At 49.2% G+C, this 135,920-nt stretch overlaps 2 protein-coding genes and 2 long non-coding RNA genes across 8 annotated transcripts; 2 read left to right on the plus strand and 2 right to left on the minus strand.

The window, feature by feature from the left end:
- Positions 1-20,671: 20,671 nt before the first annotated feature.
- On the minus strand, positions 20,672-52,880 carry Arhgap27 (Rho GTPase activating protein 27). 5 transcript variants are annotated; one of them, NM_001205236.1, is made up of 18 exons: positions 52,457-52,880; positions 51,395-51,522; positions 49,435-50,106; positions 29,173-29,592; positions 28,643-28,825; positions 28,384-28,464; positions 28,213-28,296; positions 27,876-27,943; positions 27,495-27,585; positions 26,913-27,017; positions 24,389-24,487; positions 23,446-23,551; positions 23,199-23,321; positions 23,028-23,126; positions 22,759-22,836; positions 22,533-22,667; positions 22,339-22,444; positions 20,672-22,228 (listed from the first exon to the last, which is right to left on the minus strand). In NM_001205236.1, exons 3-18 carry the CDS (start codon positions 50,086-50,088, stop codon positions 22,051-22,053), a joined length of 2,610 nt encoding a protein of 869 aa, NP_001192165.1. In that variant the 5' UTR covers positions 50,089-50,106; positions 51,395-51,522; positions 52,457-52,880; the 3' UTR covers positions 20,672-22,050. The 5 variants fall into 5 exon arrangements, 4 of the variants coding, with proteins under 4 accessions (NP_001192165.1, NP_598476.2, XP_006533817.1 ...); XR_001780030.2 differs by having other exon boundaries at positions 20,685-22,228; positions 27,495-27,773; positions 52,457-52,756; NM_133715.5 differs by lacking the exons at positions 49,435-50,106; positions 51,395-51,522; positions 52,457-52,880 and adding an exon at positions 33,698-33,890.
- On the plus strand, positions 33,941-39,314 carry Arhgap27os3 (Rho GTPase activating protein 27, opposite strand 3). Its single transcript, NR_045346.1, has 4 exons — positions 33,941-34,107; positions 34,604-34,651; positions 36,043-36,233; positions 36,990-39,314. It is a non-coding gene; the product is annotated as a Rho GTPase activating protein 27, opposite strand 3 (long non-coding RNA).
- A 582-nt stretch (positions 52,881-53,462) lies between the features above and the next one.
- On the minus strand, positions 53,463-101,893 carry Plekhm1 (pleckstrin homology domain containing, family M (with RUN domain) member 1). The gene is made up of 12 exons (NM_183034.2): positions 101,781-101,893; positions 93,013-93,098; positions 86,215-86,462; positions 83,876-84,502; positions 76,146-76,536; positions 69,222-69,540; positions 65,781-66,701; positions 63,128-63,273; positions 60,050-60,243; positions 57,296-57,359; positions 56,786-56,943; positions 53,463-56,181 (listed from the first exon to the last, which is right to left on the minus strand). The coding sequence occupies exons 2-12, from the start codon at positions 93,055-93,057 to the stop codon at positions 56,070-56,072; spliced, it is 3,225 nt and encodes a 1,074-aa protein (NP_898855.1). The 5' UTR covers positions 93,058-93,098; positions 101,781-101,893; the 3' UTR covers positions 53,463-56,069.
- An 8,722-nt stretch (positions 101,894-110,615) lies between these two features.
- Gm39397 lies at positions 110,616-111,230 on the plus strand. Its single transcript, XR_880238.2, has 2 exons — positions 110,616-111,000; positions 111,100-111,230. It is a non-coding gene; the product is annotated as a predicted gene, 39397 (long non-coding RNA).
- The last annotated feature ends 24,690 nt before the right edge of the window (positions 111,231-135,920 follow it).

Consider the following 135,920-nt stretch of genomic DNA (forward strand, 5'->3'; position numbering starts at 1 on the left):
TTCTTTAATTTTTGAATTAATTCATTATTTTTAGGTTTACTTATTTACTTTATGTATATGAGTACACTATAATTGTCTTCAGACACACCAGAAAAGGCCATTGGATCCCATTACAGATGGTTGTGAGCCACCAGGTGGTTGCTAGGAATTGAACTCAGGACCTCTGGGAGAGCAGTCAGTGCTCCTAGCCGCTGAGCCATCTCTCCAGCCCCCAGATTAATTCTTAACATTAATTAATTAATTAACTTATTTGTTTGTATGTCTGTAAGCCTGTGTGAGTTTATAAGCACCATGTACGTATGGGTATCTCCCACCCAGAAGATGACTTCGGATGCCTAGGAGTCCATGTGATTGCTGGGAGCTGAACCTGGGTCCTCCACAGGAGCAGCGAGCGCTCTCAACTGCTGAGCCATCTCTCCTGCCCCACTGAATTGATACTTAAGAGCATATGAAGTGACGTATTCCACCGTGGCATTCCTACACGTACCTATTCTTACTCATCTCCAGCTTGCCTTCCCATCCATCCGTCCATCCATCCATCTATCCATCCATCCATCTATCCATCCATCTATCCATCCATCCCTCCGTCCGTCCGTCTGTCCATCCGTCCACCCGTCCATCCATCCATCCACCCATCCATCCATCCATCCATCCATCCGTCTGTCCGTCCGTCCGTCCGTCTGTTCATCCGTCTGTCCATCCATCCATCCATCCATCCATGTATTTTGAGAGAGGATCTCACTCTGGATACCAAGTCTGGAACCCACTGTGGAGTCCAGGCTGGCTTGGAACCTGTAGCAATTATTTTGCCCAGTGCTGAGATTACAGGCCTGAGACATTGCTCTCTCATCCTCCAGACTTAATGCTGATACTGCTTGTCTACACTCCATGTCCTGTTCATGCCTTCCTTTATCCTGCCCTAGTGCTACAAAGCTTTCACACACAGGGGTGCAACATTTTCCAAGCATGGATGTATTATGTAAAAGACAAATTAAAATTAAACCAGGTGCATGCCTGTAATTCCAGCATATGGGAGGTCGAGGCTAGAGGAGAACCAGACATTCAAGGTCAGCCTGCTCTACAAAGTGAGCCCATCTTAAGAACAAAACATCGAAAAGGATGGCACAGAATACACAGAAACGAATGTGTGCCATTCTTTCCTGTGGTCCCCTTTGGAGGCTGCTGAAGAGCTCTTGGCCTCAGAGAGGCGTTCCCCTAGGAGCTGGGACATAGGCGGTGTGTTTCCTCAGCATGCTCAGCTGCCCGCGGGGGTCTCCCTGAGTCATGCGGAGCTGTCCTCGGCTGTGCCCTCGCCTGCCACCCGCCGCCTGCCGCCCGCCGCCCACCCTCTGCCCTTGGCCCGCCACCTTCCTGAGCTCCACTCCGCCGCGGGCCGGTGACTCAGGGCGCAGGCAGCCTAGGAACGCCCGCTCAGTGGATGGGGGTGCAGCTCGCCCCGCCACGTCCGTCCTGCGGGCTGGTGGCTGCTGCTTTTCCTCTCTGGAAACCCCTTAGCCGCCACCTCTGCTTGCAGCTAGCCTCCTTCTGGGCACTGCTTCATGCTTGGAATTCCGATCCAGAACCCATGAAGGAATTTAGGATGTTTGAGTCTTGACGAGAGCTATCTGAGGGGCAGGGAGGGGCCCAGATATGATCCAAATTTCCCCAGTTAATGAGAATGTTGAAGAGATTTACTTCAGAGACAGATCCATGCTAGACTGCAGACTGGAGCAGTCAACACCCCCAAGGCTCTATGTAATATACAACAGATGTGGCCATCTCGGCCGTGGAAAGTTCAGGGTCCACAGACTCTTCCTTTCTTCTTCTTTCTTTCTTTCTTTCTTTCTTTCTTTCTTTCTTTCTTTCTTTCTTTCTTTCTTTCTTTCTTTCTTTCTTTCTTCCTTCCTTCCTTCCTTCCTTCCTTCCTTCCTCCCTCCCTCCCTCCCTCCCTCCCTCCCTCCCTCCCTTCCTTCCTTTCCTCCTCCTCCTCCTCCCCCTCCCACCCCCAGTGGCTTACTTTGTAACTCAGGCTATCCTTCTGCCTCAAGAAGTTGAGAACTGCTTTGCTTTCTGGCTTTCAGTTTATGTCCATGTGTACGTGTCTACATAAGTATGTAGGGCAGGGTTGTTCTTCGAGCCACTATTTATTTTGTTTTTGAGGCAGGGTCTATCTATCCGTGAGACCTGAGACTGGCAGATTAGGCTAGACTTGCTGACCAGACAATCCTGGGATTCTTCTTATCTCAGGGAGCCCTTTGTGTCCCACGCTCCAGGTTAGAATCGGGTCACTGAACTTGGCGTTCTGTGCAGGAGATCTTGAGGTCCGACTAAGGTTCCATGCTTCCACACCAAACGCTTTATTGAGTCATGCCCCCAACTCTAAAGGTTTTTTTTGTTGTTTTGTTTTGTTTTTAAATAAAATCTGGGGAGTTCTGCCTTTCAAAATACACCTGGTTTCAGGATTTGGAATTAGAGATGCTGTAAGATTCTGGCCCTTCCCCCCCAAACCCCACCATGTCTCTCCTCCCAAGTCCTTCTTCTGGACCCCCTCAAATATTATTCTATTTGTCTGGTGATATTTCCCACGGGGTTCCAGAGCCCAGCCCTGCGCCTGCATTTATGGACGCTGACTGGAGGGAAGCTCAAGATCGTATTAACAATGTCCTCAGACACCATCTATAGGGGCGTTTCCCCACTTGCTGGCCATACCTACCTGTGGTTCCACCAAGGTTTTTGGTAAATACAACTTTCTTTGCCTTGTAACGAATAACCCCTCCCCCCCCCCCCCCACACACACATCACCACTTCCACAGTGGACTGTGTCTTGCTGGCCATGCATATTTAACTCAAGAACTGTCACTTACTTTCTTTGACGTGAGAGCTGTGTAAATTCAAGGCCTGATCGGGTGACTTAGTGAGACTCTGACTCAAAAGTAAAGGAAGAACTGGAACTGTGTGTTGAGGTGTTAGGTTGTAACCCCAGCGATGGGGAAGGCTGAAGCAAGGGGATCACGGGTTCAAAGTCCTGCTCTACTACACAGTGATTTTGAGGCCAGCTTGGGACACTTGAGACCTCAAAGTGAACCCAGACAGAGTGGCAGAGGAAGAGCTCTGGCACTCACGGACTGTTGGTTCAATACTTAGTGCTGCAAAACATATAAAGTAGGCCTTTCACTTCTCAGGGTCTAGCCTTGGTTTGGTAACCTTTAAGCTGTGTGACTTTGGGCAGGTTACTCATCTGTGCCTGGACCCTCATATGTAAAGAGGAGTAATAATAAATAGTGAGTCCTCTGTCGTAGGGGTGGTATGAGTTAGAGAATGTGGCTTGGTCCAGGGCTACCAAATATAGCACATGTACCTATTGCATGGAACGTGGCTATATTAAAAACAAAACAAAAGAAAGCCTGCTCATCATTTAACTGAAATTCAAAATTATTCTTGATCAATAATCAGTGTTACCATATCGCGCTGAAATGTCTATACTGTCTGCAGTTGTTGGGCATGTTTAGTTGGGAATATCATTTTTTCTTTTTCTTACATATACACTAATGGGTTAGTTTGGTAGTAAATATAGGGAATCTCTGGGGAAAAAATTTTTAGCCAGGCATTCTGAATTTGTCTTTTGCTAAGCTTGGCAAATTTATCATGCCATGGGATTGATCCCCATGATACATTAGCTGGTGTGTAAATAATAAATGTTGAGGGGCTGGGGGGGGGGCTAGCTCAGTATTAGAGCCTGTACTATTCATGAAGCCCTGGTTCAGTTTCCACTGACAATAATGATGATGCCCAGTGGTGTGGCAAGCTTCTTATCATAGCGTGTGTGTGTGTGTGTGTGTGTGTGTGTGTGTGTGTGTGTGTATGTGTGTGTGTGTGTGTGTGTGTGTGTGTGTATGTGTGTGTGTGTGTGTGTGTGTGTATGTGTGTGTGTGTGTGTGTGTATGTGTGTGTGTGTGTGTGTGTGTGTGTGTGTATGTGTGTGTGTGTGTGTGTATGTGTGTGTAACCCTCTTCAGTGCTTCAGGGTGGTTATTCATTAATTTCTTTAACAGTTACTTATTGACATTTACACCTCCTATTTGCAAGTCACAGTTGGAAGCCTTGGGGACACAGCAGTGAACCAGCCCTGGTGCCAGTCTTCATTGGTACTTCCAGTCTGGCAAGGAAGCAGACTATTAAAGTCCCACAATGATTAGTAACTATTGTAACAAGCTCCAAGGACTCTCAAATGCAACGACAATGGTTTACCGTGGGTCCCCGCACTGGTCGGAGGGGTAGTGGCTTGTACTTTCCCATTTTCTCCTTCCCACTGCTGCTCCCAATCAGAGAGGAATCTTGGGAAGGATACCCTGGCTAGGAGTAGCCTGGAGGGGGCGGGGTGCGAGGGAGCAAGACTCAACAGTGGTACCGACGCCCACTCTGCCAGTCAGCGAGCTGGGTGGCTGGTGGAGCTAAAGAGAGGTCACTTGGAGGTGGGGTCTGTTGAACAGCCTGACTAGGTGTTCCTCCTACCTGCAGTCTGGAGGTAGGAGGGTTCAGAGAGACTGATCTCTGGTGACGTCAGGGTTGGAGAGGACCAAGAAGATCAACCGACTTGACATTTGATGGACGAGGAAACGTCACTAAAGAGGGAAGTAGGTCACACAGATCTTTCCTGGTGGTGTTGCCACCAAAACTCAGGCCTGACTTCCCACCAAGTCCCTCACTCTCGCATCAGAGGCGGAGCTAAAGGAGAAGGCCTGTGAGTGCTTGGCCTCCTCCCTGGGAATCCCCCACACAGGGTCACCAGAAAGCTCTCTTCTCTGCCACATCCCCCAAGCCAGTTTCACCCAGCCTGCTCTTTTGTAGGGGAGTTACTGACAGCCAGCCTCAAATAACAAAGGAGACCTTGAAGGAGTTTCATTTCCTAGGGCCTGAGGTGGCCACAGTTCCTGCTGCTGGCTAGCATCCTTGCAAAAACCTATCTACCCAGGAGTGCTTCTCTCTTCTTGCTCCCTCCTCCAACCAGGAGTAGGAGCTTCCTGGGCATGTGGCTGGACCTCCAGTCTCCATGATAGTCAACCCATGCCTCCAGCTGCCCATAGGACAGTACTTCTTAGTGACTCCTGTTCCCATGCCTACATCCACAGCCTCAGAGCAGACATCCCTGACTCTTCCTGGCTGCTGAGATCATGTGGGTCCCAGGGCCCAGGGTGTGGACTCTGCTGTAAGACATCCTACATTTATCTTTCAGTGCCACCTACCTTTCTTTGCTGTGTTTGACAGCCCTGAAGCTTACCCCTGGGAGTCGGTAAAGAGCTTACCTAGCAAGCATGAGGAACCAGGTTTGAGCCTTAGAACCCGTGTAAAACGCCTGACCTGGTGGGAAATGTGTTTATAATCCTAACTCTGGGGAGCAGAGACACACAGATCCCTTCCTAGCCAGCCAGTCTAGTCAGATCAGTGAGCACCGGCACAAGAGATCCAGTCTCAAAGAAGGTGGACAAGTGCTCCTGAAGATGACACGTGAGGGTGGAGTCCTATGGCCTCTACATGCACACATGTACAAGTGCATCCACACATACACAAACCATGAATGCATACACATTAATCAGTAATTAAAAACCCAAACTGATCCACAAGTGCTATGCACCTTCTGGTGAGATGTGGTGTCCGTGTTTCCTCTCCTCACAGCTGAGTGGACAATGTAGACGACTCTGGGCTTCCATGCCCTCTCCTCTCCACTGGGGCCCTGGCTGTTCCTCCACCTTAGCCAATCCAGGGTAGTCTGACAGGATCACCTCAGTTTAGGTGTCTGCAGGCTAGGAGAGTGGATTTGGGGGGGGGGCCTCGAGACAGGGTTTCTCTGTGTAGCCCTGGCTGTCCTGGGACTCACTCTGTAGACCAGGCTGGCTTCAAACTCAGAAATCTGCCCGCCTCTGCCTCCCAAGTGCTAGGATTAAAGGCATGCGCCATCACTGTCCGGTTTAGGAGAGTGGATCTTAAGGACAGTTCAGCTGCCTTCAGCTTCTTTAGGAACACACACTTTTAGAATCCTGAGCTGCCGTCTGAGCATGGCCAGGGCACTGTATTCTAAGGAAACCCCCAGCCATGTGTAATGGTTTGGCTGAGCAGAGCTGTGGGCCTTGCTTACAGCCATTATCAAAAGCCAGCGCATACCGGAAGGAGTTGAACTGGTAGGGAAAACGCAAGCAGCTGCTAGGGATGCTGGGAGTCCCCTGGTTTGAGCTCAGATGACATTTAGAAAAGCTGATTCATCTGTATTAAAAGTGTGCAAGTTCTCACCATCCTTGGGAACCTCCATCCTCCATGACAGCATCCCTGGGCATCTTTGACTTGGGGCCTCCATATCTTTTTCTACCAGCAGGGTCCCTGACTGGTCTTCTGTCTCAACCAGGTGCAGAACCTGCCAAGAGCAGCCTCATCTCCATCACGAGGCTCCTTCTGGATTCCTTTGCAGTCTTTCTGGGAACCTTGTGTTTCTCAGGATGCCACCCACTGACCCTGTGGAGGCTTCCCAGAATTCTTCCCCAAAGCAAACGCCGAAGGGTCGGGGTGTGGGGATAGGAGGTCTGCTCCTCTGCGGCCCCCAAACTGATCCTCCTTCTCTCCCCCGGCTTGTATTTATTTTGCAGTGGTGAGGCAGAAGCCAAGACTTTGCATATACCAGGTAAGAACTCTTCCACTAGCTAGACCTCAGTTGAAAATTATTTTGGGATGGAGTTTCACTGTGTAATACAGGCTGGACTCAAACTCAAAATCCTCCTGTCCCAGGCTTCCAAGGGCTGGCACTAGAGGTGTTCACCTTGCCTGCCTATCTCCAGCTTTCCTAGACAGACTCTAGTCGTCCATGTTCTGTTCAGACATCCATGCCTTAGCCACCCTTGTCTTGTGAGGGCGTCCACTACATCCCAGCCACTCTCACTCAGGACAGGGGCTGGGGTTTGGGCTCTTAGTGCATTGCCTGGCATTCACCCTAGCCTCATATCTGATGATTCTGGCCTGTGTATGTCTGACCCTCTCACTTCTGCAGAGCACTTCTCCCACACTCCCACTCTGCTCCTTGTTGGCACTGCCAATAGTTCTGCCCCGGATTTCCACCCTGGCGTTGCCTCCTGCCCTTGAGGTCATTTTCTCTATAGCAAGCTCCTTCGAGCCCCCACTTTCCCATGGTTCGCCACCCCCACCCTTCTGCGTTCGTTTCCCATCATGCTCTCTCTGCTCCAGCCTTTCTGATCACTGGCTTGCTGGAATCCTGGCCATTAATTGTCATGGCCTCTAGAAGAGACTTGCCCACCTAAGCCAGTTGTCTATGGATTCTCTCTACCTGTTCTGGGGAAATGGAACAGGGCTGAGGCCATGGCAGGTGGCCTAGGTATGTGGCCTCAAGTGCACACTCAACACTGCTTGGGTGCTGTCTGGGTCCTTGGTGTAGAAACCCACAGAACACGTCAGAATGGGGAGAGAAGGGAGGAAGGTATGCAGGTAAGACTCAGACAAGCCAGGCTGGGGTGTGCAGGTGCTGTTCTCAGGGCCAGTGGAGAGCAGCCAAGGCTCCAGCAGGGAGTTAGTCCTGACCTGAAAGTTGTCTCTGCACAGACTGAACTAGAGATGTCCACTGTTTACTGCTCAGCCCGTAGTCTTGCTGACTATCAGACAGAGGTAGCTGGAGGTATAGGCAGAGCACTTACCATGCACTCAAGGGGTCTGAGTCCCATCAACAATATCATGAAAACAAGACAGGAAGGCAATCTGAACGCACCAGCTCACTTCCACGTAGCCCTTCAGTGGGTTTACATCCTACTGTAAAACCAATAAAAAAAACCCACCAGCTTTCCCCATTCTAGCTGCTGACTCCGTCCTTTTTCCTTCTGCTCCTCAGTTGGTCCTCATAGAACGTTCCAGTTCTCCAGACATCAGACACTTTCCTTCTGTTCTTCGGGAGCCTGGGCACTGCCCAGTTCTAGTTTGCATCCCGCTGAGCTCTTTGCCCATTGTGTCCCTTCCAGAAGGCATGCTCTGCTCTAATCCCCGTTTGAGGTGTCGCCATAGAACTGTTTTCCCGGCCTGCCTCCATGGTTTATGCGCTTACCCTCCCCTCCCCCACGGCGGGGTGGATGTTCTCTTGGCTCCCTGTCATCATATATTCAGCTCCTGATAGAGGTTGAGAACTCAGTATATACTGTTTTAAATAGATGAACGCATCAATTAATGCGTGAACATAAGGAGGGGGCGTGGCCCCTATCTGTTGCTGTAAGGATGAGGTACCATACTGGGAGATCCTGAAGACAGGCTTTGCTGCCTGCCTATGCGAGGTGTTTTCTGCATCAGCACCGAACCTGGCACCCAGTAGGTGTTCAGTGGGTGCTGATGGGTGAACTTCAGAGGGAAGCAGGATTTCAGGGGTGAAGTAGCAGGTGAGGTAGGTGGGATCTCCTAAGAGAAATGGGGAGGACAAGGCCTCCAAATGTGCTGCCTGCCTTTTGGCTATTAGCTTTGTGTCTCCAGGCTTTGCCTGTCCCCAGTGCTTGCCCAGCACATGAAAGGCCCTGAGTTTGATCCCCAGCACCAGCCACACAAAAGCACTGCTGGACAGGAGCCTCCAGGAATCCTTCCCTTGCGCTACTCCAAGTCACATCTGTTTCCGACAGACCGTTGGCCCATGTGCTGCGTACACCTCACCTTAAGAATGAGTTTCTGTCTGTCTGTCTCTGTGTGAGAGGCTGAGATTCCTGCCTCTCCCATCCTACTTTGGTCAGCACCACAGCCATGTGCAATGGTTGCCAAGCCTGTGAGTTGCACTCTATAGTTTAAAAAAAAAAAAGTTGTGGCTAGGGTCATTGTAGGCAGAGATATACAGTGATGACGCCTGTATATTTGGAGAAAGCATGGGGCGTGGGGAGAAGGATGATAGGACTCAAGAATGTCATGCTGCATCTTGAAGGGCAGTGAGGTTTTATCCTATGGTGGTATCTCTCTCTCTCTCTCTCTCTCTCTCTCTCTCTCTCTCTGTGTGTGTGTGTGTGTGTGTGTGTGTGTGTGTATGTGTTTGAGACAGGGCTTCTCAGTGGCCCAGGAGCTTGCTTTGTAAACCAGTCTGACTTTGAACACACAGAGGTCCACCTGCACCCCGAGTGCTGGAATTAAAGGTGCATGCATCGCCACACCTGGTTTTTACATGTAATTTTATGTGCAGTCATTCATTCATATTGTATGTATGTGTGCACATGTGCACACACAGGCCACAGTGTGTGTATGGAGGACAACCATGTGTGAGCTGGCTCTAGATTCTCTCCTTCCACCATGTAGGTCCTGGGGACTAAACTCAGGTCCTCAGGCTGTGGCATGTACCTTATCTACTGAGCCCACGGGCTTTTCTTGTTAAGAGGGTCTGACTCGATTTACCAAAGTTCAAAGAGAATCAGGGGCTCTGCCACATATGAAATTACGTGTGTCCCAGTTACTCCCTCCCTTCTGGAAAGCTTGAGACGGAGCACCTGGCTCATGGGGAAGCTGCTGGCCACCACGAGGTTAAGTAGAAGTTGCTGGCAGTGACCTATCCATATAGAGTTGGAAGAGGAACTAGGATGGCTGGGGCATCCCTAACCTTTGTAGCTGATGTCATCATGATAACCATGCACCCGCAACACGTCTCGTGGTCTACCAGTTCTCCATAGACAGAGGTTAGGGCCCTAATGCAGGGCTACATGTCGAATGGACTCATGAGCATGCAGGAGAAACCATATGCCCCTCTGAGAAAAAAAAAAAAGTAAAAACCTGCATGGATTTGCATCACTTGAAGACCTGCTTGTTCTTTTGTTCTGTAAACACACAGGTCTCAAGCTCTTAGCTGGGTGTCAGGACACACATCTATAATCCCAATACTAAGGCCAAAGAAGAGAGAATCACCTCAAGTTCACGGCTAACCACATCTGTATAGCACACCCCTCCCCAACACAGGACCAACCTAGCTGAGCTTTCTTCATTAGCGTGAGGCAGGGGCCAGAGAACTTGGATTCGATCCCAGGGAGCCAAGCTCCCCAAATGTCTGCCTAAGGCGTTCTGCCAACAAGGCACTTAAGTGTCTCACACTTTCATTTTCTTAATGTTTCTTTTAGTAATGTACTTTAAAAAAAAGCCCCTAAGTTTAAAAAATGTTTCTTATAATTATGTGTGTGGGGGGGAAGTATGTGTGTGAGTGTATGTGTGTGTGCATGCCTGTGTGTGTGAGTGTGTGTGTGCATGCCTCTGTGTGTGTGTGAGTGTGTGTGTGCATGCCTGTGTGTGTGTAAGTGTGTATGTGTGCATGCCTCTGTGTGTGTGAGAGAGAGTGTGTGTGAAGGTCACCCCAGATGTCCCTCTTAGGGATATCTTACTGATTAGGCTAGGTTGACTGGCTGGGAGTCCCACAGATCTTTCTGTCTCTGCCTCCTTGGTGCCAGGATAATCACCCTGTGCCACCACACCTCACATGGTTGTTGCAGCAAGCAATTTACTGATGACTCCTCCCCAACTCCTCCTGCTTTTGAAGTTCACATAAATGGAAGCATGGAGATCTCTCTGCTCACCTTTGTCCTGGCCTCTTTTGCCTGTTCACAGTTTTGCACAGTCCTCCATCCTGTGGGCATGTGGCAATGCATGCTGCCATTCTGTCACTGATGGACCCCCATTCTGCTTTCAGCTTGCAGCTCTTATGAACCAAGCCATTTTGAACATTCTTGTTTGTGATTTTGGTGAGTACTATATACTCATATCAGAAATCCCTGGCTTCCTTCTCCTGCTCATCTTAAGTAGATGGAGCCAGTTTCTTTTTTCTTTTTCCTTTTCCTTTCCTTTTTCTTTTTCTCTTTCCTTTTCTTTTTCTTTTTCCGTTTCTGTTTCTTTTTTCTTTCTTTCTTTCTTTCTCTTCCTTCCTTCCTTTCTTTCTTTATTTATTTTTCTTTCTTTTTTTTTTTTTTTTTTTTTTTTGGTTTTTTGAGACAGGGTTTCTCTGCATAACCCTGGCTGTCCTGGAACTCACTCTGTAGACCAGGCTGGCCTCAAATTCAGAAATCCGCCTGCCTCTGCCTCCCAAGTACTGGGATTAAAGGCGTGCGCCACCACACCTGGCTCGGAGACAGTTTCTTAAAATGTACATAGGCACACAGACACAGATAGACAGACACACACAGACACATACATTCGCCTACAGACATACACACAGACACAGACATATACACACATACAGACAGACATACACACAGATATACAGACATGCACATACATATACCATACACACACACACACTCCTTGCTCACAGACAGTGGAGTTCCAGTCAACCCACACCCCTGCCAGCATTTGAGACCAAGTCTTTCATCCCAGCTCAGGTGAGCACACACTGAGACCATGTGCATGAAATTTGTATTTCACTGATGCCTAATGAGGTCATGCTTATTAGCTTCTTACATATCTTCTTGTGGGAAGCATTGAGTTGTTTGCCAGTTTTTTGTCAGGCTCTGGCTGTGGGGAAATAAAGGGGGTGGGAGAGACCCACATCCCACCAGAGCTCGGAGAGACTGGGCGGGCAGATGCCCTCGAGCTCTCCATACTGCCGGGTGGGCATCTGGCTGTGGGAAGCCATGGGACCCCAGTCCAGCTCTGGGGCTCCTGAGTTTCACAGAGTCCAAGGACGATAGGTTCTAACTCTTGGGCATCTCAGGATGTTGCTGGACATCATGGAAGAGCTGAAAAGGGGTGGGGGCCCTGAGGTGGCAGTAGCCCTGAGCCAAAAGGGAAAAGGGGGGTTGGGGGAAGGCGCTGGGTGGTTCTTGCTCAGGTGATAGTCTTTGGTCTGGTCTGGTGGCTGGAAACGCTGGGAGGCCTTCCTGCAGGAGATTAGACGCAGCTCTTTAGGGGAAGGCCTGTCCATCGCTCCAGCATGGTGAGTCTAAATGAAAGGAGGCAGTCCATGGTTTTAGAGCTTTATTGTAGAAAAGAGAGAGAGTGGGGGAGAGGGAGAGGGAGAGGGAGAGGGAGAGGGAGAGGGAGAGGGAGAGGGAGAGGGAGAGGGAGAGGGAGAGGGAGAGGGAGAGGGAGAGGGAGAGGGAGAGGAGGTCGAAAAGTAGAGGCTGGCCATGACCACGTGGAGAGAGAGGAGAAGGGAGGGGAGGAGAGTGAGAGGTGAGTAAGAGAACAAGAGAGAGGAGAGACCAACCAGCTCTTCTTATAGTGGGCTGGGCTACCTTGCTGTTGCCAGGTAACTGTGGGGAGGAGCATAACTGTGGGGGTGGAGTCCAGACAGCTTACGTGACTGATGGCCACAGAATTATGGAGCTGGGGCCTCATATCAGGAACCCATGTCTGGGAGCATGGCAAAAGGACCTTTCGTCCCTTGCAGATTAATCTGCTGGGTCTCTGGGGTTTAAACCTAGCTCAGCCCAGAAAACAGGCTGCCTTTCACAGTCCCACAGTTTTTCTACATGATCTTCAACCTTTTCTATTGATTTTTTTCCTACAGGTTTTTTTTTCCTATATGTGTGCGTGCGCGCGCACACACACAGACATATACATACCAAAAAAAGTAGTAAAAGTAAATTTTAGAAAGGAATAAAGAAGCAAGCGCTCTGGGCCTCTGGGGACTTTCTCTGGATGTAACAAGAACGTCTCACAGAGTTAAAAAAGAAACAGCGTCCAGATGGCAGCATGCCTTGCTCATTGATTGTTCCTGCGGAATTCATTACATATTCCAGTTATTAATCTTTTGATGGATATGATTTACACATGATAGGATCTCCCCAGTGAATATACTTTCTGGGGACGTTATTACTAGAAACCCTGTATCATATGTCTCAGGTGCTTTAAAATAAATAGAATACAAACAGAATATGTAATCTCTACTTTCTAGCTAGCTATCTTGCTCGTGGCCAGCTCTGGCCAGCGTCCCTCGGTCCACATTTACAAGAGACTGCAGTAAGTGTAAAAGGGGCTGAGGAGGTGGCTCATCGTCCTTGCCCTGAAGGTGTGAAGACAGAGTTTGAATCCCCAGGACCCATATTAAACCAGGCAGGTGTGGTGGGAACGGTAATCCTAGCACTGGGGAGGCAGAAACAGGGAGTTGCCGGGACAAGCTGGCTAGCAGGCTGTGCATGCTGGCTGTGAATGTCACTGAATGCTCAGTGAGTGGAGTGTAGAGAGGTTGAAGGAGACAGCCAACATGAAGTCCATTGACTTCAGGTCTTTACGTGTGAGTGTATGCACATGTGCACACACAGATACTCACACACACACCTACACACATGCACACATAAACACACCCCAAACAGTAGTAAAAATAAGTTTCAGAAAGGAATAAAGAGGTGAGCACTCAGGACCTCTGGGAACTTTCTCTGGATGTACCAGGAACATCTCACAGAGTTAAAAAAGAAACAGCGTCTAGACGGCAGCACGCATGCTCACTGTTACGCTTCTGTGCCCTCGTCACTCTGGATAGGACCTGGGCACCTCTTGTACTTGTGCCAGCTGGTGCCGTCCTCCTTGTGAGCCTCACACACCGCCCAGTCAGCATCTGAGCACTGAATGTGGAGAGGGTCTTTAGGAGGGTTGACAGAATGTGATGGACACCTGAGGAACGTTGTTCGGCTGACGGTGTGGAGACAGACTGTGAGACAGGTTGGTTGGTTGATGTAAAGTGGGGCAGAGAACCTTCTGGGAGCTCACAGCTAGAAGACTGAGGAGAGAGAAGGCTGGAAGGAGTAGCGTGCCGAGGGAAGGGAGATGCTGGGACAGTCATCGTTCAGTGTTCATGTGTAGGTGACAAGGAGCAGCAGTCAGCCAGTCAGACAGACAAAAACTCCTATTCTTGATGGACTCTTGGGTTTATGGAAAAGACAGCCTGGGAAGGGCAAAAGCTTCTCAAGCAAACAGGAGGCAGCGGGCAGTTGGGCAGCTTTTCCCTGGGAGGTGTAAACACCTGTTTACTTACCCTGCATAAGGCACCAACAATGGACCAGAAATTATTGCCCCCATGTCTGAGTCTTGTTCGTGGAGACGGTGATTGTTGGGGTTGCTCTTCAGGAGCACAGGCGCCTCAGACAGCTGCATCATGACAAAGCCCGTCCGCTTCAGTCTGGCAGGGCTTCCTTCCAGGTTTTCAGTGTCATCTGGTGCCAGCACACAGCAAAGGCTCGTTAAGGTCCTTCGCCCAGGCCAGATGCATGCTTGGAGAGCGTGTTAGAGAACGCTTGGAGTGTGAAGGGGTCTCTAGAGAAGAAGGGGCCGTGAGTGGGGTGAGAAATTGATACCCAGCGCCACCGCGGACTTGGGAGACCTGGAAATGTGAGGTAGCATGGGTGGGGGGAGGTACTCAGACATCCTCAACAACAATGACCTCTGACTGGGGGAGCTCCCCCCCCCATCTCCTTTCCAAGTTTTGTCTCTTCTAAGGGTATGTGTCCTTTGCTTTACCCCAGCCTTAGAGCTTAAAGTCACACGGAAACCTGTGGGCTAGGACATACTGGAGAAGACACTTGGGTTCGCTTGGCTCATACAAAGTCCCAAAGTGTCCCCTCTCGCTCTGGGTGTGTCTGTGGGATTACCTCTCAGGAAAAAGGGCTCTCGTGCCCCCTGCTGGCAGCTCTGCTCCAAGCATCCCTGTCACTCGCTGAGGATGCTACGGGAAGGTGAGCACCTTTGTGAGAAGCAAGGCGGGTTTCCAGGCTGTAGGGGCTGAGGGGTGGGGGTGGAAGTGGGGTGGGGGCAGGGCATGGGTAGAGGTAGGGAGCGTTGGGGTGGGGTTGGGGAGGGTGGAATACTGACCTGCCAGAGTGGAGGATTGGTTATTCTTCGGAACTCTGGAGGTTTCCAAATTGGTTCACCTCCCTTTATCCTTTACCTCAAGCTAGGAGTGACTTTTCAAAAACCTATCAGAGGCAGTCCTCGGAACCACAAGCCTCATCACTGGTTCTTTTGGGTCTGAAGCCCCTTGTGCCCAGTGCAGAGAGCCCAGTCTCCAGAGGCTACACGCTGTATGAGTTCATCTACAAAACCGTTTCAAAGGAAGAAATGAGAAATGGAGAAAGACCAGGTTGTCAATTGGGGAAGAGACAGGGAGATGTGAAGATAGAGGAACCCCTGGAGGGGGGCTGATGAGGATAGAAACATTTGTTGCTCTTGCATAGGACCCTGGTTCAAGTCCCATCATCCTCACAGCAGCTCACAATTGTCTGTAACTGCAGTTTCGGGGTATCTGAATGTCTTCTTCTGGCACAGGTGGCCACCAGTCAAATACCTACACACAGGCAAAAGTACTCATGAACTTAAAATAATAAGTTAGGGCTGGAGAGGTGGCTCAGCGATTAAGAGCACTGGCTGCTCTTCCAGAGGTCTTGAGTTCAATTCCCAGCAACCACATAGTGGTTCACAACCATCTGTAATGTGATCTGATGCCCTCTTCTGGCACATAGGTGTACATGCAGATAGAGCACTCACATACATTAAATGAATAAATAAAACCTTTTGAAAAAATAAATAAAAATAACATAAAATAGAAATTCCATCCCATTCCTGCTTCCCCAGTTTTGGTAGTAGAGGTTGCCTAGAGCCTCTCACGTTCTGAGCAGGTGTTCTTTGGGTAAGCTGTCTCCCAAGAATGTTGTTTTTGTTTTTGTTTTGGACAGGGTCTTACTCTGTAGCTCTGACTTGCCTAGAACTCACTATATAGACCAGGCTGGCCTCAAGCTCGCAGAGACTCACCTGCTTCTGCCTCCCAAGAGCTGGGGTTAAAGGCATGCACCACCATGTCTGGCAGATATGGGGGTTTTTGAAACAATAGAACCATTCTGTTTTGATTGTGGTGGTGGCTGGGACACTTTGTGCCTGTGACAAAATACAGAATTCTACATAAAGACACACAGTAAGGAGTGTGCAAAGGCCAGAGGAGTAGGCAGTCCCATAGCATAGTAGGGCTCATTAAGACTGGCGTCTCTCAGGACTGATGTGCATAGCAGTTATGTAGGAGGCCATGGTGGGCCCTGGATGCTAACAGTGGCCTGAGACTTCAACACCAGGGGATCAGATACTCTCTTCTGGCCTTAGCAGATACATGCACACACGGGACACACACACACACACAGACTTACAGACAGAGGACGAGGAGGTGGAAAAAGGGAAGGAGAAGAAAGGATCTTGGTGTGTTGCTATTCCAGAACTTGGGATATAGAAGCAGGAGGATGGGAAACTCAAGGTTATCTTTGGCTCTATAGCAAGATGGAGGCCTGTCTGACTGCGTTGTGACTCTGTCTCAACGCTATACAACACAATACAGGAAGACTGGCCGCAGAGTCTTTCTGATGATTGCCACCTAGTGGTGCATGTGAGTACTGCAGGATGGAGCGTGTTCTGTTGGTGGGCACCCCACCTCCACCCCTTTTTAGTAAAAGGAATCTCATATCAAAGGTCTTTTTCTAAGGCCTCTAGCAGGAGAACACCCAGGCTTGAAAGGCCCAGGAAGGCAGGCTCCCTTCCTGCCCTCTTGTCAATATAATGAGACTCATTCCGCTTTGGTCTAGCAAGGCGCTCTACCTCAAACACCCTTGCCTCAAAGCATATAAAAAGTAGCTTTCCTGAGACACTGCTGTTCTGAGGTCTTCAGAAAAGACGGCTGCAGGACCCTGGGATCAAAGGACTCACAGGCCCAGCATGGTGGTCTTGTGGCTGTAAATCTCTAGGACCGGGGCTAGCCTAGAAGACTAATGTGATTTCACAAACATACCTGCACTAGGTTCAGGGTTGGAAAAGCTGCACAAGACTCACTGTGCAATCGTGGACAGCTTCTGAGGCAGATGTAGATGTCTCAGTTTATAGATGAGTGGCCTGGTGCAAGCTACCTGCTAAGATCACTCAATAAGAAATGTCAGGGAGGAGGGGGGAAGCTGGAGAGATGGCTCAGCAGTTACAAGTGCTCCCTGCCCTTCCAGAGGACCTGAGTTTGGTTCCCAGCATTGACATTAGTGCCTTGCAAGCACCTGTAACTCCAGTTCCAGGGGCTCTGACACCCTCTTCTAGCCTCCACTAACATCCATGCAAAAAATAGAATAAAAATATTTTTTTTTTAAAAAAAGGGCAGGGTTGGAATGTGGTCTCCGGATACTTGCCTTTTGATATTTTCAGTTGTGAATGAATATTACATTTATTTACAGTGTGTGTGTGTGTGTGTGTGTGTGCATGTGCGTGCACTCGCATCCATGTTCACATAAATATGCAGAGAAAAACTTCGGGGAGCCAGTTCTCTCTATTCTACCATGTGATTCCAGGGATCAAACTTGGCTCTTCAAGGTTGTTGTCACAGTTCTTTACCCACTGAGTTATCTCTCTCACCCATGAACAAGTATTTATTGAACTCCCATTATGTCAGTCTCTATGATAGGTAATGAGGACACAACAAAACCTTCTCCCTCTGGACGCTTTCGGGGTTAATAACTCATCATGATATCCAGCTGTAAAGTGGTCAATGAAGACAAGAGATACATGCAGGTCTCTAATAGTGTATACAGGGGAAGGTGGCACAGGTGAGAAATGGTGACTTCAGAACAACACTGAAAGACAGCTGACTAAGCAAAGGAAAAAGTGGGAAAGAACACAGCCCATACAAGGGTCCTGGGGCAGGAAGGAGCACAGGACATTTGGGAAATTGATGGGAGGCTGTTGTAGTCATAGCTCAGAAACCAAGACAGTGTGTGAGGTGCGGGCCTTGCAAGTTGGTGTGTGCTCTAGCCAAAAGTGTTATTAGGAATTTGGAACTATCAATTCATACACTCTCCACACCACCGTAGAGAAGGTATTGCTATTGTACCCCCATTCTCCTGATGAATACACTGGGGTGCAGAAGAGATCACTCTGGGTTCGAGTCAGGCAGTTTGGCTCCAGTGCTGAGGGCTGAGGAGGTGGCTGAGGAGGGGCAAGGGTTGAGCCCGGTGGGCTACACCCAAGCTTGGGGTCTTATTCCAAATGCATTTAAGATAAAAGGAATGATATTATTTTGGGGAGGGGACACATATGTCACAACAAACACGTGGTGGTCAGAGGTCAGAGGTCAACTCTCGGGACTCGGTTCCCTCCTTCTGCACTCAGGTTGAGAGACTTGGCAGTAGACACCTTTACCCACTGAGCTACCTCACCGGACAGTAAGCTAACCAGGGCTGGGTTTTAAACTGAGGCTGGCGGGGGGGGGGGGGGGGGATGCTGAGGGGGGGAGGCTGAGGACAGGGGATAGGGAAGTGCTGAGTGGGACTCCAGGCTGACCTTAGCTCCCTGAGCCAGGTTGGTGGGAGAGAGAGTTGCTAAGGTTTAGGACATGGACCAGAGTGAGCCTGCCATATTCCAAGGTTTTAGCTTGTCCATCTGGGGGATGACAGAGCCATGTCCTGGGATAGGCAAACCCTGGAGGAACTTGTTTGGGGGAGAAAATCAAGGATCCAATGTCAGGCTGAGGTCTGTCAAAGGGTAGACATCATTGATGCTGTGGCTGGTGTCATACCGGGAGCAAGGACAGGGAGCAGGATCTGGCCTGAGAATTCCTTCTTCCCATGCTTGGCCAGAGGTGGAAGGAACATGAAGGGGCTGAGGGAGAGATGTTTCCAGGAGAGGCTGCTTGTCCCAGGAAGCCAGTGAAGCTGGAGACTCAAAGTGTCGTCCACCAGAGATTCTGTGGTCTGTGGCATCCAGGGGCTGAGAACAGTGGATGGAATGGCGAACACGACATCTTTCAAAGTCTAGCTGTACATGTAGGTGCTTGCCATCAGCTACCCATATGGTGAAGGAAAGGACCAGCTTTTGCAAGTTGAACTTTGACCTCCTAACATGCACGCTTCTTCAACACACATACACAATATATAAATAATAAATATAATTTTAATGTCTGGCTCTGAGAGTGGGAGAGTGGATCTGGTTTTAGGGAAGTGTGTGGCGGAGGGTTTCCTAGTGTGACAGTGACTGGAACATCTTTCCGTGGGGTCAGGTAGGTGTAGTGGACACTGTGGGGACAGTAGCTTCCTCCATGACTGAAGCTTCCCTGTGGGTGGAGGTAGAGGTAGCGACCCACAGCTCTTTTCCAAGCTCTGTGGGACATGCCCAGGGCTGAAAACGAGGTGCTTTGCCCTGATTTGTGCCAACTGTCAGGCAACTTGGGTGCTCAATAGAGCAGTCTGCACAGGACGGACAACGTGTAAACTCACCCAGAACTTGGCTGAGTCAGGACGAGGCCACATAACGTGGCCCGCATTCCTGTACAGATGTCTGTCTTGAGGGCCCCAGGCTGACCTCCCTGCTTGTATTTGCCGGTGACTGCCATCCAACACAACAGCTCAATATGTCATGGAGAGTCGTGGGTGTTTTTTATGAAAGAGAGGCAACTCATCATCCCCAGGGAGGTGTGGAGAACGAGAGAAAGAGAGAGAGAGACAGACAGACAGACAGACAGAGACAGAGACAGAGACAGAGACAGAGACAGAGACAGAGAGAGGAGGAACTGTTCTGGGCCTTGCTGTGGTTGCTGTGTTTCCAGTCATTGCTGGGCCCAGAGACCAGCCACCTTTGGAGAGGGAGGGAGGGAGGCAGATCGGGCTCTGAGGAAATCTAGTGAAAGTCAATGGCGGCAGACAGTACAACCCCCCTCCCCCCATGGCTGCTGCTGAAGGTGGTGGGGGAAAGACACAACAAGATGCAAGGGTCACCGTGGGACCTGGCAACCCAAGAGGATGGAAACACACAGGTCAACAAATGGAAGCTCGCGGCTCCCAGCAAGTCACACTGAAGCCGGAGCCCTAGTGTGATGGCGTTTGGAAATGGGGGCCTTTGGGAGTGACTAGGTTTAAGTGAGGTCATGATTGAAGTTAGGATCTGACCTTGGCAAGACCAGACCTTTAGATCCCCTCCCCTTTAAGAACGTGGCTAGAAAGTGCTGCCTGCAAGCCAGAGATGCCCTTGTCCCTGTCCCCACCCCCCCCCCCCATCCCACTGTGCTGCAGCCTCAGCAGGAACATCCGGCCTCCAGCTTTGTGAGGAATACATTTCTGTTGACTAAGCAGGTTACAATAGCAGCTGCAGCTCTCTGAGCCAATGTGGCCACCGAAATGCTTGTACGGCGCTGTCTGTCTTGACAGCCTCTGAGAGGGTAGAACCCATGATCCTTCAGTTAGCAAATGAATTAAGACAAGGTGGCAGGGGCTGGAGAGATGGCTCAGAGGTTAAGAGCACTGGCTGCTCTTCCAGAGGTCCCCGAGTTCAATTCCCAACAACCATATGGTAGTTCATAACCATTTATAATGAGGTCTGGTGCCCTCCTGTGGCCGGTGGGCATACATACATACATACATACATACAGAACACTGTATACATAATCAATCAATCAATCAATCAATCAATCAATCAATCTTTTAAAGAAAGAAAAGGAAGGAAGGAAGGAAGGAAGGAAGGAAGGAAGGAAGGAAGGAAGGAAGGAAGGAAAGGTGTCAGCTGAGCCTGATGATGCAATGTCAATGCTTGAGAGGTGGAGGCAGGATGGTCAGAAGTTCAAGGCCCTCCTCAGCTGTACACTGAGGCAGGCTGAGGTTCAGAGTAGCTTTCCACATCCTACAACGCTCTGCTGAGAGTCCAAGGTGTTTAAGCTAGAATCCAGTCTTCCAGGCTACTACCAGAGTACATTCGCCAAAGTAGGAGAATAAACATTTTATTTAACAGTTAGTCATTAGCTTGCCTTAGGACTTTAAATATATAGGTGTACAGCAAGAGGCCTCTATTTGTTCTCTTCTGCGCCCTGCTACCATCAGGGCTGGGCTTGCATCAGCCGTACTCACTGGGAGCCCCAAGCTCCAGAACGCATGCGTAGAACCCCTGCCCCAGGGCACAGTGCCAGGCACATGAGGACCCACAATAAATATGGACTGCATGAAACCAAGGGAGAAGCCTGTGGGAAAGGCTGGCATAGTCTGAATGCTCAATAAATATTAGCTATTATTGTTTGTTGAGTCAGTGGGGGTGGGTGGAGCTGGGGGCTCAGATCCATAGATTGAGGTGCACGAGGGAGGAAGCGGGCAGTTGACACAGGTTCAACTGTTTGCCTAAGGCTGTGACCTCCCGGACAGGCCTCTGCATGGCAAGTGGGTACCAGGTAGGCATCCAGCCAGCCAGGATGTAGACAGTGGTTGGGGGCTTTAGGTAGGCACCCAGCCAGGGTGTAGACAGCAGCTGGAGGCTTCTATTCATGCTGCCCCCCCAAACAGCTGTGGTAGGTTCCCTGCTGCCTTCGGGGGGCCCCCAACCTCTAACCTACACGAAGTGCTCCAGCATTTACTCTGGTCTACCTACAGGCTGTGCTGCAGTGGGGCAGGGGCGTGACTCCCTCTTCTAGAAGCTGGGCTTGCTGTGGGGATAGCCTTTGCAGGGAATCAGATCACCTATGGACCCCTGAAGTACTGTGACTTCTGCAAGCCCCAGATTGCCAGGTTTGGTATGTGGTTAGTATGAAGAACGTCTGTAGAGAGCGGGTGTGGCCCAAGGAGAGAGGGAAGCATCGGAAAAGTTCTCAGGAGGCCTGCATCAGGGTGGCACTGGAGCAGAAGGCTGAGGGAGGCAGTCAGTGGCCTGGGCTGGCAGCCAGGGTCAGTCCTCCCCTGGCAGCAGAGACAATGTCAGTAGCTGCTTCATGACCTCTTGCGTAGCATGGGGCCTACAGGGTCTCCACCAAGGCCTGGACAGGTACAGGCTTAAGGAAACCAGAACGCCCTCACCAAAATCCCCTCTCCCAGCTGTGGGTGGGTGGTGGTGGTGGAACTAGAAAGACATTCATTTCCCTCCACCAGGCACGTTCTCACATCCACACAATAGGCGGCGCTGTAATTAGGGAAATGGCCCTAATGGGGACGCGAGAGGGAGAAATCACATTTCATGAACTGCCCACCAGGGGTCACTGTACCCTCTGAATGGAAGGGCGTTGAAGTCACAGTGCAGCGGGGGTGGGAAGCGGAGAGCCTCAGAGGAGGTCCAGCCTCACGGCCTCCAGCTAACCCACGGTCCACAGTCAGTGCGGTGGGAAGATGTCCGCGCACTGATGTAGGATGAGCTCCACCACCTGGTTCTGGAACACCATGGTCATGGGCATGCTGGCCTCCTCCATCTCTGGCCGCAGCAGCGTGGGTCCGAACACTATGGCCACATTCTGCACAGTCATACGGTTCTGCTCGCCATGCTCGATGACCCTGCAGTGGGATTGGTGGGATTAAGAGGTTAGAGATTGGGGAGTCTCTCAACATGGGCTCCAGCCACGACTAGCCCTCCTCTTTTGCCCCAGGAAATACGGCTCGCTCACCGGCAGAGATGCTGGATGAGCAGTCGGAGCGTGTCCTGGTTGGGAGCTGGCAGCGTGCGCACCAGGTCACGCACGCAGCGGCTGCGCTGGGCTGGGTCCTGCAGCTCTGAGTGAAAGAAGGGACCAGAGATGGTCTGCTGGCTGTAACGAAAGCGGGCCAGCCTCCCCATCCCTCCTTTTCCCAAGCCACTCACTAATGGCTGCTATGAACTGGTGGAAGTGCGAGAAGGGGAAGAGAGGTTCCGGCAGCTCTCGGAAGAAGAGCTTCAGGGCACCCGTGATCACGTGGACGTCTTCCCAGCGCCCGTCGTCCAAGTCCAAGCGTTCATCTGCCGCAGGGAAGGGCCCAGGGGATTGAGAGGCAGTCAGCACCCCCACATTCCTCCAGGCCCCAGGGCAGGGACTGGAAAAAGGCCTCACCGTGATCCACCTTATAGCGCAGCTTCTGGATGGTAGCCAGGTTCCCACTGATGCGGTACAGCCCATCAATATCCAGCCCTGCGGGAAAGGAAATGGCTGACCCTGGAAGGACTGGGGCACCTGACGATTTCTACTCAGGGTTTTCATACTCGGAGTTTTTCCGGCTCCTTCTTCTTGACCCTGTGCTCACCCAGGGGGGGGGGGTCTCCACCCTTAGCTCCCTAAAAGCCGGTCGTGAGGCGCTGCCTTGTCTGCGCATGCATACATACCCCGGGCCTCGACGGTGCGGATGCATTGCTGCACGAAGCGTGGCACAGGGCTCCTCTCGCGCTCACACAGTTGAGCCAGCGCGCATCCAAACACCTGGTCTGGGGGAGAGGTTGGTCAGCGCTGCCCTGCCCCGCGCCACCTGAGCCCGGATCCCGGCGAACTGCAGGTACCTTTGATGTAGCCCTTGTCCCGCAAAGACTGCAGAGTGGGTCGTCTCTGTAGGAATTTACGGAGCTTGTGCCGGACTCTGCTCAAGTCGCTTTCCAGGCCTCCGGGGCTGAGCGAGGGTGAGGCTGTCACAGACCGAACTCAGTCAGCAGGTGGCAGTAATGGCCCTAGACTCTAACCAGGGCATCACTTCCCGTCCCCCAGCGGGGGAGTCTTCTGGTCGCCTTCCCACCTGATCCCATCGCACACCTGCGTTCTGCCGTACATCCTCCTCCCGCCAGCTTCCGAGGCGCTCACTGGACCCGAAATCAGCACTGCTGGGCTCACCTTCCTCCCCTTGGAGCAGGTCTGCAGACTGGCAATCAGACAACCTCAGAGAAGCAAGGCCTGGGGCGGACTGGGGCCTCTCCCGACCAGCTCTGGCCTCGAGACGCCCCAGGAAGAGCTTGTTTTTCTCTTGTCAGTTTACTGTCCCAGCAATCAGACCTTCCACCTTCCCTGACTGCACAGTCCTCCAGGAGCTGCAAGGTTATCTATCCTCTCCCATTCTTACCCTGGCCACCTCTAGCCTCCTCTCAGTTCCTCAACTGTCTCCATCCCATTAGACTGGCTGCCACTATGAACTTACAATTCATATTGTAAGGCCAAGACCTCTGTTGATCATGCCAACAGTGCCTCCTGTCTCTGGATTCCTACAACCGAAATCTGTACCCAGTGCTAACCCATATGGAATTAAGAGACAGATATTATCAGGCCATTGTCATATAAGTAGCTGTTGATTTTGTCAGAGCCCTGGATCAAATTCAGGACCATTTGCATGCCAGGCAACCCCTCTGTCACACTCTGTCACTGAGCTATCCCCACAACCCATAATTGGCACTACTGGGGCTGTGGCTCCAGGGCAAAGCACTTGTCTAGAAGACATAAGGCCCTTGGATTCAATCTGTTAATGCTTTATCTTCTAGTTGTAGCCGTCATTCCTGTCTGGTTCCTAAGACCCAATTCCTGAGTCTGGTTCCCTCCCTCCCTCAAAATGACATGTCTCTTCAGGTTGTTCCTGTCCCCTCCTGTAGAGTCTTGCAAAACCAGCCCCAGAGCTGGTGTCATGAGGTTCTCTGTGCATAGCTGAGGAGCCTGCATAAAAAGCCCAAGTCCCTCCCTATCAGCCCCGGAGGTTCCCCGCTCTGCCTACCAGCTCTGAGATGCCTTCGGCAATGGCTTTGTGCCAGGTGCTGATGATGGCTTCGGAGTCGTGCTGGATCAGGTACTCCGAGCCATCTCGGCTTCGAAGCTGGAGGGACAAGTAGTCACACAAATCAGTTTAGTTCCCTATTCCTTCATCTACCTTGGGAGTAGGCTTAGAGAGAGAGAGAGAGAGAGAGAGAGAGAGAGAGAGAGAGAGTGTGTGTGTGTGTGTGTGTACTGAGAGGGAGGTGACAGGTCCCTGCCCTAAGCAACTCAGAGCCTAATAGAGCAAAGGCCACAGCCAGGCCTAATTCTTTCTCTTTGTTTAATGCTGTGGGTAACAGGTCCAGTACATTTGAATCACTTTTATGGGCATACAGCTCATAGTTATAGAGCTCATTGCTGCCCGCCACAGAACACAACACCCCCCCCCCCCAGGTCCCAAGCAAATGATAGAAAATTCCTATGGAAGATCCTTGCTGCTGGAAGAGCAATGGGGAAAACTACAGGGCGGAGCAGAAACAGATGCTCGATGATCCCAAACACCCGGAGGCTATGGAGTTTCGCCAGCTGCAAAGCCTGGCTTTAGAAGTCTACATCAGTCTTGCCCTTTGGTCCAGAGAGAGGCAGACAGCAGAATCTGGCTCACACAGTGGGGAACAACTTCTAGACTCAGAGAAAACTGTCCTTTGGTTCTTCTCTTTTTAAAATTATAACTAAGAGGCAGCAGAGATGGCTCAGCCAGCAGTGAAGAGAGCTTGTTGCTCTTGCAGAAGATCTGGGTTTGGTTCCTAGCACCCACCAGGTGGCTGACAACCATTCAGTTCCAGGGAACCCAATATCCCTCCCTTTCTGACTTCTGTGGGGTACCAGGCACACATGTGATGTGCGAGCGTGTGCGTGTGCGTGCACACACACATATGTATACATGAAGGCAAAAGATTCACATATATAGAATAAATAAATCTAGAACCAACTAAAGCTTGGAGAACGGTAAAAACAGGACACCAGGGCTTCCGGCAGCCAGGCTTCTGCACTTCTCCCTAATACGCTATCTGAAGCAGTCCTAAGGTCCCAGCTCAGTTTCCGTGGGGCTCTTTAGAAGGACACTTGTCCCACTAGACCCCAGGTTCATAGAAACACATTAGAAAGCTCTTTAAGAACCAAGGATCAGGAAACAGCTTAGATTCCCCGGAACTGAGAGAGGATCCTCTCCCCCACGGTAAAGATCTGTCTGTGTAACTGATGGCTGTCCCTTTTCTCTTTTGCTGCCTGGAGAACCTAACTTTCTCTCAGTGAGTACCAGAGCATCTGCTACTCACTGTCTGCCCCTAGTTCCTCCCCATGCTGGACCATCCCTAACTTGTTTGGCCAGCTGCTGGCTACTGGTTTTTGTTAGGTATTTATTTATTGACCAGTTCATTGCCTATGGTGTGTGTGTGTGAGTGTATGTGTGCATGTTTGTGCCTGTATGTATATGTACATGTGTGTAAGTGTGTATTTCTCTGTGTGTCTGAGTATGTATACCTATGTGTGCCTGTGCCTGTGTAGGAATACGTGTGTGTATGCATGTGTGTGAATGTGTCTGTGCATGTGTGTATGTGTGTGTTCCTGTGTATGTGCCTGAAAGTATGTGTGTATGCCTGTGTGCTCACACGTGTGTGTGTGTGTGTGTGTGCACACCTGCGTGTGTGTTCCTGTGTATGTGCATACATGTATGTGTGTGTGTATGCCTATGTGTTTGTGCACGAGAGTGTGTGTGAGTGTGTGTGTGTGTGTGTGTACTCACATGTACATGTGGCCAGGTGGAGGCCAGAGTCCAGCCTCAGATGCTGTCTACTTTTGGTCTTGTTTGTTTTTGACAGGGTCTCATACTGACTTGGAATTCAGCATTTAGGTTAGATTGACTGAGCAGCAAGGCCCAGGGAATCCATGTCTCTGCTCTCCCATCCCTGGGATTACAAGCATGTGCCAACACACTGTGCATTCACATGGGCTCTGGGATCATCAGCTCCTTCCACTTGTGCGATAAGTACTGACTAAGCCATCTCCTCAGCCCTCAATGCCTATGTGTTTTTCTTGTGTTCTGCCTCACAGCTCTTAGGGACAGTCAAACCCCTGAACACTGAAGGGTGTGGCACTGAGACCTTGCCAGAGTCTTCTTGCTCTACCAGCTGGGGAAGCCAGACCAGCTTGTCACTGTTTTATTTGATGGGGACCCAATAAAAACTGGAATCTGGGCTCCGGCCCATGAAAACAGGCTCCTGGCTCAGCCCATCACAGTGAACAGCTAGAATCAGAGTCCCTGGTCTCAGGCTGAGAGGAAGAAAGCCATTCTGGAGGGGTGACCTCCTCTCCTAAACACCTGCTTCTTACCCTCAGGGGCAAGGTTGGGGATTTCAGACAGCATGACAACACTAGGCATGAGTTTTTGAGTCTTGGGAACTCCAGCCCTCCTTTCCACGGGCCCCCATTTCTCAGCTCTGTCTGCAGTGGGGTTCACAGGCCCCCTTCCCTGTCCAACCACTCACCTCTAACACATTCTTCTTGCTGGATTTGTCTTTGGGGGCCCAAGAGAGAGAGGCCCCCTTCAGTTCGACTGTGTATTCAGGGGTGGAGAGCTTGGAAGGCTGCCTCTGTGGGGAAAGAAGAAAGGAAGGAGGGAAGGAAAGAAGGAAAGAAGGAAAGAAGGAAAGAAAGAAAGAAAAAAGAAAGAAAGAAAGAAAGAAAGAAAGAAAGAAAGAAAGAAAGAAAGAAAGAAAGAAAAAAGAAAGAAGCAAAATTATAAGGGGCATCCATCCAGATGGGCTTGCTAAAGCCCCTGGTTCTGACACTCTGGCCCCTGGTACATCTTTGTCCTAGAACTTGATGACAAGCAGGAGGGGAGGGCAGGAAGGAGCCAACTCCTTTCTGTGAGCAGGGATCCTAGGCCCCAACCTCCCTGCTTTCCAGACTGGAGCTGACCATCCCCAAGGACAGTTCTTCAGGCCTAAAATGGTGGGAGGTGTCCGTACAGGGGTGAATCCGCCATCACTGCCCCTTGACACTCGGGTAGCCATCTCTAAGACCAGAAAAAGAGCAGAAGGTGTCCCCTACTCAGGGACGGGTCTCACCAGGCCGCCTGCAGCTGAGGTCTTTGAGTCCTTGAAGAAGGTCAGGACCCCGCCCTCCAACACTGTCCAGGAGGTGCTCCAGTGTTTCTTCCTGAGGAAGGAGGAAGTGGCGGTGGGTAGGGCTTAAATTTGCTCCTGGGCTGGAGGACTCACTGAACCCAAATACACACTAGGGCATTGAGTTTTAAAAACATAGCTTGGGGTACTGGCCTGAGAGGGCTGGGTTCCCCCAGATAGCTGGTAGCCAAAGGACCGTAGGATCCCGTTTCCTCACAGGACCTTGTATGGAGATGCTACCATGATTAGTAACTGTGGCATATGGGAGCCTAGGGGAACTTCATCATCAAGGGCCACCCTGCCAGGTGATGGACAGGCCCTCACCGAAGTCTCTTCCCCTTGTCTACCGTCTTGGTACGATGGAGGACTCCTGCCTTGTCCAGAGTCTTGATCTAAGAGAATGAGGGGAGAGGGAGTAGTCAGGAGGGAGGGGGCAAGTAGGAAGGGACAGAAGCTAGTGTCTCCTTGGTTGGAGATTCCCCACAGGCTAAGCTCACTGAACCCTGTCAACCGCCCAGCTGCAGGAGGGAGGGTGATGTCCCTACAGAAGTAGGCACAAGGTTACTCTAGGGCTTCCCTGTTCTCTCTACTCTGGGTCTTACAGAGAAGGAGGACTATATTGCTCCTATCCCCGACCCCAGACTCCATGGCCCCTTCCCACCTTCTCCTCTGGAGGGCTAGCCTGGGCTGGAGTGTCGCTATCCTGGCTGGATTTGCGGACACTTCGGGGGGCAGGGATCGGGACCTGGGGAGAGATACATAGTCACTTATCATTCTGTCCATCCCCCCCCCCCCACTCCTCTCCAGCTATCTCCCTTCCCAAGCTGGTTACCTGGGGTAGCTCCCACTGAACAGAGGAGTCCTCTGGGTTGTAGAAATATGGCTTCCCGTGCTGGTCCTCCAACCTTACCCACTGTGGACACAGGAATGGTCAGGGCCCTCAGCCTAGAGCCCAGGGTGGTACTAAGGGCTGGGGCACCAGACTTAATGTTGAATGGCACGAGGTGTTCACTTGAGGGAGGTCTTAGTGAGGAAGTCGGGAAGGGAGTGGGAGTGAAGCAGTCTATGTCTGTCTACTAGTGAGGTCCTACCTGCTCTTGAGTGAACTGGTTGGTGTAGAGCATCTGTTTGTCTGGGGTAATTTGACAGGACCAGCCAGGGGGTGCAACCAAAGGAGAAGCGGGGCCCGGATCACTGAAGGAGCCCACAGGAGAGTAGTCCTCTTCAGGGTAACTGGCCAGTAATTCGGGGTAGTCTGTTTCAGGAGTTGGGGGCTGCAGGGACCAAAAGATGGAGTCAGAGGTTCTCTGTCTCCTGCAACCCCTATCTTTACTCTCTAGTCCTTGGGGCCAAGAAGCAAGAAAAAGTCAGGGGCCCTAGGAGAGGGCTCTGCCCCTGCTCTCTGGTCCCAGAGAAGCAAGAGGTGGGGTTAGCAAGACTCAAGGGCGGCCTACCCCCATTCTGGTTTCTGATTAACATGAGAAGTCAAAGACATTCAGAAATGCCCCCCCCCCTCTCCCGCGCGCGCATGCCCACACATACAATGTCCCACCCCTATCCTCCGATCCCTGAGAAGCAGGAGGTGGAATCAGCGGTCCTTGGGGTGGCCCCGCCCCCTCACCCTCTGCTGCCCGGGGCTTCGCGGGCTCAGGCTGGGTTGCATTTCCAGTTGTTCCTGGTGATCTTCCTCCAGCTCCTCGGTCTCGTCCTCCCAGGCCGTCTCACCGGTCAAGGGGTTGTAGAAGAAGACCCTGCGGCTCTCCTCATCCCAGTACTGGCCCCACTCTGTCTCCAGGCTCTCCCCGCTACCCACAGAGGCCCGGGAGGTGGCCGGGCTGGTGGTGCCTTCAGGTGTTTCAAAGGGTGACTCCCAGGTGGTCACGCCCGTGTCGGGGTTGTAGTAGTAGGGGCGCCCAGTGCCCGTGTCTGTGTGTGTCTCCCACACTGGGCTGAGCCGAGGAGGAGCTGCAGCTGAGCGAGGCGACGTGGCCCGAGGTTGCCTCTCTACATTGGCATACACTGGTTCCGGGGGGTCGTCCACCTGCGGGAGTCGAGGGAAACGACTTTTAGGGCAACTCCAGAGTCACACAGTGTGGCCATGGACATGCGTGCTTTGATCATCCCAGAAATTGTGGCAAAAAGAAAAAAAACCATGTCTTTGAAAGTGCTGCGTGTCGGTTTGTTTATTGTATAACAAGAACTCAGCTCTGCGTTTACAGAGGAGTCTGCACTTAGAGAAAGGAGAAACGTCATCAGGAACAGACCAATGGCCTGGGATCAAGTCTTTAGTGGGCTTCATTTGGGGGTCTTCCGGCTTTCCGTTGTTCTGAGAGAGCAGAGCAGCCAGATGGGCTGGGCTGGAGAATTAAGGCTCAAAGCAAGGAGTGGTCCCTTTCCCCACAAAGGACTGGGGCATCTAGGGTTTCGTCTGGTTAGTCACGGAAGAGAGCTCACTGTGTGATTCACACTTTCTGCTTCCCTGCTGGTGAAGGGGCAAAGTCTGAGGCCATCCATCACCTGCCTGGGCTTGAGCTCTACTTCCTGACACTCCCTGCCCCTGGCCTTGAACTTTAAGCTCTAGTTGCACTGAAGTCTCTGGGTCTGTCCCCGTCCACGCGGGAACTTCAGCACGTCCAGTGCCTTCAGTTCCCTTGCAGCCAGCCTGTCTGTGTCCAGGTCTACCCAGCTCTCCCCAGATCCCACCACTGTCCCCATCACACGCAGCCCAGCAGTGCCAGCCCCCTAGAAAGATAGACAACACCATTATCAAACCCAAGCCAGCAGAAATGCACCAGGGACTGATAGTTTCCTAAGAACATGCGATGCTCCCAGCAAACAGTACACCTCAAAAAGCATTAGCAATATGGGTGGGCTGTGGTTTGACTCTAAGTACTGCACACAATCAGGCAGTGCATTTCTGTCACTCAGAAGACAGAGGCAGAACCTCACGAGTTCAAGGTTATCCTTGTCTACCTGTGGGGTTTGAAGCCAGGTTGGGATATATGAGACCCTGTCTCAAAAAGACCAAAGCCAAACAAAATGCAGACAGAGGATCTATCTGGGCAGTGTGATTATGGGGGTTATGCTTGGGGGAGAGGGAGGGCTGGGTAATTGAATCCTAGGCCTCAGGTACAAAAGGCAAGTTGTCCAATTCTCTTTCCTTTAAAAATGTTGGAGCTTCCAATTTTTGTAACAGTAATTAAAACACACACACACACACACACACACACACAATACACACACACACACATATATATATATCAGACACACACACATATGTATATAATCATCACAAAAGTTCCTTCTCCATGGCTGAGACACCTGTGTAAGGGAATCATGTTCTATTCAGCCTGGCTTTTCTCTAGGAAGAAACATAAAAATCGCTCATTTGGGGCTGGAGAGATGGCTCAGTGGTTAAGAGCATTTGCGGCTCTTGCAGAGGACCGGAGTTCGGTTCCGAGCACCCCCACGATGGCTCATGAACCTCGAATGCCAGCTCAAGCATAACCGATTCCCTCTTCTGACCTCCTGGGCCACCAGGCACACACGTGGTGCATGTACATACATGAGTGTTTGTACTCATACACATACAAATAAATTAATCTTACCGCCACCCCACCACCACCCCGCCACCAACCCCGGTCACTCATCCTACAAAGATTACTCTGTTCTGTGGCAGGAACTGAGCCAGGCAGCAGAGAACAAATGGACTTAAGTCCCAGCTTGGTGCGAGCGGCCTCCAGGGTCCACAGGCAGGTGTGGTGCATGCAGGTGTGGTAAGTGCGGCGTGTTAGTGTCGGGCACTGCTGAGAGAGATGGCAAAGCCGGAGGCTGGCGGGAGGGTTCAGTGCCTTTAAGCACTTGATGCCAGGCCTAACAGCTTGAGTTTGAACTCCAGCACCCATTTGGTGGAGGCAGAAGACTGACAGCCCAAGTTACCTTCTTACTTCACACATGGGCACCCGATAAATAAATAAAATATAATTTTAAAAAAATGGAGGCTTGGTGAGACATGGAGGTCTCAGTTTTGCCAAATTGGCCTGTTCCTGGGATGCAGAGGGTTTGAGCCCACCAATTCCCCTCCGTTACCCCTTTAGGATCCCATGGTGGAGACAGACTTCCACCCACTTCTCCTTTCTCCCTGACCCCAAACCCCATGTGGCATCCTGTGTTTTGGTTGCACCAGGCTGCTCCCCTGCCTCTCCAGAAGAAGGTCCCCAGCCACTTCCTGGCCTTTCCGGAGGCTATTCCCTTCGCCTGACTTCCTCTCTCTCCCTTCCTGCTCACTCTAACTTTGCTTCTTGGGGAGCCTCGAGTCACAGGCTCTCTGGAGAGAGATCTAAGCTGCTCATCACTTTGTTCGGGTCCAGTGGCATGCTGCCTTGGAGGCTGGGTGGCTGACCACCTACCTTACTTGGCTACCTTCCTTCCTTCCTTCCTTCCTTCCTTCCTTCCTTTCTTTCTTTCTTTCTTTCTTTCTTTCTTTCTTTCTTTCCTTCTGTGTATATGTAGTGTGTATATGTATGTATATGTTTGTATGCGTGCACACATCTATGCGTATGGCCTGATGCTGACACTGCTTTCTTCCTCCACTTAACTCCACATAAATGCCACCTTACATATTGAGGCGGGGTCTCTCCCTTGAAGCCAGAGCTCATTGACTTGGCTAGTCCAGCTAGCCACCTTGCTCTAGAGATCCCATCTCTGCTTCCCCAGCACTGGGATCACAGGCAGACTTCCATGCCCACCTACCTGGCTTTTACATGGGTATCAGGGATACAAACTCTGGGCGTCATGGTTACACAGTGAGCGCTCTACCCACTGGGCCATCTCCCTAGTCCCTACTGGGCATGCATCTCTTTGTGAGTAGGACATAGGATGGTGTGCCCAGTGCCACGGGGGCCCCCTTCAGGTGAAGCAATGTCCTGAAGCCCATATCAGATCTTCTCAGACACGGCTTTATAGGCAAGTCAATTCTGTGGCAAATGCCAGAAATAAGCACATTCACACAGAACAGAATGTGAGAAAGGGATAGCTGGGATGCGGCTTTGAGCCACAGCGCTCAGGAGATTTCAAGGGATAGGACAGAAACCATAATGACAGGGGACAGAGAGGACAGATGCGCTTCCTGCGTCACAGTTGGACACACCAGGGCTGTGGCCTTGCCTATTCCAGGCCTGGGGTTGGAAGGGTCCATGGGTGATAGGGCGATGACGACGTGGTACTGGGCTCTTTGGAGCAGGGATTTATGCTTGACAGGCTATGGGAGCTAACAGGGGTCTCGAACATAGGACACACCAGCAGGTATGGGGGATACTGAAGAGAGAGAGGGGGGGAGGGAGGTTTAGGTCCCTGGAGTGACAGGGCTACCCCAAGAAGAGACAATGCAGAATCATAAGGTGGGAGCAGGAGGAAGACAGGCTTGCCCCAGAGACACCAAATGCTTGGGATGAAAGAGAGGGACCCTCAAAGAGGCAAACAGGCAGACCCCCATTCCTTGAGGTGGTCTGCAAGCTGCAGCCATGATGATCCTTCAAACTCCAGAGCTCTCTGTGAGCTCCCCACACCCCCAGCCTGGGTGGCAGGCTAAGGCAGCTCTCCTCTGTTAGCATGGTTGGTTCTGCTGGGTTCTCACTGCTGCTGAGGCTGCAGAGGCTCTTTCACTGTGCTCTCAGGGGAACATGGCAGGCCCCCACTCTGGAGACCTGCATGCAGCCATAGCCTAAAAATAGTATCAAGGGCTCCTAAGTTGTAACCTCTGGGTACAGGAGTGGGGAAGAGGAAGAGGCCTTGCCACCTCAGGTCAGAGAACTGAGCCAAGAAATTCCCCTTCACTTCTTTATGGTCCTGGGCCCCTTGTCTTCAATTCCCTTCCCTTGCCCACAGTGGTAGAAGCCCCGTCTCTCTTGCCCCATCCACGCTGTGGATCTCAGAACTCTCTGTCTGTCCTTCTAAGGACAGACGGGAAAGTTAGACAGAAAAGGCCTCCGAGAAGAATGTCTTGACACCCCCCCTCTTCCCCAACATGCCCTGTTCTGAGCTTTATAATCAGTTCCTAAAAGAGTGCGGCATAGACCCACTGCGGCTCCAAACCCAGAAGGCCGCCCCTTCAGAGGCTCAGCCTTTCCCGAGTTCTGCTAACTTACCTGTGCCCGCAGGGCCCGGCTCTGCCTTCTGACCAGTTTTGAAATCATATCCACCATCCCGGCCCTGTCTGAGTTGCTGGGATGCAGCCTGGGAAAGCTTAGGGGGGTGGAGCCGGGGACCACAACTCTGAGGTGGCACAGGGCAAGTGGGAAACAAGAAGCTGCCTCGGAGATGGCGGGAGGCTGAGACTGCGGCTGGTTTCCTGTCAGGGCTGCGGAAGTGCCTGAGACAGAGTTGCCTGATGGGTGTGGGGTGGCTCAGGTTGGGGTGTTTTCATGTTTCCTGGACTCCACTGGCTGTTCCCCCCGACCACCCTGCCCCTGTGCTCAGTGCTCCAGTGACACATTGGATTGATCTGCATTCCATCCCCAGACACAGCTTGGATCAGCCTCTACCAAATCGTTCACGTGTAAGTCATGGGTGTCGTGGAAGATGAGGCTCAGATGGGGACAGGTGGAAAGAAACTCTGAGGAGAGGGCTTCAACCCCGGGCTAGCCTGGTGTACTGAGGCTCAGACACAAGACTGTGAGTGGCTGTGGACTTGCCGCAGGTCCAGGAGGGTGTGAAGGGAAAGAGGAAGGCTGTGGAGAGAGACGTTTCAGATGAGGAAGGGGTTTGGACACATGCGGTATGGGGAAGCTGGTGTCTAGACTCTGCCAGCCAAGAGAACAGAAGGGACAGCGACCACACCACTGTCTTCCCACTCGACCACCTGGCTCTGTCTCCTCCAGACTTGGTTACCAAGGCACATTGGCCCTCTTCCTCCTGGGTGGCCACATACATCCAACCCCATAGACGTCTCTACATCCAAGTGCCTAATCCGCTCACCTCCACTGAGGGAAAGGAGGTAGGACAGCAACCCGCTCCTTTCTTCTGATCTCTCCTCCCTTCATCCCCTCACTAAGGTGCACACTCCAATCCCAGCCACACACAGCAGACCCAGCGTGCCCTGGGTGAGTAGCTATAGCTGTGTCTCCAAGTCTCTGGGGACCATCTTGTCTGTCCTGTCCCTCCCCAAGGTGCCTCCTTCCTGGGCCCTGCTTCTGAGTCTCCAGTTTGTTTCCAGTGTAGACTCTGACCCCTGCCTGCTCTCCCATTGCAGAAACCCCAGAGAGACAGGGCAGGATTGAAACACTCGGTGAGAACGCAGGAGGGCTGAGGCGCTGTGGCCCTCTGCCCTTTCGGCACCCATATCTGAGCTCTATCAGCAACCCAGTCCCCAGGGTACATGGTCCCCAGTTGGTGGCTCCCGGGAAGCCAGTACTACTCTGGGTGCACAGGCTAGCTCTCAGGCTATCTCGACTTCTCTCCTAACAAGCTGAGGTGATGACCACAGCTGGTGCCCACAAGCACACCATGTTGAGAACAGGAGGGGGCAGAGCCACCTGCACAGACCAATCACCCCATCTGTCTCACAGACCAGTTGTCAATCACCCCCTTTCCCTCTCCAGGCCTCATCTTCAAAACCTTCCAAGGAAGGGGAGGGGAAGGGGACAGTGCAAGGGGAAAATCCTGCCCCCTGGATTGAGAGGCACAGTAAAGGCCCCCAAAACATACTGCACAGAACAGCCTGTGCCTGTAATTCCAGCACTCAGGAGACTGAGGCAGGGCTGTAAATTGGAAGGTAGCCTGGAATTTGTTCATTGTAGCTTCTTGGCTATTTAGTGAGAATCTCTCTCTAAAGAAAAGCAAAAGAGAAAGAGAGGTGGGAGAGGGGAGAGAGGGAGGGAGGGAGAGAGAGAGAGAGAGAGAGAGAGAGAGAGAGAGAGAGCACACAAATCAAATACTCAGCCAGGAACAGGCCTCCATTCACTTTCTAAGCCTGCCCACTCTTTGCTACCCAGACTGGGTGGAGAGACAGCAGGAAGGACTGTGCTTTTTATCTCAATCTTGTCACACAATGGGTCCCTCCCCTACTACACCTTCTGTAGGCCAGTGACTGAGTAACCCTCCGTGTCCACCCAGGCCACGGAGAGAGCTACACGCTCACGGCTGTACGAGAGCACAGCCCTGGGCAGAGCACTTCACTACTATCTGGAGTGACTGTGTGGTCCCAGGCAGGTGCTCACCTCAACAGAATCCCGAACACGATAGGTTTGGGGCTGAATTATCTTGATAAACACAGAATGACTATATCCAGAGGTGTGGGGGTCTGGGTAGGCTCTGTTTCAGCGAGCACTGGCTGGAATTTTTGGGCCCTAGTTTCTTTGGCTGTATAGCATGGGGCTGTCCTCTTCCCCACCCCCAGGGCTGGTTTCTGTGAAAGTACAGCTGGCCTCTGGGTTCCCACACCCACGGGGCCCTGGGGAGAAAGCTGGGTGTGTTTCTGCTTTTCTGATTCTAGGTTTCCAATTGGGCACCCTAAGCACCGGACTCTGCCCCAGCCTCTGGATGACCTCATGGAGCTGCCTGCTGGGCCTCCTCCTCCTGGGTGGGCGAGCTGGGTGTGGCTCCTTCCTGGCACACACTAGGGGTGCTGGCAGAGGGCCCCGCAGAGCCCATCAAGGAACTTCTGGGCTGCCCAGTGGAGCCAAGGTACAGAGTAAGAAAGTGTGACCAGGGCTGCCTTTTACCCACACACCCCTCAGACTTTTCTCTCATTTCGATGCAGGGCACAGGGACCTCTTGTTCAAGCCAGCTTCCCTAACCTGGGCCTGAAGAGCCTTCACAGGCTATGGAGGCCTCACTTCCAACCTCTGTCCACTCCTCTTTTTTAATCACCTTGGTCCTGATGGTGCTTTATAAACTTGGTTTCTCTATCCTTTGTGTGAGTGTGTGTGTGTGACAGAGAGAAAGAGAGACAGACGGAAAGACACACACACACAGGTGGGCACGCACACACACACAGAGACAGACAGACATGCACATACACAGAGACAGATAGACATACACACAGACAGACACACGCACACACACAGACAGTACACACACACACACACACACACACAGGTGGGCACGCACACACACACACAGAGACAGACAGATGCACATACACAGAGACAGATAGACATACACACAGACAGACAGACACACACACACACAGGTGGGCATGCACACACACAGAGACAGACAGACATGCACATACACAGAGACAGATAGACATACACACAGACAGACACACGCACACACACACACACACACACACACACACACACAGAGATTCATACACTTCCCTTCCTTCTAAACACTTGGCTTATGGGGTTCTGAGGATCAAGCCCAAGGCCTCATGCACTCTCGGCAAGCGTTTTACCAACTGGGTCGCACCCCCAGTTTTCTGTGTTGTTTTTGAAGCTCCGGGGTTGAACCAGAGCGTTTCGAAAGCTGGACGAGTGCTCTATCGATGGATGAACTATGTTCCTAACCAGGTCCGTCTTAAAGCAAAAGGGAAAGTGGGGGACTAGGGAAATGGCTCAGCAGGTAAAGCAAGCATCTGCCGTGCAACCGTGAGTACTGGGGTTCACATCTCCAGACCCCAGGGAAGAGCTGGGTGGGTGTGGTGGCCCACCTGTAATCGCAGCAAGGGAGACAAGGACAGGCTTTTCCCAGGTCTGACAAAGAAACAGTAACCGGAGACCCGCCTGGAGGTGTCTGACTTCAGCTTAGGGTCTCCACTTGTATGCACACACCTGTGCATCCACATACATGAGACTACAACTACACGCCATCCACATAGATGAGAATACAACTACATGCCATCCACATACATGAGAATACAACTACACACCATCCACATACATGAGAATACAACTACGTGCCATCCACATAGATGAGAATACAACTGCATGCCACCCACATACATGAGAACATTACAGACCATCCACATACATAAGAATACAACTACATGCCACCCATATACATGAGAATACACCTACACGCACCCATGCAAAAGGATAAAAGGAAATACAAGGGAACGGAGCTGGGGTGGAGCTCAGTGGTGGAGCACTTCCCATGTGTGAGATGCTGAGTCCGATCACTCATTCAGCCCTTTGTCCCACTGCTGCAACCCTTTCATTTGCTTGCATTTATTTATTTAATGACAGTGTCTAGCTATATAGACCAGGCTGGCCTGACTCACTGTATAGCCCAGATTGGCCTCAAACTCTTGGTGCTGGATAGTTTAGGTCACCTTGACACGCACTAAAGTCACCTGGGAGGAGGGAACCTCAATTAGAAAATACTTCGACCCATGAAGAATACAGTTCTTCATGTTGTGAAGCAGGCTGAACAAGCCACGAGGAGCGAGCCAGTAAACAGCACCCCTCCACAGCTTCTGCATCAGCTCCTGCCTCCACGTTCCTGTCCTGACTTCCTTCAAAGATGAGCAGCAATATGGAAGTGTATGCCAAAGAAATCCTTTCCCCTCCAGGTTGCTTTTGGTGTTTCATCACAGCAATAGAAACGCTAAGACACCCCTGGTCCTCTCACCTCTACCTTGTGAGTGCTGGTATTATACCGTGCTGACCACCTTCAAAGCTTTTTAAAACCGTTTTTCACCCTCACTGCTCCCACCACTCAACTTGTTATTTTTCATCTGGAAGCATCTTGTTGAAGCATCTTGTTCTTCTAGCTCCTCCGACTCCCAATCTCTCGTGAACAATTTAGTCTGCAGTCCAGGGCTGGGGGTCCTGGGACCAAGGCATATGGTTCATACCCAAGTCTTGCTCTCCTTCTGTCTGATTCAAGCAGGGCCAGGCCAGGTGGTTGGCAGGATCTGGCTCAATAAAAGGCTGTGCCTGTGTGCAAGGCTGCCTCAGGAACCCTGGGGCAGCCAGGATCTCTAGCAAGCCTCTAGCACCTAGGAGCCAAATACATGGTCTTGGTACTGTCTACTCTCAAGGCTGTAAGGCAGGGAGCAGGAAGACCTCTGGCTTTGATCATAGAAGCCTGCCCAGCCTGATACCTAAAGGCAGAGACCCTCACTTCTTCCACACTCTGGAATGCCCTTCAGCCCAGCCAAGGGGACTCCTTCAGCTCAGCCAAGGTCTGCTGAAGAGAGACATGCAAATCTGCTCCACTGACTGATCAGCTGCTAGGAAGAGACAGGAGAGACTATCCAACCAGTTGCTGCTATCAGAGGCCAGCATGACTGGAGCTGGCCATGTTGCTGGGAGATGGGGATGGGGTGGGGGAGGTAAGGCATGGCATGTTGAGACAATTATCTCAATGAAAGGCCATGGAACAAGGAGCTGCCATGTAGATAGAAAAAAAAAACATGTGTGGGAAATCTACCTCTCACTCACTCTGATCACAGGGATAAACCCTCAAAGGACTAAAGGGTTGGTTTTTAAATTTTTTTAAATTTATTTTTATATTATGTGTATGTGTGTGTACCTGTGTGAGTTTATGTATACAACATATGTGCAGTGCCCACCAAGACCAGAAGAGGGCGCCTGCTCTCTCTGGAGCCAGAGTTACAGGCTGCTGTTCTCCACCATGTGGTTGCTGGGTAGTAACCTGTATTTCCTTCCTCCAAGAGCAGCTAGTGCTCTCGACTGCTGAGCCATCTTGCCAGCCCCAGGATTAAAGATAATAAATAAATAAATAAACAAACAAATGCCATAAAGAAATGCAATAAATAAAAAAATGCAATAAATAAATAAATGCTACTGACCAGTAGCCAGGCTTGGTGGTTTATTCCTGTCATATAGCACTCAAAAGACTGAGGCAGAGGACTGACACAAGGTTAAGGCTAGTCTGAGCTACATGATGGGACTCAAGAATAACAATAATTAAATGATAAATAAAAACAACAATTTAAAAAGGCATGATGGTTTACATCCTTGTGTCTTCTAATCTTGGCACTGGAGAGATTGGGGCAGAAATTGATGGGAAAAAAGGGAGGAGGGGAAGGGGAGTGGGAGGAGGAAGAGGAGGAGAAGGAGAGGGAGAGGAGAGGGAGAAGGAGAAGGAAAGAAGAAGAAGGAGAAGAAAAGAAGAAGAAGGAGATGGAAAGAAGAAGAAGAAGAAGAAGAACAACAAGAACAACAACAACAACTCCAAAGAAGAAGAAAAGAAAAACTCTGAAAGTTTTAATGCATGTGCACATGCGCATGCACACACACCCATACTCACACAGCTGTACATGATGGAGGTTTTGGTTAACAACCACCAACGATAATGATCTGGTGTGATTTTTATGGAGTTGGAGTGGATTTCTTTTCCTTTCATTTCTTTTAAGCAAAAACACTCTTATTCCTGAGTAACACTGGCGCTATTGGGAAGTGGCAGTGCAGTGCAGTGCAGTAGTCAGAGCTCCTGGTGGTGCTGTGGCAAACTAATCCGGCACTGGCAGCTGTGTAAGGTTATATATAGCACAGCCGCTGGGTCAACTGTACAGCGCATGCATCCGAGCTCCATCATAACCGGGGTTCCCACCTTCTACTGAGAACAGAGACTTTGCTGTGACGGCCAGCAGCCTCGAACACCTGCTTCCCTGAGGCGTGTTGGGCCACACCCTTAATCTCAGCACTCGCATGGATCTGCATGGATCTCCTTGAGTTTGAGGCCAACCTGGTCTATAGAGTGAGTTCCAGGACGACCAGGGCTACACAGAGAAACCCTGTCTCATAGGGAAAAAAATCTGCTTACCACATCCCTTGACCACATCAGAAAGTCTTGCCGAGTGACTGACCTGTTTGTCATCTAGGTTTGGTCCAGCACACCCAATGACACCCACAAGACAATGAAATCACCTAACACTGCATCTCTCAGAAGTGTTCCCATGGTGACACATGACATGGTATATGCACATAAAATCTTAGCACATTTGTAACAGTTTAACCAAGTCTGTAATAAAGGGGCAAAATTTAAAAGCCACAAAACAAACAATACACTCAATATTTTATTTTATCTTTCGTGGCACTTGGTCTTGAGCCCAAAGCTTCTTGGAGGCCAGGCAAGGGCTCTGCCGCTCGGATGAATTCTAGCTCATTTTTATTTTTAGACAGGGTCTTTTTTTAAAGATTCATTTATTATTTTATGTATGTGAGTAGTACATTGTTGCTGTCTATAGACACACCAGAAGAGGGAATCAGATCCCATTACAGATGGTTGTGGGCCACCACGTGTTTGCTGGGAATTGAACTCAGGACATCTGGAAGAGCAGTCAGTGCTCTTAACCACTGAGCCATCTCTCCAGTACTAGACAGGGTCTTGATAAGTTGCCCAAGTTACCCTCCAATTTCAATCCTCCTGCTTCAGTCTCTCAAGTGCAGAGACTGCAAATGGCTACTAACCTGCTGGACTTACATAAATGTGATTAAGGAAAACCCTTTTCTTTTTAAATTAAGACAGGGTCTTTTGTTTTGGGAAAGGGTCTCATTACATGGTCTCAAACTCAGAGATCCACTTGCCTCTGCCCTCAGAGTGCTGACATTAAGGGTGCATCATACCTGCCCAAGTCCTATTATGTTGTTCAGACTGTTCTCAAATTCCTGGGTTCAAATGGTCCCCCTGCTTCAGTCTCCAGACTTTTGCAGATACAAGCACATAATACTGTGTTTGGTTTACCAAAAACAAAACAAAACAAAGCAAAACACCCAACAACAAAAAACAAAACAAAACAAAACTATAAGACAGGGTTTGATTTCCAGCACTGAAAAAAAAAAGTTAAAAAGATAATTTGTGGGGCTGGTGAGATGGCTCGGTGGGTAAGAGCATTGACTGTTCTTCCAAAGGTCCTGAGTTCAAATCCCAGCAACCACATGGTGGCTCACAACCACCCATAATGATATCTGACACCCTCTTCTGGTGTCTGAAGACAGCTACAGTGTACTTATGCATAACAATAAATAAATCTTTTAAAGGAGAGATAGTTCAGCAGCGAAGAGCTGCCCTGCTCTTGCAGAGGATCCAGGGTTGGTTCCCATCTCCTCCACATTGAGCGGGTCATAGCTAACTGCATAGAACTCCAGTTGCAGGGCCTCTGACGCCCTCTGCTGGCCTCTGCATGCACATGGTACACATAAACTCACACAGACACACACACACACACACACAGACACACAGACACACACATTTTGAAATCTAGGAAAAAAAAAAAAAGAAGTAACAAACCCTAGTGAGATGTGGGGGAAGCAGAATTCCCCCACAGCCCCAGGGAGTTGTAAACGGAGTACAGTCAGTATGCAAATCAGCCTGAGGCTTCTTCAAAAAGCCGGAAACAGAGCTGCAAAAGCTGCAGCCACCTCCCCAGTGAGCACACATCCAAAGGAACTGGAGTCAGTATGCTAAGGAGACATCTGCCCTGCCACCATCATTGTAGCTCTGTTCACAAAAACCAACATTCAGAATCAACCTAATCCTCCATCAGTGGATGAGTAAAGAAGATGCACAGTGGAATACTATGCAGCCAGGATAGAGTGAATGGAATACTACGCAGCCACGATAGAGTGAAATTCTATATAACCGCATGAATGTAACTGGGGGGGGGGGCACCATGTTGAGTGAAATAAGCCAGGCACGAGACAACGAACGTATAGCATGTGTTCTCACTTAAATGTGGGAACCTAAGTGTCAGCTTTGAGGAAATAGAACAGAAAAGGACCGCCTGCCAGAGCTTGGGAAGGGTGTGTCCCAGGGGCGGCAGGGAAAGAGTCTAGGGGCTCAGGTAGATGGAGGAGTAATTTTCAGCGCTAGGGCGCTACTATGCCAGATAGCAAGTAGTTACACATTTAAGAATAGCAAGCAGAGAGGGTTTTGAATGTTCCATCACAAATGAATGTCTGTGATGATCAATATGCTTTATAATAATCACTATGCTTCTTATACATGGGTGGGATCATACAAATATGTATGACTGCTATGTCAATTAAAAATCAAAATATCGGGATGGAGAGATGACATGGCTGTTGAGAGCGTTGACTGCTCTTCTAGAGGACCTGGGTTCAATTCCCAGCACCCACATGGTGACTCACAACTGCCTGAAACTCCAGCTCCAAGGAATCTATCTCCCTCTTCTGGCCACTGTACACGTGTGGTGCACAGACACACACTCAGATAAAACACCAATACACATAAAATAACACATTTTTAAAGGTGAAAAATATGGCACATGACACTGTACACAGGGCTCCAGCTTCCTTTGCATTGGAGACACGGAAGATGAAGTTACCCAATTCCTATTTATACTCGTTTGTGTCTGTGTAATGAAACTAGGAAAGATAAAGAATGTAGGTGGTGATGTGTGGCCAACAGAGGCCAGGCAACGAAGCAGGGAGGGGCCTGTGAGGTTGTTACCACATATATAAATATTAAAATATTATTTTTTAAAAATTCTGCACACAAATTTCCATTAAAAAATTTTGAGACTGTAAGCAGAAGGAAGGGCCAATCAATACAATCAAAACTTGAACTCACAAGCAAGACCTCTGGGGAGAGTCAAATCGCATAAGACACAACTCACTGAAGGAAAAGATTTTCTTCACCAGGTTCAAACTTGTGGGCTCAAGTTCAAGTTCAGAAGAAATTCTCCCCAGTGCACAAATACAAAGTGACAGGAACAAAGGAGGAAAGGATAAACGGGGTGGACAGAGGCAGGAGAGCCAGCTCTCCAGTGAAGGAGAGCAAAGGAAATGAAAAATCCTACGGGGACCGAGTCTAGCAGGTTCCATAAACATAAGACGGGATACAGGACTCTCATTTGACTGGGATGCAAGGGCAGAGGCAGAAGCCAGTAATGAAATGGAAAATATGACAAGAAAAGGGGAAGCCAGTTACAATGAGGGAAGACCACAAGGCCAACCAAGAAATGCAAAACTTGGCAATAAACTCCAGACACAATAACACTCAGCAGAGGGAATCAGCTGTTAAATGAAATATGAGCAGAGTAAATGTCCCTGTTAAAAGACAAGCAATTGGCCCTGGTTTATTTTTGTTTTTGAGATGAGTTCTTGGTAAGCTGTCCCAGGTGGCTTTGAACTCATGATTCTCCAGTTTCTGGTCCCCAATGCTGGCATGACAGGTGTTGCCATCACCCCCAGCTCATACTAAATTTCTAAAGTGGAAATTTTACAAGTCTAGGGAAAATGAATACTTTCCTAATGAAATGTCAAATAGCCAAAATTAACTAGGGAACTAGTAAAAATATTGAAACCGACAGACTACTAATAACGTTGAGGAAAGCTGCTGTAGGAAAGTGCCCTGGTCTGGAAGTTTCTGTGGGAAGAAATTACAGAGTCCTCTAGGACTCCCTGTGACATCACTTTCTTCTGAAATATTTCTTGCCAATCCAATCCCATCCCTGGAGAGAGACAGCTTTCAAAGTGCTTTCTGTGGCACCTTGGGGACATGTTTGGTAATTTGTTGGTCTGTCTGGCCTCCTGGACAATAAGCTACCTGCTTTGGTTCTTTTGCCTTTATGGTGCCCAGTATAGCACCTACCACTTTTGAATGAATGGCAGAGAGCCCCGGCAACTGCCCTTCCCTATTAGCCAACTGAGCTGGCCTGTGGCAAACTCCCACAAGGAAATCTGGGGAAGACCCCAAAGCAGGCAGAAATAGACTGCAGTTTACCCTCCAACATTTAAAAAAGAAGTCAAACCATTTTACCAGGAAGGGTAGAGAATTTGCACACTCAAACAGCCTGGGGGACATTCCTGCCTGGGAACAAGGAAGAGAGAGACTGTCCCTCAAGGCAACCCCTGCTCCTCTTCTATGTCCCAGGATTAGACAGGAGACCTCCAGTCTCCAGTCAGGAAGGATGCAGGATAGGGACCCCCAGGAGCCTGCAGTGGGAGGGCAGTGAGGGGGATCCCTTGATTCCACAGTCCTTTCTCAATTTAGAAACCGGAGCTTCCCTGATTTAACCAAGCGTTCTTGTGCCCCAGAGCCACAGGCCTAGCTGTTCTTGCTCCTCGAGACACGGACCAACCTATGTGCCCGTGCTCATTACCTTAGATGCTTTTCTGGCACGGAGCCTGGAGCACATTCCGGACCCCAGTTACTATGACCACGGGCCTTCATGTGCTTCAAGACCTAGCACTGATCACCCGGCCAGCGGACAGACAGCCGGTATTGAAGACTGTCCCCTCCCACTCCTGAGCAGAGGGCAGGAGAGAGGGAGAGGGAGAGGGAGAGGGAGAGGGAGAGGGAGAGGGAGAGGGAGAGGGAGAGGGAGAGGGAGAGGGAGAGGGAGAGGGAGAGGGAGAGGGAGAGGGAGAGGGAGAGAGAGAGAGTCAGAGTCCAGGGTTCAGATAGATGGAAGCCGCAGGAGCTCCAGCTTTAAGACTGGATGAAGGGAAACAGAGACGGAGAGTGAGCAAGGCTTCAGCCCCCTAGGATCTAAAGAAGACAGGGTGCCCCCCCCACCCCCCGCCAGCTTGCAGGGGTGAAGTCAGTGAGTAGGAGCCCAGGTAGGTGAGGTAAAGAAGGGGGGCGGGGGGATGGGAAGATCTGTTCTTCCTACTCTCCCTTAAACCAGACCCCGAGACCAGGTCCTGGGGCTGCAGAGGGGTGGAAAAGATCCGGATAGGTGTGAAGAAGCCTGGTGAGCAGCTAGCTGCCTGAGCTAGGGATCGGCTGGGTGCCTCGGGGCCGGGGGCGGCTCATTGGATGTCCTTATCTCGGCCTCCTCGCTCCTTGCGTTTACTGATCCCTAGCTTTTCAGAGCACATGGTTGGTTGAGTCCGTCCCTGAGGCAGTCGTCCCAGGAAGTATACAGGACAGGGAGGGATCAGGTGGGGGAATTTGGGAGGGAGGCAAGTCCTTCTCACCCCACCCCACCCCCACTCTCAGTACCCAGGAGGGATCACTCACACAGTTCCTGCCGGCTGAGGTGGGAGAAATGAGGGCTCTGGGGGGGTCTCAGTCCAGGCTCTGTCTGAGCTCAGAAGCAATGCCTCTGGGGCTGTTTGCATAAGTTCCAACAAGGCCTGGAACCTGTCCTGCCAGTGACCAATGCCCAGGCAGCAGGGGCGGGCCCTAGACCATCTGTTCCCTGGGCCTTCCTACCTCCAAGGTTAGGGTGGGTGGTTTGACCACACCCCGAAATCTCCTAGCTAGGGAGGCCAGAGGCCACAGGGGAAGGACAATGCTGGGGACTGAACCCAGACTCATTTTAGGCACCCTGGCTTTCTTTTCACTCATTACTTTAAGAGACTGTGTGGACCAGGCTGGCCTTTAACTGACTCTATAGCCCAAGGTGCTCTTGAAAATGGGTTCCTCCTGCCTCAGCCTTCTGAGTTAGCTGGGATTACAGACAGGGCCTCAGAGGCCACATTGCTGCTTGGTCTCTTGTGTGGCCCTAACCCTGTCAGGGGCACAGGCTACCTAACCCCCCACCTCGACCCTGTGCCCTTAAAGAAGGCGGTGGGGGCTGGAGGGTCCCTGGCTGGGCAGTGTGCTGTGCTCAGAAGAGAGTGTTTTGCTTGTCTTCTGCTTCCACTGTTTTGGCCCAGGGGAACAAGGCTGGGCACCTCTGAGGACCACCTTGCTGAGATTAAACTTGGCGGCAAGGGTGGGGTCTGATCGGAACTCACTTTCTTTATGATCCTGTTCGCTTTGAAGGCAGAGGGGCATTCTACGCTGCCTTCTGAGCTGCTAGACACTAGCCTGAGCTGTGTGTGCATGTGCAGGCCTCTGAGTGAGAGGACATAGGACTGCTAGCCCCTGGGGACTGTCTTCAGCTCGTGTTCAGCTGCATGACCAACGCACACCAGGTGCAGTGTGAGGTACTTGTATGAGCTGTGAACATAAAATGCCAAATATGGTCCAAGCTCCCTCTTCTTTGTGTCTGCTGAGTGACCTGCCCTAAGGCTTGAACTGGTATGTGACAGGCAGATGCCCTTTCACCCCGTGACACCTCGTGGCCCACACCTTTGCTCCCGTTCCCAGTCACGCCCTTCTTCCAGGACTCCTATCTGATCAGCCCCTCCTCCTGATTTGGCCTTTCCCGCTTGCTCTCTCGATCTGGCCTCCTCCATTCACGTAGACTTTGGGATGATGTAATCTGTTCACCCTTCCAACTGACCAGAGCATCTCTTTCCTTTAGCTACCAAGCTGTTGCCAGCTGCCTGCTCTTTCCACCTACACCCTTCAGCCCCTGACCCACAGCCTTCTGTCTTCTGCAATCCCTCCACAAGCCAGCCTTCTGAGGGCCGTGTCGGATAATGTCCTGTTGCCTTTGACTTGTGCGCAGTCACCTTGGCTTTCAGGCCCCTGCTTGTCCTCCGTGGTCCCTTCCTTTCCTCTTGAATTCCTCTTTTCATACTTTTGACAACTCTGTCCAGGTACACCCCACCTGTTCCCCTCCACGTCCCCTCCAAGGCCTCTGTAAGCAGCACCACTGGCCATACCAGTATGAGCGGGAAACCAGGACTCGGCCAAACCGTTCTTCCCCAGCCCAGGAGTCCTTCTCAAGCCCATTCCATTCCCTACCGAGAACCTTCCGGTGGCTTCAGGATAACTTGGAATTCCCACAAAGTCCTGCCTGATGGTAGATATCACAGCTAGCACAAATGGTGGGCTAAGACAGGACTACGAGACCCCCATAAGGGCCTGTCCATGTCTCTCCTCTGCCCTTGCTCTACAGCACCCTCGCCATAGCTCCATACAGCCTGAACAGTGTGTGGCAGGGGCGTCTATCCCTCCCAGGCCGTTGTGCTACCATCATTCCTTAGGTCTGCAGGCTCACGGGGTGAGGGTAGAGGGGGTGGGAGGTGGAAAGGTTGGGGGGGTAGAGGAGGTAGATGGAAGAGGAGTGGGTGGAGGGGTGGGGGTGTTGAAGCAAATAGACTTGGGAGATTGTGGCTGGAGGCTGTGAGTAGCTATGAGGGTGGGGAGTGGGAATGGGAGTATGAGCAAGGGCGTGTGTGTGTGTGTGTGTGTGTGTGTGTGTGTATGTGCAAGCGCACACCTATACTCTTTGGAAAACAGCCAGGATCACCTTCCAGGAAATTCCTTCCCATGTTGCCTGGGACAAGGAAGGGCAAGGGTGAGATTTCCTTCCCAAGGGAGAACAAACAAGCCATCCTTGCAGTTTGCTGGGGACAGAGTGTCCGGGGGGAGAGCCACAACAGAGAATGTGCTATTGTTATACTCCGGAGCAAACAGGACCAGAGATGCTGAGTACTCAGTTGAAGCCAACGAGTTCATTAGAGACAGGCAGCAGCCTCTTTGTCCTGCATCCAGATCTCTGGCAGACTTCATGGTTCCCTTTTGTGTCTGTAACAGTCCACCTTCAGAGGTATCTCCAAACTACTGGCAACAGGGAGCTTGCTGGGAGCGCGAGGAGGAACGGGGGAGGTACTGCTGGTCAGGAACCCTGGGGGATTTCTGGATTGGGAAAATTTCTCAGGCGATTCTGGAAGCTGGGGTGGAGATGAGGATTCCCTTTCTCTGGTCCCAGAGCTTGGGTAGCTATAGCTGCCCTTGGAGACTTACATAGTGCTGGGTCAGGAGTGGTGGGGTTGCAGCTCCTCGCTTCTTAATACAGTGGAAGAAAGCCCTTGGCCAGACGCTGGGGAACTCAAGCACAAAGGTGCCATTCCCACAGCCAGGAAGGAGCTCGCTCGTGGGGGCAGCAGACACATTCCCAACATTACTAGGACTCACAATCTGGAAAGGCCCGGGAGTTCCCTAGAGGAAGACAGCCTGCTCAAGGGCGCCAGGGAACCGAGCGCGAACGTTTAGCCATCTATAGACCACAGGCGCCTGACCAGCTAGCTGGTGGGTAATGAGGACGACCATTGATCTGCTGCAGACACTCAAGCCCGCTGAGTGTTGTTCTCCGCAGTGCCCACAAGGGGGAGGGATGATCCGCGGAAACCTGAGCGCAGAGGCTCAGGGCTGCAGCGAACAGCGGATGGAACCCTAGTTACTCTACGTGCACCCGCTGGCTCCAAGTGCTTCCACGCCTCACTGCGTTTAAGGTTCACAACTACTTTATTCTTTGGGTATTGTTTACATACGAGGACACCGAGCTCGTCATCACGTGGCAGATGACCCAGCAGAGTCAAATTCGGGTTTCAGTAGCCTCAGAACCTGAACTCTGCTAGGAGGAACCCTAGCAGGGGCAAGGCCAAAGTAGTTGGCCCACGGGCTCGCACCCGGGCTCTCACCCGGGACTCAGTGCCTGAGAGAGGAAGGGAGCTGTGGATAATGCCACAGCGGGTGGCAGATGTGAATCATTTGGAAGCATCCCTTCTCCCTCCCCCCACCCCCCGCAGGCTGTCCCTCCCTTAAAGGCTCCAGAGGACAGGACTGAGAAAGAAGATTCCGAGGCTATAAAGAGTGTTAGAAATGCTGTTTCCAGTGTCTCAGATTAACACAATCGGATTCCGAAAGAGAAAAAGACCTCACCATAACTAAACTTGAAACAAGCCCATTAAGAAATTTTGTTTTTGTTTTTGTTTAAGGAACTGAAATATTGGAAGCTATGCTAAAGAGAAGCAGATGTCTGACTTTCACATCCACCATCTCATCTGACCCAACCTCCACCCTAAGTTTCTAGGGAAGAAGAGAGTCCACCTCTCCAAACTGTTCCTTACCGAGCAGGTGGCGTTTTAGGAACGTTATTCGGCGCATGCATCCGTTATTCGGACATAGGTTAGTTAACATCCCCGCGGGCTTTGGGGCAGAACTCTGTAGTAATCAAGCTCATTTGCATTTTGCATGAAAACGTGAATACTTAATAAGTGAGGTGGAGGGACATCCAGTGGCCTCAGTTAAAAAAAAAAAAAGCATCTAGACTCTGCTGGACTGTGACCTCCCTCCGGCCCCCTCGCTCGCAGCGACCTACCTGCTTTGGGCTCTCTGCCCGCGGAGGGCAGCGCAAGTCCGGAATGGCCTCGTAGACATTCTCCGAGTCGCTAGGCGCCAGGGGCCGGGGACAAACCCAGGAGCCCGCCACGCTGGAGGCCTTGAAGTGGCCCGCGCTGCCGAGGAGGCCGGCAGGGGGCGCGGTACCGCCGCGCGCCAAGTCATCCAGGGACTGCGCCGGTCGCACAGGCGCCGCGGGCCGCACGTAAAGGCAGGCGGGCCCTCCCGGAGCCAGGCTGTTGCGCTGGCCACCGGTGCGCTGTCGTGCAGGGCCACACAGGGAGCTGGCGCGGCCCCGGGGCTCGGCAGAGGACCCATCGGCGCCCACCGGGGTGCTCACGAAGCGGTAGTCGTAGGCCAGAGGTTCCGGGACTGCGGGGCGCTGCTGCGGTACGGAAGGCTGCGGGGCCGGGGCAGGGTCGCCGAGCGCGGGCAGCTCGCGTACGTACTGCGCGGGGAGGTAGAAGGGGCGACCCCCGGGCTCCCGCCGCACGTGCCACCAGTGCTCGGTGCTGCGGCGCAGCAGTCGGTAACGCTCGTTCGGTTGGATGGCGATGCGGCGCCCGTCTTTGCCGGTGTACTCGAAGGGGTGTTCCACCAGCACGTACACGTCCCCCTCGACGTCCGCCGCCATCGCGACCACCGCGCTTTTCTGCAGGCAACAAGAAAAGGAGCCGCCAAGGTCAGGACTGCGCAGCGGGGAAGAGCATGGAGTCCGGGGCTCAAAGACAAGGGTTCGAGTCCCGCTCCTGCCCACGCCCACTGCATTCGGGCTTCAGTTTTTCCTTCTCTGAAATGGGGACGTGGATAAAATCATCTTCAAAGTTCCCATGCTTAAGATTCCATTCTGTGTCGTTGATTGTGAGATATGTGTCTCCCTGTCATCCCTTGGTGAGAACTTGAGGGTGATATAGGAATCCAACTTTACTCTGGGGGAAACCTTGGCTTAAAGATTTGCGGTGACTGCAAGATAGATAGCACATTTGCCTGAAGGTTAGGGGAACCTCATCTTCCCGGTTGGCGAATTGGGAATTAAGGCCCCTTTCCCGTCGCTCTTCTGCCCCCCGTCTCGCCACACCCTGACGCCTCCAGCCTGCAGGGAATCCGTGGAAAGCTCTTAAGTACCCCCTCCCTTTAGGAGTTTGCCCTCTAGGTGGGCGAGATTAACGACGGGGCGCAGGCTCTAGGGCAGCCCCCAAGTTGTTCTACCTTAGAAGTGTCCCTGTCTTATTTAATCCGGTGATTTTGACGTAGGGGCTTGGACAGCTAAGGTTGGAGAACCGGTTCTCTGGGTTTCTCTTCCCTTTCCCAGTGGCTTCGTCGCACACGTGAACCGTGAAGTCTGGCCCGCCCATTAGGGCCAGCACCGCCCCCTGCACGCCAGCTCTTCGGCAGCCTCTTAAGAGGCTTCCTGGTCTCTTCACCTGCCTAGGGGTCCTTCCCTACAAGGAGTGCCTGTCCGGGGGGGGGGGGGTAGCTTCTAGGGAATGCATTGCAACAGTGTCACCAGGGTCCTCTAAATCTCTTTGGAGTGATCATTATAACGCGACCCCCCCCCCCCCCACCAATGCTAGTTTTGTCTGGTGCCTGGTGTGTGTGTGTGTGTGTGCGCGCGTGAACAATCCCAACTGTGTGTCTTCAACAAAGTGAAGCAGGTGGCCTACTCCGGAAGTACTGGTCACTCCAAAACCTTACAATGACCACTCCGTTTATTGCCCTACAAGGTGGCCTGGGGACCAGCAGCGGGGTGTCCACCGTCTTGCTAAGGCTGATTTCTTTTTTCAAGAGTTCCTTGATGATGGAAGGGGTGTAAACTTAGTCACTGAGCATCCTGACCCGAGAGATGGTAAAATGGCAGACCAGAGCTGGCCGAGCAGAATCCTAGAAGTGTGTACCCTTGGGTTACGCCCCCTTTCCCAGGACCCCAACCGTGCACTCACGTTAGCTGGGAGGATCTCAGGCTGCCCATGGGCGGGGCTGACGGAGGGAAGCAGACTAGGCCTCTACCATATCTGTGGGAGGGACTTCCAAGGACCGAGACTGAAGAAACAGCGCGAAACAGGAGACACTGGGAGGAGAGGCGGAGACCGACACTTAGTAGGGCTGTTCCTAGTCCCCAATACAGCTTGTCTGAGAGGATGCGGAGAAGCCATAATGTCTGTGCTGGAGCCCTTGAGGTCTCCAGGAAAAAAAAAAAAGGCATGGGGAAGGGGCTGAGTGGAAGGGGTGCTGATGGATAGGCGAGCAGAGCCCAAGAGTCAGTAGGCCCTGCTCCCCCCCACCCCCTCAACGCTCAGAGGGGTTTGTTGTCCTAGAGGACCTGGCGTTCCGCGGGCGCGATGCTCTGGGAATGCCCGGCGGAGTTGGCTGTCTTGTCCTGGCATGCACATTCCGAGCGGGGCCTTTTGCTCCCTGAATCACGAACTGTGAGCCCTTCACAGCAAGATTAAGAGCACTACCCATTCCGGGAGCACCTCCGCCCTCTGAGGCTCTCTCTGGGAGCAGCCTGTCCGGGCCTGGAAAAACTAGAGTCCCTTTGCAGGGACGCTCACAGACAGGGGAGTGCTGTGTCTCCGGTTGTGTGACAAGAGGACCTGTGCCTCAGATCCTTCCATTATCTGGGGTGAGCGAAGAGAAGGGGAGGGATGCGAGAGCGGTGAGGAAGGCGCCCTTAGCCAGTAGGTCTCCTGTATCTTCTGCTCCCGGTCGTCCCTAGCTATAGCGTCACCAATATCTAAGTCAGCACTGGGGGACTTCGGCTGGTTCACCTCTCGCCCCCAGACAGAAGGCAGCCCTACACCTAAAGCTCCTCCCCGGGGTTTGGGCCTCCGGGCCCTCCTCCAGGTTCGCACTGCTCTAGCCCCAGTGCAGCGAGAAGGGCAGGCGGTGCGCGGGGCTCTAGGGTGGGGACGGCCACCTGGGGGCACCTTTCCCGCCCTCCCAATACTCAGCGCCATCCTCCCCAACGCCATTCCCCCCTCAGTCCAGCCCGGCCCGGGCACCTTAGAACTTTCGCCCGCTGGCCTAGCTTCCACTTGTCCCGGCAGACGCGCGTGGGGTCCGCGTCCGGAGCTGCCTGCTCCACAGCCCTGCTCCGGCGATGCCCTGTTTCCTGTTCAACAATATAACCGGCGGAGAGCGCTCGGCAGAACTTCCTCCCAAGCCGGGACTGGGCTGTGCTTGCAAGAGACAATCCCCGGTGTCCTGGCTTCCTGTCCCCTCTGGGCCGGGCCAGCGCTCTAGGAGCAGAGACGCCACCCTCCCCCCTCTTCCCCAGGATCCTGGGCCACACCTGACTGTCTCCGGGGAGGAGGCGGTGGCAGGGCCTGGATGGAGATCTGCGGGGGAGGCAGTTTCTCTCAGCTTCTGACCAGATTAGACTCCCACTGACCCTCATCCTTGTCGGAGGAAGTCACCGGCCACTCTGCAGGCGGCCGAAGTGCAGTTGCGGGATCCTCCCATTTTGGAAACTACCTGCCTCTTGGGAAAGCAGCCTTAGCACTCTGAGGTGTGCCTGTGAACACTTCTGACAAAGGCAAGACCCAGTTTTTATTTTCTCTGGCTTCCAAGAAAGAGTGGGGTTCAACTAGATGCTCCATTAGGGGCCGCTGAGCAGAGAAGGGAGCCCCCCACCCCCACTAGGCCGATGTTCCTCTAGTGTCGCAGGGCTAAGGGTTCAGCTGGACAGCCCTCCACCAATTCCTTTTTCCATATTTTGACTTGACTAGTTTTGTCCACTAACAAGTCCACACTGAGGTGGGTATCTTAGGATCCATTAGGGAAGGCACAAAATGAAGGGGTGAGCTCTTTCCCTCCACTCTACCTTTGTCCTTTCCTAGTTGCCCTAGTCACTCTGCCAGCCAGCCAGGTCCTTGTCCATACAGCAACCTGATGCCCAACTGTGCCACAAGCTAGCCTGTATAGACATGGGAGTACCCATGAGTCTCAATTTACTCCCATTACATGCTTGTGGGGACGGTTAAACGAAATAGACACTAAACACAACGATGGTGAGCGCATGTATTTTATTAACCTGTTCCTTTCATTATAGGAGGCACTTTCTGGGGATGAGAACTCCAGTTTGCCCATCCCCCTCTAGACAGGGGAAAGGGGAAACTGCCCTCAGAGGCACTGTGCTGAAGGTGGAAAGACAACCAAAGACAGCAGCAGCAGCAGCGCAAGTGCCAGGCGCCTCCCCCGGGCCTGCCACCCCCAACCTCCAAATCCAGTTCCTCTCCCTTTGCTCTGAGCCCTGAGAACCTGCCTCAAAGATGGCCAAGGAGCACCCACCCACTGGCTGAGGGCGCTCAAGGCCAGGAAACGAAGCCCTGGATGTTGTCTTTTTCTGTCCCATTTTTCTGCAACCTGGTTTCCCTAGGAATTAATCTGTTTCCTTCTTTTGTCCTAACAGGGGCAGTGGGGGGTGGGGGTGTTTGGTGGGGGTGGGGGCTTCTCCTGGAGCTCCTGGGGAAGGCTAGCAGTAGACAGGCCTCTGGAGTCTTTAATCCGTGAGTGTAGGTGCCAGGGCCCGGTTTCCTTGTTTGCCTCTCTCCATGCCCAGAGTCCTGCTTTTACAGGGTGTGTGTGTGTGTGTGTGTTTGAGAGAGAGAGAGAGAGAGAGAGAGAGAGAGAGAGAGAGAGAGAGAGAGAGAGAAAGGCACCCACCTGCGCCCGCAGCCTACATTCCCTCACTTACCTCTTCTCCCTCGCTGCTTGGTCAGGCAAGTGTGCTCCATGGACCCTGAAATGCTCAGTGCATAGGACTAAGGGGAGCCAGGTAGTGTTTCCCCAGAGCCAAATGATTGAGATTCAGAAACAAGACTGCTTAGAAAGGCCAGCTCTTTACTGCAAAATCACTCAAATACCACACAGCAGCAGTTTCTCCTCTGCACTGCCAAGGCTCACTTGTCAGAATATTGCATAAAATAGCATTTTTTCCAATAGTGTGGGCACTGCTGAGGTTCACGTGAGCACTCTTCTGGTGGGGGCAAGTCTCTCACTTGAGCAGTCAGTCAGTCGCTTAGTCAAGGACAGGGCCAGCTCTTATGCTCGCAGCCCAGACACTGGGAGGGCTCCATCTCCTAGACAGGTTCTGGAATACCCTCATGTGACAGGCCCACAGGGGACAGACTCTTGCCCATTCAGGATCCCAAAACAAGGAAAGGAGGCTCTGATCAGGTTGTAGTTTGGGGGACGTGTTAATGCTAGCTCGGGGGTGCAGATAGAGATACACTGGGTGGTTCTGGGGGCTTTGGTGTTTCAACCACTGGTGAGCGCTGTCTTCCATGACGGACAGATGAACTCTTGGCAGCCTCTGCCATCTGCCTTCCTACTCCTATGTTTTATTGCACAATTCAAGCTTCAGGTGACTCAGCTCATTCACCTCAGGGAGGGTGGGGTAACCTCCTCTAGACAGGACAGGCACATTTCCAGGGAGACCCTCCATTCCACCTGAGGCCCCTGGCTCTAAGTGCTCTGGGGTAGCCAGAGGGTTCAGGGGTTCAGGAGAGGAGAGCAGAGCAGAGCGCATCCCCACGCCCCTACATGCCTCAGGGCTGTGACCATCAACTTGAAAACAATTCCAGGATGTGGCCATCAGACCCAAGAGCCTCTTGAGGGCAACCCTACTCCTGGGAAGCCCTTTGGGTGCTGCAGTGTCCTGCTGGGCAGGGTGAAAACTCAAGAAATGCTATGAACTCAAGGCTTTGTGAGACTAAGGGTGGTGAAGCTCTGCAGGCAGCTTTGGGGCAAATTCTCCTCTCTCTGCAGCCCAAGGATGGCACCTCTCCACAGATGGAGCTTGGAGCTCTCTGGTTTCTAGCCTACTCTACCCTGCAGGGTAAGGGGGCATGGGGATGAGGTGGGCAAGGTCATGGCCTTCCTGAGCAGGGAAGGCTCAAAGTGCTGACAGTGCTGGTGCTGGTCACCCCCTGCTCCTGCTGTGCTGTACTCACAGCTATTAGGTAAGCCAAGAGCTCCAACAGAGGGAGGGACGCTTTACAGGTGAGAACGTGAGGAGTGGAGGGAAAGGTGGCCACAGAACCCAGCCTCACAATGACAGGCCATTTGGCACATGACACTTGCACTCTTGGCAGTATGTGCCAGAAAGGGCAGAGGCAAAGCACCCAGTCCAGATAGGCTAACCCAGCAGAGGCCTGTCCACCCAGCTCCATGCCTGCCTGGGCTGGGGCTGCTCTCACCCATCTGGTCGGGCGAAGGGTTGTATTTCTTGGGTGACTTGGGTAGGTCAAGAATAAAAAAATATTTTCTGTTTAACTATGAAGGGGGAAAAAACCTGCCTTAAAAAAACTAGACCTTTACTCAGGAGCATGGTGGCAATGCTCACCAGGCTTCGTTCCCACAGTGTACACATGAACAGCCCTAACGGAGGAGCCATGACAGCCGGGGAAGCCAGGCCCTGGGCAGAGGCACCTGCTGGATCCCCTCTTGGAGCAGAAGGGTTGTGAGGGGCCTCGGGCATCACTGGGACTTCCTGCGCCTTCTCGGTAGGCTGGAGCTCTGGGCACACCCGAGAGTCTTCCTTATAGGGAGAAGAGGAAGCCTAGGCCAATGACAGACCCAGATGGATGGCCCCAGAAAGTTGGGACAGCGGGGTTAACTGACAACGTTCTGTTCCTGGTACTTGCGCCGGCGGGCACATCGGGGACAGCCCTTCCTCACCACAGCCTGGCAGCTCTGATGGAAGACAGTTCTGCATTCAGCACACCTGAGGAGAGAGCATCGGGGGTTGCTGGTGCCATGGACAGAACCCAGAGAGGCTGAGTTGTCAGCAGCTGGCGCCCACATGTGCTACCCTCCTAATCCCTTGGAAAGCAGGTCAGATACTGAATCCTTAAGTGAACCCCATGCCCACTGATGTCCCATGTCACTCTTTGCCAGTGCTGCTTGACTGCTTACGTGACTATTCTAGCCTGTCTTTGGAGCAGTTTAAACAAGAGCCCAGGCCCAGAGCTGATACTGGCTGGTTTACCTACTGAAGGTACATAGATTATCCCCCTAGTTCAGCCTTCCACACCTACCTGGGGTGAGGGACGGCTGGGGTATATACCCTGTTCAGGGGCTTCTAATAATGTGTAGTGCCCACTTAGCTAAGTCTATGTCAGTGCTCTAGGGCCATCCTGTCAACCCCTCAACCCATTTGTAGACTGAGTCGAACACACCCCACTTCAAGAGGCAGCAGGGGTGGGAGGTACGGGGCTGAGAGGTGGGCTGTGGATGTTCAGTATGTTCCTGCACAACAGGGTCAGGGTTAAGCGGGGAGGCTGGTCAGGGTGTGCTCGTGGGTTAGTTTGGCTGTGTAGTCCTCGTACCTGACTGTGGTGTCAAACTCAAAGGGAAAGATGATGTCCTGGTGGTGGCAGATCTGGCAGATGAAGCCTCGCTGGGTGCACAGGTCACAGTGGTAGACATGCTGGGATGCGAATTCAATCAGGGCTTTGAGGAACCCTTCATATACCCCCTCTGCAATCTGCAGGAACAAGTGGAGACCAGTCTTAGATGGCTCCACTGCCCCACCATAGCACCTACCTCAGATCTCCCCCAGTTCCACATGGGCAAGGAGCACACCCTGCATCGATCAGGCTGTTGGAGTGGGGCATGGTACTTATGGATGCTGTCCTTGAAGGAAATGCCTATCTGCTCTCACCCTTGGGGTGCTGGAGCCCCTGGTTAGTCAAGAGGTGGAGGACAGGAGAGCAGCCATTCTGAGGGGTGGCCTGAGTTAATGACAGGTGTCCCTTCTGCTATTTCTCTGATTTCTTCAAGATTAAGAACCTACTTCTGAGTCTAAGATTTAGGGGTGGGGAGCAGGGGGTGCTCACCTGCTGGAGGTCAGCAACACTGAATCTGTGTGGAGACTCCAGGAGATAATTCCTGTGGCTCAGCCTGCAAAGACAACACAAGCTCTTCCTCAGAAGGGCCTCCAAGGTCGGGCCTCCGAGGTCAGGCCACCAGTTCCCGCTTGTCTTTCCCTCAGTCCTGCCTATTAAGCCAGCAACACAGGTCTGCATCATCAGGCAGGCCAAGGGTTCAAGTCAGTCTGCCTGAGGTTCCATCTGAGCTGCCTAGGACACTTGAGCAGCCCCCAGCACCGGCGGCAAGCTAAGTGACCTCCAAGGAGACATGGGATTGTTGTGAAGGTCGAACAATTTACTGAATGCACTGTAAACACATGACTAATGAGCGGTGAGGATGGCCAAGTATCTAGTCTTTGTGGTAATCCTGTGAAGCCAGTTCCATTTTAACTCCCACCTTGAGAAGACAGGAAACACAGGTTAAATGACTTGCCTGAGGTCATAAAGTTAAGAATCTGAGCTAGAACTTGAACATAGGAGTCTGGGAGCCCAGTCTGGATCTAGGATGGTGAAACCCATACAAGCCAGGAGGCTACACTGTACCCTGTGGCTGAGGACGCCAATTTGCCCCCAGTAAGCCTCCAGCTTTCTGGGAAGAGGAAGCTGACATTTATGGCCAGGAAAATATGGAAGGGGGGGGTACAAAAACTGACCCTGAGTTGGCAGAAGTGTGGGGCTGATGTGATGGAGACTTTTATCCCTGTCATCCTCCCTTTCCAGTCTTAGGAGCCATCAGGCCCTGGGCCTTCCTTGGGAGTCAATGAGTCCTTGGCCTGTCATTCTCAGTGTGCTTTTGTAACTTATTTTCCTGTAAGGCTTGGAATAGGTCAGGCAAGGGTTGCTCTGTGCTCTTCTCTTCTTCTGTGCTTCCTCTAAAAGGGATCTTTTAGGGGAAAGCGTGCTTGCTGCACAGAAAGGAGGGCTTCAGTTAGGATCCCCATTACCTTGTAAAATGCTGGGGTGTGGCCCAAATCCCAGCACTGTGGAACAAAGGAAGCCCACAAGGACTCACTGGCCAGCCAGCCTAGCTAAAAAATGGCAAGGTCTGGATTCAGAGACAGACTACTGCCAATGAATAAAACAGAGTGGCTGAGCAGGATAGTCCTTTGGCCCTTGTACTGGTGTACATGGGCCTGTACAACCTCCCTCCCCATGTACACACACACAAATACAATTTTTAAATAAGATAGGAGTTCCGCAGGCAGATTTGCAGGGCTGTGCCAAAGGTGCAGACAGCAGTCAGGGAGATGGAGACAGTCAGAAATAGGCTGCCTCAGCAACCTCCAAAGGTTGCTTGGAAACAAGTCAGCAGGTAAGGAGGGCGGCTGGGGCCAGCGCCCAGGAGCCACCGTGTAGTCAGCCATCTACACAGATCTTCAGGTCTCTGTGGTGCCAGAAAGGGAACTCTTCTCTCTCATGGAGATTTTACCCCTGGGCAAGCGCATAAATCCTTTGAAATTCTGGCCAATGGAATCTCTCAAAGGAGAAAATGGGTCAACCTCATGGAAAAAAGTAGATCCCTGTACTGGGCTGCTGTTAGGTGGCAGAGACCCCACAGAAAGAAGTAAGGCTCTGGGGGTCACTGGCTGTTGTGGGCAGAAAAGGGCCTGCATTCCTCTCCGATCTCCCCAAGAGTCAGGGGACCACCAGACACATCTCTCCCCAAGACACAGTACAGGTTGGCTCTGGGAGAACTGGCCTAGGCCTGGGCCTGAGCAGACGTGCTCAGATGGTGCTCTTTGTGTGGCCTCTAGGGAGCAAGGCCCTCGCTTCCTGTCTAGGAAAGACAGCCAGCAGGTACTGATAGTCTCCAGAAAGCAGACACAGACTCCACACTGGACAGTGCATCTTGCTCCTCTCCAAGGACCACGCCTTCCTGAGGACCCCAGAGAGAACAGCCCCAGAGAGCTACATCTTTGCTCATGACTGTAGGTCCTGGTGATGCATGAGGCAGTCACAGAACCCTTGTAAGACTATCCTTACGTGCAAGGTCACCCTCATGCCCTGAGCACCAAAGGACCAGGCTCAGAGTAGCAAGGGGCTTCTAGAGGGGTCTCCTGAGTGTCACCAATTGCACATGCCGGAGACGACCTGCAGAGAAATGTTGTCCCCAGGACAACAGCAGCCAGGGGATGAGCCGGGCTAGCATCCCTCTCTCTGCTGCCCTTTACCCCTCTGCCCACTTCCCTCCGTCTCCGCCTAAGCTGGCACTGAGCTTCCCAAGATGGTGCTCCTCCTCCTCCTCACCCAACCCTCCTCTTCCTCTTCTACTTCCTCTCTTCCACTTCTTACTTCCCAGGTCTCACCTCAGAAGTCACTCCCTTCAGGACTCTTTCTGATGTATCTTCCTGCCCTTCAGGTCAGGTCTCCCTGTGCATCTGGACCATCCATCCTCTCTCCCACCTTTGCCCCTGGTGGGAGGTGTTGCTGGCTCACTGCCTCCTACCAGACCAGTGACTTCCTGAAGGGAGGCCTTGGGTCTGCCTCACTCAGCACAATATTCACTGACCTCTTCTGAACAGCCGTTTTCATAAATTTTTGTTAAACAAATGAATGACCATATAAACAAAACCACAAACTACCCTCAAAGGATGAAGTGATTTCCCACAGCCCAGTGGGACATTCCCAGCGCAGCCCTGGCGTCTGCCCAGTGGACACATGGCCCAGGTTTTGGCTGGTGTGTACACTCACAGGGACATGTGCATATGAAAGAGTGCTCACCTTTTGCACAACTCCTTCAGAGCACCACTTCGGCACAGGCCCAGGTAGTCCCCCAGAAGTTTCAGCTGCTCCCGGCTCCTGCCAATGAGGTGCATGCGTTCCACATGCTCATACAGAGAGGCGTTCACCAGCTGCAGGTTGATGAGAGGTTGGGCCCGGATCTGGGCCAGGAACTTCAGGGCCTGCCGGCATACCTGAGAAAATCCATGAAGATCTTACCTGTTCAGCCAAGACTTCCACTTCTGGCTGGGTGTTGTGTTAGCTAGCTCACACCTGCCTGAAGCCTGCACCCACTGAATGGTGATTTCTTCACATTATACAACAGGAAATAAGGTCAGACAATTGTGGCCCCTTGAGCAAGGTCACACAGCTCAGAAAATGGTTGAGTCAGTATCTGAACCAGCCTGACTCTCAACCTCTGTTGCTGTCTAGTTCTGACCACGTGGAGACAAGGGAGGGGTCCCCTTTCCATGGGCCTCACAGACTTCCCACATTTTCCTGTCCTCCCAGCCCCCTTTTCCTGCCTACAGGAAACATGCTGTCCTCAGGAACCAGGTGACTCCGCTGCCACCAAGCTCCAGCTACAGGAAGCTCCAGAGAGACAGAGCTCTATGACATTCCCACATGCCCTCAGCTCTCGCCAGTATTTCAGGACTCTCTTACAGGGCCTCAGCTGTCTGTGCTCTCTACTACATCTGAGTAATCTCTCTGTATTCCTGCATTTTCGGGACCATCCTTGGGGAGAGGTGGCAGTGCCTGCTACACAGATGAGGAGATGGCCTCAGAGACGCTCAAGTGGCTTGTCCAACTCCTGTGGATGGCAGAGGCCAGCACAAGTGGTCTCTTTACGTGGGGACTGCCAGAAACTCTCTATTCTGTGGCCAAGAGCTAAGGTTCACTAGAGGAAAATCAAAACACACTCATGACATTATTTTGAGTTTAGACTGAAAGACATAAGCTTTGGCACAGGGCTGGCACACTGCACATCCTCAGAAAACAGAGCCGTGGCCACTACAGTGCAAGAGCCTACCCTGGTCCCAGCGGCCCCTGAGGGTCCTCAGGAGAGCTGCCCATATACTTGGGGACAAGAGACCCCGAGTTCCTATCTCCCAATAGCCAGCAGCTATCACCCGACTCCAGCAGTAGGTAACTCCATTTCTCATGTACCAGAGCCCTGAGGCTGGGCAAATTCCGGGGCTAACCCTGGTGGCTGGGGTCCAATTGTTACCCTCTAGGCTGAGCCCAGCTTTCCCCACAACTCAGCCTCCAACCCTAGGCAAGGCTCAGTTGAAACAACATCCCGCAATGTGTTCTGAACACTGCCCAGCACTGCCACGGGGCTTCATGCTCCCCAGAGTCTGTTCATATCCTGTGGGCATGGAGGAGTAGACAGGCAAAAGCAGAAACTTGGTCCTGGGCTGGCACTCTGCCAGGTGCCAGCTGGATCTCAGAACAAGTGGGTCAGCCAGCAGTAGCAGCGAACAATGAAGTCCTAAACCCCTGGGCCAACTACTCTGTTTTGAATCTTCCTGTCTTTCCCAGGCCAGTGACTGCTGAGGGAGAGCTGGCTATTTCCTGGTCCCAGAAATACCTAGAACAGGACTCCAGTGTCCCCGAGAGGGAAAAGATGAGGTACAAAGACCACAGCAGTGAAGGAGGAGCACCATGGAAGTATAAGGCTAGGAGAGCTGTTTTACTACTAAAGGCTCTTATGCATCTTTGAATTTTGACGTTTATTCTCCTCTTCGTAGTTGAATACTTAATGCTAAAGGGCAGGGGTGGAGACAAGGTAAAAAAAAAAAAAAACCCAGAAGAACAAAATAAAGCCAGTGTTGGGGTTTCCTCTCACCATGGGGGTGAAGCTGACTGAGTCACCATCCTGGTACCTTGGGGCACAGTCAAAGCCGAGACTGTACAGCCTCAGGCTCTGACAGAAGCAAACCGCTGAGGCTGTCACAAGCAAGCTATCTCCTCCAGAAGCACTGGTACACACAATAAAGGGAACCAAAGACAATCATGAGGGCTCCATAGAGCCCAGAGTGGGTGTGCATGCCTTTAGACCCAGCACTCTAGGGAGGCAGAGGCAGGCAGATCTCTGTGAGTTAGAGGCCAGCCTTGCCTATAGAGAGACTTCCAGGACTCTCAGGGCCGCACAGAGAAATCCTGTCTGGAAAACCAAAACTATCAACCACACCAAACAAAAACAAAAAAAAAATAAATAAATAAATAAAGGGGGGAAAATGGCTCAGTAACTAGTGTGGCTGTAGTCAAGCCTGATGAGTCAGCCAGTTCAATTCCCAGTACATATACTGGAGGAAGAGAACAAACTCACTTAATGTGTGTATGCACATACAAGCACACACATACACATAATAAAAATAAAATACCTAAAATACAGTATTAAATAAATGAAATGTGGTAAAGCAAAATGAGCCCATATGCTTATGTAAACAAATACCCAGAAAGCTCCCAAAATACTCTAAAAATCAGCACTGCCATTTTACAGCTGAAAAAACTGATACTCAGAGGTTGAAAAGTGGTCATCTTCAGCTATGACACCTAATTTTGTCTTTGGGCTCCTCTAAGTCGTAGGTGTCAAATAATGACCATACTTCATGACCTAGAAAAATACTTTCTCTTTGTTGCAGCAAGTGTAGTCGGCTTGGCCACAGAGAATCTGCAACAGCAAGGCTAAGGGTGTTGCCTGCTGGCTGGCCATATTACTCTCCTCTCCACCTATGCCAGTCTATCCATCCATCAGTGCATTAAACCTACTCTATCCCGACTTTCTCCCAGACCAACCTTACTGCCAATGGGACATCTCTGTGGCTATCTTGGCTTTAGGGTACTGTCCTTGGGTGGTCACTGGGGAGCAGGGAGGAGTTTCACAACGTCCTGTTCAGGGGTCAGGGGGTGCAGACAGACTTCAAGCTTTCAGTCCACACCTGAGACCTGAGCCAGTGATCTTGGCTTCCCTATAGCCAGGTCCTGCAAACAGACAGCGGCAGATCCAGGAAGACACTCCTCAGTCACTGAGCAGCCCTGTGTAGTCAACGGCAGCCTGGCCTAGAGTCTTACCGGGCGCTTCGTGAGGTCCCAGTTGTGGATGATTCTGGCTGGAATCACTGAGGCATCGTCTTGGTGGCAGAAGTCACAGTAATACAGGCCAGAGAAGGCACAGAGCTTGGGTCGTACAAAGGAGAAGCCGATCTGTCGGGAGCAGCCTAGGGAAATGGGTGATGGGTGAATAAGCAGTGAGGGCCAGAGTCAGCTTCATGGAACACAGAGTCGGCTCCAGTGAGAAAGACATGCAAATACAAAAATAGAGAACCGATTCCTCAGACCTTCCCTCTCTCAATGAATAAATATATAAGCATTTCTAACCACACAACCCCACCACTTACAATAAAAACTTTTGTGATTTTGTTAGTTTTGAGACAGGGTCTTACTATGTAGAACAGGCTGCTCTTGAACTCAGATATCTGTCAGCTGTCTGTCTCCCAAGTGTGAGGATTACAGGCTTGCACTTTGTGCACCACTACACCTAGAAAAACTGTTAATTATCACAGTATATTATTAAATGGTTATTGCTGGGTCGGGGAGAACTTGGAAGCCGAGGTAGGAGGATTCTGAGTCCGAGGTCAGCTTAGGGTTACACAGTGAGAACTGTCTCAAAGCAAACTCACCGAGAGGGATCTGTCAGGTCCCACCAAGACTAAGTGACAGGTGGCACTCCAAGTCGGGTTTGGCCACAAGTCACCATTCTCCTCCACTGCCACCTCTGTTCACTCGCTCCCTGCCTGCTCCCCACTGCCAACCTGAACCCCTACTTCCCCACCCGGGGTTCACAAACACCAGCAACAAAGCTAGGACCTTGACTAGTGAGGAAGCTGTGGAGAGGAAGCCAGCAGGAAAGACAGCATGACCTAGACACAACATGGTCTCCATCTGCGTCGACAGCAGCAAATCTCAAGACAGTGGGCAGTGACAGCGTTAGCCATGTGGTCAGTACGGTCTCCATACCAGAGAGCAGAGAGTCAAGGATCAGGAGTGCCCAAGGCAAAAAGATAGTGTGGTTTCGAAAAGGTTCCTTTGGTCTCAGGCCAAAGAGCTGGCTTTCTTGCTGTTGAGCGGCCTCATCCGCACCTTCACCCGATTCTCCTAAGATTCTATCTCACTGTATACCTTAGCTACTGCCAGCTCTGGTGAGGTCATTACAAAGTGTAACTAATACAAGTGCCCTGTAAACTGTGAATTCCAACACAAGTATTTCTGGTTGGCATCGTCATGGCCATGGGACAGTGCAGCAGTGTAGAATGCCTGAACTCCTTGGTATACCAGTCTCTGCCGACAGCAGGCTGGCAGGAATGAGTTCTCCTTATAATACTCACACCCACTGCCAGAAGCTCCCCCCCCCCCCCCAGTTTGGATTGTGAGTGCAGGGGCAGGCAGGTTTGCAGGTGTTTTCTGCAGGAAGCTCTGCTCAGCCCACCCTCCAGGGCTTGCCACAGGCCACTTCCTTCCAGGCACTGGAGGCAGGCTTTCCTCTGTGGTCTCCACCCCATCAGGACAGCTCAGCTTTCAGCTCTATTCTTCTGCAATAGGGCAGCTGGTATCTCTCCCAGACAGCATGTCCCAGGGACAGGTGGGAAGAGGTGCCAATGGAAGGAAGACAGTGGGACATCACGAGACTGGGAGGCCCTCTGGTGTCATGCCAAGGAGGGCAAGTTCTAGGACACAATCATCAGCTCTGCCTCTTGAATATACTGAAAGCCTGAGACAAGCTTCTAGCTTTGGGCTCCAGTTTCCTCACCTATAACATAAAATGAGGAAATAATAGCTCCTAACTCTATGAGGATGTACTGAGCAAAAAATGAGAGAATCCAAACAAAGCGTCTGGCTTTGTGCCCTGCACAGGATCAGATCCCATGATGATACCAACACAGCCGAATCCTTCCCACGGAATCACTCACATAAGAGAAAAGCAGGCATAGGAAAGCCAACGAGGTGTGGTGACAGATGCCTGTAATCCCACTACTTAGGAGGCTGAGGAAGGAAGCAAGAATTCAAGACCAACTTTGACTACATAGTGAAACTGCAACTCAAAAAAAAAAAAAAAAAAAAGTGTCGGGGCACAGTAACACATGCCTATAATCCCAGTACCTAGAAGGCAGGAGGACCAAGAGTTCAAAGCCAGCCTAGGCTACATGAGACATGTGGGTGGATGAACCCTCAAATCGTGGAGTAGTTAGTATGTTGTCCAATACAGTGGCTCAAAGTCAGAGGTTGCCTTTATACTTAAGTAAATGGAAAATTTTGCTCTTAATTATACACAGCTCCCCTTTAAGCACGCAGTGGCTGGATGTAACCTGGAACTAGAGTTGGAAAGCACAGACCCAGGCACTTTCATCATTACAGAAGCCCTACTGGCAGCACTGAACAGCATGCCTTACAAAAGCATGCAAGCATACGAGCTTGTGAAGAATCCTATACCCTTATACGCAGTGCAGCAGTGAAGCGGGAAGGCCCAGGAAGCAGGACTGCCACCCACAGGTCCCACCCAGTATTAGGAGATGTCAAGAGACAGGCAGGGGCTGTACACAGAGGGCCCTGTGGAGGAGCAGAGGCTGCAGTGTAGGCGCCAGTCTGCTGTATTGTTGGGGGCCCAAACTGATGACTCCATAGGAGGAAGAACACAGGAGGCTGGGGTTGGTAGAGAGTCAGTCAGCACCTGCGCAGAAGCAGCCCTGGGAGTCGAGGCCCTTCTCGGTCGGGATGGCCACAAGGTACTGTAGCAGGAAGCCGTTCTCCCTGGTAGCAAACTTCAGCACCTCCTGACATTTTTCATCCAGACTCCCACCAAGTGTCACAGCCTCCTCAGCTGACTCTAGGTAAGATGCCAGCACTTTCCGGACCAGGTCTCTCCAGTGGGTGGCCTCCTCGGTGTTTTTGGCCTGCAGTTTCAGGACGGCCTTGGCCGTGATGATTTTGAAGAAGGCTGGGCCCCCAAGGCTGGTGTCTGGCAGGATGTCTCGGATGGTCTCCACTCCATGGCTATCACTTAGCATCTTCTCATTGTTTCTCACTCGGAAACATTTCAGAGACTCCAAGGACAGGGAAAAGATATAGGGGACCCAGGTCCGGTCTGCATACAGATACAAAAGGGACTCTTTGATAGCATCTGGTTCTGGAACCTGGGCAGATGTCCAGTCCAACTGCATGCCCTGGGCACCCGCAGGCTCGGGGAGTAGAGTTGAATAGGGGGGGAGGCTGTCTGGTGGAGCCTCTGGGGCATCCTCAGCCTGGTCTGGGTACTGGATATTCACCCACTCATCTTCCTGCTGAGGGCGCACCTTCTGCAGAGCCTCCCGTACGCGGTCAAGCCAGTCCTCAGCCTCGTCTTGGGAGGAGGCACGGAGAGCCAGCTTCTTGCCCGAGAAGACCAACTCAAAACGTCCATCACTGTGTGCTGGCCCCACAGCCTCACATCGGAGCAGGGAGCAGCTCTCCACACAGGTGCGTTCCTCATCACTCAAGTAGAGGCGGAACTCCAACGGGGACAGCTCACAAAAGAATTCCTTCCAGATGCCCATGGCTCCTCGCCGGGCCACTGTGCCCAGCTTCATGAGGCCCCGGAATGGGTTGGACAGCCCTAGTGGGAGAAAAGAGGCACTTTAGACTAAGGGCCTGTCCCTTTTTAGTTCAAAGCCACAACTGGTGCCCAATGTTCTGTGGGAGAGTGACTGCCATTAGAAGCTGGCCCCAGGCGCTTTCAAATGGGACCCTGCAACTAGAAGGAATAGGTTTCTTTTTCTTTTTGCACAACCAGAGTCTGTTCTCCCCTCAGTGGGTGACCTCACCACCACCATTTCACTGAAAAGATGGAAGCAGTCAGATTCCTTCACGGGTCTCCTGCAGCACCCCCTGCCCATCTGTGCCCATACTTCCTGACCCTCCCACCACTGGCTCAGCAACTCTCCTTTCCCGTGCTGCCCCTTCCCATTGTCCACTGGGTCAGTCCTATCAGCATGCTGTTACCTTCCCTCCCACGCTCGCAGACCTTTGCTAGATTCCTGTCACTAACTGCTACCGTACTTCCAGGAACTAGCCATAGTTTTGCCTTGGGTTCCGGTCCTATTCCTTCTTGATCCTGGACCCATTGGCTTCTCCTCTCCTCACGCCTTTGTGGGCCACTAAGGCTTACCTTATGGTAAATCCAAAAAGCCCCCCACAGCCCTCATTTCTAGCCTTTGTTTTGACCTCTCAGCCCTGGAGCACCTGGGATGCAGTACTTGTGCCTCAGCTCCATGGCTACCCTCCTCCTGGCTGATCTCACCTGCTTTCAGGGATTTCTATGAATGTTTATATAAGCAGGTAAATAATAGTAAGAACCCAAACACTATGACGACTTCTCTCCCCTGACCCCTATGGATCACTCCCCAGTATCACCATTTGACCACAGACATTTTCTGGTCAATTTTCCCATGTTGTGATGGCTGAGGAGCAGGAAGTACCAGAGGCAGTGCTGGGCCCATTTTAGATGATACCTGGCACAGTCACAGAAATATCTACTGTGTGAGTAAGAGGCCGGGCAGGTGAGTAAGTACCCATGTGTCGCACACTGCTCACTGCTCTCTTCTTCCTTGGAATCAACCCAACCAGAGTCTAAAATTAGACACGTGATTCTCTCTCTCAGTCTGGACTAGAGTGGCTGACAGCCTCGTAGCCTATGCATGAAGCACGGGTTCTCTGGCTGGGGTAGAGACTACCGTCAGCCATGAGAGACAAACCAAGAGAAGCCAACAGGCTTTGACATAATTCTCTGCCAAGTTCCTACCATCAGAAAAGATAGAGACCAGTGTCAGGGAAATTCTGTAGGTATGGTGACTCATGCATTTAATCTCAGCACTCAAGAGGCTAAGTCAGGAGGACTGTGGCAAATCTGAGGCTAAATTAGGTTGAACAGTTGAGGTTCAGGCTAACCTATGCTATAATGTGAGACCTTGTCTCAAAACAAAAAACAAAACACAACAGCAGCCGAGTGTGGTGTTGCAGGCCTTGAATCCCAACATCTGGGAGACAGAGGCAGGTAGATCTCAGTGAGTTTGAAGACAAATGGTCTACATTTTGAGTTCCAGGTCAACTAGGGTCACACAGTGGGAACCTGTCTTGAAAAGAAAAAAAAAACCAACCAACCAACCAAAACATTTTGAGCTAATACAATTAAGCTAGGGTTATTTAATGCTTTCTGGAACTTTCAGGGTGTGGAGGTCAGAGCACACCATAAGCAGCACATGGAGGGATGAAACAGACAGCAGGTCGGATAAGCCCTGCTAGGGTTATTTCCTAAACCATCCAAGATAAGGGCCTTTAGAAGGAGCCATTAGAACCGCTAGCCTTCAAGAGTAGGCTTTCCTATGAGTTCTGCAATCCCGAATGTCCTGGTTTAGTTTTTTCATGGTACTGGAGATTGAGCTTCGGGCTTCACGCCTGCGGTCAGTGTTTGATCACTGGGCTCCATCCTCAGTGTGTCTTTTGATTGTTTGAAGTGAGATTCTGTTAAGTTAATCAAGCTAATCTTTAACTCACTCTGTGTTCTATAAGCTTGAGAACTCCCTGCTTCCACCTACTGAGCAGCTGATATCACAAGACTTTAGAACCCGGCTGGGCTAATTTAATTGAGAATATTTCCATTTCAATATATGACATAAGCTAGGAGCGGTGGGACTCACCTGAACCCAGTGCCTTGTCAATTTGAGGCCAATCTCATCTAGATGGTAAGCACTAGGCAAGACAGGGCTATATACTAAGACTCTATCTCAAAAGACTTTTAAAAAGAGGTATTTTTATATTCTGTAATCGGGTCTTTTGTTTGTTCTTGTTTTCCTGAGGCACAGGCAGCATAACTGATGGCTCTGCTGAGCCTGCTGAGCGAGGAATCCTCAGAAAGTCTGGCACTGCTCTAGTGAGCTAGCAAGTCCGTAAGCAAGCACAGCAGTTTTCCCCAAGTGCTGTTGTGCGGGTCTAAGTGTCCTTGTACCTTACCTCTACAGTCTGGGCAAGGACTGACTCTGGAAGGACACACTACCTGTTTACAACGGCAAAGAGGACTGATTGAGAGCTGCCTTTTGAAAGACACTGTCCCTGGGGATGGGACTCTACAGTCACCTACCCATTTGCCTTCGGTGCACCACACAGAAGTTTTTATGGTCTTGTGTCACCCCTGGAGCTGGGGCTGGGGCTGGGGCTGGAGCTGGAGCTGGGGCTGGAGCTGGCTGGGCATTTCCACAGGCCTGTGAGGGCACACATGCTTTGTCTAATGCCCCCAAGGAACAGCTCTTTCTTGGTCCTTGAGAAAAAGGCCCGTGGAGAGCAGCCCTTGACTCTGGAGTGTCTTGCACAGGAGATGTGCAGAGACCTGCAGCGCTCTTTAGAGCAGGCTCCTGGGGAGGTCGGCAGAAGTCATCTTCAGAAATCCAGCTCTTGCCTTTCTGTAAGAAAAGAGGAATGAGGGAGTCCTTTAAGAGTTTAAAAATATTTCATTACAGCTCACCTATAATGAAATTAGACCACTTTACCCATTTTACATTCACATCAGCAATGTACAGCGTTGCTATTACTGGGGCAGGGAGGGCGGGCATGCCCGTGGAGGTCAGAGGACAACTTTAGTCAGGTTTCTCCTTCCATCTGTATGGGGGCCCTGGAGGTTAAATCTCAGTGGCCAGGACTGAGTAGACACCTGCCGAGCATCTCACCAGCAGCTTCCTTCTAACCTCTCCAATCTCTGTCATGAAGTCTTCCTGCCATGCTCATCTGTGAAGTGCTGTCTCACTGTGGTTTTGATTTGCATTTCCTTAATGTCTAATGGCAAGAAAACATCTTTTCGTATTAGTTATCAGTACTTTTCTTTAGATTTTTATTTTTATTTGGGCTTATGGTTTGTTGTTAGGGTTGACTAACTAGTAAACCCTAGTAACTAGTTCAGATGTCCCTGTTGTGGAGCAGGGTGAGCCCTTCATCCAACTGAACTGATATACTTACAAAAAGAGGAGACAGACATAGTGGAGCACACATTTAATTCTAGAGGCAGAGACAGGCAGATCTCTGTGAGTTCTATGGCAGCTTAGTCTACACAGTAAGCTCCAGGACAGACCCTGGTTCAAAACAAGGGAAGAGGAGATGACACACACACAGAGGAAAGTGTCAAGTGGAAGAGAAGCATGGGATGCTGGAGGGAGGGACTGGAGTGATGAACCTACAAGCCTATGCCAAGAATACTAAGAACTGAGAGAAAGAAGAAATTACCCCTCACTGTCTGGAGGAGCCACTGCTGCCGACATCTGGCTCTCCACTCAGCTTCTAGTACTAGCAAGGACTGCACAACTGTTGTTTCCAGCCATCTGATTTATGCTACTTTGTTATAACTGCTTAGGAAATCAATAAAAATTACAAGGGTTCTGGGCAGATTCTGGGTACCAGAACCTTAGCAGGCTATCTGACTGACCAATGACTTCTCTTATTCTATGTGTTGTCTTTTATTTTTTTTACTTATCTCTTCCCTTCCTTTTCTTTTTGAGACAATGTCTATAGGCAAGGTTGGTCTAGAGCTCATTACATAGCCCAGGGCAGCTTTGCAAGAGCCTCCTGCTTTGGACTCTCAGGCACGAGACGCAGGCACAAGCCACCATGCCTGGCTTCTTCTTTTTTCCTTCTTAATGGTACCTTCTGGAGCTCTGAGATGTTTTCTTCCTAAGCTTAATTTAGCCAGCTTGTCTTCTGCTTGTGCTCCTGTTGTCTTATCTCAGAAGCCACCGCAGAAGCCAATGTCACCAAGATTTACTCCCACGTTTTTTACTAAGAGCCTTATTAGCGCTTACATCTCTGTGACCCATTTTGAGTCAGCTTCTATGTAAGGTGTAAGGAGGGCGTGCAACTTGATTCTCTTGCAAGTGGAAATACAAGTGTCTCAGCACTTCGGGCTCTGTGGCCTTGGAGATATGGGGTAAGGGAGGTGTGGTGTGTGAGCTTAGACCTAAATTATTGCTTCTAATTCTGTTCCCCACATTGAGCAGGTCCTTGAAGCCCCAGTAGTAGATCCTGCTCCCTGACAGGGGAAGTTGGGGAGGTCTGGAGTCAGAAGGCCTATGAGAATATCGTTTAGTTCCTATTCTTCACCGTTCTAAGCTCTCTCTGCCTTTCTATGCCTAGACATGGAAGAGAGCAGAGGCAAGGAAGTTGGCTGGCTACACTAAGTGGCTGTCTATACAAAGGAAATGAGTCACACAGGCAGGACCCGCCCCATTGCTCTGGCAAGTGCTACCAATCTAGCTCTGACATTGCTATTTTCAACCCCTAAATCAAGACTGCCCTCCCTGCTGATACAGACAGGGAGGAGGGTTCTGGCTACGGCTGTGTGACAAAGGGGTTGGTTTAGACAGTTTAGACTCCTGAAGCCAAGAGAGACAAGTTCTGATTCAGGTATAGGTATACAGATCTGGGCTCCCAGGGCCTCTGCATGTGACTTTCAGAGTTGGCATGTGCTTCCTTCTACTCGGGACAGGATGATGTGTCAGGCAGGGTGGCTGCTAGGGACCATGCAACACTGGTCTAAACAAAGCCTGTCTGGGTCACCAAGCCCCAGATGATTCCCTGAGGAAAATGGGTGTGAGAAATAGCTCCCAGGAGCCACTTGGCCATCCTGGTGACTTCACACATACCTGGTGACCCTGCCCTGTATAAGCCCTGGTAGGAGAGGACACTGCTCTTGAGGATCCACCAGTCACCACCTGAAAGCTTCTTTACAAGCCCCAACTCAGATCCCCTCATCACCCAGACATCTTATCACCCTATTCAGTGATAGTCTCTGCTCACCCCCATCCTATAAGTCTGAATGATCATTTTCCTCGATAATGTCAAGCAAAAATGCTCAGCATTGAGTCATAAAACACAGACTATTTTCATCACTACTAGGTAGTTTGTGTGAATGTTCAGGCACAAGTATGTGAGCAACTCTGGAGTCAGTTCTCTCTATCGTATTTGGGTTCCAGTGATTGAACTCAGGTCACTAGACTTATATGTCATGTATTTTGACTCCTTGAGCTATCTTGCCAGTCCAAGGGACTAACTTCTGGCTGTCCAAGTGTCTTCAATGTAAAACAACAGAGGTGGGTGGAAGGACCTGGTGGGATGAAGAAAACTGTGGATTTACATTAAGGGAGACTTGCTTCTCTTTCCACTGAAGAGAAGACTAGTAAGAAATGTTCAGAGTCCACTGACCTCACACCAGCCATTGGGGGATGACTCTAGAGAAAGGCTCTGTGAGAAACAATGAGAAGCAGTGTGTGTGTGTGTGTGTGTGTGTGTGTGTGTGTGTGTGTGTGTGTGTGTGTGTGTGTTTGGGGGTGGGAGGGACGGTTCCAGTGAGAGAGCACCGAGGGTGTATCTGCCTCACAGAGGAGGTAGAGAAAGAATACTCCTGCAATAATGGATCTCCGCACTTGCAGGATCACCCTTTTCCCCTTTCTCTTGCCTCTTTCTGCCACCCTCCCACGTATGCTTGCTCAGGGCCCCACATCTGGCCGGCTCTGTTTCTTCAAACTGTGAGGAGATACCGCTGACCTGGGATCTACACCAGAGCAGCATCTGCCATCAGGGATCTAAGTCAGCAGAACGCTGCCTGCGTCACTAGGTGTCAAGAGGCTATGGCTAAGGAACGTAATGGTCTCTGGACCATTTTCCAAAGGACTGGACTTTCTGTTCACTGTTCTCATTATGCCTGCATGTGCAACTGCAGAAGGGGACCCCACGTCACAGCAGAGAGTGTGTGTAGGACACATTCTCTAGGCCAGGCTTAGTCACCCCAGGGGCTCCCAGTCCCTGCACTTCCTGCACAGCACTCAGCACTACTGTAATTACAATGTGCACCATCAGTTCTCTAATCTGGTGACTGTCCCCAAAGGCCAGGGCTCTTGTCTGTTCTGTTTCATCACTGTTTCCCTAGCACCTATCACAATGCTGGGCCCACAGGCAATGCTTTACAAAGAAAACTTCTGAAAAAGAAAGGCTGAAAAAAAGCTGATGGTGACTAGACACCCCCCACCCGCTTGCTTCAACAACATAGACTAAGCTAAGGAGGGAGTGGTGCGTGCTGTAAATGAGGTAGAGCAGAAAACTGGGACACAGGACCCTGTCAGAAAAGGGGCACAGGGACAGCCACTGTAACAGCTGGACGCTGTAAGGAGCTGGCCTTACCTAGGGAGCAGACAGGAAGCTCAAGGGTCAAAACTGTGGACGGTGGAAGAATTCTGTTGACAAATTAGCTACCCTGTCCCATCAGCTCCAGGACCCTGACAAGGTACTGTGTTTGAGACCAACTAGCAGAAGGTAGATCCAGGGCAAGGGTGAATTCAGTCAAGATGGTCAAGGCCACACTTGGGAGTCGAGGTGAGACACAGGCAGCCGCCTCTTAAAAAGCATCCTTCTCTCTGCAGCCTAAGGCGGAAGCTGCAAACCCTCCAAGCTTCAGGATATCTTCACTACTGCCCAGTAAGACTCTCCAAGGCCTCATAAAATGCACCGTCCAGAAGTAAATCTGGAACCACGTTCAGAATGGTAAAACCAGAGACTCTGGCCCAGTTATACAAGTTCATGATTCTTATAGTCATTACTCTCAATGCACTGAGCTCGATCAGATGTCCACATAGAAAAATATAAACTGGATCCAGAGAGGCAGTCCAGTGCTCTCTCTCAGGCAAGCTTTGTGACCTGAGGTTGATCCCCAGCAATCACATGGTGGGAAGAGATACTCAATCCCCAGGAGATGTCCTCTGACCTCCATTTGTGTGCTGTGGCATACTCACGTGGCCACACATACACCTGCACATCTGCATAGCACTCAATCAATAAACATAAATAAATAAACTCAATCAAGTGATTGCTACCTCACATTAAGCCCAGGGAAGTAAAAACAAGAGAATGAGAAATGTAAAGTCATTTTAGACTGTGTACATGGCCAGTCTGAGACCAGCACATGTCTTAAAAATCAGGAAAAAAGAAACAAAAAAGAAACAAAAAACCACCAAATTCAACTTAAGAATGGGCTGGAGAAACGGCCCAGTGGTTAAGAGCACTGGCTGCTTTTCAGAGGACCCTGGTTTGATTCTCAGAACCCATATGGGAACTCACAATCATCTGAAAAATCAAACTCCAATGTCAGGGTATCCAGTGCCCTCTTCTGGCACTGTGGCTACCAGAAACGCTTGTGGTGCGCATACATACATGCATGCAAAATACCCATACACATAAAATAAAAATTAAAGCAAAATAAAATGTGATGATGTCTCACAAAAGATAAAACGGCCTTATACAGCCAAATGAAAAGGTAGTCCTTACTCACCAGAAGCACACAGAATAAAAACACCACAATCTAGCACTTCTCATCCACCAGGATGGCTATAATAACAGACTCATTTGAAACTAAGTAATTACAACTGTTGGTAAGGATGCTGGAAAAATACATTGGTGGAGACGTAAACTAGGGCAGCTGCTTTGGAAAACAATTTGACAGTTCCACAAAAAAGTTAAATATAGAGTTACTATATAATCCAAAAATTCTACTAATAGAATTTTATGTGTCTAAGAGAATTAAAAACATATGCCCGTATAAATTCTTGTACACCATATTTACAACATTATTTGTAATAACCAAGAAGTGTTAATAATTCAAATGCCCACCATACATAAATACCGCATGACCTAGTCACACAATGAAAAATGCCACCGGCTGCTTATTCCTCAGCAGTGACAGAGGTGAAGAACTGCTACATGTTGCAACATGGGTGAACCTTTTTGCTGACTTATTTTTGAGTCAGGCTCTTGTCATGTAGACTAAGTTGGCCTCATGATCTTCCTGCCTCTCCCTCCTGTGTGACAGGGTAAGAGGCACAAGCCATCACACTCAATTTTTAAAATATCATGCTTAGGGGCGCAGGGGATGGCTCAGTCAGTAAAATGCTTGCCAGACAAAGATGAGGACCTAACTGAGGGTCCCCAGCGCCCATGTACAAAGATGGATGAAGCAGCACACCGTTGGCCTCCGAATGTATATGTGCACATACGCAAATGCTGAAGCCAAACCCCAAACAGACAGTTAGTCTTGTTTAATTCGTCAGAACAGACAAATCTATTGAGACCAAACAGTGATGTTATCTGAGGTTGAGGGAATGACTGCTAACGTTTCTTTAAAAGAAGGACTGAAGTATTCTAAGATTAGATTATAGAGATAGCTACATGACCCAAACAAACTAAAAAGTACTGAATTATACTCTTATATGGTGTGTGAACTATACCCTAATAAATCAATTAACTGTGGTATCTAAATCTAGATTGGCCACATTTTTCTTTCTCTTTCTTTTTTTTTGAAACAGCATCTCACTCTGGAGCTTTTAATTCATGACCCTTCTGCTCCTGCCTCAGAGCACTGAGATTATAGGCATGCATGACCATGACCATCTGGGGACAGGACATATGCGAGTGACCAAGAGCCACTGTTGGTATAGTGACTGCCACATCTGACCACAAAGTTCACAAACTGGTTCATGTTGAAAAAAATTAGATTTTAAGTATTAAAAAGAAAGTCAAGTCTCAGGCGGGTGAAACGGCTTCTCCAACAGTGTAAACTCGTGAATGGTGGTAGTTAGGATTAGAACAGTGCTGTGCCTGCCTGTAACTGTAATGCCAACACCTGGGAAACTGAGACAGTATTGAGAGATCACACGTCAGAGGCCAACCTGGGATACAGAGCGAGCCCAGTCTTAAAAACAACAACAACAAAACCCCAAGCAGAGTGTGATATCAGAAGGGAACCCCTTTTTCATGGACTGGTTGTGAAGGCGAGGGGTAATATTTGTGGGACTCAATCAGCACAAAGCCTGGCTCATCTCCACGACTGACACCCAAAATCATTACCACGCCATTACCACTGCCCACTCAGGGACAGGCATGCTCATACGCCGGTAGAACCACTCTGGGTCACCAGATGGACAAACTTCAGCTTAGAGTTATTTCCGAGATTTCCCTGAACAGCCTGCACACTCACCGGACTCGTAGGAGAGGAAACCACAAGCTTCGGTCCGACTCTGCCATACTCCAGGGCCTTCCAAGGGCCACTCCCTTGGCCAGCTGCTCCACCCACAGGACTAGAAGGCTGCTGGTCTGAAGTGCTCTGTGCAGGGCCAGCTTGGGCAGTGCCTAGCTGCTTCTCGTCTGGGGTCTCCTGGGGCAGTAGCTGATGCTTATGGCCACCACTTGATGTCCCAGAGGATTTGTGGGCAGGAAAGAGCTCTTCAGATCCCTCAAAGTGCAGGTGTGTGCTGGTAGCTAGGCTATGGAGGGAGAGGGGCGTCTGGAACATGGGGGTGTCTGGCTCTTGGTTTGGTCCGCTGCTTGGTGCAGAATTTACCTGGGCTTTGCTGAATTCCGACAACACCCTAGAAGTTTGAAAGCAGACAAACAGAGAAACAAAGAGACCGCTGTGACAATTTGATGGTTAGGATGCCCACGATGACTGCAGCAGTGGTAAGACCAGAAAGCCACTGATTATCAAAAGCAAACAAAGCATCACTCACTGCATTCCTCGACTCCCACATAGCCCTCCTCTCAAATTCCTCACTGAGGCTTGGACTTGGGCATGGTGGGCAGCAGATGACCAGGGGCCCCATCTCAGGTGGCACAATCAGATAGCAGGAATGAGAATCTGATGTGAGTGGAAATCGACTCCTCTCTGAAGAGGCTAACTGTGGGTCTGGAGAGTTTGCTTGGCCAAACACAGTTATATGGTCAATGGCTCCCCTCATCTGTGGCAGAGCCTCCAGAACAGGTAATGTCTCAGAGTGGGTCCCTCAATAGCTAAGAGCTGAGGCCCCAAAAGTCTGCTCTCTGCGACAGGGAACAGATGAGGTGAGGATGTACTTTGACACAGGACAGTCATGGAGCACCAGGGCTGGAGTGAGGTGGAATGGCCTCTTCAAGGTTGACTAGATAAGCTTCCTGTCCCCCGAATCACGCCTGGGACTCAGTGATTTCCCAAATGGTGTGGAAGGGTGCACAAACACACAGGGCGTAACTCACTAAGCATCCTTGTGGGGTTACCGCCCCTTGTCCTCTTTGAGGGGTCACAGAGAGTCAACATTCCTGCCTTTGTATACATATACACTTCTGGGCCTTCTGGAATGTGCCCTGGCTAGTGACTGCTCCTCCCTCTCCTGGGAATCCAAGTTCCCTTTCTAGAATAAACTATTTGTTATCTCCTCTTTCACTTACAAAACATATATGCTATGGATAAATGCTGGTTCAAACAGCAACAAGGCTTTTGACTGGAGCCCAAAGATGGTATTGAGTTGGCCCCACTGGCTTAGATGGAGTAAGCTCCCCTTAAGGAAAGAATCTTAGAACGCAAAGTGCTTGCCTGGTCACCGGAACCAGAGTTCAGCTCTTACCTACACCACCCCAATCCCACCTACATTCCAAGACAATGGAGTCTGCAGGCTTCACCGACCCATTCCATTATAAACAAGTGACTTTCCCACAGATGCCAAGACACTTCAGTGGGTATAGGAACAGGCTTTCAGTAAATAGGGCTATGAAAAGGGGTCAATCACAAAGAAAAGAATACAGCTGGTATGCTATCTCACACCACATATATAAAGAATACAGCCAGTATGCTATCTCACACCACATATATAAAGAATACAGCCTGTATGCTATCTCACACCACATATATAAAGAATACAGCCTGTATGCTATCTCACACCACATATATAAAGAATACAGCCTGTATGCTATCTCACACCACATATATAAAGAATACAGCTGGTATGCTATCTCACACCGCACATATAAGTAACCAAGTGCATTAAAGACCTACACAAGAGCTAAAGCTATAAAACTCTCAGAAGAAAACCTAGGTATAAATGTATCTTTGAGTCTGATGAGGAGATCCCCAGGAAGCACATGAGCAACGGTCAGCATCACTGACCACCAGGGAAATGGGCACAGCCGGAAAGATGTCATCTAGCTAGAAGGGCTACAATAAAAGCGGGGTGGGGGAGACTAACAAGCATTGGCAAAGATTTGGGAAAACTAACTTTTTAAAAATGTATTTCTTATAGACAAGATCCCACACCTGCTATTTCGCCTAGGCTGGCCTTGAACCAGAGTTTCCTCCCTCTACCTCTCTTTCCCAACTAAGGAATTAGCTTGTCTATGACAATAGTACAAAATATAAGATGGTACCATTGCTATAAAAAGCAGTTTGGTAGCTCCTCAGAAAGTTAACCAGAGTTGCATGCAGCTCTTTCCCAGGTCTACACCAATGAGAATCAAAACATGTCCGGATAAAGACTGCTCACAGCACTATTACCTTAACAGTCAAAAACAAAGAGCAGTCCATAGACTGGAGAATGGACACACGGTAGCAGATGCAGCAAACAGACTACTACTCAGACATGATGTGTGCTATAGCATGGATGAATCTGAAAATATATCAAGTACGGGAACCAGCTACAAAAGGCCACGTATTACATGGTTCTGTTTATACAAAGTGTCCAGAGTAGGCAAAGATGGAGCAAATGGCCACGGACTGCCTTTTCCTTCCACGGCAATAAAAATGGCCTAATGATCTTGTAACTGCATTTGTGCCTGTTCTCCCAGCACTTAGGAAGCAGAGGCAGGAAGGCTGATGAGTTTGAGGTTAGACTGGTCTACAGAGTGAGTTCCAGGTCAGTCAGGGCTACATGGCAAAATCCTGCCTCAAAAACCTGACGGGAAAACAAAGGTGAATTTTATGATGTATGAGCTTGGTATCCCATCTTCATAAACAAGACAGGTGGGAGTCTGGAGAGACAGCTCAGCAGCTAAGAGTGCCGGTGCCTCTTGCTGAGGACCAGGGTCTGATTCTCATTACTTACAAATGTCTATAACTCTAGATCTGTGCGATATGACGTGGCAGATATGGGGAAGAAGGAACCTTTATATAGTGTTAGAACTATGCGAATCAGTACAGGGGTTCCTCAAAAAACAAAATAGAACAACTGTATCCCACCAGCCACACTACCCCTGGGTAGGTCCCAGTGACTCGAGCCTTTGTGTGGCACTGTGGAGAAGTCATCAGCCAGGGACCACAGACAGCTGGGTAAGGACTACACGGTGGACACACAGCTGTGAGCAAGAACAAACTGCACCATTTATGTACAGGGAAATGAATAGGGTTGGAGACACTCATGTTAGTTATGAGAACTACGCCTTAGGAAGGCATGTATTATGTATCTTTTTTTCTCACATATAGGATCTAGGATTAAAAGACATTGAAAACAGAAAGGGGAAATCACAGGGTGCTGTATGAGAAAAGGAGGAAGGCCAGGAAAAAGAGAAGAGGGATGTGATCCAAACACATGTATATATGAAAATGCCAAAGTGAAATTATTTTAAAAATATAATAATTATTATTATCGTGGGTGGAGAGGGCATGAGTCAGAGGATAACTTATCAAATTGAAGAAAGTGGTTCAAGGCCTTTTGATCCCAACACTTGGTAGGTAGAGGCAGGTGGATCTTTGAGCTCAAGACTAGCCTGGTCATAATGAGTTCCAAGGGCAGCCAACACTACAAAGTGAGATGCTATTACAAGAAAAAAAAATGACACCTGCCACCCCAGCACTGCTCTGGCAGGAGGACTGAGTTCCGACTTGAACATCACAGTGAGTTCAAGGTGAGCCTAGGGGGGCTGTGCTTCAAAATGAAAAGACTGAGCACAGATCTGTGAGTTCAAGGCTAACCTGGTGTACACAGTGAGTTTCAGGACAGCGAGAGCTACACAGAGAAACCTGTCTCAAAAAAAAAAAAAAAAAGAAAAGAAAAGAAAAAAGAAAAGAAAGAAAAAATGAGAAAAGAAAAAAAAAATTAAAGGAAGGCTAGGGATATATTTCAGTGGTAGAGTTTGCCAAGCATAAATGAACTCTAAGTTCAACCCTCCATACTGTCTCCCCAACCCAAAAGAAAAAAACCAAGAAGACAAAAAAAAAACCAAAACAATGAAAATCTACAAATGTGACTCCTCCCCTTTTGGTGTGTGAGATAAAGATTGTATAAGTGCAAGGACTAGTCTGTGTGCAGGCCCGAGGGCACCCTCATGTGTCATTCCTCAAACATCAGTTACCTGTTGTTTGAGACAGGGTCTCTCATTGGCCAGGAGCTAGCCTAGTGAGTTATGCTGGCTGGCCAGTGAGCTCCAGGGGTCCACCTGTCTCTGCCTCTGGAGCACTGGGATGACAAATAGGCACCATCACTCCCAGACCTTTCAACATGGGTTCTGAGGATCCAATTCAGTTAAGGCAAGTGCTTCACCAACCATGTATGTATGCATGCGAGGTGTGCAGACAACACCTTATGGAGCAGTTCTGCCATGGCAGGCAGGGCTTGGGTTTCCCTGACCATGCAGACCTTCATGCTTGTGATACACTGTTTTGTTTCACCGGCAGGTGAGGGCCACTGAAGAAAGCCCAGAGGTGATCTCCAATGCTAAGACTTCTGACAAATACCAACACCGTTTTGCAGAGGAAAGACTGTAAGAGCCAGAGGGGATGGTTGACACCAAGGAAACAGTGTCCTCCAGACACAACAACTAGGTCAAGATGTACAGGGGCAAAGTCGGGAGGATCTAGAAGTTGCAGGAGAGGAAACCATGATCAGAATATACTGCATGAAAAAATTACTTTCAATAAATATATATTCTAAAAAGTTTTGCAGCTGTTTATACAAAGACAAGTAATGAGAGAACTGATGTCACAGGTCCTACGTAGCAATTAATTACACAATCAAAATACCTGTGCAGCACTCCTGACATCATCCCCCAAGGCGCTAAGCCCTTTACATCCTGACTCCTCCTCTATCCTCTTTCCTTTAGTCTCATCCTCATGTCAAGGTCAGGAAGGATGAGCCGGCAGAAGCCTGGTAAGTGGACAGCCCTGGCAGTTCAGCTGCTGAGACTACAGCCATCCATAATTATAGCACAGATCCAAAGAAGAGTCAGCCACAGGACAAGCCGCATTTACTTTTTGCTAAACAGAACCCCTTACAGTATTTGAGCAAGTGTCACCTGAAGTTATGTTCTGTGCTTTGTTTAAGAGTTGAAACATTAAGGACAGGGTACCTATGCCTAGTTAACGTAAATGTTCAATATTATTAAAGAATAAAGTCAACCAAAATGCTGCTGGGATCTTTAATTATTAACACACACACTTAGAAATACGGGTCTCTGCAGCTTCCAGGCTAACTTCAAGCCAGGTGTGGGAGTGCTTTTCTGTGAACCAGCTCTGGAGGATCAAGAGTTTAGGACCAGCCTAGCCTAGGCTACATGGTATAACTCCATCTTTAAAAAGAAAATGCTGGTCCAGAGTCGACTCAGCAAGTAAAGGCACTTGCTGTCAACCCCAAGGACCAGACTTGGAAATTCTGGAGAGAACCAACTCCTGCAAGTTGTCCTCTGACCTCTGACCTCCACGCGTGGGTATGGCATCCCTCTCAGACAAAGAAGGTAACTTAAAGGTCCGACTCTGAGAACGGCAGCACGGCCTGTGCATGTGCCTCTGGGTGCTCCGGGCTCCAGTTACTCACATCACTGTCTGCTGCTTGTCTCTATCATCCTGACCCTCAACTCTGAGTTTCCCCACAAGAACCATGTCAGTGATTCCTAGACAGGGTGGACAGTCACTGATTCAAAGACCTTGTGCTGGAATCTTCCCGTCATAAGACTCATGAGAAATAAAGCGAAGGCACATGATAGCCTGAGAGAGGCAAGCTAGACTAAGTTATGCCATATCACCCCACCCACCCCAGCACTTCAAAAGGCAGAGATTGCTTCCCAGTTCGCTCTAAACTCCTCATCTGACACCTGAAATTGCCATCTCACAGACTCAGTACTCCACCTCTGGGGCCTACCACTCTCACATGAGCAGCTCACTGTCAGGTCTAAGGAAACCCCATTTCCCCAAGCTCCAAAAGACTCCAAATATCCAGAAATGAGCTCAGCCTGGCTACAGGAGGACTTATAAAAACCAGCATTCCTCAGGAAGTTGTGAAACTGTTTCCACCTGCCAGAAGGAGTCACTTCCCTTACCTCTGGCAGAGGACACATGGCTTTCCAACTGACATGTACCTGTAGTAGCACAAAGCACATGCTGGCCTACAGGCTGTCTCAGTGTCACAAGTACCTGCCACACATTCCCAAGCCCACTAGCGCCTCAGCCCTTCTCCCCTCCCCAGACCTCCTCCTCCCAGATGTCTGTTTGTTCTCTTGCTTTTCCCCTGCCTGGTATGCTCACCATGCTCTGCCTCTGCCTATCTATTCTCCCTTTTCTCACTGATAGCTCTGGCCAGGTCCAGTCTGCAGGTCATGTCCAGTCTACTTCTTTCTCTCTCTGCTCAACTTGCAAACCGTGGAGGCAGTCCTGGAAACTGGGTCTTCTGTGAGCCCTGCCCACACATCTATCCTGTCCCAGGCGGCAACCTGGTAGGACCTGAACCAAGGCTGTATGTAGGGTGTGCAGTGGTAGTGAAAAGATCCTAGACGTGAGCTGACAGAAGAACACAGACTTAACTGAAGGATAACTCAACAAGTTACCAAGTACCCGCAACCGTGACACCACCTTCCACTGGCATGACTACGAGACTGTGGGACATTCCTAGCAGAGTGTTAACAGACAGCATTTGTGGAAACTGCAGGTTAGTTTTTCTTCATTCAATTCTTGTGCTTCTAGGAGCTGAGTCATGTAAACGCCCACCGAGTGGAACAATATACATCAGAAAAGAAAGAAGAGGCTTGTCACACCAGCTATACAGAATAGACAGGTACTACTTTTTGTAGAACAGGGAAGAAATAGGAAGACAATTTAAACAGAAAATAAAGTACAAACACACTGTATCTGTTACTGATACATTTGGGAACTTGGAAACCCATGTACTCAGGAGGTGGAAGCAGAGGATCAAAGAGTTCAAGGCCAGCCTCTGCTCTAAAGCAAGTCTTTGGCCATCTTGAGCTACAGTATAAGGCCCTGTCTCACAAAAATAAACAAAATTAAATAAAAACCGAAAAGCTTTGGGGTTTGGGGATGTAGCTCAGGGGTAGAGAGTGTGTCTGGCTCGTGGAGGCCCTGGTTTGATTCCCAGCACTCCACAGGAACGTGGGGTGTGAAGAAGGATCTACCAGGGCTGACAGTACAGCTCCAGGCAAACAGCTTAGCAAGCGCTGGAGAGGGGTGGGAGCTCTGACTCATTCCCTTCTCTGGTTAAGCGAGTTAAAGGAATCTGTTCTGCATGCTCCTCCACACTCACTACGCCCCACTTGCTCAGGCTCTGTGCCTGCCAGGCCTTCTGCACGGTCACAGCCTAGGCACTCTTCTATACTGTACTGGCTGGAAGCTGTGCACACACCCTCATCTATTAGTTCCTTCCCTCTAGGTGAAAAAGACATATTTTCTAAGGACCTCAGAAAGGCCAAAGTCTCGGTTCAACTCTGAGTACTAGATCTATTCTCCAGCTGGGAGTGGTGGCTCACACCTCTAATGCCAGTACTTAGGGAAACGAGATGAGTCCCAGGCTAGCCTGGGCTACAGAGAAAAGTCATTTCAAAAAAGCCCAAAGCAAACCATTCTCCCCACTGTGCTATTTCCTCAGTCACAGGGAGAGCCCTGCTTCCTTTGCCTTCTTTATACCCCACCATTTGGTGACAGTCACATGTACAGGAAGGCAGAGTAAGGGTGAAGGAGGTACTCACTCTTGCAGAGACCTGTCGGGGTCATCGGTGTTTGCCATGCCCAGATCTGAGTCATAGGACATGGGTTCCTCAGAATGGTCTGGACTCTTGGGACCATTCTCTTGGAGCAGGCAGCTGTCAGAATTTAGGCTGCAGGACAGCTGGGATGAACTGGCTGTGTCCAGGCTGAGGGAAGAGGCAGTGAGCTTCCTGTTCCTGCGGATCTTATGGCCTGAGTGTTGGACTTCGATGTCCTCAGAGCCCGAGGAATGGGAAATTGAATCCAGAGACTCTTTCCGCTGTAGTTCTGCACCAGAGGTAGTGAGAGGGTCGAGTTCAGAGAGGGGGCAAAGCCCAGAGAGCGACAATGGGGTGAGTGTCCATTCATTTAAGATGGCTGACTTGTAGGAGAGTTCGAAGGACAAGGATGTTAGTCCTTGCAGGAAGCTCAGGAGGAACTCAGCCTCCTCGGCATCTCGAAGCAGGGCTGTGGGCTGATAGTACTCGCACAACCGTGCAGGTTCCTGCAGGAGCAGTTTCAGATAGCACTCCATCAGACCGTCATTGAGGGCCAACCGCAGCCAGGCTCGGCAACGGCCTACATCTGTGTTGATGAAGACCAGGTGCTCCAAATCTGAGACAATGTGTCTGCAGGGGGACAGAGCAGATGTGTTGCAAGAAACTGCCTCAAATCTCAGAGATGTGGTTCAAGCTACTGCTTAGCAAGAACGAGTGATAAAGTACTGAAAACATGATCGTATTCAGACATAAAATTCTGGGGACGATGTCTCGGGAATGCAGGAAAGCTGAGCTGTTGAGCTCTAGCTACCAAACATCATCTGCTAACCCAGGACATACCGGCTGAGTCCAACCCCAGTTCCTAGGGAATAAAGCCAGAGCTTGTGCACACTAGGCAAGCATTCGACTACTGAGATTCGCTCTCAGTCGAGAGCAGCTGGCACTGCAGGGAACACTCAGACCCTAGGTGCACAAACTCAGTTCCCAAAGCTTCGGTCTGACACAGCCACAGTCCCCTTCTCTGCTGCCACGGTGTCCTGTGCAGAAGTGTACCCCCAGTCCTCTGGACTCAGTGTAAGCTGTACTTAACTTCGGCAGTATTACTGACTGGCTAACTGACTCAGGGTACCACTGAGCTGGATATAGAGACAACTAGAAACTCAGTCTCTGGGACTGGAGCGGTGGCTCAGTGGTTAAGAGCACTTGCTGTGCTTCCAGAGGATCTGAGTTCAAGTCCCAGCACATATGTTGAGTGCCTCACATACTCATAACTCCAGCTCCAGGGGATCTGATTACCTCTTCTGGACTCCATAGGCACCCACATGCATGTGGCATAGACACACAGGCACACACTCATACACACAAACTTAAAACAAAACTTAAAAACAAAGAAACACACTGTTACTTGGAAGAGAGCTAAAAAAACCAAGACAGGGCACTATCAGCAGCTACAGGAAGGCAGACCAAAGACTGACAAGGTGTCTTCAGGCACTTAACACTTTACGGAGGCAGTGCTAGGTACCAGCATAGGGTCTAAGCAGCCAAGGACAAGGCCAAAGACAGGGCCTTAGGGTGAATATTCAGAAATATATCTGGTTTCTAGGCTAAGTGCCACACATACCTCATCATGAACATAAAGTTCAGAATACAGGAGCTGGAGAAATGGCTCCCTGGTTAAAAGCACTGGCTGCTTTTGCAGAGGACCCAGGTTCTATTTTCAGCGCTCACATGGTGGCTGGCTCAATCATCTGTAGGTCCAGTTCCCAGGGGTCTGGCATCCTCTTTTGGCTTGTGTGCCCTGCACCAGACACATACATGGTGCACAGATACTCATGTAGGGGGATACTTACACATATAAAATTTTAAAAAACATATATTTTAAATTTAGAAGACAGACTTGAATATTCAAAGGCAAGTCAGCAACATTTCCTGCTGGGCGTGGTGGCGCACGCCTTTAATCCCAGCAGAGGCAGGTGGATTTCTGAGTTCCAGGCCAGCCTGATCTACAAAGTGAGTTCCAGGACAGCCAGGGCTATAAGGAGAAACCCTGTCTTGAAAAAAAAAAAAAAAAAGGAGAGGGGATACTTTAGTCTTCTCAGGCCACACCACTCAGCAGTAAGTACATGACTCAGCCTAGCGGAGTCTAAAGGTCATTAGTGCTGGGGTGAGGAGAAGCCACAGGCTCTAGAGGAGTGTCTCAGGGTCTGGAGGCAAGCCTTCCTTAAGCCTAGCCCTACAGTCACTGCATAGCGACTACACCACAACACTGCTTCTGGCTGTGCCACCCTGGAGAGGAGCCCAGCGCCCCAGGCTGAAGCTCCTCTCTCCCTGACGGATCTCACCTGTGGGTGATGGCTTTCAGAAGGGGCCAGAAGACAGGCTGAGGCAGAGCCTTCTGGTGAGTGTGCTTCTTCCTTTTGCCGCCAGCCTCGGCGCGGATGTGCTTGGCATGCAGGCCGTGGATGAACACAGCCTCCAGGGCACTGCACATGGTGTTGGCATCTCCATCTTCACTGGTGACCACTGTGTCCAGAGACACATGCTGTTTCTGCAGAGCCTTCACGGATCCCACGAGCTTCTTCTTGATGACCTAAGTTGTGTTAAACACAAGGGCAGACTTTAGAGGGAAGTCCTATGTGGAGCCCCTGGAATGTAGTCCAGGGCCTGTTTTTTGAGGTGTGTGACCACACACACTTATGTATGTAACCTAGACTCCTTCTGCAAAGCTAGCTATTGTGGCAAGTGAAGATCCGGCATACAGAAGAAATGGTTTTGTACATCTATTTTTTTTTTATTTTTTATTTAAAAGAAAAAGTTTTAATTAAATTTATTAATGTATGTGTGAGTGTTTGGCCTACATGTATGTATGTGTATCACATGTGTGCCTAGTGTCTGAGGTTAGAAGAGGGTATCAAATTCCCTAAAACTGGAGTTATGGATGGTTGTGGGCCACACACCATGTAGATGCTGAAAATCAAACCCAGATCCTCTGCAAGAGCAACAAGTGCGCCCTATCTCTCCCTCTCTCTTTTTAAAATATCTATTTATTTATTTTACGTACGTGAGTACATACATGGTCACTGTCTTCAGACACACCAGAAGAGGGCAATGGATCCCATTACAGATGGTTGTGAGCCACCATGTGGTTGCTGGGATTTGAACTCAGGACCTCTGGAAGAGCAGCCTGTGCTCTTAGCTGCTGAGCCATCTCTCCAGTCCCGTATCTTTTGGTTTTTAAAACTAAACATCAATCTTGTATTTAACTACTGAAATGGTGGCTTGGGGGCACTCGGCAGAGACAAGCTAAGGAGGCAGAGTATTTCTTTAGAACAATAACAAAGAAAGGACCAGCAAGTGTGGCTCAAGAGAGTATGCTTGACAGTTACAGCCCTCCATTAGATCCCCAACACTGTGGGGAGGAAAGACCAGTCAAGACCACAGATGTATAATTATATTAGCTAAGAGCCTAGGCCTAGAGCAAAGCTTTAAAGGATTTCTGTAGCTCTGGCTGTCCTGGAATTCACTTTGTAGACCAGGCTAGCCTTGAATCTAGAGATCTATCTGAACCACCATGCCCCGCAGAGGCCATTGCTTGAAGACAGAAATTGGTTTTTCTTTTCTCCTCATGTCTCTAACACTTGCCACTGTGTCTGATACAATAACATATATAAGGCATGCAATTCCAAATGTACACCAGGTGTTGGTGGGAAAATCATACAATCATAGATATGAGTGTATCAAATCTTTAGTGTTTAGCAAAGAACTAGACAGAACTGCAGAAGAACCGGTTTGAAGCAAGTATTAAGTTATAGATAAATACTTCACTTTTATTCTGACTTAATCTGAACAGAGGGTGTTGTTTGGAAAGTTGAATTTTAAAAATTAACAAGTTATAATTTACACTAACTTCTCTGATTTAAATGACAAACTTCGGGGTTTGTTTGTCTTGCTATTTTTGATCCTCCCCAGAAGTAACCACATTTTTCAATTTTGGTTAACTTTTACTTTCACAAATTATTACTACTACTGCTACTATTTTAATTTATTGACACTGAGCATTGCGGCACATTCCTTTAATCTCAGCACTCAGGAGGCAGAAGCAGGCAGATCTCTGTAAGCCTAAGGCTAACCTGGTCTACATAAGGAATTCCAGATCAGTCAGGGCTAAACAGTAAGACCCTGTCTCAAATGAAACAACCAACCAAGCAGATTCATTTACAATGGCTGCTGAGAGGAGAATCAGCCTTCTATAGGATGAGCACTAGTAGGCTGTCTAGTCCCCCATATGCAGAAGATTATATCCACAAGTATGTGTTTGTATACGTGTGAGGGTAGCAACAAGAAGCATAGAAGAAGAGATCATGAACTTGGAAGTGAGTGCTGGAGGTAGGAGGGCTAGAAATGACAGTGCTCACATATGAAATCCTAAAAAAAAGAAAAAAGGAAAAGGTTTGCTTGGCAGGAGCTGGAGAGGTGGCTCAGCTTAGGAGCACTGGCTGCTCTTGTAGAGGCCCAGGTTTGCTGCCTAGCATGCACATGGAGCTCACATCTGTAACTACAGTATAGAAATCTGATGCCCTCTTCTGGCCTCCACAGGCACCATGTGTGCATGTGATACATTTACATTTTTGGGCAAAATGTTCATATAAAAATAAAACCTCTAGGCCGGGTGGTGGTGGTACACGCCTTTAATCCCAGCACTTGGGAGGCAGAGGGAGGTGGATTCCTGAGTTCGAGGCCAGCCTGGTCTACAAAGTGAGTTCCAGGACAGCCAGGGCTACACAGAGAAACCCTGTCTCGAAAAAACAAAACAAAAAACTGAAAAAATATAAAACCTCTAAAAAAACCTTACTTTTAGTTTATGTGTATATTTTGCCTTCATGTAAGTGCACTGTGTGTGTGTGTGTTTATGTATGTATGTATGTGTGTGTGCACGTGTGCGGTACTCATAGGGACTAGAAGAGGATGGTGGATCCCCCTGGAACTGGAATAATAGGCAGTTGAGAACTAACACACTGGGTACTAGGAACTGAATCAGGGTCCTCTCAGCAAGTAAGGCCAGGAGTGGTGGCACACGCCTTTAATCCCAGCACCTGATCTTTGAGGCCAGACTGTTGCACTAGTGAATTCAAGGACAGCCAGGGCTACAAGAGAAAATTTCAAACAAAACAAAAACTAACCAAACAAAACCCAGTAGCAAGTGTGCTTAACTCTCAGGCACCTCTCCAGTATTATTTTATGTTTTTATCATTACTTTTAATCATAGATGTATTCCTAAACAAACAATACCAAAATTGCATTTACTCTGTCTACAGTTAATTAAACTTCTTGATCTGAAAATTTACAGTCAATAAAATACAAAGTTTTGGAAAAGGAAGTTCAGTGTTTTGTAGCATAATCAGAGAATTGTGCAACCTGTGCCATTAACTAATTTTAGAGCATTTCAACACCCCTGAAACAAACAGTGTATTCATGGCAGGGGGTGGGGTGGCTGCAGGGTAATCTGACTCAACAGATTTATCTATTTTGGACATTTCAAAGAAATGGAAACACACAGCATGTGACTTGGAGTTTGGTTCCTATGACTCGGCATGTGATCACGGGTTATCCGCACTACAGCACATTATCAGAACGTAGTTCCTTCTTACTGTCAGGTAAGACCACTCACATCTACTGCATGGATACACCAAGCTTTATTTATCTCGCCATTCATGAGAAAACGAATACCTGGCTGGATGGCACTTTTTGACTACAGTGCTGCTCTGAGCGTTTTTATCCACATCTTTATGAAGACATACTTCCAGGTCTAGAACCGATGAGCCATTGACATGTGAGCTCGCACAGTGACAGGCTTGCAACCATGACTGCTAAAGCTGAGGTCTTTGACAGTGATAGGCTTGCAACCCCGACTGCTAAAAGCTGAGGACTTACACGTGACTTCGAGGCTGTCTTGATAGTTAAGTTTAAGGCCAGCCTAGACTACATAGTAAAACCTGCCTTCAAATCCAAAGAATTGTTAAATCACATAAAATCTATGCTCCCCATGCCAGCCCGGGGATGTGGCTCAGGGGTAGAGCACTGCTTATATTTGTGGGATCTTGTCTTTCATCTTCAACACCAGAAAGAAAAGGAATTAAAAACAACCTTGCCAGGCAGTGAGTGGTGGGGCACGCTTTTAATCCCAGCACTTGGGAGGCAGAGGCAGGTGGATTTCTGAGTTCAAGGCCAGCCTGGTCTACAGAGTAAGTTCCAGGACAGCCAGGGTGACACAGAGAAACCCCATCTCGAAAAAACAACAACAAACAAACAACCCCCCTCCCCAGACCCCAAAACCAACCTCAAGGAGCTGGAGGGATGGCTCAGTGGTTAAGAGCACTAAATGCTCTTCCAGAGGCCCTAAGTTCAAATCCCAGCAACAACATGGTGGCTCACAACCATCTGTAATGAGATCTGATGTGTCTGAAGACAGCTACAGTGTTCTTATATATAATAAATAAATAAATCAAAAGAAGAAAAAAAGTTAAAAAAAAACCCAAAGCCTCAAAAGGCCTATTTATGTTTTCTAGGAAACAGAACTGTTTGCCAAAGTAGCCATGATCTTTACATTCTCAGAGATTAGAGAAGAGGTCTAGCTTTTTCATTTTTTTTGTCAACACTTGCTGATGTCTTTCTTATTACAGCCACCTTAATGGAGTAAGGCAACACCTTACCATGGCTTTCTCTTACATTTCACTGGGCTTAATAGCAATTAATTTAAAAGTAATAAACAGTAATAGAAAAAGCATCGTTTTGTGTACTTCCTGGCTTATTTGCATATCTTCCTTGGAGAAATCCTTTGTCCACTGTGTAACTTGTTTTTATGTGTGCTGTGTGGGCTTGTGTGTGTCAGTGCATGTGCAGAGCAACATATACATGTGGGCTGAGTGTCTTAGTCACACTACACATTAATCTTTTTTGTTATTATTGTGGTTTTTCCATACAGGGTTTCTCTCTGTAGCTCTGGCTGTCCTAGCACTCTGTACACCAGGCTAGCCTGGAACTCAGAGATGCACCAGCCTCTGCCTCCCAAGTGCTGGGATTAAAGCATGAGCCACCAGGCCCAGCACACATACACTATTCTTATAGGTTATGTCTCTTACTGAACTTGTGCTCAGCGATTCATGGCCTACCTGGCCAGTGAACCCTGAGGATTTCTCAGAAATGTGCCCTCCCTCTCCCTAACTGGGGTTATAGATAAAGACTGCCACAAGAGTTCTGGAGATTCAAACACAGGGCTTCACACCAGCACACACCATGGATAGCCATTTCCCAGCCCCCAGACTCTCTCTGAAAGGCTGAAATAGTTCTCACTCTATTTTGCGTACCAGACCTTTTTCAGAGAGAATAGCTTCTCTTTTCCTATGGACACTATCTTTTCATCCCCCCTCCAACACTTTATGAATAGTGTCCTTTGAAGCAAAGATTTCAATCTCGGGGTTGAATTTTAAATGTTACTTAAAATATATTATACATTATATAAAAGGCTAAAACTATTTCCAACTGAGTGCCTACCAAGTGCTGTGTCGGGGGATGCGGGGATAACTAGGCTTAAGCCTCAAGGGGTGGGGGGTCTGTGCACCTCTTGCTAGGAGGAGGTGAGGGCTCTGCTCCAGAGGGCCCAGCATGAAACAAGAATGACATCACAGGCCTAGCTGGAAGCCAGCAGGGGAACAGGTAGAGCTGACCCTCTAGTGGCCAGGAGAGGGAAGGCAGCTCTCTGAGGGCAGCAGCTCCTTGTGGCAGAAGATTCTGGTAACTAGAGAGCAGTACTGGGAGGAAAGAATTCTCCAAAGAAGCCATCATAGGATTCCACTGAGTCAAAAAGCTATATGACCTCCTGCCTTTTCAAGGACACAGCAGCCAGTCCAGAGCACCTAGGCAAGTCCAGGGCCAAGCACAGGGGAAAAAAAAACCACACATACACAACCATGACTACGAGAGGTTGTTGAAGAGGTAAACTGGCCACAAATATGTTTGCTTAAAGTTTCCCTGGAAAGCAGTACATGACAAAGATATATATGTATACATGCGGCCAACTTAACCCCACTATTGAAACTAATGAAATCAGCTTCGTCAGACAACTGAGGGCTTGAGCACACTGTAAAGTGCACACAAGCATGAAGACTTGAGTGGGATCCTCAGCACCCACATAAAAAACTGCACACGGTGACATCTGCAGTCTCAGCACTGGGGAGAGGGAGAGAGAATTCCAGGACTTGCTGCCAAACTAGTCCAACCAAATCAGCAAGCTCCAAAGTCACTGAGAGGCCCGGTCTCAAAAAGCAAGCGTGGGTGATTGGCAGGATGGCTCAGTGGGTAAAAGTACTTGCTGCCAAGCCTGACCTGGCTCAGTCTGCAGAACCCACATGATGGAAAGAGAAAACAGACTCCCATAGGTTTTCCATGACATGCTATAGGGCACATACACAGACAGACAGACAGACAGACAGACACACACACACACACACACACACACACACACGAGACAGAGAGAGAGGGATAGTGAGTGTGAGAGGGAGAGGGAGGGAGAATGAATGAATGAATGAATGAATGGTCAGGATCTCCTGCAAGCCTGGCTTTGTTGTAAATGTCTCTCCAACTGAAGCCTCTCTCTGTGTAGTGTTCATTTATTTCAAGAAGAGTAGATGAAAGCTGGCTACAGTGATTTGTGCCAGCAACCCTAGAACCCTGAAGGTCAAAGCAGGAAAACCAGGAGTTTATCCTTTGCTATGGAGTGAGTTTGAGGCCCATCTAGACTACCCCAGGAGGCCCTATCTAAAACGAGAAAAAAACAACTTTTTAAGAGAAAAGCTGATGAGGAAGCTGTTAAGATAGCTCAGCAGTTAAGAGTAGTCACTGACTGCTCTTCCAGAGGTCCTGAGTTCAAACCCCAGCAACCACACAGTGGCTTACAACCATCTATAATGGGATCTGATGCCCTCTTTTGGTGTCTGAAGACAGCTACAGTGTACTCACATACACACACACACACACACACACACACAAACACACACACACATAATATAAATTAAATAAATCTCTGATGAAACCGTGGCCCTGTGCAGCCCTTTCCTTCCCTTGATCCTATATTGCCCACCTACCTGGATGGCAGCACGAGGGTCCAGGCCATTCTCCACTGAGAGCATTTCCACTCGGGCAGCAGCTCTGAGGGAGACTCACATGACACCTGAAGAAACAGGAGGAGGAGGCTAGATGAGCATGCTCTGAACTTAGCCCAAAACCGCAGGCCCCTCCCAGCAGGCAGCAGGAGGTCAGGCCCTGCCACTCAAATTGCAAATGAAGAGCCTCTGAGCAAAGCTCAGGAAAAACTGACACTGGCTTTTAAGGAAGGAAATGGAAGCTCAGTCTTTGGGAGGGGCAAACCCTGTGCTCCGAGGAGAAGGGAGAGCTCTTCATACCAGAATCTGTGCAGAAAGCCAGGGCCTATGGGATAGGGATTTGTAAAACTTTCTCAACAGTGGTGTGATAGTTTGTATAGTCTTGGACCAGGGAGTGGCACCATCTGGAGGTGTGGCCTTGTTGGAATAGGTGTGACCTGGTTGGAATAGGTGTGTCACTGTGGGTGTAAGACTTGCCTTGGTCATGGTGTCTGTTCACGGCAGTAAAACCCTAAGGCAAGTGGGTTGAAGCCCCTATCAGGTGCCACAAAATAATGTGGTGATTGCAAAAAATTTATCAACAGAAAAAGGTTTCTGAATGCACAACAACTAAAAATGAATTCAAAATCAATTCTAATGGATCGGAGGTATTTCTGGCAGAGCTCACCTGTGTGGCCTCACATGACTTACATGGCTACACTGGTTCTGAACATGCAGCACGTGTATTTATATTACACAGGAAGTCACAATGTATCACCATACATCATCAATGAGCACTGTCTGATCAACCTCAGTTTGGATTTGAGCCATTTGTTCCCCTTTAGACAGGGCCTCTCCATGTAGCTCTGGCTGTCCTGGAATTCTATGTAGACCAGGTTGGCCTCAAACTTACCAAGATATGCTTCTCTCTGCCTCCTGGGCCCTGAGATTAAAGGTGTGGACCACCACACCCAGCAAAATTTACCAAGATATGCTTCTCTCTGCCTCCTGGGCCCTAAGATTAAAGGTGTGGACCACCACACCCAGCAAAATTTACCAAGATGTGCCTCTCTCTGCCTCCTGGGTCCTGAGATTAAAGGTGTGGACCACCACACCCAGCTCCCAGCTCAGATTTGAGAAAACTTGCAGTCTTGCTATGTTTATTATACAAATTTTTCTGCTTTTATAGAAACATAATGGTTTAAGTATAAAAGCAAAGGCTCTTAGTATTTCCTCAGCACGTTAGTATAACTTGAATTGGATAGACAAGCACAGCTTTCTTATCAGCATGCAAATTTGTTTTGTCTTCAATAAAGAGTAAAACTGTTTATATACCAAAGAACCAGTTTAAATTCGATTTACTTATGGCTTATTATTATTAAATGTTTGACTTGTCTACCTTATGCACCTACCTATTGGGTCGTAAAACTTCTCAGACAGAAGGGTTGAGTGTGGAAACAGAAGGCCTGTGGCTAGGCCGTGAAGGAGGGGCTTTCACTGAAGATGCTAAGAACTGGTGGAGACCAGGTGCTGGGCCTCACAATTCACACTCAAGGCGGGGGTCTTGTACAGGACCCAACTACTGCCAAGTCCAGGGTTTCAGCACACCTGCAGCAGCTAGCAGGACCATGGGGGTAGAAAATTTTCTTTTTCAAGTGTGAGGTCTGAACATGATGTGTTTGGGGTAGGAAAGCTATCTGTAGTTCTGATGGATGTAGCCACAAATCTATAAATGAAGAATGCCAATGCCCACAATGTACGTATGTATCCACAGTTCAAGATTCCAAAGGCCAGGGGGCTGGTGAGATGGCTCAGTGGGTAAGAGCACCCGACTGCTCTTCCGAAGGTCGGAAGTTCAAATCCCAGCAACCACATGGTGGCTCACAACCATCTGTAACGAGATCTGACGCTCTCTTCTGGTGTGTCTGAAGACAGCTACAGTGTACTTACATATAATAAGTAAATAAATAAAATCTTTAAAAAAAAAAAAAGATTCCAAAGGCCAGGTACCTTTTTGCCCTGTCCCAGGCCTGCACATTTATATCCAAACAAATCTAGGGAAAAAGGCTCAGGCCATCCCACTCAATTACTGAACAAAGAAGCTCACACAAGCAAGGGATGTTACCCAAACTGCCCTGTTTACACTTCCCCTGTGATCACCCTATGAACCAATACCATTTCATTATTTCTACCTGATAGAGGAAGAAGGAAGAGGAAGCTGAGGCAGGTCTAGGAACAAATTTACACTAGTGGCTTGGCTCCACCACTTGGAACAAGGCTAGAATTTGAGGGGGGCTGGGAAGAGTGCACACACTTCAGCTGCAGGCCCAAGGAACAGTAACGCCAATCTGGCAGACAAGGTTTACAGGACAGAAGTGGAGTGTGAGACCTGGGGGAGGAAAGAAATAGGGTGGTCCTCAATGATGGGACCAAGCCAGTCTTTGGCTTCTTAGATGGTGGTAATAAAAAGGGCAGAGTGGGGCTGGTGAGATGGCTCAGTGGGTAAGAGCACCCAACTGCTCTTCCAAAGGTCCCGAGTTCAAATCCCAGCAACCGCATGGTGGCTCACAACCATCCGTAAAGAGATTTGACTCCCTCTTCTGGAGTGCTACAGTGTACTTACGTATAATAAATAATTAAAAAATCTTAAAAAAAAAAAAAAAGGCACTCTGCACAGGGAGGCAAGTATGTGGAGAAGCATGGTCCTTATAGAGACAGGCTGCCTGCCAGGAAGAGCCCTTAGCTCTGGCTTCACCCTTCCAAATTCTGCTTCATCTCCCCGGGGATTTTCAAGGCTTCAGGAGGCCAGTCCATATTCTGGGTAGAAAAGGAGTTAGTCAGAGTCACTCCTCACAGCATGCCTGTCCTGGACGTTGAACTCCTCTCTCATGACCCTTGTGCAGCCCAGCAAGCAAGATCCAGCTGCTCAGACTCTAAGCCCTTGGCTTCCTGCCCCCCTACCTCCAGGGCACAAGCCTCAGGCTGCTGCTCTGCCACGCCCTCCGGTCAAGTCTGCTTGACAGCCTGAAAAAGTCTGTAAGCACTCAACGAGGAAGAGAGTTTCAAGGAAACTCACCTCCTGAAGCTTTGGCGTTCTCATTTACCCATATACTCATACCCTATTCCCGTGTTAGTCTGGTGTATGGAAAAATTCTGTTATAGTTAAGTCTCCCCATTGTTCCAAGGTCCCAGAAGCTTAGAATCCTGTAAGAATGCAGTAAGGAAGTTAACCTACTCAGTAACTAACTAAGCATTACAAAAGACAGAACCAGTAGCTCAGAGCTGGTCTGCAAAATATTTACCAAGGACAGTAGCAAATCTCACCCAAACAAGGGAATAATAGAGCTAGGGAATCCCACTGAGACAGAGATCTTCTCTACAGCCAAGTATAGCAAGCTTCACATTAGAAGTAAGTTGGTAAAGTCTTCTGTAGACCCAGGACATAGGGTGTTGGGGTATTGCAGTATTCATGATAAGGTCGTTAGTGCAGAACCCTGGTGGTGGGTTTAACAATAGACTAGTTTACACCTGGCTCCCTTCTTTTCCTGCAGCAGCCTGGTCCCCACCTTCTTTTGATGAATACATTCCTTTTGTATTGCGTCACTGTAACTTGGTGGATTGTATTTTGCCCGGTTTCTTGTCATTTCTTCAGTATAAAAACGTTTGATGCTTGACCTAACACAATACATTCAGATTCTACACAATCTCGTGTGTTGATCTGTCTGTCACCCGCCTTGTCCACCTGCCCCAGAGACCCGTTCCACGCAGACAAAGGGACCCAGAGGGTCTGCGGCACTGCTCTGGTCGGAATTCTTCACACCCCAGTTGCTCTTCTCTCAGCCAGTGAACAGGACCCTAGGGCTTAGACCTCAACATACAAATAACAGCCTGTCAATTAAAGCTCCGGGGACTAATTAGCTGAAAGTAATAGAGTACTCAAGTGGGGCACTGTTAATATAGACAGTTAATAAAAAACAAACAAGCAAACGCCACCCCAGGCCACGTAATCTCAGCATTTGGAAGGAGAGGCAAAAGCATCAATTTAGTATCTCCTCAACTACATGACAACCTGCCTCAAAAACCAAAACCCAAATCCCAATATAGCCGGCTCACTCTTGTAATCTCAGCAGGAGGACTGTTAAGTTCAGGGCCACTCTCAGTCATATAAGGAGTTCTGGGCCAGCTTGGTTACAGATACTGCCATCTCAAAAAACCTAACCGGAGCTCAGCAACTAAGGGCTGTACTCTTGTAGAGGTCCTGGATTTGGGTCCCAGAATGCTCACAACACCCTTTAACTTCAATTGGGGGGGGGGGGTCTCATACCCTCTTCTGTTACTACATGTGGTATGCACATGCGCGCACACGTAATGAATTAATTGAAAAAATCTAAACTAAACTAAACTAAAGTGAATCTAAGAAAGTCAGTGCTTCAGGTAGACAGGAATGCACTTGCTCACGGAAGCTGTCTTGACTGCTGGGTCAGTGGCCACTGTCCACCTGGAGTGGACATCAGATCTCCTAACATGTGAGACTGGTGTCAATTCCTACCATCAGCTATCCTTCACTGACCCCAAGAAGGAGAATGAAGAGAGGTGTGGCTCTCAGGGCACTTCTGCAGAAGAAGTAAGGAGAAGACTTGAGCAACAATATTGAGGGTCGTCAACATTACCGGGGAGTTTAGCAGGGGAGGCAGCCCTTAGAAAGCCCAAAATGGTACTAAGTCTGCCTCTACTCCAGGCACTGATTCACCCTCATGTGCCTTTCGGGATGAACAAAGCTTTTCTGATCTGTTTAATTCTTAGAACAGTCCTGTGCGACATGGTCGTCTCTACTCTAGAGGAGCACACAGGCTCAGTAGAAGCAAGTGAGAAACAGAAATCTCAGATCTCCTCAGTCCTTTCTTTGCAGCTCAAACTGTCTCAGGTCAAAAGCTCTGCTTTATCAAATAAGAACTAAAGCAAGACACCGTCTTACCAGACAGATTTATGGTCTTCTCCACTGCACCTAAGTTCTAGAACTGTCTTAAGTGTTCAACTTGGAAGGATTTGTCCCAGTTCTAGCTAGTACGGTCATCTCACTTCATCTGCACGCTGAGGAAGGAAGAACACGGCTTACATGAGACTTGAAAGAAGGGACAAGGAGCTTTACTGCTCTCAAAGTCCTCTGTCCATCAGTGAACGGCCAGGGCTTCTCTTCAGGGGCACCCTGGCCATGGCAGCTGCCCTCCTTGCGGAGCCTGAATCCTATCCCTGTGGGTTGTGAACAGCCCTGTGCTGGGGCCGTCCAGCTGCCAGACGGAGGCATGGGGCATCTTATTTCAGTTGAAAAAGAATGACAGAGCTGCGTTCTGATTCAGAAAGGCAGCTGACCTCGCAGACACGAGAATCCTGAGTGAGGAACCAGCACGTCCCGAAGAGAGCTGGACTTCTAAACCAGTGTCCTGGCGGGCAGGGATAGGGGTGAGTAATACGAGGGGTGGGTGTAGGCAGGGCTAAGAAGAGGGTTAGGGTTAGGGCTATGGGCAGGGTTTGGGGACGGGGTGGGGATGGGGAAAGAGAAGACGCTTCTGAAGCAGGAGCTTCAAGTTAAATACTGCTGGAGGATGAGAGACCAGACCAAACTCTCATGTGGGCGAGGGCATCTGCCCCCGCTGGACACATTTCCCCTCCGACTTCCCTTTCACCCAATACCACCAACTCTCCCACAATCCTGTTCCACACAGTATAGGATTCTTCTCTCTACCTCCTTTTGGCTTTGTTTTGTTCTGTCTGCTGGGTAGCTCAGGCTGGCCTCAACTTCTAGCAATCTTCCTAGTTTCTCATCCCTCAGCGAAGAGATTACAAAGCCTGGCCAACTCTGCCTGGCTTTTAGATTTTTCCTTCAGCAGGACCCAGTAGTGTGCTACCACTGACTCCTCTTCTGGAGGTCCTGAGTTCAAATCCCAGCAACCACCCGTAATGAGATCAGATGCCCTCCTCTGGTGTGTCTGGAGACAGCTACGGTGTACTTACATATAATAATAACTCTTTCTAAAAAATATTTTATTTCTGAGCAAGATCTTGCTATGTCTCATAGACTGACCTTGAACTTACTATGTAGCCCAGGAAGGTCTTAAACTCCTTGGGAAAGCTTTGAACTCTCATTCTCAGCCTCCTGGGCACCTGTGGTTTCAGGTGGGTAGCACTGTACCTGGCTTTGCGATAGGATTCTAAGGACGTGGGTGCTCTGAGTGAATGAAAAAAACAACTTCGAAGAATCCACTCATTGCTGTACTTCTAGGACCTAGGACTAGTACTCAAAAATCAAAAATAAATAAATAGCTGGGCAATAGTGGTACACGGCTTTAATCCCGACATCTGGGAGGCAGAGGCAGGAGGATTTCTGAGTTCAAGGCCAGCCTGGTCTACAGAGTGAGTTCCATGCCAGCCAGGGCTATACAGAGAAACCCTGTCTTGAAAAAAACCCAATAAATAAATAAATAAATAAATAGCTCAACTCTTGAATGACTTAATAGATACAGGCGAGGCATATAGAACAGATTCATCTATTCAGCAGACTGGGAAGCTGAGGCACAACACTTTACGCTGTAGGGCTACTGAGAAATTTCTGCCAGTACACAAAGCTGCCAATGAGTGAAAAGCAACTCTGAAGGTTGCATCATCATGAGAGACTATTCAAGGCAGAGCTGCATTCAGCCTTCACAGAAGGAGACGGCTGTGGTAAGCATGGTCTCTCAAGACCCTTGCTGACAGGGCCTGAAGTGCAGCTCAGTGGTAGAATATTTGCCTCACATATACAAGGCCCTGGACTAAAACTCCAGCACTGGGCTTGCGTATGGGGGAGGGGGCTGCCAAAGACCCCTCCCAAAGCAAGCCCATTAGAACCTGGTTGGAAATGTCCTTGGACTATAAATGCTGAGCATAGGACTTAAAGACACACATCTGTCTCAACTACTGGGTTCACCTTTACATGTTCCTACAAACCCCAGTGGCTAAGACTAAGTGATCCAGGACCTACAAAAAGAGAAGCGATTTTACAGTCCCTGTACTGTCCTTCAGCCTCCCAGGACTCCTCCTGGCTTACAACATGCTTCTGATGGCCATTATGTTTCTGGGTTCAATAGTGGGGAAGCTCTGCATTCAGCTATGCAGAAAGGAACACTGGGTAGATTCTTCCTCACAGGTGCTAGGACACACTGGCAGGACTCTGTGATCACAACCAACTAACTCCACACTGCTTCCCTGAGGCTCTCTACTGACAGAACCGCCAGCCAAAAGGAAGGGCTGGTTTCCATTACCTCAGGATGAATGAGATGGTTGAGTGGCCACCTCTCACCTCCCAGGTATTTGAATGACACCTACCATTACAACAGCAGGCACAAATGACTTAATAGGAATGCCAGAAAAGCCATCTGTGGAAACACATTTAGGAGATCAGACACTACAAAGAACATCTCCCCCAAGAAGCTTTATACTCAGTTACCATCCGAGTCCCTACACACACCAATTTAGCTGTTTAGTCTGCTGGGCTCTGAACAAGGAGCAGACATGGCTGTTGAGGAATATAGCAAGTATGACCACTAGGGAGCTATACCCTAAATTCTCAAAGTGAAAGAGAGCTGGATCAAGGAAGAAAATGACAGGAGTTGAGTAGATCTAGTTAATAGCAATTCTGGGAAGCCAGGCATGGTGACTCATGCCTACAATTCCAGCACTTGGGAGGTGGAGGCAGGGAGGATCAGGAGTCCATGGCTGTTTAGATTGGCTGTCTTAAAACAATAACAAAAACAAAAAACAAAACCACCCTCCATCCTACAAAAACAAACAAACAAACAAACAAACAAAAAACAGATTAAAACCAGGAGTGGTGACCCACACTGTGAGTTTGAGGCCAGCCTGATCTACATAGTGAGTGATCTGAGAGAGAGATCTAAGGCTAAATAGTGACATGCTGTCTCAAAAACAACAACAACAACAACCCAAAACCCCAAACTAACAGTGATGTTAGGGGGCAGGAATATTATGTACATGCATAAAATTCTCAAAGAATTAATAAATGCATATTAAATTTAAAGTAACGAAAGGACTGGGGGAAGTGGTAGAAACTGAGACAGTCCTCTACAGCAGAGTCGGGGACAGTTTAATATTAAGTCTTAGACAGGAAAGTGCCTGAGAGACCTTACCTCTGTGATCAGCTAGGGAATTAGGTAAAAATCGGTAAAGAAAAGATACACACAAGCCTTGAGATAAAGCTGTGACGTCAGTAACCAAGAAGAAACCGGCAAGTTCAACAGGAGAAAACTTCAGTAGTGGGTCAATGGGAGGGAGGGAGACTTAGCGTGTTTGGGACGAGTGAGCCAGATACGACAGGCTGCGATAAGAAATTGAGCCAGAATGGAGGGTCGAGGGAAGGTTCAGAAGAGATGAGGGATAAACGCGATGTTGAGATAAGAGGTGGCGAAGGGATGTGGCTCGCTCGGATCGGGTTGCAACTGGGCTAAAGAGGGGTCACGAGTGAGGCTACACTTTTGCAAGACCGGTGGTTAGGGGACCCGGCTTGGGGCTGAGGTTGGCTGCGGTGGAGACGGAGGGGAGAGAGCCGGTGGCCACTGGCTGAGGTGGGAGCAGGCCCGGGCTGCGAAGGGCCGAGGTTCCCACCCCAAGTCTCCAGGCGCACAGGGGTCGCGAGTGGCTGCGAGGTTGCGGGCCCACCGCCGGGTCGCATCACCGCCCCGCGCTTCCCTCCACGTTCAGACCCCAGACTCACTCACCGAAGGGATCAGGAGCAGGTGGCGGCGCTCCGGGCGAAGCGAGACCCCCCTCGGTTCCGAGCAGAAGCTGCGGCTCCAAAGGCACTGACAACAGGAAGCGGCGCGCGGCGTCTGACGCCATCACGTCGGCTCCTCGCTACGGCCCCGCCCCCAGTCCTCAAAAACCAATCACTGGGCCTAGAGGAGCCGAGGGGCGGGGCCGTCAGCTCTTCCCTTGCCCCGGATTGCAGGGCTTCTTGGCTCAGGTGAGCGATCCTGCCGCTCTCGCTACTCTGGCTCTGGGTAGCGCAGAGAGGCTGGACCCTTGGAGCTTCGGGACTTCTGCGTCCCGCAGCTCTGCCCCTCAATCGCATCTGTGCAACTTTGGGGTTGTCGTGTTTGCCCCCTTAATCCGAAAATGCGCCCTGTTGCGCCATTAACCCGTATGTTTCCCTAAGGGCATTAGTAGTGGAGGGAGCAAGTGGATCCTGGGTCCAAGTGGGACCTTCAGGTCTGGTTTTTCCGGAGCCAGGAAACAGTTGTTTTGACTTGTCTCATACCACGTGATCGCCCTGAGGGCTCTCTTGGACCTGTTAGTTTAATTTGCCTGCGGTCAGCCCTTTGAGGCATGAAGCCCAGAGGACCTGCTTTTTGTCTTCTCACTATTTAATTGCTTTTGTTCCATTACAGAAAATGACAGCTGTCTCTCGGAATAGACGCGGAAGAAAACTGTCAAATGTAGCAACCGTGACTAATAAAGGGCAGGCTGGGCAGGTCTGAGGACCGTGCCCAAAAGGGAACCTAGGACCTAGGTGTGGGCCATAGAGGTGGTGACTGTAAAAGAAAAGACTCTCTGTGAGTTTATATGAACTTTGCTCCTATTGACTTAGAGGACCTTGTTTTCTTGGTGTCTTCCATCCCCTCTGGCTCCTACACTCTTTCCACCTCTCCCTTGGGGTTCCCTATCTGCTGTAGAAGGAAACTTCTCTAATGATGGCTGAACAAGGCATTGATCTATGAGTACCCAAATGTCATTAGGAGTCATTTTATCACTATGTCTTTTTTTTCCTTTTCTTTCTTTCTTTTTACCAGTTGTGGTTTGAATGTGCTTGGCCCATGGGAAATGGCACTATTTAGGAGGCATGGCCTTACTGGAAGAGGTGTGGCCTTGTTAGCGGAAGTATGTCACTGTGGCTTTGAGGTAATATATATTTGAATATATGTTCAAACATATATATGCTCAAACTCTGCCCAGTCTCTTGGTTGCCTTCTTTTTTCTTTCTTTCTTTTTTTTTTAATTTATTTTATTTTTATTATATGTAAGTACACTGTAGCTGTCTTCAGACACTCCGGAAGAGGGAGTCAGATCTCATTAAGGATGGTTGTGAGCCACCATGTGGTTGCTGGGATTTGAACTCAGGACCTTTGGAAGAGCAGTTGGGTATCTTACCCACTGAGCCATCTCTCCAGCCCTCTGGGTTGCCTTCTAATCAAGACTCTTAAAAAAAAAAAAAAAAAAAAAAAAGCTCCTCCCCCAGCACCACACCTGTCTGCCTGCTGCCACGCTAATGACGGAACCTCGGAACCTGTAACCCAGCCCCAGCTAAATGTGTTCCTTTATAGGAGTTGCCTTGGTCATGGTGTCTTTCACCACAATGGAACCCCTAACTAAGACACCAGTCTTATTTGCTTTTACCCTAGGTCCCTGGGCTATCTGGTCTTTGGTTCTTGGTTACCCCAAGCATGTTGGGTATGGGTTCCACCTGGTGAAGTGGGCCTTAAGTCAAATCCGTTACTGGTCGGTTTCTCCCATAAGCTTGGCGCCCCCATTGCCCTAACATATCTTAAAGGCAGTACGTCATTGTTATGCAGGGGTTGCAGCTGGCTTGGTGTTCGCGCTTCACATTTGGTAGTGTGCAAAGTACCCTCTTGTACCAAAGACACCAGAACATAGGGATAAAGGCTCTGTTTAGGCACCTACTCAGCATCTTCAGGTTCAGTGAGGTGTGCAGGTATTGTCTTAGCAGTGGAATCTTGCTGTTGGTTTGTGGCGAGCAACCTATAGGCTAGGCAACAACTTGGGTTGTTTGGTGATCCCCATGGGCCTCTTTGGCCAATGACTCAATTAGCTGTAACCCAGTCCCTGTACTGGAAGCTTTGTTTGGTGACAAGAGATGGCCAGTTCACAGCCTGTCTGCTGGATCATTTGGAGCTTTCATTTAGATTGCCTTCATATATGTATATATTTTAGGAAATCTGTCCTGTATTAGTTTTTCATATTACCCTTTAAATGCCCCCTTAATTTTAGCTGTCTCTCCCTGAGTAGTCTCTCCCCAAACCCCCTCCTCCTTCCCCACTTGATCCTCCTGTTCCAAGCCCGCATCCATCCATAATCTTTTCCAAAGAAGAGCTGTCTGTCCCCTCTATTCCCTTCCTCTACAGCTACCCGGCGTGGTTCTACAGATTGTAGCTTAGTTATCATTGACTTAACTGCTAATGTCCACATATAACTGAATAGACACCAGGTCTAGGATACCTCACTCAGGATAATTCTTTTTCTAGTTATATTCCCTTTGCCTATAAATTTCATGATGTCTTTTTTTTTTTAATGGCCGAGTAATACTCTGTTGTGTAAATGTACCACATTTTCTTTATTCATCTTCTACGGAGGGACATCTGTTTTTCAATTTCTGGCTATTGTGACTGGGACAGCAGTGAGCATGACTGGACAGGTGTTCTGTGGTAGGACAGGTAGGTTTTGTGTTCCATCCTTTGAGTATATGAGGGAGAGCGAGTTCCCATCTTCCCGAGGAACTGCCAGCATGGGTCTGCACCTGGTCCTCTGCATTTAGGTATCCAGTTTATGTTTCTGTGGGATTTCTGAGTGTGCAAACAGTGGGTCTCAGATTCTGTACCTTCTCTTAGCATGTTTCCCTTCCGTTCATGTGTCCTGTCCATCTTCAATGTGGTACTTTTTGTTTTAACTTATTATATTTTATTTTGTTATGTTTACAAAAAAAAAAAAGCATTCTTGAATGGAAACCTCGCACGAGGGTAAAGATTAACAACTGGACTGTTCATTGTACTTGGTGGGAGAAGGAAAATCAGGTTTGTTTTTTTTTTTTCCCAGTGACACTGGGAATATCAACCCCTCTAGGGCAGACCTCATGTCAGGAGTAGCTGAACCTGACTACACCGTTCTTGTGTGTGTGCCCGCGTGCTGGAGTGCTTAAACTTGGTTACACTTTGTTTTTTTCTTTTTGGGAGTTATCTTGTTTTCTTGGTATTGTATGGGGCCTTTGGGTTTTTGAGAAAGAACTTAAAGTTGGGAGGGGGAGAGGATCTGTAACAACTTGGAGGAGAAGAATGTCATCAAAATGTAATTAAAGTTAAAAATTGTTTTAACTAATAAAAATATAATTAAAAACAAGAGTGGCAAAAGAAAAACCAAACAAAACCAAACCAAGAGCATCTAGGTGGTAGCCCTCAATCCCCCAGTTTACTACTTCTGTGTGTGGTGGGAGGTCATAGATGATTTCATAGAATGTTCTCTCCCTGCCTTTACATGGGGATGGAACTTAGACCAGGCTTGCCTGGCAAATGCTTTTATCCTCAGCTATCCCTGACCATACTCTCTGCTGGCCTGAGTTCTGCTCCAACTCACCCTGAGTTTAGCCTCTAATAGCCAAGAGCACAGTGTCTGCTTCCAGAGTGCCTGCTTCCCATTTGGGGGTTAGCGGTAGGTAATTCCCTCATCAGGAGTGACCCCTCCTCCACAGCTGCAGGCTAACTGAATCTGAGTGTGTAGTGGTACCATTGATGGCTCAGAAGCAAAAACTACAAATTAAAGACACATAAACCATTACTATTTTTTTAAAATAATTTATTTTTATTTCGTGTGCATTGGTGTTTTGCCTGCATGTATGTCGGTGTGAGAGTGTCAGATCTCCTGGAGCTGCAATTAGTTCAGTTGTGAGATGCCTTGTGGGTGTTGGGAATTGAACCCAGGTCCTCTGGAAGAGCAGACAGTGCTCTTAACCACTGAACCATCTTTCCAGTCCCACAAACTATTTTTTGACATTGAGCAGTGTTTTTGATTGAATTTAGGGCTTTGCCTATATGAAACACTCTACCACTGAGCCATGTGGAGAGCTTTGGGGGCTGCCTTCTAGGAATTTGGCAGGAATTTGACATTGGGCTAGGACATGGAAGCAGGCTCAAGATGAATACAGCTGAGGGATGTGTTCTTTGAATGGTGATGGGTCTTCTTAAGACCCTGCGTACGGTAATCATGGGAACTTTGTTTATGCTTTGTTTGTTCCTTAACTACTCTGTTTATGCCTTAGGATTGACCGAATTCTTTGTATGTACCTAGAATGATGTAAAAGCAGAAAAATAAGCCTGCTTCAGAGTCAGTGCTGGCTAGGGTCATGTTATAGTGTTGTCTAATTGTCTTTTTCTTTTCAATCCTCACTCCCTCTCTTGAGACTCTATTTGGCTGACTCAGTTGGCTTGGTCAGAGATATATCCCCAACACCTACAACTTAAAAAAAATTAATGTCTTCAAGGGGCTAGAGAGAAAAGACTTGGGTTCAGTTCCCGAACACATTATTTCTCCCCCCACGCCTCCCCACACTGTGTGTGTGTGTGTGTGTGTGTGTGTGTGTGTGTGTGTGTATGCTTTTACACTTGGAGATCAGAAAACCACCTGAGGGAGGCTAAGAGTGTGTACCGTTCTTGCAGAAGGCCTGAGTTCAGTCCCTTCTACCCCTGTTGGGTGGCTCACAGCTACCCATGACTCCAGGCTGGCAGCATGGTGATGTTCACCTGTAATCTTAGCACTCGAGAGGCAGAGGCAGGTGGACCTCTGAGACTCCAGGCCAGGCAGGACTACACGGTGAGAGTGAAAACACAGGGGAGGCGTCCTGCATTGCACCCTTCTGGGCTCTCTTTGTGAAGACAGCTGCCATCCCCAGTGTTCTCTGTGTCCTTCCAGAAAGGCCCTATAGAAACATGATCTGTTAGAGCTGACGAAGTGAGCCTGGCATGGTGACATTCACCTGTAATCCTAGCCAGCCTGGTTTACTTAGTGTGTTCTATAGCAAGACTATGTTTAAAACAAGCAACAATAAAAATGGAGTAGATGCATGCTGAGGAAGTGGCCTTGAACCGTGGACCTTTAATCAGCTACATGTGGGTACTTAACACTTTAAACATGGCTTGTGTGATGTTAAGGGCTAACTCTTACACGTTATTTCATTTGCACTTATTAAATAGCTGTTTAATTTACATAGTGATAGGTGAGCAGTGACCAGTATTGGACCTTCTTTTCTCTACACAAAACACAATGCTTAGCATCACATTGTACTGGGATAGCCTCGCTACTCAACCCCTACTTAAGAAGATTTTTTTTTCTAGTCTCTCCCTCATTTTAAAAACTCACTACAGAGTCAACAAAGACTATGAGAAGAATGTTCCTAAAATACAAGAATAGACTGCAGACCTGCCTTCAGTCATTAGAATTCTCCTTAAGGAAGCCCCACCTACCTGGAGCAGTGGGAGCTGACCAATCCAGCTGTTCCTGTGTTTGAACTTGAATGACCTCCAAACGCCCACATGATAGTGGTTTGGTCCTTAGCCTGACGCTGTGGAGAGTTTATAGAAATGTTAAGAAATTGAACTTAGAAAGAGGTCTTTCAGTCACTAGGAATTGAGCCTCAGAGGAGACAATAGGACCACACCTCTTCTTCCTTCTTTTATACCCAGCTGTGAATATGTTTCTTCCAAGTGTGTGTGTGTGTGTGTGTGTGTGTGCAGGGTGTCACCATGTTGTACTGTCCCGCTGCAGGCCCACTCAGTGATGACTGATCCATCCAAAATCGCATGCCAAAGCAAACCTTTCCTCCTAAACAAACAAACACTACAAAAGGCCTGGAGCCCAGGGGCCATCAGTTTTTATGACAAGATATAAAGTCATCCACATATGTTATAATCAAGGCATCCTATGGCACACTGACCATCCCTTTCCTCTATCATCCTAACCTGAGATGACTCCATGCTGTGGGGACTGGGGAGTAACTGTCATGAGTCACCAACTGTCCTAGGGTACCCTCTGCATGCATGAGGCCTGGGCCCACTTCAGGGTTCATCACAGTCCTCCTTCAGTGGTTCCCCTAGGAAGGCAGCAGTTGCAGCAGGACAGCTGTCACGAGCCTTGCCTTTGCCTGGTAGTTACCCCAAGGAGCCTGGGAGGGAGTGGTCAGTGCTGATGGGCAAGCTCAGGACCTGGAGTTCTCAAGTGGGTCACTGAGTGGATTCACACCTTTAGACAGCTTTCCTAGCAGGACATTTTAGGTGATGCGAATCTTTTTGGTGGTGTTAGGGGTGCGGGGGGTGGTTCAGGAGTGGTGAGCTCTTGTCTCATTAGGTAGCCCAAGATGGCCTGGAACTCCTGAATGTGAGGATTGGGACACTATCTTCAGAATTCTCTGTGGGAGGCAATAGATTCAGGATTTGGTGGCAGAGACCCCTGGGTGCAGATCTCAGCTTCAAAGGGCACAGTCTCTATAGTTCGTGGATCATGCGATGCCTTGGTAAGCCAGTCTGTGTTCTACAAGTCACTTGTGGAGGGTGAAGGAAAAAGACTGAAACTGAAACATACTCGGGAATATTCCCAAGTCATTCATGAGGCATGGCTCAGTTCTAAGCACTTCAGGAAGGGTGTGGTTGAAGAGGAAGGAGTTATGGTTCTTGTCCCATCAGGGTTTCTGACACCAAAGAGAACTGAGTCCAGAGGCCACTTCCTGTCGCTATGGTGAACACTAGAAGAATGAGCTCAGGTTTATGCAGCCTCCAAACCAGGGCTCCTCATACCCTGGCAGAGTACCAGGTCTCAGTCTCCAGCACCTCCCAGCATCCAGTCTCATTGTGGCTGCACTGCCCTTTCCTGTCCCCCGGCACCGGGCTTCCCCTAGTGGCTTGCCTTGGCCTGTGGCATGAAATACTAAGCCTGTGCTTGCGGAGACTTCCTAAGGTTGTGCTGGCCTCTGCTTTCGCAGAAGAGCTTCTCCTGGGTACCTGCTGCCTCTCCAGCCTGGGTGACAGAGTCAGCAGGATGGAACTGGGCTGCAGGGGCTCAGAAACCAGCCAGCAGTACGTGTCCATCGCTAGCATAGTCGGCTGAGGACCCGTGAGGATTCTTGTCCTAACCCTTAAGTTTGAAGACGGTGTATTTCACTACACCATTGTGGCAATAGCTGACCTTTTATTAGGTTGTAAGTTCACGCTGAAAGGAGGAAGCAGCACCACAGTGTGTTACGAGAGAAGCGTACTGAGTTCTTACTGAGTACTCTGTTTGAGTCGAGGGCAGGGCACCCAGATGGTTCATTTGTTCAGTGGATAAAGGTGCTTGCTGCTGCCGATGCAAACCCGAGTTTGGTTATCATGAGTCCACGTAAAGGTTGAAGGATACAACCGACACCAGGAACTTCTGCACGCTGTCTAACCCGCACATACAATGATGAAAAGAAGTCTGGGATGTAGCTCAGTTGGCAGAGTGGTTGTCCAGCTCATGAACCTTTGAGATCCATCCCAGCACGGAAGCAGGATGGCACAGTCCTATAATCCCAGCACTCAGAAGGTGATAACTGTAGGGTCCTAATGTTAAAGTCTTTCTTAGACACAGGTAGTAGAGCAGCAGCCTGGGCTACGTGAGACCCAGACTCAAAACAGACCGACAAAACCAAAATTATCCTGGGCTGGAGAGATGGCTCAGCAGTTAAGAGCACTGTACTGCTCTTCTGAAGATCCTGAGTTCAAATCCCAAACCAGTTCAAACCACATGGTAGCTCACAACCATCTGTAATGAGATCTGACACCCTCTTCTGGTGTGTCTGAAGATAGCAACAGTGTACTTACATATGCTGGAGCAAGCCAGGCCGGAGTGAGCAGAGGTCCTGAGTTCAATTTCCAGCAACCACGTGATGGCTCACAACCATCTGTACAGCTATAGTGTACTCATATACATAAAATTAAAAAAAAAAACAAAATTATCTTATAGCCGAAACACATCATTTATAAGGCTGAGGCCGAGGGATCATAGTGACTTCAAGTCCAGCCTGGGCTACAGTGTTGAGACCCTATCTCAATATGTGTGTGTGTTTTATATATATATATGTGTGTGTGTGTGTGTGTATGTGTATATATGTGTATATATGTATATATGTGTGTGTATATATATATATATATATATATATATATATATAGTGTGTGTGTGTGTGTGTATGTGTGTATACATATGGAACACTTCACAAATGTGTCATTCTTTTACAGGACCATGCTAAGGTATGTATAATTCCAATTTTACTATATGTGCTGCAGGCTAGTGTGTGTGTGTGTGTGTGTGTGTGTGTGTATGTGTGTATACATATGGAACACTTCACAAATGTGTCATTCTTTTACAGGACCATGCTAAGGTATGTATAATTCCAATTTTACTATATGTGCTGCAGGCTAGTGTGTGTGTGTGTGTGTGTGTGTGTGTGTATGTGTGTATACATATGGAACACTTCACAAATGTGTCATTCTTTTACAGGACCATGCTAAGGTATGTATAATTCCAATTTTACTATATGTGCTGCAGGCTAGTGTGTGTGTGTGTGTGTGTGTGTGTGTGTGTGTGTGTGTGTAGTGGTGAAAGGGAAGGTACTACCATGTGTGTAATTTGTAGGTGTTGGTTTTCTCCTTCTACTGTTTAGGCACTGAGCTCCCTGGCTGAGCTAGCTGTCCCACTGACTGCTGTCCTCTGACTGCTGTCCTCTGTCTCCCTAGGGATACTGCAGTCTGAAGCTTTCTTAGCAGCCCCAAGTCCGAGTCTCAGGTTCCTCCAGCCGCAGAAGCCCAAACTTTCCATAGTGTGGCGCCAAACCCTCCTTCAACGTCACCATCCTCAGAAAGCCTCTTTATCCTCTTTCCACTTCTGCTGTAGGCTTCAAGTCCATGTCATCACTCCCTCTCCCTACACACACACCTCAGGGGTTGGGGACTAGGGACAGAATGCAGGGGCTCATATGTTAGGATGCTAGGTACAACTCCCCGTCCGTCCTTCACCGTCCCTTTCCTATTTTGAATGGGTGTGTTCCCCTCTTACCTCTCTTCCAGAACGCAAGATGACAGCTCACCATCCCACCAAGGCTTCGGAAGCCAGAGCTTGTGGGGCCTGGCAAGAGGCTCTGGGCTACAGGTGGGCACTCCATCTGGGCAATGCTATCTGTGTTGGGAAGCCCAAAGGTAAGAACCCAGCCTGCCTCTCAGACTTAACTAGACACCAATCTTCCTTTAGGGCTCCACCTGGGTCCTCCCCATTCCTCTCCCTGGTGACTCCCAGCCTGAAAGAAGCCAGAGGACTTTGTCATCTGTCTACCCTGTGGTACCTTAGTCCTTTAAATGAGTGTATAAAGCTTGCTAAATCTCTTTGTCTTGGAGATTGACTTGGGGATGGGGGAGGGGCACATAAGGATGGAAAGGGGAGGTGTTGGGGACCAACTGCTTAAATAAGTAGCCCAGTGCTGTTCAAGGATAGAGGTGCACAGATGGTATTTGAAGAAGTGACATTTCTTTATAATACCTTTTTTGGGCAATATCGTCATCCCCCCCATTCCCACACACACACACCAGGAGTTGGGGGACTAGGTACAGAATGCAGGGCCTCATTGCAGGGTGCAGTTTGAAAGAGGGCTACGCTTTCAGTGACCTGCAGACCATCTGGCCTTCATTACAGACAAAGTGAAGGATCCGTTTCAGTCATTGCGTCACCTGCTGGTTGGCTGGAATGACACTGTACTGGGTCTCTGACAGTTAGGCCTCCACCATGTAACCCCTTGTGGACCTCCAACTCTTAGAGAGCTGTGGACATTCATTAGTCTACCAAAAAGCTGGGCCAGGGACCAGGGTACCTTCAAGTTACAGGTGGGGTTTTCTCATCCCAGCTGGATATGGAGTTGTGGTGCAGAGTGACCTTCAACGTCCACCCCATTCTGTGCAGGGTCAGGAAACCCAGGAGCCACACACCATTGAACCCATGGCCAGAATATTACCTGCTGGTAATATGTTCTTGTGTAAAATTCATAAGGGGGGGGGAGAGGTGGCTGCCTTCTGATTCCTTCTCTGCAGTAGCCATGTACAGCACACCAGTCAGCAGCCAGGGGACCACGGGACTACAATGACTTTAGCAATGCTTATACAGGATTACCAACTCTTTGACTTTTCTGGAAAGCATCCATGTCAAAGGAAACAAAGTTAAGAGGTATAGCGACTCACCAGCTGTCCCTACCCCTAGTACCTTCAACAGAAATGACTAAGGACTTGCACAGAGTCCCTTGGAGATGTGAAGGTAGAAGGTAGGCTGTTTTGGAAGGGGACGAGGAGCTCCGCTGGGGAGAGGAGATGACAGGGTGACAGAGAAGGTGAATGTCATCAACATATGTTATACACATGTGAAAGCCATGGTGGGGCTGGAGAGGTGGCTCAGTTGCCAAAGAGCACACACTGCTTTCACTGAGCCTAAGCTCAGTTCCCAGCACCCAGGCCCAGTGGCTCACAACCACCTGTGATGCTGCATCCTGGAGGATGCGATGTCCTCCTGCTTCCCCGTGCACAAAACCACGCGCAGCCAGTATACATCATTAACAATAAAGTAAAACAAAGTTATAATGGAACCCGTTCTCTCAGACAGTCAGTTTACAGTAAACAAGGACATAGTAACAATGAAAGAAGTGAGTCTTTTTGGTGTGACATGTTAAGAATGGCTTCAAGTCTCTTGTCTGAGGGAATGTGCTCTATCAGGAAATGCGTATTTGGTACCTGCCACCCAGTTGCTGGCACAGAGCTCCTAAAGTACTTGGACGTTTTTATTGCAGTCAGAGTGCCATTTGTCTGAATGAGATCACTTTTGGTGAGTTTTGTTGTTGTTTTAACAAAGTTCAAACCATTAGGTTTTTTATCAATCAAACTCAGGAGCCAGATGCTAAGATGAAAACCTGCTAGCTCAGAGGAACAAAGAAAGCGCCCAGCTGACCTTTCTACTCCTCTGACATCCCAGAAGGAAAAAGCTCCCCCAACATCCAAGAGTGAAAAAAGCCATTTCTCCTTTTCTGCCCTGTTTTAAATACCTTTCAACCCAAAGGCCCCTCTTTCTGTGTAGTTGTGCTCACTCCTTGTCAGCTGGTCTTGCTCTGCCTCTTGACCTAGGGTTGACTTTATTTAGCTCTTGGATTTATGCTAGGACTGGGCCACCCCACAACTATCTGTTTACAGTAAACAGAAAGTTCTGGGATCAAAGGCTGAACCATAGCACAGTTAGAAACAATCCACAACCAAGAGATTCACAATGTGGTAAAATATCCTGCAAACAGGGTTTCTGGATAGAGATTAGTCCCCACCAGCCAGACCAAGCCACAGTTACCTGCTTGGAATGTTCAGCCTCAGTCCACGTGCCCTGGGGAGGGGTAAGGAGGTGGAGATGGAGGGTCAGGCCAGGTATGGTAGCTCACACTGGAAATCTCCACCTCCAGAATGCAGAGCATGCAGGATTACAAATTCTGGGCTAGCCTGGGCTAGCAGCAAGACTATGTCTCAAAAGTCAGTTGGGCTTGTATGATAAAAGATTCCATTGATGTCCCTAAAGATGATCAGGGTGGTTCTGGGTAATAAACACACCCACATGGAAGGAGAGTTCTGCCCCCACCCCCCAGCTCCATATTGCATGGAGCCTGCCCTGCTCACCTTCCCTGTGTGCTGTCATCTGCTCCCTGAATTCTTTGGGTAATGCAGTAGTGACCATTTTTCTGGCCCTCATGATTCATCCTAGCAAGTGACCAACCCTGAGGTGGCCGTCTAGCTGGTAGGATACACAAGTCACAACCTGGACTGTTACTGCCACCTCAACAGGGCCATCTAGTAGAGCTGAGCCCTTATCTGAGCAGTCTGACCCTGACTCTACCCTGACTCCAGTTACAGCAAAGTCCAGCAGATTCTGGGACCCCCTGCTGGTATATGCCCAGAGAACTCAAAAGTTGCTTGGTGTGGGTACACTCCCCCCCCAAGTTGGTGTCAGAAGGACTGAGAATGAGTGAAGTAGCAGAAAAAAGGGGGTGCTTAACTCTGCGTTCAAGTAGTTTAAAAATGAGCCCACAAATTCTAGAACCCCCTTTTCAAAAGATGGTGCCTAGCATCCCCTTCCTCACAACTGAGGATGGCTAACACAAGCATGTGCCTGCAAGGGTGCTCTGATCTCATGTGCAAAGGAGGGGAGGTGATTGCTCTGCCATTTCTGGGGCTAGAAGATTATAACAAGGACTGAAAACTTGTTTTGGGGAAAATGAGTAACGAAACTCTAAGTGGCTTTGTGCAAAGCTATCCCCCTGGATATGATCTATCAGTTGTATCTTGAACTCTTGAGCAGCTCTGAGGAGACCCTCATCAAGATTAGCTTGTGAGACTTTCTATCATGGAGCTGGGGAGAATCCCACAAGGCTGCCCCTCCCTGAGAATTCATGGGCAGTTAACAGTTACTAGGGAGAGGGATGCTTGAGTCCTGGCCCTTTAGCAGTGCCTTTAGAGGCAGTTAACAGTTCCTCGGGGGTGGGGCTTATGAGGCCCCGCCCACCCCCGCGGCTAGCTCTGAGCAGTTAGCAGATGCTGGTGTGGCCGGGCTGAAATAGGTGTAGTGGTACAAAAAGTTGCTCTTCCTATCAGCAGACAGTATAACAACATGGTCATCTCTGGGGCTCATGTTTTCAAAAGATGGTGTCTAACAGCCATTTCCCTTGGACTGTGAGCTGTTAGGTTGACTGGCATTCAACGGCTGTTCCTTGTGCCAAGGCAGAAGTGTTGCTATGTGCTTTCTCATGTGAGGCCATAAGAGAGCTTCTCTCTCTCCTTCTTCCTCCACCTCTTTTGAGCCACCATGCTTTAATAACAGACATTTAATCAAGAATCATGGGGGAAAAGACCTGCGTGGGCAGGAACAGAGGAGTTCTCTCGACAACCAGCCGTGTCATTCAGGGGGCTGAAACACCTCGCAGATGGATCCTCTTTGGATGGCCACAGCCATCTTAACAGCATCATCACAGACTCATAGTTGGGACTGCTCTAAAGTTATTTATGAACTCTTTTAACCATAACAAATTGTGAGGGATAGGTGCTTATTAACATTTTCAGTCAGTTTTGGTGGGGTGATGTAACATCAGCCTGGAGACCCTCTGAGCTGATCTCGTGACACTTGTGACATGGCTAGGGACCCCTGGGCTCTAAGTCGTCCCTTCCATTGAAGAGTCCTCACTGGTGGCCCTGAACACACATTTCCTTGTCTCCTGTCACACGAAGGGGACACTACCAACACATGTCGCAACTATAAAATAAAGTGTGGGGGACGAAGGAGGGTCTTACAGAATGATAATAGAGTATGTTCAACCCCTCCTCCTGCAGCCTCCCCCCCCACCCCAAGGTTTCCCCAGAGCCAGGTAGTGTCTAGCTTCCAGCCTAGGCCCAGCTGCTCATGCTAATGGTTTCCCCGGCTGCCTCGCTTTGCCTGTTCCCAACAAGACCTCTTCTGTGCCAATCACAGATTGTTTTATTTCACCATCTTGGGAGGGTTATCTGATTCCTTTGCTAGGTCTCAGTGATGCCATTCAGTGTGTCCAGACGCTCCTCCCCGCCCCGGCTACAGCCAGGTTGTGTGCCTGGCCTGAAGACAGACAGGGCATCCACAGGCTGGCTTGCCAGGCAGCAACTTTTCACTAATAAACTCTGCCCCACATGGCTCCCTTGTGGGTTGAACCTCTGATATTTTTCCTGGCCCATTCCCTCTGATCCTCTTGTTTTTTCCTCTGTATAATCTGTCCATCCACAACCCATTTCTTAATCTATGTAGGCAACGAGCATAAGCGCCCAGAGTGAATCCCCCATTTAAAGAGCTATCAGTCAAGCTGCCTGGACCAGAAGAGCTCTGTGTAGTTGGCTGTTAGTATAACTTGGATTTTAAGACTCCACAATACCTGGTGGCGATTGTGGTGGTGCACACTTTTAATCCCAGCACTTGGGATGCAGAGAAAGGTGGATCTCTTGAGTTTGAGGACACAGCCTTGTCTACAGAGCAAGTTCCAGAACAGCCAGGACTATTGTCTTAGTTAGGGTTTTACTGCTGTGAACAGACACCGTGCCCAAGGCAACTCTTACAAAAGACAACATTTAATTGAGGCTGGCTTACAGGTTCAGAGGTTCAGTCCATTATCATCAAGGCGGGAGCATGGCAGCCTCCAGGCAGGCATGGTGCAGGAGGAGCTGAGAGTTCTCCATCTTCATCTGATGGCTGTTAGCAGAATACTGGCTTCCTGGCAGCTAGGATGAGGGGTCTTAAAGCCCACACCCACAGTGACACACCTACTCCAACAGGGCCACACCTTCTAATAGTGCCACTCCCTGGGTTGAGCATATGCAGATCACAACTATATAGATCCTCCACCCCATCTCCCCCCCCAAAGACGCCCTAATTTAGAGAATACCAAATACAGAAAATAGAAATCAAAAGCATCATCAAAGGCAGGCAATTAACTGTGAAGGAAAAGCAGACCTGGAGACTTAGGGCAGAAAGAGCAGCCGTAACCTCACGATCCCAGCACCCTAACCTGCTAACCTGAACCACCGACGGTGCGGCTGTCTTCCCACAGGCAACAGCTTGTCTAGCACAGTGTGATCTATAGTTGAGATCCCAAGTGGGGGATCTGTGTCTTCCCCAGTCTTGGCCCTGGACCACTGCAGCCTCACATGAACCTCCCAGGTCCAGCCATCTCAAAGCATATGTTCCCTGTGTCATCTGGCCAATGTCAGAGGCACACAGGCTGGGGGAACCCAAAGCTCTCTTTAAAATCTAGTAGACCCAGTGTAAAATGATGCCTCAAGAGATCCAAAGAACCTCCTTCATCTAACAGGAAATGCACTGACCACACCACATGGCACTTGATACACCGAGAAAACGCTGCAGCCACCCCATTTGATAAAAAGAGCAGGGGGCTGGGGAGATGGCTCAGTGGTTAAGAGCACCATCTGCTCTTCCAAAGGTCCTGAGTTCAATTCCCAGCAACCACATGGTGGCTCACAGCCATCTGTAATGAGATCTGACGTCCTCTTCTGGTGTGTCTGAAGACAGTGACAGTGCACTTACATATAATAATAAATTCTAAAAGAGAGAGAGAGGGAAGAAAGAGATTGAGAGAGAGAGAGAGAGAGAGAGAGAGAGAGAGAAAAGAGCAACTGTGTGCGTTAGGTTAGCACAGATGCAGCAAGTGCTAGTGTGGACGCTCATGCCCAGGGAGAAAAGGCAGAAGTTAAATTCAGCATTCAACAGCTAGCAACAGAAACATAAAAGCCGCCCAAGAAAGACTCCTGTGTTGCCTGAGGAGAAAGGAAGATGAAGGGCCCTTTCCCTCCTCCTGAAGTAGAGTCCACTGATCTTAGGCAAGACAGACTATCAGCCCTGCAGGAAGATGAAGGGCCCTTTCCCTCCTCCTGAAGTAGAGTCCACTGATCTTAGGCAAGACAGACTATCAGCCCTGCAGGCTGTATCTCCCCAGCAGAGATGCTTATGTCCTGTCCTGGACTGTGATAACCTGTGTTGTCCTCAGAGAAACTTTTTTTGGGGAGGATCCCTTCATGGTTGCCATGTCTAACTAGACATTTTAGAGAGCCCTACTTGGAGGTAAAGTCACACGTTACCAGGGAAATTGAGATTTCCCTCTCTAGCTCTTAGACCTGTTAATAAAAGAATTCAAGGACAGACAATCTGAGAAGAAAACTCAAGGACAGTTTATATTAGAGTTTAAAAGAAAACCAACCCCCGGGCAGACAAGCTACAAATCTCGGCAGCTGCCTGGAGGAGGAGATTGGAAAAGGAGAGAGAGAGAGAAAGCCACCATGTTGTGCTAACGGTGACTTGAAGGTCAACCACATGGTGAACAAGCAGCACTCTGGAGGGAGGACTTAAAAAAACAGTGGAAAAGCCCAAAGTTTCAGAGGGAGCATGTGTAGAATAGCTCAGGTTTTGGATAGGTTGCAATGTTGGGTTTCTGCTCGGAGGTAGATTATATATTTGTTTTGGGTAGGAAGAGATAGTCTTTCCTTGACAGGCGTTCAGTGCTACCGCTCCCCAGGTCAGCAATTTGCACCCCAAGTTCTGGGACCCCCTAGCCTCTGTGCTCTTGCTCTGGGTTCCCTGGGTCAGCCCTGTCCCAAGATGTGGGACTCCAAGCTTGCATGCCCTTGGCTTGAGTAGGTTCTGACCTCTGACCTTCTCCCTGCGTTGGTAGCATGCAGCTGTCAGTAGTTTCTAGAAAATGCACTCTTTGAGTTTCTCTATTGGGAAAGGAAAGCTGATGTGTTAATGTGTGAGTGTCTGTGAATGATAGCCATGCTCTCGGCAGCTTTTTTTGTTTGTTTAGATAGGGTCTTATACTTGCACCTCAAGCTGCTCCGGACCTCATTGTGTAGCCCAAGCAAGCTGATCTTAAACTCCAGATACTCTATCTGGCCTGATGCCTCCCGGCATCAGCCACCATGCCCTTGAAGCTTCTCTGTACTCATGAGAGGCAGCCTACAGAGTGAAACTCCGTGAATTTCTGAGCTGTGCTTTGGACTTGGGCATTGCACTTGGAGGGTAGAGCAGGAGGGCTCCTCCTCACTTCAGAAACTCTGGGTGTGGGTCTGAAGGGCACCAAGGGGAAAGGCTCTGGAGAGCAAACTGCTTCTGCCCAGGTGTGCAGTTTATTCAAAGGGATAAGTGGGGCTACCGTCATGCTGGTGCCATCACTATGCTCCAGGACAATCCAGGGCGGCCACTGTGGCTCAGGGATTTGTACAGACCCCTGTTGCAAAAAAAAAAAAAAAAAAAAAAAAAAAAAAAAAGGCAGTGGTGGTACATGCTTTTAATCCCAGCACTTGGGAAGTAGAGGCAGGCAGATTTCTGAGTTCAAGTCCAGCCTGGTCTACAGAGTGAGTTCCAGGACAGCGCCAGGGCTATACAGAGAAACCCTGTCTCGAAAAACAAAAACAAAAAACAAAAAAACAAAAACAACAACAAAAAACCCCCCAAAAACAAAAAACAAACAAAACAACTTGGGTTGGTCTCCACAGGGCAAGGAATTTTCAATAAGGATGCAGAGGAAATGGCCGGGGTGAATTTTTAGTGTAGAAAATAGTGGGTTTTATTATGACACCACTGCCCTTCCCTTCCTTTGCTGGTCCCCTTCCTCCCCATCAAGTCCCTCCACATTTCATATATAATATATTACATAATATATTACATATCTACATATACACACATAGAGGCATTTCAATCTAGACATCGCATACGGGAGAGACCATGGCCTTTGGCTTTTCCCTACTATTCTGTCTTGTTCTCCGTCAGCCTAGCCACCCTTCTCACCCCTCATGCTCCATTTCCTACTTTTTTTTGTAGCACATATATCTAAGGGTTTAGCTGAGAGGTAAGAGTGTGTCTACCAAGCACGCACACATGCGCGCGCGCGCACACACACACACACACACACACTCTCTCATGCTCACACACGTGAACACATGAACACCATACACAGATGTGCACACACACTCGTGTATAAACACACACACACACAACTCATTAGCCTATTTTCTACATGTGTGAGGAATATTTCTCTTTGAGTCTAGCTTATTTCTTTCCATCGAAGTTTTAATAGTATGTGTTGAAAGCAGTATAAAGACTCACATGCTTTCAAAAGAAAAAGGTAACAATCCAAAAAAACTTTCTTGGCATCTTATCCAAGAACAAAATAAAAGTACAATCAGATTACGAAGTAACAATAGTTCAAAGGAGATCACAGACACACAGAAATCCGCTCTCAGAGCATAACCATGGGCCACATGAGTGGGGGTGGTCAGGGCCCTAGGTTATTGCTTAGGTACAGATCTCTGGTTTGATGGACAGTTTTAAAGCTATGAAACCTCTTTTCTCCTGCACACATTCCTTCCCAGGGTATGTGTGAGGATTACACAAGAGCACGAGAAGGCTAACCTGGATGTTCCCTTAAAGTTCACTTAGAGGACTCTGTTTCCCTTATTGCACTACTAGCACTCTGTCTCAGGGTTTCTATTCTTGCGAAGAGACACCATAACCCAGCAACACTCATTCAGTTGGGGGCTGGCTTAACAGTTCAGAGATTCGGTCTATTGTCATCATGGTGGGAAACACTGTAGAGCATGCAGGCAGACATGGTTCTGGAAAAGTAGCCGAGAGCTCTATTTCCGGGTCTGAAGGCAGCAGGAAGAGAAAGTGACCCTGGGTCTGGTGTAAGCATCTGAAATCTCAAAGCCCACTCCCCCCTCCCCCCATGCCCCCAGCGCCACAGTTCTCCAGTAAGGCCATACCTTTTAATAGTGCTACTTCACATGAGTCTCTGTGGACGTTTTCATTCAAACCAGCACACACACACACACAAGCAAAACGAGTTCAAGCCAGATGGGTCCTTCCAGCCCCATAGCTGGATGTGACTGGTTTATGACTCAGGAGAATCTATGGCTTGGTGGCCATTATGGGGAGGAGAAGTTTATTCAATTGTTCAGAGTGTACATGCAGCTTGATGCGGGCAGGGGTCCTAGGCTGCCAAGGTGTGCACGCGTGGTGTGTGACTGTGAGGATCTTGGGGTGCTGGTGGGATTATTAGATTGTGTGTGTGCATAGCCCACATACCAAGTGGGGTCTCAAGGTCACTAACATTTCCCCTATGTTTGTCTGTTTCACTTTTTTTCCACTTGGTATAGCGCCTTTTCTATATGTCCCTTTTCTATATGTCCCTTGAAGGCTCTGCTCATCCCTGGGATGCTGTCCACCTTGAAAGACCAGTTTCCCCTGTCTAAGATGGTCTCAGTTTCTTTTCAAAAAATGTAAATAGGAGATCCAAAAATCTAGACTGCTGCCTAAGGGTGGCAGCTTCCTCCCTCCCTCCCTCCCTCCCTCCCTCCTTTCCCTCCTTTAATTTATCAGCATTTTCCTTTCTTTTTTAAGTTAATACATTTTACATAAAAGAGACTGAGGTAGGATAGAAAGACAGAAAAGACAGGGATAAAGGAAGGCAGAGTCCCTTTGCCCAGAGCCTAGTTGAAGCCAGTTGAGAAGCATTGGTTACAGCACAGTGAACAACTTGTGGAGGTTGTTGACCGAGGGATAAAATTCCCTTTATACAAAGATTTTTTTTTGAGGTGGGGGATGGTGCCTGAAGAGATGGTTCAACGATTAAGAAGAAGGCCTGTGTCATAGGGGATAGGGAAGGAGGCTTCACTTTGACCCACAGAAGCCTGCTCTTTCAGAGACCCCCAAGTTCTGTCCCCAGCACCCACATCAGGTGGCTCCCAGCGACTTGTAATCCCACCTCCAGGGCTCCTGAGATCAAATACCTCCAGCCTCCGTGGACACCTGTGCATACCACCTCCATATAGATAGAAATAATTATACATAATATTTAAAATAAAGGTGTTTAATTTAAAATAGCAATGAAGCAGGTTTAAAGTTGGGAGGGACTTGTCCTTGAGGGGAGCCTTATTTCTTCCTCCCAGAGGTTTCCTGGAAACTCGAAATGAGACTTCGGCCCTGAGATCTAGACTCTTATTAACTGCGGGCCTCTGTGCTGCCCCGGTCCTCCTCAAGAGCCACCCTGGGATCCGACTTATGTTCCTTAGCCACCCTCTAAAGACAGTCACTTAAATCCCACCAAAAGGATATATTACAGTGCATGTGACCTGTTGTGATGACAATGTAGCTCCCTCCTTCCCTCCTTCCCTCTCCCTCCCTCCCTCCCTCCCTCCCTCCCTCCCTCCCTCCCTCCCTCCCTCCACATGCTCTTGAATGGGCCTTTTGTTCTGAGACTCTCTTGCAACCCTCATGCTTAAGCCTATAGTAAAATATCTTCCATTAAAAACCCCATCTCTGCTTCACGCCCGCGCACCCTGATGTTCCTTTCTGTCTAGATGCCACAAGTCCTTGTTTAGCTTGAATCAAGTTTCTCAAAGATTAGGGGACTCCTCCAGCGTCTTCGGTGATAGAGCAGGGCCTCCTTTTCTGACCCCCCCCCACGTGACATAGACCTCCTTATAGTATAGGTTTGAGAGGATTTTGTATTTTGTGTATAGGAGAACTCTTCATATCATTTTGCAAAGAACCCAGGGTATCATTTTTGAGGAGTTCATGACCCCTTGGGAAAGACTATAGACTCAATCCAATTATAATTAAAAGGTTTATTGATTAGCTGCTAGCAGCTGAGCCAAATTTGAGGTTGAAGTACATGGAAGGACTTTTAAAGGGGAAAGTCACATGAGGACCTTCAATATCTATGCAAGCAAGTGAAAACTGTTCTGTTCCACCCAGTTAGGTGATTAAGGCAACTCAAAACAATCTTTGGGTATCTGCTTAAGCACGTACGTTACAGAAGCAACCCTCCCCAAAGCACCTCTACACCTGCTACACCCCCAGAAAAACCATATCATAACAAGTAGATAGTCACAGCTGTACATTTTTGGGCGGAGGTCACTGGGTTATGGGGAACTTATCTTCCAGGGATTGGAATCAGATAAAGGGTTAATGGATACCAAGATGTCTAGCAAAAAATGGTCATTATGACTCCTTTAGTCATAACATTATCTGCATCTTGTACAATAGGGGAAGAAAAAGTAGTTGAGTGGATGATAGCAATGCTCTTTAGTCTCTTTGACGGAAGAATCTTTAAAAGGACCACAGAAGGAAGCTGGAGGGTCATTTTTCTGTAGCTTGAAAGAAACAGCTTAGGCCAGGCAAGATGTAAATTCCTGAAGCTGCTGGAAGGAGGCAGGTGGTAGAGGAAGAGGAAAATCATGCCTTTTAATCGGCAACGGGAGTCTGTGGCAGCTGTAGGATAGGTCTCTTCAGAGAAAAGAGAAATCTCAGGGTGTTCGGCAAGCATGCTTCTGATTTTGGTCAGTCCCTAAGGAAGATGTAGAAAGGGGAAAAAGAAAACGAGATGGTCTTGAATTAGAGGTGAGAAAAGTGGGCAGGGTTAGCAGGGGAAGTCTGAAGAAGGGGCTTCTGGAGATTGTAAACATGTTATTATTTTACTAAGGGGATAATCTCTCTCTCCCCTCTCCTCAGCAAGTCTTCAGGTAAGTCAGCTTTCCTGAGGAGTGGTCTCCTGGCTAGGTGATTGACAGGACCATTTTGAGGGGACAATAGTATATAATCTCTAATCCTAGAGGCATATTAAAGAGACTGTCATATCTAGTTAGGGCCTGAGGGAGACGAAAAAGTTTATTTTTTTTCAACCATTAGGAAGTAGCTTTCCCTTCAAGGGTCCCACGGAAGCCCTGTTCCTCCATCTTTTCATATGGTAAATTGGAGCTGGGACCTAAGGCTAACCCTGAGGAAAGAGTCTCTGCTCAATGACCCCCAAGCCTGTTAACGCTGGTCTAGCTGCCGGACAATCCCCCCTGGAGCTGCAGAGATGGCTCAGAGGACAGCAGTGCTTGCTGCCAAGCCTGGTGTCCTGAGTTCAGACCCACATGGTAGAAGGAGGGAACTGACTCCTACATGACCTTTGTTCTGAATTTTGCTGGAGGAGCGCAGCTACACATGTGCACATGCATGTGTGAAGAAATAAATAAGCGAAAATGATTTTTTTTTTTTAAAGGAGAGTGGAAGCCTGAAAACTGTACTGGAGACGAGCTACTGTTTACCGTCCATCTGGCTCCTTAAAGTCGGAGTGGGTCAGAGAGGGGTTGCTGGTTCTTGCTGCCTGAATGAATGTTTCCAGACTCTTGCATCTTGTTTAAAGAATTCAGGCACACACAGATTGCAAAGTGGCAAGGAAACCTTATTCAGAGACAACCCAGTAATACACTGAGCAGTGGACTCCGTGATTCTAGTACTCGAAGACAGTGGCCATTATTTGGGGACTCCTTTTATGGGTTTTTAGGGTAGCAGAGTTGGTTACTGGGCTGGGCAGATTTTGGGCTGTCTTTCTGGTTTGACTGATAGGCTGGGACTATGTAAACCTTTCCCCAGTTGGAGTATTCTTTTGCATGACGCATCTGATTTGAATCATATGTGCGCCAATTATGTATAGGCATAAGACAGTAAATACGAGATCGTCCCTTAAAGCTCAAAGGACAGAGTTCGCTTGTGTGGTTCCCGGTTCTGTCTGTCTTCCAGGTTGCCTGGTTGCCCCCGTATACCTTAGGACAGGGACCAGTCTAGAGTGGGTGCGGTCTGAAGCCTGCCTCTGCCCTCCACGGCATCAGATGCCCGCTGCCTGCCACCCACCGGGCCAGGAGAGATAAAGTGGAATCCAGGGACAAATGGGGCCCAAAGAGCTCTGGTCAGGCTAGTGATGCCCGAAGTGTCACAGCTCTTAGAAAAGGAATAAAGAGGTTTGGGGCAGCGTAGGGCCAGTCCAGTCCTGCAGCAGCTGTGGTGGCAGGTGTAATGTGGGGTGGGGTGAGGAGCACTCTGATGTGAGCTTCTGCAAATGATGAGAGCCTGGCCAGACAGGCAGGTTCAAAGGTCCAATGATGAGTGCTTTGGGGGCTAAGAGTCTTTCCCCAAGTGTTACAGCTCAGTAAAAAGTCAGTCTCAGATGATCCTTGGTGGACAGGGACTATATGAACCTCGGGGAGTGGGATGGGATTTGAGGGGTAAATGGATTCTATTGGCTGAGGCTAATATACTGATGATGCTCTATATGCATGGGGGGAAGAGTTCCAGGCGCTATGCTGTATGACTGACTACCATGACCACCTGGTTGAGGGTTTCCTGGTTACTTGCTCCAAGGCAGGGAAGGAAACAGGGAGGGAATTAATTCTACTCCTACCGGTCTAAAGTTTTGAGATTCCTGGGGTTTGAACATGCTCTGTCTTGCTGGTTCCATGCCAGTTCCTCTGTTGGCATGGTCCACGTGCCCCACAGACGTACCCAGAACCACTTCAAGCTGGATTCTTTCTCCCCCACCCCAACCCCCACTTCTTATAGCTAGGGATGTTCCAGAATATGTTTGAGTGAAAATTGGCCACAAAAGAGTAATTACAAAGGTGTGATCAGGAGGAGCCGCACTCCATCTGAAGCATTGCAGCCTGATGCAAGCGAGGATCCTAGGTCACTTGTTAAAACCAAGACATCATTATTGAGGGTGTAGCTTCATCGCCCGAGCCAAGCAGAGTCCTAGGTTGCTAAGCTATTCCTGTGCCTGTCTGCTACGAAAAGAAGATATTCTGTCTCCTTGGAACTGCTGGGTAGAGGCATAGAAGTGAGTTGGGCAGAAATAGTTTCTCCTACTCTTTCCTAAGGTTGTGAAGTCTCCATTGGGAACCATCTGTGAAATTCCTCAGACAAAAAAGGTATCCACCTTTGGCAGCCATTACTTAAGTATACTTCTTTGTTGATCCTGATAGCAGCGGTGTCGAGAGACGGGAGTGTAATCGGGTGTGTTGAATTCTGGAAGAGAGAAACTATATACGCTTAATTGAGAATGGGCCAAGGCAAGGATAAGCAATAGACGCAGAGAGGGCAGGCTCCCCAAGAAAGGAGCTCTGGCAGCGTCTAGGTTTCTGAGGTTGAAGGGTTCGGGCCAGGCTTTCAGTTGAATCTCCTTGGAGGACATTTTTGATGTTGTGCTAGAACTTTGCTACTTTCCAGAGTTTTCAGCTGTTATCAGTCAGTCACTTTGCTACTGCTGACCAAAAGCAACTATGGAAGAAGGAGTTTATTATGGTTCCTGAAGGTTAGTCTGCGATGGTGGAGGGAAGCATGGCAGCAGGAGGCTGAGAGAGCGTGTCTCAACCACACACAGGAAGTAGAGAATGTGAGCAGGAAGTGGGGCAAGGCTGATAAAACCCTCTAGTCCACCCCGGTGATGTACTTCCCCCAGTGAGGCTGCTAAAGGCTCCACAATCTCCTCAGACAGCACCGCTCCTGTGGGGCCGTGTAGTGGGTTGGGAGTAGGGGGTGGGGTGGGGGTGGTTTCAAATCCTTCTTGGAGGATGTTTCTCATTCAAAACCCAACACCAACATGAAAGGATGACAGTAGTCACAAGAATATCGGGTCACAGGCAGAGGTGGGCACTAGACAACTATTTAAAGGACCAGCGCTAGCCGGAACAATTTTTTTTTTTTTTTTGGCTACCATCTTGTAACATTTTAGCGTTTCACAATCAGCCCCTGTTGGCCAAGCATCACACTTTGTGTGCACAGAAACCAAATGTTGTCTACCGGTTCCGCAGTGGTAGAAAGGCTCTTTCTTAGGGCCTGGTATTAATGAGGTCGAGCAGGTGGGACAGTGGGCTTCAGGGAAATGAACTAGTTGGTAAGGGCATGAAGGAAAAAAATCCCTGGACCACATCAAGTCTGCTACCCATCTGATGGTTTTGTCTTAATTTGCCCTTTGTGTTAGCATTTACAAGTACCACATAATAGGAAATCTTGTTTGTTTGTTTTTAAATTCGGGTAATGAGGACCAATGAGGAGTAATCCCGATTCAAGCCCCCGTGGAAATGGAAAATGAAGAGGGGGCCAGGCGCCTGTAGTTGCCTGTGCTGGCATGTCCATTTGTGATGCAAAAGGGTATGTAGTGTTAGCAGAATGCAGTTCAGAAAGCTGGGTCCTCTGGGGCACATGGCAGGTTCCGATGTTGTGCTGGGAGATGTCTAGTGGCAGAGTGATGGCTTGTTGCAGCCCCTCCCCCTTTTTTGGAGGGATGAAGCCCCACTGATAAGTCAGCCTGGACTTGTGGACTCTGGAGCCGACATGACGAGAAGAGGGCGAATCTCTAGTTTCTTTTTTTTATCTTCTCAACCTTCCGTATTGGGCGGGTCATTTGTCACTCATGGTTTTGGCAAGCTCATAAACGCTGTCCGAGCAGGTGTCAGGTGTCCTTGCTCTGGTGCGATCCTCCTCAGTCACAGATGATGGTCCAGCCTCGAGCTATGTCTTTCTGTTGCTTGCACAGTGGAGACCTAGACCATCCCCTCCAGCTGGACCCCTGCTTCCGTACCTGGATTGGGTCCAGGGCATCTTCCGAAGCCATTGGAGTAGCTTCTTTACATGGCTCTCTGTCATTCAGGTTCTGGTCGAGAAGTACCTTTGGGGTTTTTCATACTTCGAAGAAGACGCTCTTTACTGGACTTGGGGGCTCTCTGTTTTACGCCTCTGTTTGGAGCACTCGCAAAGCATCTTGGCCTGGGAGGCCGATTGACTGACGGTCAATGAGAATATGCTTTGTTACATATTTTTCTAAATTTATTGGCGCTGGGATTGAAGCACATCTAAGAGAGTGTGAAGAAGGGTGACGACCTCTGAGGGAGCCTCCACTGGAGAGGCATGTAAATCCTGGTCTGTGGCTCCAGAAACTTCCTTAAGCCACCTTGCTACTTGTCTCTTTTTCTGTCTTAAAGTTTTGTCTAAAGTGGCCTTACTGAACAGACAACGTGGTGATTGCCTTTATTCCAAGCTGGCCCCAGAAGTCAGCAGCTGTGCTCAGCGCCATGGGTGTTGAAGGCTGTGCAGGTTCCGCTGGTTTCTCTTAGGCTTGAGTGCAGGGGCTGTGAGTTGTGAGCTGAGGAGCCTTTGTTCCCACCCATGCCAGTAGTGAAAGTGTCCACTCAGCTTCTCAGGACCTCCATTGGATTGGAACTGGGGCACGCCTCTTCCAGCTGGAGTTGCCTTTGCTCTAAGACGTTTGTCAACTGTCTTTGAGCTACCCTGCTCAGCAACAGGAAGGCTGAGGGCTGTCTCAAGTTGGACGGTGGCTTTGCTGAACTCAGTTGGATCTAGCTCCAAGCTTCTTCAGAGGCCATCTTATCACCTCTCCACACTGCTCCCAACACAGCACTTGCTGGTATCTGGTGGTCCTTGCTGTCCCTTGTAGTAGGAATTATATATTCTATCTAGCCCACATAAAAGACACATCATCCTGGTGTTTTATTTACGAGCTGTAAGCCTAGACTGGGCATGTTTTTGGAGCTAATCTAACTTACATCTTAGCCATAATGCCCCTTGATATTGCCGTTTCTCCTGGCCATGTGCTCATGATCCATCTCCTCTCATGGAGAATTCCTCTTCCCCATATCTCCTTCCTGACCTTCTTCCCCTCTGCTCTCCTAAGACCTCCTCACTCCATCCTCAAGTCCCGCCTTTCTCTCTCTCCTGCCCAATCACAGGCTTTAGTCTTTTATTAACCAATTACTTGAGGAGCAAGGTTTACACATAGCATCACTTGGTGTACTGAGGCTCTTCCTTACGGGGGTGGGGTGGGAGTGTGGTGTGGTGGGGTGTGGTGGGTGGTGGGGGGTAGGGAGGTGGGAGTGGGGGTCAACCAGATCTTGGGGGCCAGTATTTAGCATTTGAATTCATAGCAGCCCAGACCAACCCCAACAGTCTCTCATCTCTGGGGAGTCTGTTCTCTCACCCTTGTCTTGCAAGTCGGTTCTCTATGCTTGCTTAGTTGCTTCTTTGGTCTCATTGCTTGGCTGGGCTTTAATTGTCGGGACAGTCAATACTCCCTGGCTGTTTAGGTTGTTGCTGCCAGAGAGCAACTTCTATCTCTATCTGACAATGTTGAACTATTCTTTGTTCAACTGTAATCCCTGTATGTCCATTCACTCCTTCCTTCCCGACTATTGGTGACCCTGTGTAGTAGATTCCGGAAGTTTCCTGGTGCTATTTCTTTACTCCCTTCAAGCTGTGAAGCCTTGAAGTGAGGGAAATCAGTACTGTGCTCTCTTCTGACTCATGTTTAATGGGTTGGAATGAGGCTGCTTTTATCCCAACTCCTGGAAGCAAAGCAGCACAAGACAGCCCACTGGCTACGAAGACCTGTACCGCAGTATCAGCAACACCTCTGCAGCATCACAGTTCACTAGTGGGCCTGATGGTCACATCGCCGTTTGCAGCAAGCAGCATGGACAAAATTTGCATATCAGATCCATGATAAGACAGCCACGGAGAAGAGTGGCAGACCCTTCTGTCAAAAGGGGGTTTAAATGAGCCAGGGGAGGCTGAACTCCTGGCTTCACAGTTGTATTAAAACTTTGTGTCTTGATGATGTAGTTCCTGTGTCTGGGTGTTAACTGAGTTGTCTTTTAAGGCCCAGGGAGCTGGCGTCCCTATTGTTTGAACCTCAACACCACAGATTGGAGTTATTCATGGTTTGAACACGTTATTTAGTCCTGAAGAAATGTTACCATCAGAGATGTAATTAGCAGAGAGACTTTTACCAACCTGAGTCACAGACATCACTTCTGCTGGGTGACTTAGAGTAGTCAAACTTGAGCTTTGTATTTAAAACAAACAAACAAACAAACAAAAACCCCCAAAACAAAACACTTATTGCATGTATGTTTGTGTGGGGCTCACCTGTGCCTTTGTATATGTGTGGGGGGTGTGGGGGTGGGGTGGGGGAATGACTTGCAGGGGCCAGTTCTCTCCAGTTCTCTCCTTCTACCATGTGGCTCCTGGGGAAGTGTTCAGCTTGCTGGCAAGTGTTTTGAACCCACTGAGCTGTCTCACCAACCCGGCAATATTCTATAGAGTTAAAATGTTAGCACAATGTGGCCTAAGGGGTTTCCTGGGTACAGGCCTCGGGATGGGGAGCAATAGTGGCAGGAGAGTGAGCTCACACTGCACCCACTGTCAGGAAGCAGGGAGGTGGCGAAAGCTCTCCCCTCTCCCCATTGGTCTCCCCTCTCCCCATTGCTGAGCTACCCAGACTGTATCTTGTAAGCCAATGTAAATTTCTTTTAATATATAGTAAACCTATCCATTCGTTCTGTTCCTCTAGAGAACCCTGACTACGGGTCCTTTCTTTTTGTTGAAAAGAAAGAACTTCTCACTGGGGTCTGTAATGGAATTCTGGCATTTTTGTCTCCATCCTGTTCTCACCCGAATTCTAGGAACAGTTGGGTCTAGCAGGACCTTCTGGCTAGATGAGGAAAATTACTCATGCGCATGGCTTAATTCGACTAAGCCCAAAGTCTCAGTGTACCTTTCAGCTGCTGGCATTTCTCCTTCACCACTGGAAACACCTGGACTGCAGCTGAGCACAGTGGAGAGGGAGTGCAGGGGGGGCCCGAGTGTGAGAGTGACAAATCGGAGGGAAGTCATTTCAGCTTGCTGCCCGCCCCAATCATTTATGTCACTAAGATAGAACATTGTCATCTATCCTAAATTAAAAGATTTATGATTCTACCCCTGTTGGCCCCCCAGAACAGTGAGCCCCTGCAGGGGCCAAGGAGGCAGTGCAGTTGTGCACCCCTCCACCCATGCCTTCGGAACCTCTTCAGTTGGTAATAGGGACATGGTGGGTGGTCTGCCCATCTTCTCTTGCTACATAGGAAGGTGGGTATAGAAAAGAGACAGCATGATCACCTCTTGCTTGTGTGCATGAGTGTGTGTGCATCTGTGTGTTATTTAGTGATGACCAGCTCAGGTCATCATACCTATGCCCGCTGCCATGTGGCAGGTCTTGCAACCAGGGTTCCCATGGCTGTCTTCTATGCACTTACTGTGTGGAAACAGGCCGTGGGAGAAGCAGCGGGGAGGTAGGGAGCTGCTAGCTCTGGGCGTAGATGCCTGCCTGTGTCCCTTCCTGTTCCATGGCCTAGGAATGTCGGTACAGCCAGATGAACTTGGGGAGGTTGAGTGAGACAGAAGAGGATTTACTCTCTCACCTTTTGGCTCAGCAAACCCCAAGAGGAGCAAGGCAGAGACGCTAAAGCAGATGTCCCCTATCTTTGAGTGCACTCGGCCTTTTCCACGTACCCAGTTTCTTTGGGCTCTGCTCCCATGAATTCTAGCTCCTAGGATGGGGTATACTTCACAGAAAGAAAAGAAATCAAAAAAAGTTTTTATATGCTGTTTTTGTTTTCCTGAAACTTGAGCAAAGATTTGGGTGATAGACTCAAACATTAAAAATATTGTCCCTTTCACTTTGGCTACCAGACTAGTTCTATTGGCTACTTTTATGTCAACTTGACCCAAGCTAGAGTCATCAGAGAAGAGGGAACCTCAACTGAGAAAACACCCCCATAAGATAGGTCTATAGGCAAACCTGTAGGACATTTCTTAATTAGTGCCTGATGGGGGAGGGCCCAGCCCATTGTGGGTGGTGCCATCCCTGGGCTGGTGGTCCTAGATTCTTTAAGAAAGCAGGCCTAGCAAGCCATGGGGAGCAAGCTAGCAAGCAGCATCCTTTGATGGCTTGTCATCAGGTCCTGCCTCCAGGTTCCTGCCCTGCTTGAATTCCTGTTCTGATTTCCTTTGACTGTGATGTGGAAGTGTAAGCAAAATAAACACTGTCTTCTTGAACTCACAGTGTTTGATCATAGCAATAGTAACTCTAACTAGGACACTGTGGGCTATGGGGGTAGGGGAAGAGGGGCGAGGGAGTGAGCCCACGTCCAGCCAGAGCTCCTGTGCTCTGGGCAGGAAGATGCGGGAGGACTGCCAGATGCTTTCCACTCAGCCCCGGGTGGGCATCTAAGCCACTGACCCCACTCGACGGGGGGTGGACAAGGGGCAGCCCCCATACTTGGGGCCCCGGAGATATGGGAGAGAGGGCTGAGGAAGAGAGGTTCCCACGAAGGCGAGAGTCCTTAGTCCGGGCCTTTACTGGAGCACAGGAAGGCCTTCCATCGGGAGATTAGAAACGGCTCATTAGGAGAAAGCCTATCCCATTGTCCAAGTGTCCAAGCACAGCAGGCCTTGATGAACAGACACAGTCTATGGTTTTAGAGCTTTATTGTAGAAAGGCAGAAGGAAAGAGAGAAGATGGAAAGAGAGAGAGACTAACCATGGCTAAGAGGAGAGAAGGAAGAAAAGGAAAGAGAGAAGAAAGGTTAGAGTAAGAGGAGAGAGAGTAAGAGAGAACAAGGAGAGCATGAGGAGAGTGTAAGAGGGAGAGTAAGAGACGAGAGGAGAGAGAGTGAGGAGGGGCCACGTAGCCCCTCTTGGGGTGGGCTGTTATCTTACTGTTGCTAGGTAACTGGGAGGAGTCTAGCCTGAAGGTCAGAAGCTTGGCACATGGTGTACAAGACTAAAAGCCATGCTTCTCCTGTGGGGGCTGTGGAGGCAGTAACTTCCGATGGGAGCTAGGGGTCCAGAAGACATGAGGGAATGCCTACCGTCCCATGTAGGCCAATTATCACCACCCGGTCCCGGGGTTCTACACCTCAGCTCAACTGGAGACCAGCCTGTCTGTGAATAGCCCATTGCCCACAGGACACTATTGAAACAATGGTTTCCAGGAAACTGGAGCTTCCCCCAGAATCTAGTGAGGAGAAAAGGAAAAAGCTGAAGTCTGGTGCCAGCCAGAGATGCCAAACAACTTGCCAGAGAGCCTGGAACAAAATGATGGGAGGAGCCACCCTGTGGGTGGGGCTGCTTAGTATTGCAGACTTCTTGCCCTCTATTTAAATCTAAACTTTACATCAGGGCCCAGAAGATGGACTTGAGGAGAATCACTGAACTTGGTGTTCCTCTTTCCCCTGTGACCACATTGAATAAATCCTTCTCCACTTTCTCTACTCTGTTTCTTCCATCAGCCTTCTGAGCCTAGCTTCTTTTGGGTTGCTAAGACACAGGCTTAGGCCTAGTAACACTAACAGTAGCGATTTCTAGATAACTACTACTCAAAAGTTCTTAAAGGCGGGGAAGGTCTGAGCTCCTCTTGGCTGAGGGGTGCTGTTGCGGGAAATATTAAAAAAGAACGACCTGGCACGTTCCTACACTTGTGCTGGCAACTCTCTGCCCTGGGTTGCCTGGCTGGCCATGCACTGGAAGGTAATGGCTGACCTGTTTTTTCGTGTGGAGACTCTCTGGCCCGGAGCTCCCCTAACGTCTCCACCCAGCTCACTAGGTTCCCACTGGTGGGCCGTTACCATGACAGTCTCATGCTTCAAAGCCCCCATGGTCTTTGTGGTGCACATCAGGCGAACCCATGACTTAACATGATTCGCCCCTATACCTTTTTCTCTGGACTCCAATCAAATCGCCTGGAGAAGAAAATCACCACACAAACTTAGCTCAGAAACAATGGTAGCTCAATTTCTGGGTGCAACAACTAAAACCTTATCTTGTAAGCCCTACTAAATCTGATTCCTCAGGTGGTAAGTCCTGACCGATCTGCCATGATACCAGGTAACTAGCAGCTACATGTTGCCCTTATGCTACCCCTGTACCAAAAAGCCCTAACTCTTCCCTCCTTCTTCAATTCCTCTGTCCAACCCGGAAGTCCCGCCTACTCACCCAAGTGACTGGCTCCTTTATTCATCAGAGGATTGGTTCATAAGAAGTCTCCTGAGTATGACTCACTCCTTGTCTGCAACCCCTCCCAGGAGAGCAGAATTAGCATCAAAATGCAAACAGCACCAGGCCCAAGCACAACACTTCCCCTTTCTGTTCTAATAAAAATCAAAACTTTTCTCTCAAATACAAATAAAGCACAACTATTACCACTTTGTAGTTTATAAAGTATAAGATAGACCTAATACCCAGTCCATCATTTATGTCACTAAGATAGAACATTGTCATCTATCCTAAATTAAAAGACTTATGATTCTACCTTGACTTATGTCTTGGCTTTAGATTATATGCCATCTGAAAACCATCCTCTCAAATCTATTCTCTCAAAGTAAATGCCTGGATTGTCTATGAGACTATAAGTAGTTTTTCAACCCTGTCAGAAATCTGAGAATGACTAGCATTAACTATATTAAATATATAGGAAGCCTACCACAGCTTCCAGAACTGAGACAAACTGTAGAGACAGCTGCCTCCTTATACAGCCCCAGTAAGTCAGGAAGATAGAGCATCCATCTGTTTTCAGCCTTCTGGTCCAGGATCATCTGACAGGCCTTAGAAAAACAGGAAACTAAGGACTAGCCTATTCTGTCTTGGCAGAACTAAGCTGTCCTATCCTGTAAATTGTGTCCTTTTTCTGGACAGTATTATGTTTGTAGATGAAATGAGGCAATTCTTGCCTAGTGGCTGTCTCAACACAACTGGAGCAACTCCACTGATGCTCAATTTCTTCTTTGAATCCAAGAAAGGGAAAGCTGTCAGGAGCGGACTTGTCTCAATAACAAGTGAATAAATAACATTAAATGTCACATTCTGTGGACTTCTGATGTTTTTGAAAACCAACTATCTATGTAATCTATAGTGCTTGCCATTAATTACTCTCAGCAATTTCTAATTAAAATATCAGAAAACACTCTAACAATAAACTCAGAGCCATGAATTTGCTATTTGACCCTTAACTCACAGGCTTAATCATCTCAGATCAGTTTATAATAACAGCAACAGAAGAACTGGGACTAAGCCCTGTACTTTAAAATTTTTAGTATCAATAGAAGAAATTTATACCAATGCAAACCTTAATTTTGCATCAAAATAAATTCTGTACCAAAATAAGAACTTATGACTTCAACTTAGTAACAATTGTAAAGATTTCTACCAAGTGAGATTATGGCTATACAATCAATTCTAGCTATTCCCTCCCTGTTCCAAATATGACCATTTCTACATTTCCTAGCAAGACAAACCTATAATAAGCACCTCCAGCCCCCCAAGTCCCAGGGAACTGGGTCAACGACTCTTTATAACTTCAAGCTGAATATGGGTGCTGAGATATTTTGAAGGGTGAGTAGGGAAAATGGGGGAGTTGGTTGGCTTTATGAAGGCCACACCGACCATTGTATTACCCTCTGATGTCTGTGTCCTGACTGGATCTGGCTGACAGACATGAGGAGTTCAAGCGGGTCAGTTGAGCATGTCTGACGATGAGACTCACCAAGGCTGTAATACACAAATCCCAAAACAAAATTTTAGTATCATCAAGATAACCTTTTTGTTTGATTCTCTGGAGTCTAGTTCTTCAGGGGGCCTCCCTGCATCAAATCTGACCCATATTACTTTGAAAGGTGTATAGACACTTAATCACCTTTTCTAAAAACGCAAAGACAAAAACTTTCTCCCAAATCAGCATATCCTTGAGACAATAACCAGAAAATCCTTTATTTTGACCTCTCTCCCAGAAGAATAACATAACCACAAAACTCAACATCACACCCATTTTGAAAATTAAAACAATCCAAAACAAATGAAATAAGGCCTTTTCTACTTTGCCATGCAGGATAATAACCCAGAATTCCCATGGAGCCCACGTTAGACAGAATTTGAGTATCCTGTGAGTTGTATTAGTGCAATATATCTTTATACCGTCTTTCTGTTTGGCTATCTGCCTAGAGCAGCCATCTTGTTATACCGTCTATCTGTTTGGCTCTCTGACTGTAGTCACAGACATTAATACTTGTTCACTGTCCTCTCTACTTGAAGTCACTGACTAATTTTCCCTATCCTAGCTCTGAACTGCAGGTGAAATTCTTCACGTGATTCGGACATCCCCTTTTATTCTCCCCACTTCACTTGGGAGTCCTAGGATACCATGGATGTCTGTGAGGGTCAGGTGCAACTGCATTTCCGTCCCAGGAGAACAGAGGTGATTTCTGATGATGACGAGGGCCAGAGGAGGGAAGGAGGAATGATAAGAGGAATGTGGACACCTTGGAAATGGGGGCAGATGGTCCAAGCACAAGGCTACAGCTCTTGACTTCTCCTCCCCACCTCCGGCCCCCAGGATTAGCTGTTTATTATTAATATACCATTAATAGACATAAAATCTAAGAGCCCCCTACCCCAACAAGGAAATTGAAAAAACATTAACAAAAAGAGCCTATGCTAGGGAGTCAGAAGTCCTGTGACATGCCATCTCTGCTTTGGGACCCAGAAGAGTGTGAGACTCTTCAAGGCTTCCAAAGCTTAGGGGAGTCCAGGGTCATTTTGGGAGAACTCCTCGGGGTTCTGCTTGGTATGGAGTACCTTTCCCAATTCTTGTGCCAGAGGTGTATTAGACTAACTCTTGAGCCAAACTTTGACCCATAGCTTCCAACAAGGTGAGGACCCAGAGGTATGTTCCCTTGACTCCAGCTCAGATGTGTGGGCCTCGGATAGCTGCTTGAGCACCATCTCATACCTTTGATAAAGGAACCAAATCTTGATGTCTTCTT

The sequence above is a fragment of the Mus musculus genome, chromosome 11, assembly GCF_000001635.26.
Source record: "Mus musculus strain C57BL/6J chromosome 11, GRCm38.p6 C57BL/6J".
NCBI classification, from domain to species: Eukaryota; Metazoa; Chordata; class Mammalia; order Rodentia; family Muridae; genus Mus; species Mus musculus.

What these genes read in the sequence shown, in the direction of transcription:
- Arhgap27 (NM_001205236.1), bottom strand. Translation starts at nt 50,088, where the DNA reads ATGGCGGCGGACGTCGAGGGGGACGTGTACGTGCTGGTGGAACACCCC. An exon ending in GGACAAGGGCTACATCAAAG is followed by an intron (nt 23,127 to 23,198) that starts GTACCTGCAGTT and finishes CCTCTCCCCCAG; the next exon opens with ACCAGGTGTTTGGATGCGCG. An exon ending in CTCATCCAGCATCTCTGCCG is followed by an intron (nt 22,229 to 22,338) that starts GTGAGCGAGCCG and finishes ATCCCACTGCAG; the next exon opens with GGTCATCGAGCATGGCGAGC.
- Plekhm1 (NM_183034.2), bottom strand. Translation starts at nt 93,057, where the DNA reads ATGCTCTCAGTGGAGAATGGCCTGGACCCTCGTGCTGCCATCCAG. An exon ending in TTTCCTCTCCTACGAGTCCG is followed by an intron (nt 69,541 to 76,145) that starts GTGAGTGTGCAG and finishes CTTTTCTTACAG; the next exon opens with AAAGGCAAGAGCTGGATTTC. An exon ending in CCAGGGCTGCTTCTGCGCAG is followed by an intron (nt 63,274 to 65,780) that starts GTGCTGACTGAC and finishes CCATTTCCCTAG; the next exon opens with GCTGCTCCCGACAGATCGGC.